Raw genomic sequence first — 144,179 nt, 5'->3', positions numbered from 1 at the left:
TCCAAGCCAGGCCTGAGATCACATGGCCCTGTGATGCGGCCCCGCCCCACAAAGCTATCCCGTCCTGACATGCCTCCCTGGTTCATCATGTGACCCGAATTTTGTATGTGAAGCGAGGGTTAATAAGGGGTTAAAGTGTATACTAAGTGTGGTGCAAAGAGAGAACCACCCCAAGAGGGGCTTTAGCTTTTATAAAGTTACAAATCCATTCCTTCCCCCACCGCCCTCCTCCACCTGTACATCAGAGAGTACTGCCAGCCTCCACATTACACTTCCCTCATGTACCTGTCATCCCAGCCACTAACAAGCTTTGTTTATAACATACAGCACTAACACACTCCTCCGCTCATTCGAACCTGCTGGGCAGTATCACCCTGTTCACCCCGTCTCTGCTCTGGGCTTCCTGGGAAAAACTAGAGTGAAAAAAAATCTTTGAGACAAAGGCAAACAAGTGACTGCTGCTCGGAAGGGGTTGGAGGCAAGCGCCACACTTATCTACTGTGCTCCCTGAAGCCACGTGACTAGTGGCCTGCAGCCACGTGACTGCCCAGCAGCAAGTGACCTCCGGCCACATGACTGGTTGGTGTTGGTCACATGAGCACCCACGTCCTCCAATCAGCAAGCTGTGCGAGGAGCGTGGAGCAGAGGCGAGAGGCTGAGGCCCAGTACTTCAACCCAGTGAGTGCTGGAGACCTACCCGACAGCCCGAGTGGATTGGGTGGATGCAGAGCTGGCCTGGGGCCCTCCCTGCCCCGCGACTCGGTGGAGAAGCGGTGCACCAAGGCGCAGAAGGAAGTGGATGAGTCATTTCTTAGGATAAGCCCAGTGTGGACAAATATGCGGGTGGAACAGGAGGTGTGTGGGCGTTTGTGCTTAAGGTGAGTTCTGGGGAAAGTAGTGCAGGGTAAGACTAAGTTCAATAGCAGGGGAGTTCACCTCTGACTTAGTACCTAATTGTTTGCGAAAGCGGGGGTCACGGTCGTGTGCCAACAGGTCCTGTTACCAAACAGAAAGGACGGGAAACTGAGTCCCTTAGGCAGGGGAGAGCAAGTTCCGAGATTCACAGCCCGTCTAGAGTTCCTGGTGAGAACTTGGGTTCCAGGCAGAAGGTGTGCGCGAGGGGACAGGCCGGACTTCAGACGCTGAACCTCCACAGCCACAGGCTAGGCTGCATCCTGAATCTCCCCGGGTGAGCCCCGTGACTTCAAACAAGTCGCTGCACTCCGGAGCCTCATCCTCTTAAATCTGTTGTGAAGCCTGTGCCGAGATGTATAAACTCCTGGCAAGGGGGGGGGGGGGGGGGGCGGGGGCCTGCCCACCGTGGAAGTTAGCCCCAGAGCCGGGATCGTGTGAATTAGGCACCACTGCCACCTGGTGGAGACACATCCGAGTTATAACTCCAAGGTTTATTCTTCTGGTTCTGTTTTTTTGAAGGAAAGCCTTGGGTTATGAAGTATCAGAACACGTGGGCAGGGAAAGGAAGTGATGAATGTCAGGTCGGGAGGGGAAAGTTGGACAGTTTCCAGAGCTTTATGACTTTGGGCTTTATAGGAGCGCCATCACTTCTCTGAAATGTTTTGAATTCCCACAATATCAGATGCACTCAAAATGAGAGAACCACAAGATACACCAAAGGCAGTATATCAATAATTTGTATTGCATGTGGTTTGGGTTTTTCTGTTTTACTTTCTCTCCATTCAGATGTCATGTTGCTTTCAATGAGTCCATTTATCAGTCTGAACTGAAGGGCAGATGACAATTACCTGCTTCTACATGTCCACCCTTGAACACTGAAAAAGTCTAGAGGGAGCCCAACTCAGCAGAAGTAAGCCAGCAAAAGCTATAATATTTCCTCCCACTCCAGAAAATAACAATCTTCCACAGCAGTGTCCTCTGTGCTTCAGAAAATCAGGTTAGACAATGATTAATGAAGCTGACTAGCCAATGATGTCTCTCAATAAATGCCCCTTTGCTCTTCAGAGCCTTACACCCCCCAGTTTATACTTTATTACTTCTTTGCCCTTTGCAAGGTTAGTGTAGGGGAGGAGAAGGGCAAAGGTGAAGAAAGAAAGGGAACTGTGTCTGTCGTAGGTTTGACTTAATGCTCCTTGATTTATAAAAGTTCCTCCATTAAGTGCTCCAACGTGCAAGACCAAGATGGAGAGAATTTATACATGGCCCAAGTTAGACAGCAAGTCCATGGCAAAGACAAAGCATGACCCTTGATCTCTCCTGGTGAAAATAACAGACTTACAAAGCAAGTCCTCAGCCTGTGAAGGTGCTGGACTACTCTCCAGACACCTGACTTCTTCCCTCTCAGATGGCTTCTTGATAAACTTACCAGGAAACTGGAGTTGTCTCCTGCATTTCAAGAACAAAGAATAAGGAAGGTTCTGAAACAAGATTGCATTAAATTCATCCTGTTCTTTTTTCCCCTGTATTTTGTGTGAATAAGCTTGGTGCAGAAAGAGGAAAGCTAAGCCAGGAGGCAGGATTTAAGGATTTTCAGACTGTAGATTCAGGAAGCAGAAGTCTTAATTTTTAGAGCTGCTCTGTCAGGCACTTTACAGCTTCCTCTTCTAACTACTAAGTGCCATAAATCTCCAGACTGCTGGTCTCCAAACTCATGTGTAAATGGTCCCACACACCAGCAGTGAGTTGCTACCAGAACAAAGCCAGGGAGCAAGTGACCCTTAAATAAAGCATGTGTTTAGGCCCTACCTGTTCAAGTCCACTGTCCACCCAGATGCAGGAGTGGCCCTGGGTATCTGAGGCAGGTGGCCATGCTTTCTGGTCATGGAGACATTGGTGGAAAGGGAGGTATGACAGGACAGAATTGCCTAGTGCTGTGAGCCTGCCTTCAGTCTAGTTGCTCCCACTGTGAATGTGGCCCTGACGACAGGTCACCTGAGAGTGGCTGTGATGAGATTGGGGTCACTGGGCAGCACCCTTGGGGAAATTGAAGACGTGCCATGTGCCCAGAAATTGCTCCTTGGTGATGGTGACTAAACTGCATGAAGAAATGACCCTCTCAAGCCTGTTTCTGTCTGTTTTTGGGGTGAGAGAACCTCTGTCTTTGCACATATTAGCCTTTTCCACGAATCCTATTGGATGAGGATGAGGTAAATGTAGGAGAACCTCAGAAGTAAAAACAGGTCTCCTTGCACAGGGCAGGGCCTGCAAAGGGTTTTTATGAAAAGGGCCAGATAGTAAATAGTTTAGGCTTTGTGGACAACATTGCCTGTTTCAACTATTCAACTTCCCCACAGCACAGAAGTCTCACACACCATGACTGAATGAGTAGGCTTGGCTGTGTTCCAGTAAAAGTTTAACTGGAAAGTTTAACTACAGAAAGCAGTGGTGGGCTAGATTTGGCCTTCACACCTAGTTTGCTGACCCCTGGGATAGGAGAAGGAGGAGAGATGTTGCCATAAGACCCCAAACCTAATCCCCAAACCTAATAGGTCCATGACTTCAGACAAATTATTTATAACTGAGCCTGTTTCCTCATTAGTAAGAAAGGGTTAAGGATATCCACCTCTTAAAGTTGTGATAATGTATGCAAAGCTTCTAGCAAACCACACAGCACAGACTGGGCATGCAATGCCTATAAAGCTTTTCATTGTAATACCAATAGTTCTTGGGGGTGCTTGGCTGTAAGCTCTCTAATGCTCTATTGCCCTCATAATCTTTGATGGTTATTTTTTGCCTCATTTGTTGGACTTGACTCTGAGTGAATGAAGTGTCTTTCACTCCATTTATATTCTAAAAGTAGGTCTTTCCAAGCTCACTGACATGTTATTTCAAACTGTTTGGCATCGTTCGGGGCTTCATGGAGTCCCCTGGCAATTTCACTGCACCAGAACATTGCCTACCCTAACATTTTAAAATTATAATGGAATCCAAAACAGATGTACCAGATCTGGGGAGGGTTAGAGCAACATTAATTTGTTCCTTGGGAATGCCCTTCATAAGCATGTTTGGGGGCAGACATTTGTGATAAGAGCCAGGCAATAAAAGATCCCAGCATGTTCTAAACACTGCAATTTTGGCAATTTGTGCCAAAGAAAATTTGGAAGGCATGAATAAGAGAAACAGAACTGACTAAATTTATAGCTCAACTTTTCACTAAAATATCTGTGTTTGGAAGATGTCACTGATCTGAGAGATGAAAATTTGGATGGAAAATAATTAGGTGGTATTCAGATGGGTGGAACTCTTTAACTATGACACTTATCAATACTTAGTTATTTAGAATATGAACTGGGGCCAACTTGCTGCTGTGGCCTCTGTCACAGCAAGTTCATAACACATGATGAGCAGGAGCTGTGTGAGGCATGCCATCTCATACTGCAAGGCTCAGGAAGTAGAGATGGGACCGTTGTTTACAAATATTTATAAACCAGAATAAGAGAAAGACAACACTTTTTCTAAATCAAAACCTGTACACTTGATAAGTAAAAAGCTGGTACAAAGATGATTAAAGTGCTAATGAATATTGTAGATAATTAGAAAAGAAAAAATGAAGTTTTTTTTTTTAATAGCTGAAAAGACAGAGCTTTGTCCTGAAGATATGGAACAAGTCAAGGATGCTTGTTTTCCTCTCTGCTATTCAGTGTTATATTGGAAGTTCTAGCCAGAGCAATTAGACAAGAAAAAAAAAAGAATTAAAAGATATCCAAATTGGAAAGGAAGAAGTAAAACTGTTTCTACTGCAGATTACATGATCCTATATTTAAAACCCTAAAGAATCCACAAACACAGAAAAACTCTAACAGATAATAAACAAATTCACCACAGTTGCAGGGTATAAGACCACACACAGAAACCAGTTGTATTTCTATACACTACCAGTAAATAATTCAAAAAATAATTTGAGAAAACAATTTCATTTACAAATTAGCATCAAAAAGAATATAAGAATTAAGAATAAATTTAACTAAGGATAAAATAGACTTGTACACTACAGACTCCAAAACATTGCAGAAAGAAATTGAGGAAGACTTAAATAAATTGAAGTAGATTGCATATCATGGATTGAAAGACCCATATTATTAAGATGACAAACTAAATACAAATTCAAATGCAGTCCCTAATAGGATTCCAGCAGCATTGCAAAGGATCCTAAAGAGCCAAAGCAACCTTGAAAAAGAGGAGCAAAGCTGGAGGACTCACATTTTATGACTTCAAAACCTACTACAAAGCAACAGTAATCAAAACAGTGTGGTATTGGTATAAGGATGGACATATTGATCAACTTAATGGGCTTAGGAATCCAGAAATAAGCACATATCTGTGACCAAGTGCTTTTCATCAAGGGTGCCAAGATTGTTCAATGGAGAAAAAATGGTCTCTTCAGAAAAAAGGTCCAGGGACAACTGGATATCCACATGCAAAAGAATGAATTTAGACTCCTACTTCCCACCATATACAAAATTAACTCAAAGCGACTCAATGATCTAAATATAAAAGCTAAACCATAAATCTCTTGAAGAAAATATAGGAGTAAATATTCATGACTTTGGATTTGGCAGTTGATTCTTAGATGTGACACCAAAAGCATAAGCAATAAAAGAGAAAAGATAAATTAGACTTGATCAAAATTAAAAACTTGTCCAAAAAAAGGACACTACTAAAAAAACTGGAAAGAAAACCTGGAGAATGGGAGAAAATATTTGCAAATTATATACCTTATAAGGGATTAATATCCAGAATATAAAAAAATATATATATATAAACTCCTTTAACCCAAGGGCAAGACAACCTGATTTTAAAAATGGGCAAAGAACGTGAATAGACATTTCTCCAAAGAAAATATGCAGATGGCCAACAAGCACATAAACAGTGTGAAATCATTCATCGTTAAGGAAATGAAACTCAAAAGCAAAATGAGGTACCACTTCATACCCATTAGGATGCCATAATAATAAAAATAAAAAAGTGTTGGTGGGAATGTACAGAAATTGGAACCTATGTGTATTGCTGGTTGTAATGTAAAATAGTACTGCCACTGTGGAAAACAGTGTAAAATATCCTCAAAAAGTTAAAAATAGGATTACCATATGATCTAGCAATTCCACTTTTGAGTGTATGTGCAAAATCTTTGAAAGAAAGGATTCAAACAGGTATTGTTGTGTACTGAAACAGGTACACTTATGTTCATAACAGAAAGTAACCCAAATGTTTGTCAGTGGATGAATGGATATACAAAATATGGTTTGTCCATTCAGTGGAATATTACTCAGCCTTAAAAAGAAATGAAATTCTGTCATTTCTGTCACTAGAAATGAAATTCTGGATGAACTCTGAAAACATGCTGAGTGAGAGATAAGCTGATCACTAAAGGACAAATCTTTTTTATGTTGCACTTACACGAGGTCCCTAAAACAGTCAAAATCATAGAGACAGAAAGTAGAAAGGTAGTTACCAGGGGAACTGCCATACTCCTCAGAAAACTAAAATAGAATTACCCTGTGATCCAGAAATCCCACTCCTGGTCACATATCCAGATAAAACTATAATTTAAAAAGATACATGCATCCCTGTGTTTATTGTGGCATTAGTCACAATAGCCAAGACATGTAAACAACCTAAATGTCCATTGACAGATGAATGGATTAAGAAGATGTACATGTATACTACTCAGCCATAAAAAGAATAAAACAACTATTTCAGCCAAAATAATGCCATTTGCAGCAACACGAATACAGCTAGAGATTCTCATACTAAGGGAGGTAAGTCAGAAAGAGAAAGACTAATACTATATGATATCATTTATATGTGGAATCTAAAATATGCCAAAATGAACTTCCACACTAGTGTGGCCAAAAAGAAAAAAAAAAAAAGAAAAAATAGCACATGGTCTTTGCCACCCATGCAACAGAGATGCAACATAGTAGACAAAGAAATGGGTCCTTTGTTGTAGAGTCAAGGAAAATGAAAATAGAATCTAGGGCCTGTTCTTTCTATTTCCTCTGTGTTTCTGAAAGCCCTTCCATTCTATGAGGTCAAGATCTATGACATTTAACCCCACTGGTGGGCAGTGGGGTGGGGGTGTATGGAGGTGAGAGGGAAGAGAAGTTCACCAACACATGGGTCCTCAGAGGGTGTTCACTGGCCAAAACTGGCCAATTCTATGGAAGTCGCTACTCATTGAGGTGCTCAGCAGATCTAATCTAAGATGTAAATCCACTTGATAGCTATATGCTGCTTCTTCTTCTTTGTCGTTGTCTTCTTCGTTGTCTTCGTCTTCGTCTTCTTCTTCGTCTTCTTCATCTTCGTCGTCTTCGTTGTCTTCGTCGTCTTCTTCTTCGTCTTCTTCGTCTTCGTCGTCTTCTTCTTTGTCTTCGTCTTCTTTGTCATCTTCATCTTTGTCGTCTCCGTCTTGTCTTCGTCTTCTTCGTCTTTGTCTTCTTCGTCTTCTTCTTTGTCTTCATCTTCTTCGTCTCCTTCTTCTTCGTCATCGTCTTCTTCTTCGTCTTTGTCTTCTTCGTCTCCTTCTCCTCCTCCTCCTTCTTCTTCTTCTTCTCAGCAGCACCAAAGCATATGGAAGTTCCCAGGCTAAGGATTGAATTGGAGCTATAGCTGCCAGCCTATACCACAGCCATAGCAACACCAGATCTGAGACACGTCTGCAACCTACACCACAGCTCATAGCAACTCTGGATCCTTAACCTACTGATCAGGGCCAGGGATCGAACCTGCATCCTCATGGATACTGGCTGGGTTTATGTTACTGTTGAGCCACAATAGGAACTCCCATTATAGCTATATACCTCTAAGAAAATTAGTTAATCCTTCTAAACCTTGCTTCATGAAAGGGTCAGCAGTCAGGGGTAAAATGGTTCTTATTCCATAGAAATTTTGTGAACCTTAAGTGAGGTAATTATTTGCCCTTAAGTGCAGTGCCTGCAGCATTGGAAGCTGTGTTGTGAGTGTGAGCCACAGCATTCCTATGTGTTGCTTAAGGTGGAAGCAGCCTTCAGGCACCACAAGAGATAGGGCAGGAATGAGATAGCCTCCCCAGGATTCAGGGTGAAAGACCATGACTCACAGGTTTTTTATTTAAGTGGAAAGCTCTTTAAAGTAAATGGCTGGCACCTTCCAGAGGGTGATCCCACATAGAAGTGTTAACATTATTGTGAGGTTTTATAAAATTAAAAATGTAGCATTTCAGAGGTTTTATTTGCAGAGCAGAATTGGGTCTGACCAATGCTGTGGCTATGCTGTAGCTGAGACACCTGTGGACCAAGAGTTAGATGCACTGGACAAGTTTTGCCAGAAGAACAGGTGTTGACCAATGATTAGATGCTCAATGCATTGGTAGTTTATTTGTAGATAAAATAATTAGGTTACTTGCTCATGCTGCTGAAAATATGTAACAGCCAGAATCAGACCTCCATGCAAAACTGGAATTAAAACTTACAAGCATCTTTGCTGGCATGGGGAGAAGTTTTCCTGCAAATGTTGGATCACGGACCCCTTAGATTAGTCCCCTCATCTGGGTCCTGATTATTTTCTTCTAAAGTAGAAGGAAGTAACAATTATGAAAAAAACACAGTATGGAAAAAATAGTGCATTTGAGCAATACTTAGTATGAATGCCATTAAGACACTGGCCTGGGAATTAGGCTGAGCCCACATTGTCAGCTGTAATACAGTACATCCCCTTAATCATATAATCCAGAAAAGAACTATGTGGCTCAAGGAAAAAACTACTTCTCCTGGAAAATCTGAAACTTTTCATCCCCCAAGATGTACTAGTAATACTTTTTCCTGTAAGAAACAAATTCAGTTGAAGTATTTCTTGACCCTGTGGAGTTCTAACCTGCTGGGTAAATTTGACCTACTTTGTATCTGACTACAACACCACTTCTTCAGAACCTGATCTGTACCAGACAAGAAATGTATTTCTGTAGGAGTCCAGTGGTGCCCCCACAGCATGCCTTACCATAAGGATAAGATTTTGGTTTATGAAGTGGAATACAAAAGCATTACACCAAAATAAAACATAAACATCACTGCTTACTAGTAACTCACATTTTCTTGCCAGGTTTCATCTTTTTTTTTTTTTTTTTTTTTTTTTTTGCTTTTTAGGGCCACACCTGTGGCATATGGAGGTTCCCAGGCTAGGGGTTGAATTGGAGCTACAGCTGCTGGCCACAGACACAGCAACATGAGATCCGAGCCTTGTCTGTGGCCTACACCACAGCTCATGGTAACATCTGATCGCTGACCCACTGAGCAAGGCCAGGGATTGAACCTGCATCCTCATGGATACTAGTTGGGTTCATTTCTGCTGCACCACAATGGCAACTCCCAGGTTTTATCTTATGAGAAGGAAACATTCCATTTATGCTGAATAATGATGCCACAGAAAATTGTAATACCCTAATGTTGATGCCATAATGGGAGGCTGTGTCATCAACGTTTATGTTTAAAAAATGCATTTATTTCTTATTTTCTATCCAGATACAATTGTTTCTGTGTTTGAACTCATACCATATATAAAATTCTGTAGTGTCATGAGTTCCTGCTGTGGCACCACGGGTTAAGAATCTGACTGCAGCAGCTTGGGTCACTGCAAAGGTACAGATTTGCTCCCTGGCCCAGTGCAGTAGGTTAAAAGATTTGGTGCAGCTGTGGCTCAGATTCAGTCCCGGCCCAGGAACTTCCATGTGCCTTGGATGCAGACATAAAATAAATTTTTAAAATTCTGTACCATTTTTAAGATTTTTATTTTTAAGCCATGTGATTTATAGAAAGTTGAAAGGATGGTACAGAGAGGTGTGGCCATCACTGTTTTCTCAGGTAGTTACTTCATATGTAACTATAGGACAGTGTCAACACCAGCAAAATAACATGTACAGTGTGTGTAGTTCTAACCCACTTTATCACACATGTATGTTTTCATGTAACCACCAGCACAATCAAGATACAGTCTGTCTCTTTATAGAGGCCTCTCACTCTTCCTCTAGAGTCATACCTGTGTCCCTGCTCCACACTACTTCTAAACCCGGGCAGCCAGGAATCTGTTCACCATCTCTGTATGATTGTTACTGAAGGAATGTTAAGTAAATGGGATCATATTATGTGAATTTTTGACATTGTGCTTTTAAGCAGCATAATGCCCTTGCATGTGGTTGGGTCATGAGTATTTAATTCACTCTGTTGGTCTCTGCCTTTTAACTAGTATATTTGGGCCATTTATGTTTGATGTAAGCTCATATGATGGAGCCTAGAAAGGGCTTAGCAGCCAGTGCCTGGAGTCATTACCAAAGTCCTTATCAGAAATCCTGAGGGGCCAAGGGGGACAGTTTGCTGGATCACCCAGGACCCCACTGAGTCAGGAAATGGGAGTGGGTTCGTTTAAGAGAAGAATGCTGTAAAGGAGTGTGAGGGAATGTGTCCAGGCAGGAAGGTTGGGAGGGTGCAGGATGTGGGTTGAGAGAGAGGAGCCTGGAGGCTGAGGTGACTGGGACCCCCAGTGTGGGGGGCAAGCCTGTGGTGCCTTTACCCAAAGGGTACTTGGAAGGGGTGGGAGGGTTTCCGTTTCCTCTGTAGTTTTCTCGGGGGTCTAGGGAGGGGAGTCTCAGGAATGCCCTCTGAGAAGAGAGCAGGTCAAGCTATAAAAAGTGCTGAAAGTGGGGCCGAAGCCTTTGTAGGGAGGGGGAGGAGAAAGAACCTCTTTGGAATGCTTTTAAATGAGGAGAAAACACAACAGCAGTGAAATTGGGAAGAGAAAGGCAGCTGTGAAAGAAGCAGGTCGTGGAAACATGCTAACAGGAGCGGCTTCAACCCTGCAGTGGTTGTGCTTTGAGGGGAGTTAAGGGCATGGTGAAGGGTCAGTGGTCTCATGGCCCAGTCCGTGAGGGTGATGAGCTGCACCCAAGGTGCACGACGTGCCTCTGATGAGTGATACTTGAGTCAGAATCAGCGGCAGCAAGAGAGTCCATCCCCAGTCAGTTCTGCAGAGTTGTCTTGAGACTGCAGCAAACAGCAGAGAGAACCCAAATGGCTCTTATCCCCCTTCACTTTGCAGGTGAAGGAAAGTGCCATTTGTGGGGGCACCGTTGACAGCAGAAGAGCAGTCACACCAGCGGCTCCCGTCTGTGTCCTAGGCAGGGAAAGAGAGGTGAGGGGTGTCCCCCTGGCACCGTGTGCAGTTCCAGCCTTAAGAAGAAGAGTGTGATGGTGCCTGTAGAGGGAGGACCGAAAAGCCAAACAGACAGCACAGTTACTGTCACCAGCCCCCTGAGCCTCAGTTCTCACTGTGAGCAGGAGTGACGTGACTTCTCCCAGGCCACTGGAGGACCCAGCAGGAAGGCCAAGGTGGTTTATGGAAAAGACACATGAAGGGCTCTTGGTGTGCTTCTGGGATGTTCTCTTCTTGAAGCTGCATCCAGTGGTAATTTACTACACAATCCAAACATGTATGCCATTGGGGTTTTGTTGAAATCTGCACTAATCCCTGAGATCTAGCGCAGCTCTTGTTGAAACTGTCTGGGAGGCAAATAAAGGTCTGAGGTCAGTTTGGAGGGTTTACTCTAAAGCATTACATGTATCTGGATTTGAAAGTCATCCCTGTTCAGTTGTCACTCACTTCTCAGCCCAGAGCTGACTTTTTACCAAGACCTCGACCTGCAGGTTTCTCATTTGTGAGTCCTGCCACACCCTTCTGCCAAGGCAACACTTCTGAAAGGAAGCACTTCTCTGACAGGAGAGGCTGAACCCTCCGCTAAGCCTGCTGTGTGTTTCTTCACTTTGAGAGGGAATCACTTCATCTCCACCGGGAACCAGGTTGTGTTGGGTTACGTTCTTCCAGAAGCCTCCATCACTGATGTATTCGCAGCCCTGGGTGCCTGGCCTCACTCAGGATGGATGGCAGCACCTGGGACTTCAGTATCTTTTAATGTCCTGAGACCAGTTACCCTGCTGCAGTTGAGAAGCTCTGGTAAAGTTTACTTCCACTTTCCCCTTCTGCCGAGACCAGCTCAGCAGGATGGGGCTGAAGAACGGGTGCTGTGAAACTTAAGGAAAAAAGTTAACATGAAACAAGACACAGAGACATTTATCTTAAGTAAAGGTGGGAACTGGGGGACTCAAGGTCTCAGGGACCAAGGGCACCCCCTCAAGAAACCACACTTGTTTTTATTGTGCTCTTGAGGATTATGTCAAGTGAGGAGGGGGTTGTAGGTACAGGATATAGGCTTTTTAAAGTTATTTTAATTTCATTTTATTTTATTTTTTTTGTCTTTTTGCCATTTCTTGGGCCGCTCCCACGGCATATGGAAGTTCCCAGGCTAGGGGTCGAATCGGAGCTGTAGCCACCGGCCTACACCAGAGCCACAGCAACATGGGATCCGAGCCGCATCTGCAGCCTACACCATTGCTCACAGCAACGCTGGATTGTCGGCCCACTGAGCAAGGCCAGGGATCGAACCCGCAACCTCATGGTTCCTAGCCGGATTCGTCAACCACTGCGACGGGAACTCCTTAAAGTTATTTTAAAAGTCACATAGCCAGTTGCTGATTAAGCTTTTATACTGACCTTTAGGCATTTAATAATTATTAGCATTGAGGAAGCTTGGCATCAGCTATCTATGCATAGTATTCTAGAGAATCACCATTGTGCTTCTGCAGATGGTGTGCCTATCTGCAGCAACCCGGAGTGCCTAGGTTTGCACCTTGGTTCTCCTTGCTAATGCATATCCTGCTAACGATCCCTCATAAACCCCTTGGGGCCATGAGGCTCATCTTCCTCATTCTTTAGAGGACATATCATGCTTGTGCAAATGGCGTGCCTATCTGCACAGGTCCGCGTGCCTAGACCAATGCATTATGTCTTCATTCAGCTGACCCTATGAATAACTTATGCCTTTAGGTCTTTGTTCTTAAGCTTAAGTCATTCACCAGCACTGGGACGGTTTTTCAAGCAGGAAAATGGGATAAAGTAAAGCAGGACAAGATGGAGTTTTCAGCAAAGAGACTGAGAAAATATTGTAGAAACATGATTTGTGACACCCCTCAAATCTTCGGGGAAAAAAAATCATATTGATCTTTAAAATGGATGCAAACAACCTTTTTGGATGTCCCTTGAGCTCCTCCCGAGTTAGTGCCCTCCTGACCTGCTTTACTAATCATTTTGCTGTGAGCCAGAAGCAGTGTGGCCACCTGTTCCCAGGCCGGCAGTGGCTCCCCAGGCTGCCGTGAGGCAGCCCTCAAAGTGAGGTGCCTGCCCCATCAGCCTCTTAGAAAGACCCAGTGGCCTTGAGGCCTCTGGAACAAAGGTCACAGCGTGGACTCATTTTCTACAGCTGTTGCAACAAATTGCACAGACTTGGTGGCATGAAACAACAAACATTTAACCTCTCAGTTCTGATGGCTGAAGCCCCAAAACAAGGCAGCAGCAGGGCCATGGTTCTGCAAAGTCTCTGAGGAGGGTCCTTTCTGCTGCTTCCAGCTTCTGGGCGCTGTGGGCCATCCTCAGTGTCCTTGTCTTGTGGATACATCACTGCTGTCTCTGCCTCCCCCTTCCCTTGGACCCTGTGTGTCTGTCTACATTCCCTGCATATGAGGACACCAGCCTTTGCATTAGGACTTATCCTAGCCCAGAGGGGCCTCATCTTCACTTGATGTATCTGAGATCCTATTTCCAAGTAAGGTCGTGTGCTGAGGTCCTGGGGGTGTGCATTTGGGAGAGCACTGCCCAGCCCAGGACACAAGGCTCCCAAGCAGAGCATGAGGCTCTTGCTTAGGTCCCCCCAGTACACAGTACGTTGCTGGAACCACTCTGCCTGCCCGTCCTCAGCTGAGGCACAAGCCCTTCCCTGATCCCTTCTGGGTTGCAGACCTCCCTTGGAGGAAAGTGGCACCGCTGGGAACCAACAAACATCCAAATTAAATGCCTGCCACATATTTTAAAGGGTCTTTTGAGAAGTTAAAGAAATGTTTTGTTCATTGTGACCAAGAGTTCCTTTGTCTGAATGCAGACCACCCGCCGTGATTCATGCTAAGGTCACTTAGGAAAAAAGAAGCAGGGTGGAAAAAGCCAGTTGACTGCTGGCCCTGAGGGTGTGTAAGGAGCTGCACAGAGTGACTCACCACTGACTCACCACCTTCATTTTCTTCCTGCTGCTTAAGTTCTGTCCTCAAACTTCTCAAGGCATCAGAGCCAAACCACTGGCAGTGTTTACAGCCTGTGACATTTCAAATTGAAGTGAGAGAGCAGTACTTAAACATCAAAATTTAAAATCATCTCTTTGGAAGACAGATCCCTTTCCTTTCAATACAATGTCAGTGTCTTCTTCTTTACTTTGGAACTTTTTCTTCATATTAATCAAGTGATTACCATTTTATGGTTGATGCAACTTGAAAATGGTTGTAAAATTAATGTGAGCAATAATAACTATTACTGTTGCTGTCTTGTTCCTGTTCCTGTGGTAGTGAGTCTGGACCATTCTTGACTGCTGCAGAAGAAACCAGGCAGGACAGAAAGTGAGCAGTCAGCTGCTCACACCTCCTGCCGCTTAGGACAGGGTGCTCCCAGGCCAGCATCCCAGGCTGAACTTTCTTATGGGCACTGTGGCTGGATAGCCCGTAATTTCTGACACAGTCATAATTTCAGATACGCTGTCATTTTTCACCCATTCAGTTTTGGTCTTCTGAGGTCTGTGTTCTTAGCCACACACAGTAGCCCCTTTGAGGAGATGAGGATCCCACCTTCCACAAGCATCGAAATCCAAGTCTTGTCATCTTGCCAGAGTCCTGTGGTTAAGACGGGCAGCAGCTTCAGGCACACATGGAGGGACAGAACTGGCAGGGGCCAAGTCCACTTACTGTCCATTTGGAGAAAGGGAGGAGCAGCAGAGCACAGCTGGGTTGCTGGTGATACAGCGGCCTGGACATCTGACCCAGCAGCCCACCTCCTCTGTGCCTTGGCAGAGGTCAGCCTGACATTGGCAGGTGGGCAAAGAGCTTAAAGTTCTCAGCCCTGCAAGAGAATTGCAGGCTGGGAATTGAGGCTGAAAGAGTAGGGATTTGCTGGAAGGTCAAGGAAGAAAAGGATATCCAAGCCCAGAAAGTGACATGATCACTGTCCTGGAGCCATGACACCGTGCGGGCATTTGAGAAATGGAAAGTCTGCCAAAATGGGGAGTTTTCTTTTGCTGTGGCTGCTGTAACCAAGAACACAGACTAGGTGCTTACCCAACAAGTCTGTTCTCTCCTGGTCCTGGTGGCTGGAATTACAAGATTAAGGTGTTGGCAGGGCCATTTTCTTCTGAGGCTGTGAAAGACAGTCTGTGTCTTGCATCTTAGCCACTGGTGGTTTCCTGATCATCTCCGATGACTCTTGGCTTAGAGGTGGGTGACCCTGATCTCTGCCTTCTTCCTCATCTTCCCTCTGTGGATGTCTTTCTCCCTGTCCGCACTTCCCATTTCTGTAAGGACACCAGTCCTGTTGGAGTAGGGTTCCCTCTGATGATCTCATTTAAACTTGATGACCTATTAAAGACCCTCTCTCCAAATAAGTCACATCCTCAGGTCCTGGTAGTTAGGGTGCCAACATGTCTTTTTAGGGGGATACAACTGAACCTACAATGGGGTATAAGACACATTTGGAATGTGCAAGAAAAGACTGGAATATGGACAATGCTGAGAAGCTCAGAGCTGGAAGGCTCTGGAACTAATGGAAGGTTTTCAACAGGAGAGTGACATGTTCGCATGGATATTTTAGATGATAGCTCTGTCCTGGGCAGGTTATGTTGGAGCAGGCAGAGTGGACATTAGTGTACGTACCAGGAGAGACCCCAGGTGCTGAGGGTCCACATGGGTGCAAGAGCAGAGGAATAGAAAGAGGGAGACACATTTTAAGAGATTTAAAAGGGAATTGATAAAGCATGGTCAACCATCAGGTGACTACACAAAGAAATTAAAGTAAGTGATAAAAGTGTTTGCCATGGTCTCTCTGAGGCAGAACCAAAGATGGGGAATGAGGGTGGTCCAGAGATTAGGTTTCCAAGGGTTCTTGGGGAGGGCTGGTGGGGCCTAAGGTGCGCCCGCAGTGTTCGGGCTTAGCTGCATGTCCCTGGAAACTGGGTTAGAGGCCACTTTTTGAAAAGCACAGAAGTTATGATTTAAGAAGCTCTCAAGCATATTGTGATAGTTCATTTTATGTGTCAGCCTTGCTGGGCCATGGTGCCCAGCTATGTGGTCAGACATTATCCTATATGTTCGTGAGGATGTTCTTTGGATGGGATTTTCATTTAAATCAATGTTTAACAGACTTTGAGTAAATTGGATTACCCTCCATTATGTGGAGGCCTCACCAATTAGTTGAAGCCCTTAACAGGAACAGACTGACCTTCTGAGAAGAAGAAATTTGGCCAACCTGATGGCTCCCCTGGGTCCCTAGCCTGCTGTCCCACCCTGCAGATTTTGGACCTGCCAGGCCTCCACAATCATGTGAGCCAATTCCTTAAATCTCTCCCCATACACACATCCTGTAGGTTCTGTTTCTCTACCCTGGCCAACACATCATCTTGACTGGCCTTAAATGTGGTTCTGTTTCCTCAACCCAAAATGAGGGCATAAATTTATGTGATTGGACTAAAAGGAAAAAATGTTAAAAAGTAACATGTTTTGTTTTGTTTTAAAATAAAACATGTATTGGAGTTCCCAACGTGGTGTAGCAGAAACAAATCTGATGAGGAACCACAAGGTTACAGGTTTGACCCATGACCTCATTCAGTGGGTTAAGGATCCAGTGTTGCCGTGAGCTGTGGTGTAGGTCACAGATGTGGCTCAGATCTAACGTTGCTATGGCTATGGGGTAGGCCAGCAAAAACAGCTCTGATTAGACCCCTAGCCTGGGAACCTCCATATGCCATGGGCATGGCCCTAAAAAGACAAAAATAACTGACTAACTAAATAAAATAAAACGTATTGAAAAATATGTTGTGTTTTAGGCCCTCTTAGCATCGACCAGTGACAACTCATCCCATCCTTTCCTTCCTACAGCTCACAGATGCTCCCCCTGCAGATGCCCAGGACCCTGGGTAGAGCCCGGGGACTGCTGGTGATACCCTCATGTTGAGAATGAGGTGAAGAATTCAGTGTCACCTGGGAACCCAAGTTGTGCCCTGTCCATGGAGGGTGGGGTTGGCAGAGTATCTGTGCGCCCACTCTTGTCCTTGGCCTGTGATTTTCACAAGAGGTGGCCAGAGAGCACAGAGTGGATGCAGCATTCATGAGAGTTTCCAAGGAAAAGACCTCAGGATGAGGAGGAATGGCCGACGTGTCTGTTGGAGTGAGGATACGGTTGGCCCTGTAGGTGCAGCAGGCAGCAGGCCTGCCTAAGGAGGTGTGTGAACGGAACAGCACACACAAGCACCGTGCAGAAAACACACTTGCGGGACATGGCCATCTGGAAGCGCTGAGGGATGGGAAGGGGGAGCAGCCGCGCCCAAGGCCTCAAAACATGCTTCCCCTCAGCGTGGTGACCTTTGCCCTGGAGGCGACCTTAACCAGGTGACCGTGTCCTTCTGCCGGGTCTGGGATAACTGGGCACCAACTTTAATGGCTCAGAGAAAGATTGGAACTCTTGGCACCCTTGTTTGGAATGTCTTCCAAGTAGCTAAGGGTAATGATGATTCATTTATTATTTTGTTAAATTTCTGTTAGTTTCTAAAAGGGTGGGAAAACCTACTAAAATATTCATAATCAAGCATAAACACAAAAGTAGAGGATGACAGTTGTACACAGTGAGACCAGAATTTTAAAACACTGTCTCCGTGCGCTCAACCAGGCATGTGTAACACACACACCTTCCTGGCCATTGAGACCACAGGGCTTATTTATTTATTCTTTTTGCTCAGGTGAATTTTCTTCAATGAAATATATTAATTTATAAGAAGGAAAGATCAAAAAGCATACATTGTTTACAGAACCTTGAAGCATTTGTGTTTCAACCAGCTCAGCATTAGAAAGGAATTTATCTAAAATGGGAAATCACATTTGGAAACATTTAAACAACCGCTTCTGGGTCTGGAGAGGTGATCTGTCGCAGCATGCGTCTGCGGGAACCCTGGTTCTGGAAAGGTTCACCATGGATCTGGTCCTGTTAGCGTTTCTGTGGGACACAGGGCTGGGATCAGAGCAACAATCACCTTTACACCTCAAGGTAAGGCTTCTGCTGTCACCCTAACCAGTGCTTATTTTTTCACCATGAAAATTGAGGGGGATGTTTCACATCTGATGGCAAAATTAGAAGTGTGGACCCCCGGCCCTCTGGGTAGGCCCAGTCTTGAGCCTCAAGCATCTGCGAGCCCTTCCCTCTGGCCTGTCGCAATGGAGAGGCACAGCCCCTCTGCGGTACCTATCATCCCTACATCTCATACCCTTGTTGGCCCCATGGTACACAGGCGCTCCAGCCTCTTTATTAATTGCATTAGCACAGGTGTATGGTGTGGGGTTCTAGCAAGTTCTCCAAGGATGCTGCTTCCATTGGTATCAGAGTCCCAGATTCCTCAGCTTAGATCTCCCTCTTTCTGTCCCCAGCCGTCAGCCTGTGGGTCTCAAACCAGCCATTCGACCTCGTCCTGCCTCTCAGGGGTGCAGGGAAGCATTGGCCAAGCCAAGTTGTCAATAAAACCCTCTCTCGGGGTTTGTGGAGCTCAGCTTGTCAGATCCGAAACTTCATGAGGGATTTTTAACTCCTAAGAGGAACAAACCGTCTTGAAAGGGATCATAGTCCTTGTAATGTGTTTCCTCCACTGAGATCCCAGTACTGATGCAGGTACAAGTAACTCGGCAGCAACGTGGGATGAGAGTGCTGATGGCCTGGGTCCTTCCATGGGGTCAGCTGTGGCCACGGCTGGGGTCCAAACACAGGGTGATGTCTCTGTTACATTCTCCAAGGACCACACCTGCGGTATCATGCTCCGTGATCAGTTCATCACAACACAGCGTTTCATAGATGCTATTTCTTCTCCATATAAAAATGCTATTGACAATACAAACACTAGAAATGTTTGCTAACCTAGTTCATTTCCAGATATTGCTGTGTATTTTGTTATGTTTAAACAATTCTTTAAACAGGTATTCATCTTTTGTATTTGGAAAAAGGTTTAACTTCATGTGAAAACCAATCCCTAAATAAATACAAAACATTGCCCGCTGATGAGTACCGCTGAATTAGCTTAACCCACAGGAGGAGACCTACCCCAGAGGCTGGTTCTAGTCCTACTAGGGCTGGGATGCCGGTGCACGACAGGGAGCTCACCATCTCACTGAACTACCTGCCTGAAAATCTCATTTACAGATGGTTAGTTATTACTCAGACAACAGCCTTCAGAAGTTAGTCCCACTGTCTTCAGTATATTTAAAGCCAGCCTCCCAGCACACACCTGTAGTGTTTGCTTCAAGCCCTACTAGTGGAATGGGCAGTTCCAGTCCTGCCCATTTATAGGCAAAGCGGTGACTAACGATCCACTGATGTAGCCACATCAAGGACTATGGTACCTTAAGGTAGCTCAATTTAGTCTACAGGCTTTTCCCGCTGAGCCTGTGATGTGACCAGGTAGGAAGGTTGGGCAGAGTCAGTGAGGAGAGGAGAGGAGATGCCCAGAGAATTGTGAGCAGTTATGACCTATGGAATAAATTAGGTGTTTCTCTCCAGGTCCTTATGAACACAAACGACAGTCTCAGAAGTGATAAAATAATTTCATTCCACGTTTCAGATTTAAAAGTAGGATTGAAAATATTTAGGGACAAAAGACTTGCTTAGTGGAAGGTTCTGCGTCCAAGGGACTGCTTGCCTGGTGACATCCGAGTGACCCAATGGCAGCCAACCCCATGGATGAGGACACCACCCTCATGGTGACATCCTTTGGCCTGGACATTCTTTCCAGAATGAACTTGTCCTTAAAACGGCAGGGAGTCACACCATCAGCAACACAGTTGCTCTCTGGCTAGTTAGCATGACTAGTTAGCAGTTGCTTTCGAATCTGTGAGCTCTCTGGGGACAGCAGATGAGGTGTGAAACACACAAGAATCCTGGGCCTGAGGGAGAGGGTGGGGCAGAGCCTTTAGACTGCGGCGGGGGAGGGGGGCCTTTGGGGACCTGGGTGCAGATGCCTCTGCTCCGAGCTGCACAGACAGGCTGCTCCCAGATCACAGAGGTCAGGACTGGGGGGCCCTCTTGTCACTTTATGGGCTAGATAATGGGCGTGCCCCAGGGAAGGAGGGCGACAGCACAGGTTGGTGGCAGCTCGCTGACTGCCTCTGTGTTGCCTTGTTTGCCTGCTGATTCAATGATTTTTTTTTCTAACTGAAAATTAGATACTTCTCATTTCAGAATATTTAGAAAATACAGAGAAGCATCAAGAATAAAATCAAAGTCAAGTGAAAGATGGTTACAGAACAGACAAGCAATACCCAGGTGACACTTGAGAGCAGCGGAATGAGAGGGCTGGAGGGCCAGGAGCTCTGTCCTGGGATCGTTGGTGGCCTTGTGTCTGACTTCTGTCCCCAACCCCCCATAGCTGGGGGTGCAAAGCCGACCCTATGTTGTTTCTCCATGTTCAGGAACAGAGGGCAGGCGGGTTGCTCCTTTCCTCCATCCTGCAAAGGGGGCCTCCTGTCCCTCTTCCCTACAGGTTGGGGGCAATTCAGGGCAATCCTGCAGTTATCATTACTGTAGTCATTTAAAAATCCTGACTATGGGTGTTCTCTTGTGGTGCAGCAGTTGGGTCTCTGCTATGGTGTGGGGTTCGACCCCTGGTCCTGGGACTTCCACATGCCTTAATTGTGGCCAAAAATAAATAAATTTAATGAAATAAAAATAAAATTCCTGTAGCTTCCTTCATTTCAAAAAAAGATCAGTAAAGGAGTTGCCATCGTGGCTCAGTGGTTAATGAACCCAACTAGGATCCATGGGGATGCGTGTTCAATCCCTGGCCTCGCTCAGTGGGTTAAGGATCATTGCCGTGAGCTGTGGTGTAGACTGCAGATGCTGCTTGGATCCCACGTTGCTGTGGCTGTGCCATAAGTACTTCTGGAGTTCTGGTAGGATCTTCCCTTTTCTTTCTTACTTTTTTTTTTTTTGCACTTGAAATAGATTTTTGTATTCCTGTGAAAAGCGATCCTCAAGCTCCCCACTTGGTGATGTTGTTATGTTACTTCAGAGAGAGATGTTAATTGTTAATATACAAATGTAAAACCAAGCAACACCAGTCCTTCTGGGGCGAGTTCAGTGGTGGCAGGAGAGCAAATGCCTTTAGCTGTGCCATCAGAGAAAGGAGATCCCCAGCTGAGACTGGAGAAGGAGGGTCATGGGTGTGGAACTGAGACCTTCCTAGGGCTTCCAGCCGTTCCCCTCTGCGGGCCCCTCCTCACCCGCAGCTGATGGACTCCCCGGACTCCCTGTGGACCAGGAGACGGCAGGTGCTCTCCCCCACCCAAAGCTCAGCCTGGGGCCCGCAGCACACCCACCTCCACCCCAGCCAGACGCCCAAGGCAATCAGTTGAAATTGTTTCTCTTGAGAATTTTCAGGACATTGGTCAGTCATTCTCTAGCATCTAACTTTTCTTTTGACAAGTTCGATGTCATTCTGAGCTCTGAACTTTTTAAAAGTCACTGGTGTTTTTTTCCACCTTCGCTTTCTTCTGGGGAAATCCTAGGCCCTGTCTTTATCACCACCGAGGGCACCGATTAAAGAAATAGGCCTTGAAACTTTCTTCAGCTCCCTACACTGTCTTTTCTCTCCTCAGGGTTCTTTTTTCTGTCTGTTTTGTTTCTGCCTTTCATGCTGGAATATTTCCTGAAACATCTGGCTGTCTCTGGTTGTCCATGTTTAACAAGAGGAGGACATGATCAGAAGAGGGTAGGTTAGGAGTTCCTACCCTCATGGCTCAGTGGTTAACAAACTCAACTGGTATCCATGAGGATGCAGGTTTGATCCCTGGCCTTGCTCAGTGGGTTAAGGATCCAGTGTTGCCGTGAGTTGTGGTGCAGGTTGCAGATGCAACTTGGATCCCACGTTGCTGTGGCTGTGGTGTAGGCTGGCAGCTACAGCTCTGATTTGACCCCTAGCCTAGGAACTTTTATGTGCCACAGGTGCTACCTTAAAAAGACAAGAGACAAAAAGAAAAAGAAAGGAAGAAGGAGGAAGGAAGGAAGAAAGAAAGAAGGAAGAAAGAAGGAAAGAGAGAAAGAAAGAAAAGAAAGAAAGAAAGAAAGAAAGAGAGAGAAAGAAGAAAGAAAGAAAGAAAGAAAGAAGAAAGAAAGAAAAGAAGAAAGAAAGAAAGACATCCAGCAAAGAATAATACGAAAGAAAGAAAGAAAGAAGGAAAAAAGAAGAAGAGGGAGAGTTAAAGCTGGTGAAAGTTCTGTGGCTGACGGGTGGTGCCCCCTCTAGGGCAGGAGAAGGCAACATGTCCTTTGAAGGCTGGGGTAACATGTATGTTAAGCCCTGTGAGTCTGTGTTGCAACTACTGCACCCCCATTACACCGCTACAGTGCCTTGTCCCCTCCATAGCGGACATGAACATAAAAGAGTGTGGCTGTGTTCCAGTAAAACTTTATTCACAAGAGCGGGCAGCAGGCCAGCTCCTGGCAGAGGGCCTCGTCCGTGCCCTTGGTGGTGCCAGAGACTGAGCTCGGAGTTGGGTTCTGCAGAGAAGAGCCCACAGGTCTTCCATGAGGGGTGGGATGGGGAGGAATTGGGTGAGGAGTTGGTCCACAAGTTGAACGGGCAGGACTGGGGGTTCCTGCGAACCAGCCTGTTTTCAGGGTTAGCCTTTGACATCCTTGCCGAGGTAGACACTAAGGATTTCACACGCCAGGGGCTTCCTGTCAGCTTCCTATTCAGCAGCCAATGTTGAAATTTTTTCCACTTATCAAGACAAGGACCTTCATTCACTTACTTTCCATCTCCCAGCTGTATCATCACTTTATTGTTTCTGTTTGCTTTGTTCTCATGAGTTTATAACTTTTTCCCCTTTATGGTCATTTTGGTAGGACTTGAGGAGGAGGCTGCCAAAGCATCATGTTGACAGAGGCCCTGGGGAGAATGGGGTTGGGGGAGGAGACATTTCAAAAGAAAAGAAAACAAAATGGGAAAGAAAAGAGGGCAGAGGCCACGAAGGAAAACATTTGCTTTTGGTTTTTCCCCCCTAAACAGAGAAATGAAACATTGAAGCCTCTCCTAAGTTAACCTTCATTCTCCTTCCATTTTTTGAAAAAAGTAAGAAATAAGATAATAATCAGCATTGAGAAATATATTTTGCACTACAGATGGGGGCTGACATATACAGAGAGGTTTCTCTAACTCACTCTCTCCATGTTTGCGCTCAGAGAAAGCCAAAAAACTTGAACCGCACGCAACATGTGACCTGCGGAGACCATTGCTTCTGACAGTAGTTCTGTTTCTGACAATATTGCAGTCTCCTTTTTTTTCCCCCTCTTCCCTGTGAAATGCTCCAGCAGGAATCGCGCTGAGATGGGATGCAAAGTAAGCCTGGCTTGCGAATGACATGAGCGTGGGTCACTGCAATCATCTGCAAGGTGGCCTTATTATTCCGGCTGTTCCGAGGGAACACAGAGGTTTCCTCTGAAAGGTTCCCAAATCAGGATTTAATGTCATCATGACTAATTTTATACAGTTAAAATGCCATGGGGGCTCTTTCAGAGTTCAATAATTGAGTTTCAAAGTTCTGCTCTTTAGAGAAAGAAGAAAAAATACTCACGTTCTAGAAACCAAAGCGCAGCATCACATCACCCCCCACGTCTTCCTTTCACCCGTCACACATGTGCATACACACACACACACACACACACACACACACACACACAGGCTTGTACAAAGTTCTGCTACCTGACGTGTCGGCAAACAAACTTAAGGTGTCAGTGTGTCTGAAACTGGCTGTGGAGGAAAATTGGAGCCAGGAGCTGGAAACCCAACTTCCTGAGGTGAGGTGACGAGGGTGGAGGAGGTGGGCAGCCCGGTGGGAGCTGCCTGCTGTGTCCTCCTGGCTCCTGGTGCCATGCCTGATCAGGGTCCCTCATTGTCAGGGGTGTCAGCAGGCTGTTTTCGGGGTGGGAGATGGGGGAGGGTGAAGGCAGGGACAAGCTCATTCAGGCTTCAAGCCCAAACCCACCCGCTTGTTATCAGATGTGATCACTGAAAACGAGCTCCGTTTCTAGCTTGCTTGAGGTCACCCTAGAAAGCAATGGAGCCAGGCCCCAAGCCCAGCAGGGTGGCTTCTGGCCCCAGAGGACCCCAGTGACAGCCCCAGGCGGAAAGGCAGGGGACCACCATGCTTGACTTCCTCTAGAGCAGACGAAGGAGGATGCAGGACTGCAGAGGATCCCAAGTGGGGCACCTGATGGCCCCGCAACGTGGAGGCTCCCAGGGACGCAGCCTGCTCACAGGCCCTCCGTCTGTGCAGCTAAGCAGCGGCATCTTTGTTGACACAGTCATTGCGGATCTGTGGCCCCACCTGCACGGTGGGAGGCTGGGCTGGATCACCTCTGAGATCCCTGTTGGCTTAAGCTTCTATAACTCACATGCTTATCATCTTTGGACTTTGTTGTGATCTATTGCTCTTTTAAATTATTTTCTATGAAAAACGATACAGACTTTGGGGAGTTCCTGTCATGGCTCAGCGGTAAGGAACCCAACTAGTATCCACGGGGATTGTGGGTTTGATCCCTGGCCTCTCTCAGTGGGTTAAGGATCTGGTGTTGCCATGAGCTGTGGTGCAGATCACAGACACGGCTCAGATCCTGCGTTGCTGTAGCTTTGGTGTAGGCTGGCAGCTATAGCTCCGATTCAGTCCCTAGCCTGAGAACTTCCATATGCCACAGGTGCAGCCCTAAAAAAGAAAAAAAAAAAAAAAAGAAAAGAACACAGGCTTTTTTAAAGAGAGAAAATGCAGTCAGAGGTCAGGTTATAGAAGTTACAAAAAGTTTTCTACCTGGGCTTTGTTAATATACCAAATAGTCAAATATTAGATCCTTATCAGATATGTGACTTGCACATACTTCCCCCATTCTCTAGGTTGGTTTCTCATTTCCTTGGTATTGTCCTTTGATGCACAAATGTTTTAATTTTGGCCGGGTCCAGTTTATATGTTGTTTTCTTTTGTTGCTGATGCTTTTGGTTTCATAGCTAAGAATCCATTGGGATTCTGACAGGGACCGCATTGAATATCCCGTCACTCTGGTGGTGTTAACATCAGAACATATCTTGACAGTTGTAAGACTTTCAGTCCCCCTGCTTTTTGCAACGCTGGTAAATCCTTTTTACTCAGATTTCAGTGCTTGCCTGTCTTCTGTTTTAACTCTCTGCATAGTCCTCACTGCCATGCAGTACTTCCCTCTCTTACTTGCATTTCCAGCTGCTTCTGCCCCGTCCTTGTCCATTAGAATGAAAGCTCCCTGACAGCTGGGCTGTGCCTGTTTGCTCGCTGCTTCATCTTGGCATCTGGAATCATGCCAGCACCTGGAAGGTCTGGAAGAAATATTCGTAATGATGAATGAATGAGTGAACAAATGAAAACTGGCTGGGCAAACAGAGCAGGTTTGCCAGGGAGTGAAGCTGGAGTGTTACTCTCTCCTGTGGAAGTGACAGCGGTGGGGCCTTGAGCTCCTGACATGCAAATGCTCTGCAGACAAACTTTCTCTCCTACAGCCCTGAGCTTGCTGAATGGGTTCACCTTCAAGCATTAGCTGTAAGAAAGCAGGAAGAACTGAGATCTGTGGTTGTTAAGAATTCCTGAAAGGCACCTGATCGTTCTTACATTTACATTTCCTTCCATTTTGTTCTAAATTGTGTTTTAGCCATCAATCTGTTGATGCTACTAATAGCCGAATGAAGCGAATGGTCTGTTTCTTCCTTACTCCAGAGTCCCTGTGGGAAGATGAGCTGCTTGAATCAAGAGGCTGTAACCAGAGCTCCTTGCCCTCCAGCATGGCCTCACCCGGCTGCCTGCACAGAGTCCACCTGGTCTTCCACCCACTGGCATTGGTACCAAATGCCTGTCTCCGTGCTGTTCCTCCTCTCACTGATGCCTCATGGGGCAGGGACAGAGCATCCCAGACCGCCCCCTAGTCAGGTAGGTGGTGTGTCACACAGGATGTGGGCAACAACAGCACAGGCCACAGAAGGCCTGGTGATGGAGCCAGAGTGCAACCGAGACCAATGTTTCAGGGGGCTTTGAACCTGGACCAGATCTTCCCACACAGAGCAGAGGATCTCAGCTGCTCACGTGTGAGCACAAAGCAGAGGCACAAAAGGCAGAGGAGCAGGTGAGGTGCCTGTTTTGAGCTCCAGAACAGAAGCCGCCTCCAAAGTGCAGGAGTCTTACAAGAAGGAAGAAACAGGCACGTGCCCCAGACCCTTTTGGGAGCCCTGCAAACCCCCGAGAGTGATTCGGGTGGATGGCAGTTTCAGATCCTCTCTGCTCTTGTTTACTCTTGCTTGGAAGATAAGATAAAACGTACAAGTATACAAATAGGTCCAGAGTCAGAAAGGTGCTGGAACACATGGGTACCTGCGGAACCCAATTTTGTTGTGGCCACAGAGAGTTGGGCGTTCCTGGAGTTGGAGGGTCTGAACAGCAGCAATAGACCTGTTGAGGGCGGGTGGGGTGCTGTTTAGACTCTCAGGTTGTGTTCGGCTGCATGCCCAGGTCCGCCCCCAGCATACTGATTACTGTGCCTCTGCGCTGCTGGCACCCCGGCACTGGCAGAATGGCTCCCCACTGCCTGCTTCCATGGCATCCTCAGCCCTACCCACCCCTTGGGGGTCTTCTCCAGAGAGATCATGTCTCTTGGGACTGGATTCGAATAATCGCAGAAAACCATTTTCTTTACTGTCTTGTTCCATTACACGGTCAATACAAGAAGGAGACATGAGATGGAGAGGCTATTTTGACCCGAGGGGAAAAGGAACTGCCCATAGTGACTAGTTCCATTCCTGGCAGCCAACAGGTGTCCCTGGCAGCCAATGGGTGCCCCTTTTAAAAATGCGGTCACGTCTCCATGGCAGCAACAGTGTGCAATATCTTCCCTGTCTATAAACACGCCTTGGGTTTATTTGAAAAATAACAAATATCTCTTTATTTGGTTTAACCAAATATCTCTTTAATAAGATGTTATAGACTGATTTGGGTAGAAATGAAAATGCATGGCTTTCTCTTTAAAGGGGGTCATGTGTTGACCCCCAGGGAGGCCAAGCATCTACCCCGAGCATCTGCCCTTGCCTTTCTCTCCTGTTCTTCTCTGTGCACCGTCGACCCACCTGTCCTGTTGACCTTGGGCCTCCTTTGATTGTTAACAAGTGGAGACTCCAGTTAAACATCATGTGGGCAAAGACGCCTTTGCAGGATCTTTCTATAGGCACTAACTATGACTTGGGAGGATTCATGATTCATTGACTTGAACCCAGTGCACAAATTGTTCTTTTCTGGATGTATAATTGGAACATTGTCCTCAAACTCCAAGAGGAAAATGCTTCTGATATAAAGATGGAAATGAGAAATGGGCTTCTAACCAGAACATCATGAGAGCTCGTGCTGCACGTGGATCTGGACACAACGGGAGCCTTTCACTCTGCAGGGCAGTCGAAATGTCAAATAATTCTTGAAGCATAATGTGTGGCTTGTTAATCCCTGCCAACGTCTTATTGCTCTTTGTGTGCTGAAGAAGTTGTGATTGGAGCAGGGTGACAGTGAGAAGAGACATTTGTCAAGACCCCCCCCCCCCCCGCCACATTTGCCCCACAGCACCCAGAGGCTGCCGGGCACGGACGCCCCCACCCAGCATCCTCCAGCAGTGAGAGATGCTCCACCAAGTTCACAATCAGAGACGGTGAAGTGCTTTGAACGAGTTACTGATGAATCACTATAGTGATGTCCTCTTGATTAATATTTAAAATACTCATCCAGATCAATAAGAAGGCAGCCCACTGAGTCTACTCCAACAGAAGAATGCTCAGAGATCTCGGCAAGTATTCACAGGAGAAAAATGGAAAAGGACAGTGAACAAATGGAAAAAGCCCAGCCCCACAGGTTGCTAAAGAAACGTGAAACAAAAACATGGTAATGCGCACCTTTGCGGGCTGTGCAAGATGGCAAGAATTTTTCTCCCCTAAATGGTCATGCTTTGCGTTTCTGAAGATGTTGGAGGCAGCACAGGGCTGTGCTACTGCTGGGCACATTATGTGGGCTGTGCTTTCTGCTGAGAGATTCACACTCATCTGTACAGAGCCTGGCTCTGCGTAGTCTCATCCACCTCACTCTCACCCTTGGCTGACACATGAGAAAGGGTGAAAAGCACATTTACCTATCACTGTGCTTTCCAGGAGGTGAAAGCTGAGAAATAACCCAGAGGCCAGGCCAGGACTCCCAAAGGCTGCAGGCACCTTAGTCTCTCCCCCCTTCTGCCCACAGGAGTGAGACTCAGTTGTGTTTATAGTTATTTTTTTCCTTACTGGATTTGTGTGCACCAAACTGAATGAATCATTATCCTGGATTCATGTGTGGTGCTTTTATAAGCTTGTGCCTTTGTAAAAATATTGTGAGCACTTATAAGCCAACCACTGAACATGAATGAATGCTTGAACTTGGCAGTGACTGTATCTGTGTGAGTCCCTCCCTGCCGACCAAGGTCCTGCCGCCTCCTGGCTGGCCTGACCCTGTTTTTTCTTCCTGTGCTCCTCTTTACATCACATCACATTATCCTATATATGTACAAATATGTGTTCCAGGAAGATCTCTAACTTGGTGGAAAGAGCATCGTGCTCATGACATCTTTGACGCTTGTTTTACTCCCTGAATATTTGCCACGGGAACTCATCTGTATTCTTGTATGTGGCTATAATGTCTTCGTCTTCACTGCTTCTATTTTCTTTTTTGAAATTTTATTTCTGTTATTTTTTTTATGGCTGCATCCATGGCATATGGAAGTTCCCAGGCCAGGAACTGAATCTGAGCTGCAGCTGCCAAGAACTTTGCCATGGCTGTGGCACATCAGATCCTTTAACCTACTGTGCAAGAATGGAGATCAAACCTGCACCTCTGCGGGAACCCAAGCCACTTCAGTTGGATTCTTAACCCACTGCACCATAGCAGGAAATCCTCTATTTTATTATATCATGATTTATTAATCCACATTCCTATGAATGAGAATGTGAAATGTTCCCAAGTTTTTGCTCCTGAGAGCAAACACAACAGTCCTGTCTACATCTGCTGATGTACTTGCAGTTTCTCTCTATGGCATTTGTTTCCTGGGACTTTGTTTGTAATCAAAACAAACTGGACAGTACAGAACACCAGCCAGTCAATCCCTCCCAGTCCGGAGGTGGGAGGTTGGAATCCAGGTGTTGGTGGGCAGGGCTGTGCTCTGCGGGAAGGAGCCTTCCATGTCTCTCCCAGCTTCTGTAGGTCTCCATGATCTGGGATTCCTTGTACATAAAGAACATTTTCTAGATGACAACATTTTAGACGTGGCTTTCAGGGATTAGAGACGAGGATGGGGAAGGCAGGTGGGCTGCAAAAGGGACACTTGTGGTATCCACATCGTCTAGACTGGCCGTGGTGAACACGTGAGCTCTAAAAGGGATGAAATCAGCTGGAACTCAGCACACACACAAACCAGTGTTAGGAAGATGGGGGAGTCAGAGTCATTGTTGCATTGCATATCCTCCTTATGACTGTTGTGCCATCCTTGTGCAAAATGTTACCATTCAGGATTAAAAAGTGAATTTATTTCCCCCGTGTGTGTTTTTCTTTTCGGAAGAACTGTTCATCATTAATACTAAATAAGTAAGCAAAGAAATATATAAGTAAATCTGCCACCCCTCCCACCTGGGGCCGCTGAACAGACTTGCTCGTTAACCAGCATCTGGAACAGAAATCGGTGCTTGGCGTGTGGAGTGCCTGCTGTGACTTTTAATTAGAGACTCATACTCAAAAGCACTGCCTGTGTTCCTCTGCCTGCACCATCTTGGTCTGTGCAGTGTTTCTCTTTCCAGTAGCAGTGGCATGCCTAGCACTGTCCCTCAGGGACAGCCACTCTCTTGAATGAGGCCTCCTCAGCACCCCTCAAGTTCAAGTAGGTGCCATTGTACCCACCAATTCTGGGGACAAGCTGATGTTTTCAGCAGTCCTAAATGGATGTAAACTTCGTTATGTGGACAAGAAGATTTCCTTTTGGTGCTCATAAGCCACTGTGACTTCATTCTTTCCTCTGTGCTTTGCACATGTTACACCAGCCTGATCTGAAGACGGAAGGAGCCTGTGCAAGGCCTGTGCTGGTTCTAGTTGTTCAGGTCTGAAGTCTCTGGGGTGCTTGGCCTGCCCGACTGCGTCCTAAATGTCGCGTTTGCACGATGCAGTGCAGAAACATGCAGGCCTTCTCAGTGTGCGCAGAGCAGAGCCTGACAGGCTGTGAAAGCCCTGAGCCCAAGGCGGGAGGTGGTCCAGGCGAAGAGGCCTTGAGGGGTGGAGGATGGGTTCCACAGTCTGGCCTGATGCTGGCCCAGGCAGCTCAGGCCCAGGACAAGGCTCAGTCAGACTGAGAAGGAGAGCTTACCTCGAGGGAGCATTTTCTGCAGATTGTCACCTTAGTTGTCTTACCTGTGCGAGTGTGAATGTCAAACCTGTGTGCACAGTGGAGCCCAAGTGGCTCTCCAACCCTCTCACATCCCGCAGAGCTAGTAAGTGCTGAGCCCCGCGCAGACGGTGAGTGATGGTGAGTGACATGTCCTGGGATGTTTCCTGAGGGCTGAGTGGCCCTTGGCAACGCCCAAGCCAAGTTGATGCCCCCACAGACTCTGAATCTCCGCTCCTGCAGCCACGTCTTTTCTCCCCGTCTCAGCCTCTCTGCAACCAGTGCCGCTTGTCCAGGCAGGTGGTTCTGAGAAGTGTTTCATGAGGCTCCTCAAAAGGCCTCCAGGAGTGTCCATGTGGCCACAACTGGAGAAATGTCCTCATGTTGGCCTCGTTACCCTGTTTCTGCTCGCTGGGGTTACAGTCCCAAATACACCTCCTGCAGACTTCATTGCAGGCTCTCCTTTTGGTTGAACCAGGCATAGACCTCTCTACTCCCCAAATGCTCATAATATAGGAAACAAAGTCCCGATAGGGCTCCTCTTGTGTATCATTGATCAAGGAAAACCCATTTTCTCATTAGCCTTCCAAGGTCTCATTTGGAATTTCAAGGCTTTAAAAGGTTATGCTGCTCACCTATTTTTTTTTTTTTTTTTTGTCTTTTTGCCATTTCTTGGGCTGCTCCCGCAGCATATGGAGGTTCCCAGGCTAGGGGTCGAATCAGAGCTGTAGCCACCAGCCTACGCCAGAGCCACAGCAACGCGGGATCCGAGCCATGTCTGCAACCTACACCACAGCTCACTGCAACGCCGCATTGTTAACCCACTGAGCAAGGGCAGGGACCGAACCCGCAACCTCATGGTTCCTAGTCGGATTCGTTAACCACTGCGCCATGACGGGAACTCCCCTCACCTAATTTTTTAACCTTCTCCTTTTACTTCCAAAGAAATTGTCAGTCTCTGAAAGGATGAGGTCCTTAGGAGAGTTGAGTTCATAGCATAAACTTCTGATGGAGGGATGGGAATGAGAAGGAAGGAAGGCTTAAAGGCAGGCGAGAGGCCTCCAGAAAGTGGGGGGGGGGGTGAGCAGGGGCCAGGTAGACATTCTGCATGGAAACCAATATGGCACCACTGAACCCAGATGCTTAGGAAGCGGCCTGTTAGGCGAAACAAGGGCCGACCTTTACTGTAGCTGTTTGTGTGCTCGAGGCTTTGGGGGACATCTCACACACTATTAAAATTCACAACCTCTGAGGAAGGCAGGTGAGAAACAAACCAAGGGTGATCCTTCAGCCCGTTGGCTTTTCCAACACCCAGTGCTGGTGGGTCTGACTCCGGAGGCTGGGCTTTGATGAACCATGGGCTGTGACGGTACTTGTCTAAAGTAATGGCTGTTGTCTCATTCTAGACTGAAGCTGTCCATCATGTTTTATTCTTATTCACTTCTGATGCTAAATGTGTTTAGCCTGACACTAACACCCCACATGCCCCTCACTCGCTTGTCACCGTCACCCTGATGGGCTTGTGATGTTTACCTACAACTCTGTGGTTTATTTCAGATCTTAGCTGAGGGTCATGCAAAAGCTTCAGTTTCCTTCCTCTTGTGACGAAATGTCAGCCATCTTCTTCGGCTTTTGCAGACTTTTTAATGTAGCAATTTCCTGTCTCTTAAAGGTAAGCTTCAGAAATCATTGAATCATGAAAGTGTTAGAACTAGAGAAAACGTTAGCAATCACATACTTTTTGTTACCAAACTGAGCCTCAGAGGAGTTAAAGGACTTACACCGCATGTGACTGTAAATCACCGTAAAACTCTGGCCTCCTATCTCCCATTCAGTGGTCTCACCATACAGAATATCTCATGGAAAGATATGGTGTACAATAGAAAGTTACATTGTCTTTGCTATATACATCCCTGAAAGTTAAAATTCACTTTTGGTACAGGCTGTGTCTAAAATTATGTTATTAACAAACTCTTCCTTTGGGATCCGCAGGCATTGTTATTGTCAGCTGAAAGAAAAAACGCACAGCCTAAAGAGCTTGAGTAAAGTTTTATTCAGGGTCTTTCTGAGGACTGTAGCCTGGAGACAGCCTCTCAGGAGCTCTGGGGAAACAGCTCAGCAGAAGTTGGGGGAGAAGCCAGGTTACATGTGCTTTTTGGTGAGAGGACCTGTGCCATCAATTATATACCTGGGTAAAAGGTTACTGCTGGTCACAAGGGAGAGACATCGTAGGTTAATGATTTTTGTGCTTTTTTCTATATGGGAAGATGCAGGAATCTGGGTTCATTAAGACTCTTCCTGGAGTTCCCGTCGTGGCTCAGTGGTTAATGAATCCGACTCGGAACCATGAGGTTGCGGGTTCAATCCCTGGCCTCACTCAATGGGTTAAGGATCTGGCGTTGCTGTGGCTATGGCATGGCTGTGGCGGGGGCTACAGCTCTGGTTAGACCCCTAGCCTGGGAACCTCCATATGCTGTGGGTGCGGCCCTAGAAAGACAAAAAAAGACAAAAAAAAAACCCACCGAAACCCAAAAAACAAAACAAAACTCTTCCTGAAGGATACCCCATTGTGGTTCACCGGGTTAAGAACTTGACGTAGTGTTGGTGTGGATGTGGGTTTGATCCCTGGCCTCACTCACTGGACTAAGGGTCCGGCGTTGTCACAAGCATAGGTCTCAGATGTGGCTCAGATCCCTCATTGCTGTGGCTGTGGTGTAGGTCTCAGCTACAGCTCTGGTTAGACCCCTCGCCTGGGAACTTCCATATGCTGCAGGTGCGGCCCTAAAAAAAAAAAGAAAAAAATTCTTCCCGAAATATACAGCCACCTACCTAAGGGGTCTGCTCATCGAAAGCACAGGCATCCTGTTACCTTCCTCATGCCTCTGTCTGAAGCACAGGACACTGTCAGCCCGAGACTGTAGCAGGTTAATCCTTACAGAACTCGGTGATACGCAGAGCTCTTTGTTCTTTGCTGACACTGTGTGTGTCATGCAGGTTAAGATCCTATAGAAGGAATGTGTGTGTCCCTCCGAAACTCTGGTGTTGGGACCTAAGCCCCAGTGGGATAGGGTGAGGAGGCGGGGCCTGTTGGAGGTGATGAGGTCAGGAAAGTGGGGCCCTCATGATGGGATTAGTACCCTGGCAGACAGGACCCAGAGGGCCCCTTGTCCCTTCTTTCACGTGCGGACATAGCGAGATGTGGGGCCATCTGCAGCTCAGAGGAGAGCTTCACCGGACCCCAGCCTTGCTGGCACCTGACCTTAGACTCCCAGCCTCCAGAGCTGTGAGAAATTCATTTCTCTTGTTTATGAGACATGCAGCCTCTGGCACTTTGTTACATCAGCCTGAATGGACAAAGGTATTAAAAAAAAAACTAAGGGAGTTCCCGTCGTGGCACAGTGGTTAACGAATCCGACTAGGAACCATGAGGTTTCGGTTCGGTCCTTGCCCTTGCTCAGTGGGTTAACGATCTGGCGTTGCCGTGAGCTGTGGTGTAGGTTGCAGATGCGGCTCGGATCCCGTGTTGCTGTAGCTCTGGCGTAGGCCGGTGGCTACAGCTCCGATTAGACCCCTAGCCTGGGAACCTCCATATGCCGCGGCATCGGCCCAAGAAATAGCAACAACAACAACAACAACAACAAAAAAAGACAAAAGACAAAAAAAAAAAACTAGGAAATACATTTAAATCTGCACGCAGGTGAGTTCCCAGGCAAACGGTGCTGAATGAATGTTGGTGTACATTAAGCCTCTTGCAACGTGGGTCATGATAGTCCATCTATTTGAAAGGAGACACATCTAATTGAAGCTGCAGCCTAGGAAAAGTGAGCTTCTGTGGATGCTATTAAGGTTGCTTAGCTTTAATCACATGTCCACAGGAATGACTCTCTAATTGCTCTTATTTCATTTTAATTGGGAGATTTAAGTAATATACCCCAAATGTTGTATGCATACAACAGATGGTATAGGAAATTATTTTAGGAGACATCCCAACAAATACATTTTATTTAAATATCTTTAGAGAGTTCCCTGGTGGTCTAGTGTTTAGGACTTGGAACTTTTACTGTTGCGGCCCAGCTTCAATCCCCGGTCTGGGAACTGAGATCCCACATCAAGCATCTGCATGGTGTAGCAAAAAAAAAAAAAATTAAAAAAATTTTTAAATCTCTATTTCATATGTATTAAAATGTACTGCAAAACGCATATTGATTAAAAAAAAAAAACCAACAACTGGTACCTGACATACTCAGAGTTAAAACTCAACAAGAAAACAATACCATTTTTAAAATGAGCAAAGATCTGAATAGCTACCTCACCAAAGAAGATATGCAGATAGAAAGTAAGCATATGAAAAGATGCTCTAAATAGTATGCCACTAGAGAATTGCCAATCAGAACAGCAATGAGACAGCACTACACATTAGAATGGCCAGAATCCTGAACACTGACAAAGCCAAATGCTGATAAGGATGTGGAACAACAGGAATGCACATTTATTGCTGGGTAGGGATGCAAAACGGTGCAGCCACTTGGGAAACAGCTTCATGTGATCCAGCAAGCACACTCCTTGGTATCTACCCAAAGGAGCTGAAAACTGAGGTCCACACAAGAATCTGCATTGATGTTTATAGCAGCTTTATTCATAATTGCCAAAACTTGGAAACAAGCAAGATGTCCTTCAGTAGGTGCATGGATAAACTATGGCCCATCCAGATAATGGAATATTATTCAACAATAAGAAGAAATGAATTAGCAGAGTTCCTGCTGTGGCACAGTGGGTTAAGAATCCAATTGCAGTGGCTTGGGTCACTGTGGAGGCACAGGTTCGATCCCCAGCCCAGCACAGTGGGTTAAAGTATCTGGTCTGGCTTAAGTGGCAGCTGCAGCTTGGGAACTTCCATATGCTGTGGGTGCAGCCAGGAAAAAAAAAAAAAAAGAGGACAGAAATGAGTTAGCAAGCTGCAAAAAAAGACATGGGGAAATCTTAAATGCACATTGCTCACTGAAAGAATCCAGTCTGAAAAGGATGCATACTGTATGATTCTGACCATGACATTCTGGGAAAGGCAATATAGAGACAGTAAAAAGTGGATGGCAGGGGTTCAAGATTTGCGGGAGGGGGGGGCAGGGAAAGGGGCAAATAGGTAGAACACAGAAATTTTCGGGGCAGTGAAACTGTTCTCTATGATGCTATAATGGCGGATACATGACAGGCATTTGTCAAAATTCATAGAACGGTACAAAAATTAACCTTGATGTAAAGTATGAAATTTAATTAATACTAATGTATTAATGTTGGTTCCTTAATTGTAACAAATGTAACCTGCCAAGGGAAGGTGTAATTAGTAGGAGAAACTGTACATTGTGGGGAAAGGCGACCTGGAAGTCCCTGTACCAGCTGCTCAATTCTTCTTAAAATGTAAAACTGTAGGGGAAAAACCTCTATTAATTAAAAAACCCTTTGGAGTTCCCGTCGTGGCGCAGTGGCTAACGAATACTAGGAACCGTGAGGTTGCGGGTTCCATCCCTGGCCTTGCTCAGTGGGTTAAGGATCCGGCGTTGCCATGAGCTGTGGTGTATGTAGGTCGCAGATGCAGCTTGGATTTGGTGTTGCTGTGGCTGTGGTGTAGGCTGGTGGCTACAGCTCAGATTAGACCCCTACCCTGAGAACCTCCATATGCTGGGGAAGAGGCCCTAGAAAAAGCAGAAAGACAAAAAAAAAGGAAAAAAGAAAGAAAGAAAACCTCAGAGCTGTCGCTCAATAAATAAATGTCACCTGTTTTTATTGAGCGGCCAGTACGTGCCAGTCACCGCCTGAGCACTGGGGGTCAGGCCTGTATCAGAAACGGCCAGGGTCTGGCGCTGCTCCTGAGAAAGTGCGTATGGAGTGATCTGCCACCAGGTGGCGCTCCCCCTACCCCGACTCTAAGTGTCTGTTTTTGTCTTTCATTTCTTCTTCATTTCCTCCATTCTGTTCCTGTCTTTTCCTTCTCCCTTTTCTGTGTGTTCACTGTCTCCCCTGGATCCATCACAGGAGATAGAACTCAGCCCTGCTCTCTCCTTGAGTGGGGTTCCACCTTGGCCAGGGGCGGGGAGGGCCCAGGCATGTTGACTAGTGAGCACCCAGAGCCACACGTGGTAGCCTTTGCAGTCGTGGCTCCGCGGAAAAATCATGCTGACCGGCCAGAGCGCTGGGTGAGCGGCGAGGCTGCTCTGGAACGAGGCTGCTGTCCTGGGGCTCCCACTCGCATCTTTCTCGCCGGGTTCCTTGTCCCGTTCCTCCCTGCAGTTGGGCCTGGCACCCCCCCCCCCCCCCGCCCCCCGCTCGCCATGCGATGAATCATCAGAAAACCGACCTCACTGAGACGGGATCTTGCTTGTGGCCCCTCACCCCCGCCCTGCCGGGAGCAGGCACCCCCAGACCACCCTCAGTCCCACCGGCCTTGCTGCCTGCAAATCTCCCCACCTGGGGGCAGGATTAAAAAATACAGTCTAGGAGTTCCCGTCGTAGCGCAGTGGTTAATGATTCCAACTAGGAACCATGAGGTTGCGGGTTCGATCCCTGCCCTTGCTCAGTGGGTTAACGATCCGGCGTGGCCGTGAGCTGTGGTGTAGGTCGCTGACGCGGCTCGGATCCCCCGTTGCTGTGGCTCTGGTGTAGGCCAGCAGCTACAGCTCCAATTTGACCCCTAGCCTGGGAACCTCCATATGCCGCGGGAGCAGCCCCAAAAATGGCAAAAAGACAAAAAAAAAAAAATACAGTCTAGTAGGGAAAACAGACACTGAGCTAACAGACGACATGAAAATGTGTGAGCGATTTGGCTACAGACAGGAGACGCCTCATGCAGGCTGGGTCTGAAGGCCAAGCTGGACCCAACAGAGGGAGGGGGATCAACAGGCCCAGAGATCCAGCCATGTCACCACCATTCCGGGGACACAGAGTCAGGAGGCTGCGGAGGGATCTCCAGAGGAATGAAAAGGATCATGATAAACAACTTGTATTCTCCTTGGGAGGAGGAAAAAGTCGATCCACAAAATTGCATTAAAATTAAAACATGAATTTCTCAAGTGACAAACCAAAACAATAGGCCACAGAATGGAGAAGACATTTGGAACACATTTATCTGATAAAACATTAGCAATAAGAATATATAAAGAATTACCATAAATCGTGGAGTTCCCTGGTAGTGCAGCAGGTTAAGGATCCTGAATTGTCTTTGCCGTGGCTTGGGTTCCATCCCTGGCTGGGGAACTTCCTCATGCTGTGTGCTGTGAGCACAGCCAAAAAAAAAAAAAAAATTTGCTGTAGATCAGTTAAAAAATAAGCCTAATGTTTAAAACAGGCAAAAATCAGAAGAGGCAAATCAGTGAAGAGGAAAAATAAATGAAGAAGAATTCAACCTCACTAGAAATTAGGACAACTCCTTAAGACCGCACAGGCTGACAAAAATTAAGGTGGTGCTGACCAGAAGGTGATGGGGGTATAGAGCACCAGGAGTCTTTGGACACTGCTGGTAAGAATGTGAAGTATTGCAATCACATTGGAAAACCGTCTTAAATCTTTGTAACTCCACTCCTTCAGCCAAGCACATCTCTTTCCACATGTATAAGAATGTTTAGAGCCATATGATTTGTGATAGCAGAAAAAAAAGAGAGAGAGAGAGAATTAGAAATAACCTAAATATCACCAACAGGAGAAGAGAGAAGAAAATTGCAATATAGTCATGAAGCAGAACTGTTTACAGCAGTGACAATGAGCAAGATATCTATCCCAATATAGAAAAAGAAAACAAATGCACCAAAATGTATACAGCAGGATGCACTTATATAAAGTAGGCAAACAATACTGCCTGCAGCTTGGAGACAGAGGCGGTGACCACATGGAGATCATCACGCTAACAGTGACACAGCCTGAGCTCTGCCTCTGTGGGCTGCTTCTTGGAGGGCGAGCTTGGGGTTGAGGGGGTGGCAGGAATGGCACAGGCAGGTCTGCTTTTGCAGCTGTGAGGGTGCTGGACACAGTCCTGGGCAGGCCCCCCCTGAAGTTGTACAGAATAGAGACTGTAGGGACACAGGTCTCCAAGTGCGGTAGGCTGTGCCTGGAGCAATACTACATCCCTCTGTACAGTGTAGCTCACAGAATGTGTTTTGCCACCCATAGCACAGGAACTGACAGGCTGTCCAAGTGTTTTCGCTTAGGAGTGAAGGGTCAGGCTTACATTTTATTTATTTTACTTTATTTTATTTTATTTCATTTTATTATCTTCTGTCTTTTTAGAGCCACACTCGTGGCATATGGAGGTTACCAGGCTAGGGGTCCAATTGGAGCTGTAGCCACTGGCCTATACCAGAACCATAGAAACACAGGATCCAAGCTGCATCTGTGACCTACACCACAGCTTACGGCAATGCCAGATCCTTAACCCGCTGAGCGAGGTCAGGGATCGAACCTACATCCTCATGGATACTAGTCGGGTTCATTAACCATGGAGCCACGACGGGAATGCCCAGGCTTACATTTTAGAAAGGTAACTCTGATGACAAGACTGAAGAGGAGATGGGGAGGGGGAAGTGTGTGGAAACGGGGAGGGTAACTAAGAGGATGCAGGTTGAGGTTAGGCTCTGGCAGCAGAATGAGAGAGGAAGCCATGGAGTTGAAATTAGCTGAATCTGGAGACAGGCTGCAGGGGCTGCTGGCGAGGTCATTGTCAGAGAGGGCGCAGACAACTGCAGGCCGGGAAGAAAGGATGTCTTAGGAACAGGATCGTTGGGAGGGGAGAGGAGAGTTTGGAGGGGAGGAGGGTGGGTTCAGTCTTAACTAAGAGGGCTTTGGCCTGATGCCAGGATGCAGTGTTTGGTGGTGTGGGTCCAAAGCCCCAGAGCTCAGGAGTGGGACACACCGGGAGAGTTAGGCACATGCTCCCTGAAGACGTGGGGAATGTGAGCCACCCGTGGGAGGGAGTGGAGATGGGGACACAGAAGCTTTGAGAGGGACTCTGCTTACAGGGCAGGGGCAGGGGGCATGGCCGAGCTGCTCGAGAGGAAGGATGGTGCAGAGTGTGGGGTGCAGAGGCTGATGGCCAAGCCCCGGGCTGGTTTGAGCAGTCTCAGGACCTGGGCCAGCCAGGGGTGAGCTGAGGGTATGACAACCACGCATGGACAATGTCTGTGTGGACAAGGCCACACGTCCTCCTCGACAAGGCCAGCAGATGAAGATAAAGGTGATGTGGATGCAGACAGGCCTTGCTGGTCCTAGATGGAGGGAGAAGTTGCTGGAGCAGGCCAGTGGGGTGGGGACAGATGGACTGGTCCCTCTCTTCTCTGTCACTTGGCCCTAGGATCCCATTTGCAGACACTGGGGCTGGCTGAGTTCAGACCGATGGGCGGGGGGTGACACTGCCCTCCCTTTAATCTTCTCTGTCACTTGGCCCTAGGGGCCCATTTGCCCATTTGCAGACACTGGGGCTGGCTGAGTTCAGACCAATGGGCGGGGGGTGATACTGCCCTCCCTTTAAAAGTGGCTGGCTCTTTGGGCCCCACCTCCCTAGACAGGAGCAGCAGGTGTCACTGGGCAACGAACCTGGGGTCTGAGTTTGCTTGTGAGTCTTTAGTACATTTTCTTTTTCCTTATGGCCAAGGGTATAGGGTCAAACCTGTGGTTGGTAGGCAAGCAGGACACCCTGAACCCTAGAAGTGTTCTGCTCCTGGGCCATCGACTCTTAACTCTTATCCGACAGACTTCCCCCCCTGCCCCCCAAAAAAGTGTTTGAGCTTTTATGGTTGAGGCACGGATCAGTGAGATCATTGAAACTGCCCAGGCCTTGGAGAGACCTAGTTCTGCTTTCCCATTTTACATACCTAGGCAGGTAAGACTCAGTTGAGATAAAACCTCTTCTTTGGTAGCGGGGGGGGGGGGGGGGGGGAACTGAACAGATGAGGGTTTTCTGCCTGCAAATATGAGCCATAACTAAGAACATTTCTGTGTTTTATCTACTCAGGAGAAAAATGATCAGACTTTTCTCCCCACCACCAAAGGAAAACAGCTTCTCTCATTTTCTGGAAGAGTGAACTGAAGCTATTAACCAAGGCTGAAGGCTAGTGAGCCTGGAAAATTGCTAGGAGGTAACGTTCCAGTGGAATCCCAGAACGCATGGCATGTTTTTGTTGCCTTAAGTGGAAGTTCACATGCAGATTATACTTTGCCATTTTCTTGGGCCACTGCCGCGACATATGGAGGTTCCCAGGCTAGGGGTTGAATAGGAGCTGTAGCTACCAGCCTACACCAGAGCCACGGCAACGCAGGATCTGAGCCGTGTCTGCGACCTACACCACAGCTCACGGCAACGCCAGATCCTTAACCCACTGAGCAAGGGCAGGGATCGAACCCGCAACCTCATGGTTCCTAGTCAGATTCGTTAACCACTGAGCCACGACGGGAACTCCACACATGCAGATTATACTTTGGGAATGGTAGTTTATGTCACTTAAGTTCATACTGAACATTGCCTGGGACATTTTCTCTAAATGGAAATTCAAAAGATTCATTGAGTGCAATTAAACAAGATAAACTTATGTGTTATTTCACAGAGTGGGGAGAATGGCTGCAGAGTTTGGGAGTCTATGTAGTTGAGTCAGGGGTATGTATTTAGTTGTGTTGCCAAGATGGTTTATTGTCTTTTCCCAGGAACCGGCTTTTGGTGAGTCTGTAGCCACAGGATGCATGTGCTGGGCAGTCCTTTCATGACCTAACAGCTTCCACTGGCGTGAAGCCCTAAGCAGTACAAGGAAGAAAGAACAGTGTGAATCGCTGGTTCTTGATGGATGTGCCTTAGGTAAGGAGTGAGCGTGCTGAATCTTCTACTGCATCTGGAGGAGGAGAAGGAGCCTTGGTGACATAGGCAGGTGCTTCTGCTTCAACCTTTGGTGCAAGTGAATAAAGAAAGAAATAAAGACACCAGAAAGCTGGGAGGGGCTGGAGAGGTGTCCAGGCATAAACTTGGACGACAGAGATGGAGCTGGTAAGGATAAAAGTCACGCAGAAAATGTTCTAGGGTGCAGAACCGAAGGTCTCTTGAGGACAGCTCTGCTACTTGTTTCTCAGGAATTTTGAGTAAGAAAGTTAGTTACTTTACTCCTTTGAGCCTCTGTCCTCATGTGTAGAAGTGGGCTAACAACCCCCCTCTACTCAAATGCTAGGATCAGGGATAACACAGATGAAGCATTTTACTCCAGAGGGATAAATTGATATTATTACGAAGGATCAAAACTTCACTTTTTTTTCTTTTTACAGCTGCACCTGTGGTATATGGAAGTTCCAGGGTCAGGGATGGAATTGTAGCTGCAGCTGGAGTCTATGCCACAGCCACAACAATACCAGATCCAAGACGCATCTGTGACCTACACCATAGCTTGTGGCAATGTCGGATCCTTAACCCACTGAGCAAGGCCAGGGATCAAACGCGCATCCCCACAGACGCTATCTCCGTTTCTTAACCTGCTGAGTCACAATAGGAACTGTGAATCAGAACTTCAGAATGCCTCCAAAATGAATTTAAATGCCTCTTTGTCCCTATTATTAGGATAATGTGAAACTTTTATTCAGAATTTTGACTGTTCCCTTTTTAGCATTTTTTAGGGCTGAATCTGTTATTTTATATAGTTTTAAGAGCGTGACTATATCTCTGTAAATTAATAAGTAGTGTTAGGCATAAAAAACCCTGAAATCTGCATTTCCTTCTTGCACCATTTTAACTTCCTAGTAGCTATAATCTTCATGGTCCTCAGTTTCTCCACTCACTTTAATAGTACAGGAGTGAAAGCTATACTGTTGTTAAAGAGGGTGACCTGGTGCCTGGTACATAGTGAGCATTCAACGAATCAAAAGATAGGTAGATAGATAGATGATAGATTGATAATAGATCAATGATGGAGAGATATAAAAGATAGATATAGATAGACAATTGATAAACAATAGATGATATAATTAGATAATTTTTTTTACCACACCTGTGGCATGTGGAAATTCCTAGGCCCGGCATCAAATCCCTGCCACAGCAGTGACAATGCCGTATCCTTAACCTGCTGAGCCACAGGGAAATCTATTGATAGATAATAGATAGATGATTATTGAACAATAGATAGTTGATAGATAATAAACTGATAGATAGGAGATAGATAATTACATATATACATAATACATAATAGATACACAAATACACACATAATATATACATACATACATATATACATAATACATATATAAAACAAGCAGTCCCTTGTATGATCACTCACCATATCTTGTCACCACTCACAATTGCTTTTTCTTTTGGTATCTTGTCTTCTTATTGACAGCAAACTCACACAGTCCAGGGAAAGAAGAGAATGCCCTCAAGTATTAAAACCCTATAGCTAATATCATAATTAATGGTAATAGACTGAATTCTTTCTCGCTAATATAAAAAATATTTTCAGTTTCCCTGTCTATCCATTAGTACTAGAACTATTATTAGAGGTACTAGCCAGTGCATTAAAGCAAGAAAAAGAAATAAAAGACTCCATATTGGAAAATAAATAAAATACTTTATAGAAATCATAATCATTTATTTTAAAAAATCTTTTGGAATCTACAGGGAAAGCTACTATGATTTATGAATAAGTATAACAAAGTTTCAGGATAAAGAGCCAATACTGAAAAAATCACTGAAAAATCAAGTGGAAGCTAGATAAAGTATATATTTAACAAAACATCAAAAACATGAAATACTTGGGAGGGATATATTTGACTAAAGATGGGCAAGACTTGATCACTGAACACTATAAAATGTAGCTGAGAGAAATTAAGGGGGACTTGAACAAATGAAGAGAGATGCTGTGATCAGAGATTGGATAACTTCATATTGTGAAAGTGTGAACTTAATTAATCTATGAATTAATGTAATTCTATTCAAAATCTATGTATTAATGTAATTAATCTATGAATTAATGTAATTCTATTCAAAATCTCAGCTGGCTTTTTTTTTTTTTTTAGAAATTGACAAGCTGATTTTAAAATTCAGGAAATGTCAAAATGACCTAGAATAGACAAAACAACTTTGAAAAAGAACAAATTTAGAGAACTTAATACTACTTGGTTTCAAGACTTATAAAGTTAGAATATGGGAGCTCCTGCTCTGGTGCAGTGGGTTAAGGATCCAGAGGCATTGCTGCAGCTCTGGTTTAGGCTGCATCTGTGGCTCGGATTCATTCCCTGACCTAGGAACTTCCATGTGCTGTGGGTGTGGCAAAAAATAAATAAATAAATAAAGCTACAGAATTAAAGACAGTGTAGCATTGGAAAAAAGATAAGCAAATGAAGTAATGTAATAGCAGAGAACGGAGTTCAAAATAGACTGATATATATATATATATACATATATATATAATCAATTATTTTAAACAATGTTGGTGAGGTAGTTCAATTGAGAAATGCTAATGATTTAACTAAATAGTGCTGAAACAACTGCATAGCATATTGAAAAAAATAAAACTCAACCCCTACCTCATAATACATACAAAAATTAACCCAAGAAAATAAAACAAAAGGCATGGAACAACTGACAGTTTGGACTTCAAAAAATAAAAACTTCTACTGTTCAAAAAAAATGCTGTTATGAAAATAAAAGGCGAGGCACATACCAGGAGAAAATATTGCAAAACAGATCTGACAGAGGAGTTCCCATTGTGGCACAGCAGAAATGAATCCCGCCAGTATCCATGAGGATGTGGGTTCAATCCATGGCCTTGCTCAGTGGGTCAGGGATCTGACTTTGCCATGAGCTGCAGTGTAGGTTACAGATGTGGCTTGGATCCTGTGTTGCTGTGGCTGTGGCTGTGGCTGGGACTACAGTTCTGATTCGACCCCTAGACTGGGAACTTCCATATGCCATTGGTGTGGCCCTAAAAAGAAAAAAATGAAACAAAATATATACCTGACAAAGAAATTGTACTTGGAGTATATAAATAACTACAACTTAATAACATGACAATAAGATGACAAACAATTCAATTGAAAATGGGAAAAAGATTTCAACCAATACTACATCAGGGACAATAATACATGGATAGCAAATAAGCAAATGAAAAGATGCTCAACCTCATTAATTATTAAAGAAAGGCAAATTAAAACCACAATGAGATACCAGTACACACCCATTAGAACGACTAAAATTCAAAAGGCTGACAAAACCAAGTGTTGGTGAGAAGGTGGACCAGCTGGAATGTCACACATTGGGTGCAGAAATGTAAGATGGCACACTTTGGAAAACAGCTTCTAAAGAAATTAGGATGTGACTACCACATGACCCTGCCATGCCACTCCTAGGTATTTACCCAAGAGAAATGAAAGTATATGTCTATGCCAAGACACGAATGTTCACGGCAGTTTAATCTGCCATCAGGACTGGTATGGGGGCAAAGCAAGTGGGATATTTGTACAAACCTGATAGTGAGCTCCTTCTTAAGTTTCATGCACAAGGTGCCTTTCTCTCGCCCTTGTCTGGATTCTGTTTATGATAGTCAACACTTGAAAACAATCTAAACATCCATCTACAGATGGGCGGTTAAAGAATCTGCTACATCCATACCATGAAGCATGATGCTGTGTTTGCTTCAACAGCACTAAAAATAGGTTCCTGCATAAGGATGACATGCAAATTTCTGAAGCGCTTCATATTTTTATAAAAGAAATAAGTCCTAAAAATGTAATATACAGCATAGTAATATGGTTAATAATATTGTATGTATATTTGAAAGTTGCTAAGAGAATAGATCTTAAAAGTTCTCAGCTAAAGGAAAATAGTTGTAAATGTGTGGGGTGATGGATGTTAACTAGATTTACTATGATCATTTCACAATATTTACAATTATCAAATCATTAAGCTGTACAAACTGAAACTAATGTAATGTTATAGGGTGGTCATATCAATACAAAAAGACAAATTCTATTCAGCAATGAAAAGAGATAAATTATTGATTCATGCAGCAACATGGATAAATTTCAAAACGATTATTCTGAGTGAAAGAAGTTATAAACAAAAAGAATACATGTGTTATGAATTCCATTTATATAAAACTTTAGAAAATGTACTTAATCTATAGTGACAGAAAGAAGATCAGTGGTCGCCAGGGAAATGAGCAAGAAGCGGGGCGGGGCGGGGGGGGGGGGAAATACCAAGGGGAAATAGGAAGTTTGGGGAGTGATAGCATATGTTCACACCTTGATTGTACTGATGGTTTCACATCTGTATACATGTTCTACATCATTAAACTTCACTCTTCAGTATGTGCTGTTTATTCTATGTCAATTATGTCTAAATAAAGCTGTTAAAGATAAAATGAGGCATGATAAATTTTAAGACATGGATCCTTTTTGGATCCTGAATGGGAAAACAAATTTCAGGGACAATTGAGAGTGTTTGAATATGGATTAGGTATTAACTATATTAGATTATTGGTAGTTTTCATAGGTATAATCATGGTATTGTGGGTGTGAGAAAATGCCAGTATTCTTAGGATTCCTAATGAACTCTTTTTTTTTGTCCTTTTGCTATTTCTTTGGGCCGCTCCCGCGGCATATGGAGGTTCCCAGGCTAGGGGTCCAATTGGAGCTGTAGCCATTGGCCTACGCCAGAGCCACAGCAACGCGGGATCCGAGCCGCGTCTGCAACCTACACCACAGCTCACGGCAACGCCGGATCGTTAACCCACTGAGCAAGGGCAGGGACCGAACCCGCAACCTCATGGTTCCTAGTCGGATTCGTTAACCACTGCGCCACGACGGGAACTCCTGAACTCTTGAAAGTATGCATGATGAGGATCCAGACTTGAGCACAGCATGAGGAATCTGCAAGACACTAATGGCTGAGAGAGGTCTTACAAACTTTAGATGATAACCTCCACAAGAAAAAAGATGGATAACTGACTCTTCATTACCCACAACAGAATCCAAGCTAAAAATAGAACATTTTCAATGGATTGAAGAAAAATGATTGTCAGTATAGAGTTATTTAACCAGAAAAAGTATCTTGCAAGAATGAGGGAAAAATAAAGACATTTTCAGGTGAACAAAAAAACGAGAGTCATGCTTACTGAGTGAAATTGTAAAGTGTGTGTATGACACAAAGAGATAGCAGATGAAGGTCAGAGATATAAGAAGGAACATGAGATAAAAAAAAATGGGAACATATCTAGGTATATCTAGACAAATTAGACTAAGTGAGATAATGTAATAATATCTTCTGAAGCTTACATGTAGAATTAAAACACAGACCAACAATAGCATATAAATTAGGAGAAGGGTAAATATACTGATTAGCATTTTACTTTCATTAGTGTCATTTGAAGTTTCTAGGGTTCCCTTAACAGAATAGAGTGTATACATCAAAACCACTATGAGGTAACAACTTACACCAGTCAGAATGGCCATCATCGAAAAGTCTGCAAACAATTAAGTGCTGGAGATGGTGTGGAGAAAAAGGAACCCTATTACACTGTTGGTGGGAATGTAAATTGGTGCATTTCCACTGTGGAAAACAGTATGGAGATTCCTCAGAAAACTAAAAATAGAACTACCATTTGATCCAGCAATCCCACTCCTGGGTATCTATCCAGAGGAAACCATGACTCGAAAAGACACATGTACTCCAATGTTTATTGCAGAACTATTTGCAATAGCCAAGACATGGAAACAACCTAAATGTCCATCGACAGAGGAGTGGATCAACAAGATGGGGTACATATACACAATGGAATATTACTCAGCCATTAAAAGGAACAAAATACCAGCATTTTTAGCAAAATGGATGGACCTAGAAATTATTACGCTAAGTGAAGTCCGTCAGACAATGAGACACCAGCATCAAATGCTGTCACTGACATGTGGAATCTGAAAAAAGGACATAATGAACTTTTTTGCAGAACAGATACTGACTCACAGACTTTGAAAAACTTACAGTTTCCAAAGGAGAGAGAGGGGGTGGGGGGATGCTGGGGGTTTGGGATGGAATATAAAATTGGGTTGTGATGATCATTGTACAACTATAAATGTCATAAATTCATTGAGCAATATAAAAAAAAGAATAGAGTATATAACTGTCAAATTAGTAAAAGGCAAAAAGTAGGATAAGAAAAAAAATGTCAATCCAAAAGAAGGCAAGAAAGAGGAGAAAAGTAAACTTAGACGACTTGGGGAGAAACTGAAAGCAAAAAATAATAGGCACAAATATTTTTCTTACTGTATTTAAAAAATCAATACCAGAAGGCAAATGCAAGAATACTCATAGCAGTATGTTTTTTTAACAAAACAGAAGTTGACATAGCCTCAAAGCCCAACAACAATGAACTAAATGAATACTCTATGGCATATCTTAGAGTGAAATACTACACAACAGTGAAAACAAACGAACTCCAGAGATATGTGTCAGCATCATTGATTCCACAAACACAATACTGAGCAAAGAAGCAAGAAGCAGAAGAATTCTGAAGAACTTTAAGAAAAAGTTCCAAAGTTGGACCAATTGACAAATACTTCCTTTAGTTAAAGACATCTAAATAACTAGACTGCACAGCCATAAAGGCAGGGAATGCTAGTATAGAATCAGGGGAGCAGGCATCTCGAGGAGAGGAGTTCTCCAGATGGGGGTGGGAATGGGGGCTGGTCAGGGGGGGAAATCACATTTGGGCCTTCCACAGTCTTGGTCCTATTTTCTAGCTGTTCCCTGTGTGTTGGTTCTGGGGAGCATACATTTTTATGCCCCTGTCTTATGTCTGATATAGTTATCAACTTAAAAAAGGAAGAAAAGAACAGTCCTCCAAGAAACCCTCTGAGACAGTCAAGAGGATGAGTCTAGAGACCCAACCTACATACAGTCTACAAGGTTGAATGCTGAAGAAATGGAAAATTTGGATAAACCAATGAGTAAGAAGATTGAAACAGTAAACAACAGTCTCCCACCAAAGAAAAGCCCAGGACTAGATGGTTTCACCGCTGAATTCTACCAAACATTTAAAGAAGAATTAATACCAATTCTCCTCAAACTCTTTCAAAACATTGAAGAGAGGGAACACTTCCAAACTCATTTTCAAGGCCAGAATTACCCTGATACCAAAGCAGATAAGGACACTACAAGAAAACTCTAGGTTGGTGTCCCCGATGAACGTAGATGCAGACATTTTCAACAAAATTCTAAAAACTGAATTCAGCATCGCATGAAAAGGATTATACACCATGATCAAGTGGAATTTATCCTTGGAAAGCAATAAAAACAATAAACGTGATACACGACATTAACAGAATGGAAGATAGAAATCACGTTCATTTCAATGGATGCAGAAAAGGCATTTGACAAAATTCAAAATCCTTTAATGATAAAAACTCTCAACAAATTGAGTATAGAAGGAATGTACTATAATAAAGGCCATATGACAAAAACACAGCTGACATCATATTCACGGCAAAATGTTCAAAGCTTTCCTACTACGTCCAGGAACAAGAGGAGGGTGCTCAGTTTTACCACTCCTATTCAGCATTGCACTGGGAAGTCCTAGCCAGAGCAATTAGACAAGAAAAAGAAAAGGAGAATAATTCTCTTTGCAGATGTTAAGGTCTTATATATGTGATGTATAGGTATGTCTGTATGGTGAAAAAAGAATCCTATAAAACTATAGAGGGGCGTAGTGAAAGGGATATAGCTGTCTTATGAATGTGAGAATCTCATAACTAACCTGGAGTTTGACTTTTGCCTTTTATAACAACATGAGATTTGATTTAGGTGCTTACTCAGTTTGATTTTCTCTTTTTTTCCATTGTCCTGATTTCCTCATCTATTTATTTTACGCCAATACAAATTGCTTCAAATACTTTTCAGAACAAAATAGAGTATACATTCATAAACACATCATCATCCATACTGATTTACAGATGGCTAAGGATTCTTATTTTTTATTTTATTTATTTATTTTTTATCTTTTTAGGGCTGCACCCGTGGCACATGGAGGTTCCCAGGCTAGGGGTCCAACCACAGCTGTAGCCACCAGCCTATGCCAGAGCCACAGCAACACCAGATCTGAGCCGTGTCTTCAATGTACACCACAGCTCACGGCAACGCCGGATCCTACAAATGGCTAAGGATTCTTATGATCTCATTCCAATCTGTTTTCTCAGCCTTATATGGTAACCCAGCGCTAATATGCATATGGAAATAGCCATATTTTGTCTAAAGTTATGTAGATTTTCACTTTTTTTTTGGTCTTTTTTGTTGTTGTTGTTGTTGCTATTTCTTGGGCCGCTCCCGCGGCATATGGAGGTTCCCAGGCTAGGGGTTGAATCGGAGCTGTAGCCACCAGCCTACGCCAGAGCCACAGCAACGCGGGATCCGAGCCACGTCTGCAACCTACACCACAGCTCACGGCAACGCGAGATCATTAACCCACTGAGCAAGGGCAGGGACTGAACCCGCAACCTCATGGTTCCTAGTCGGATTCGTTAACCACTGCGCCACAATGGGAACTCCAGATTTTCACTTTGATGCAACTAGGAGCATGGGTTTAACAGGTAAACAGATTTGGTTTGGGGCTTGGATTTGCTTACAAGCTATACTTAACTTCTCTGAACCTCATCTGTAAAATAGTACCTTGCAAGAATGTTGTAAGGATTAGAAGTATTCTATATAAATCACTAAAACATGGCAAGAAGTTTAAAAAAACAGCAGGAGTTCCCACTGCTCCTCAGTGTGACTAGTATCCACCAGGATTTGAGTTCAACCTCTGGCCTTGCTTAGTGGGCTAAAGATCCTGAGTTGCTGTGGCATAGACAGGGAGCTACAGCTTGGATTAGAACCCTAGCTTGGGAGCTTCCATATACTGCACCTGTGGCCCTGAAAAAACAAAAAAGCAAAACCTCAACCCCCCAGCAGATGTCGATTGCTAAATCCCATTTGCCATTCATTGGCTGGCTGATGTTGGTTAACTAACCTGAACTTGTTTCCTTTTATGATGGTCTACTTTTTAATAAAATTCATGTATATAAAGTACCTGACAGATAAGACTCATTTGTGTTTCTTTACCCTGTTGCCTCCACCTGAACATCCTGTTAGAATGCAACCACTTACTAAAAAATGTTTCAGTTAAGAGAGAGTTTTCCCCTCTGTAATTAATCTTGTCCTTCTCAAAGTTCTCTGGATTTTTAAATAAAGCCTCTGTCATTTGACTAATTCTGTGTCTTTCTTGCCCCATGATTCCAAGTTTTTTGGAGGGAGATTGTTTTGTTAACCTTTGTAGTCTCTCATAATATGGTCAGTGATTATTACTTGTGCCTTTGAAATAGTTTTTTTTTTTTTTCCTGAGGATATTATGTTAGACTTGTTTTGGTTTACTTGACCTTACCTAATACTTTGCTGTCATGTTCCTGTTTGAATTTTGTGGAAGTTGGTGGGGCTAACAACAACAACAACAACAACAAATCAATACATTTGAAACTATAAATCTTAAGGCATTACATTAGATAGGAACATTAGTCCAAGACTGATGTTTTGGATAGTTTTGGCTCTGGGGCTTTTTGCCACTATAGTCTGTTCAGGGCCTTCCTGAAACAACACAGCAAGACGAAGTGCTCTCGGTTTTCCTGGAATTCATGAGCCTATAAACACATGTGTCGCACACTACGCATGTGGCACATAATGGACCCTAGGTCGGGGTTTTCTTTTACCTGCCTCTACCTGGGAAGCTCCTCCTCACCACCTCTGCCTGCTCAAGGTTACCTTTCCTACTTACTTCCCATGACCCGACCTGTTGGGTGACTTTGGCTGCCCAAGACGTAAGCCAGGACCGCCAGGTGACCGCGGCCCGCCCGCCCCACCTCCCCGAGGCCAGGACCGCCAGGTCATTGTGGGTCGCCCGGCCCCCCGCCCCAGACGCCAGGAGTGCGAGGTTCCGCGGCCTGCTAGTGTTCCAAGCCGCCTGGGAGGCCAGCACCTCCAAGTGACTGCTGCCCGCTCAACCTCCATCGCCCAGGCCCGAACCGCGGAGCGCGCATGCGCACCACGCTGCTCCCCCGCCCCCACCTCGCGCCCGCGCCCAACGCCCCCAACGCGGCCCGCCGGGCCATGGAACCCGCCGAAGTTGGCGCGGTTCGAGCTCTCCTGTTCGCTCGCTCGGGCGCCTTCCCCCCGTGAGGCCCGTGGGCGCTCGGCCGGGGATCGGCGGCTGCCTGGGCCGCTCCGCCCGCCTCCGCCGCTCGGCCGGGCGCGCGCCGCGCTCCCGCGGCCGATCCCCGCGCGTGCGCGCTCTGCCGAGTGTATGTGTGTGAGTGTGTGTGCGGCCGAGGGGTGGTCCGCCGCTGCCGCCGACGATGCCGCGGGGCCGCCCCCCGAAGCCCAAGGAGAGCAAGGCGCGCGGCGACACCGGTAAGCGGCCCCGGCCCGGCCGGCCGCGCTGTGCCGCTCCGCGCGAATATAGTCCCCGGATGCGGCGCGGGGGGCGCTGGGAGCGGGCCGGGCAGGGGGCGGCGGGGCGGCTGGGCTGGGCCCGGCCTGGGGCCGGGGCCGGGGCCGGGGTCCGGGGTCCAGGCCGGGGAGCGGCCCCGCCACGCCCGCCGCCGCTGACGCCGCCGCCTCCCGACTGCCGGCCGCAGGGCGCGGGCGGAATGATATCGGCGCGGCGCGGCCGGCCCCTCCGCCGGGCTGGGCCTACTTTCCTGGGCCGCGCGGGCGGGCGGCAGCTGCGGCGGCGGGGCCGGGGGCGAGGCGCGCCGTCTTCCCCCTCCCGCTCCAGCTCCGGCTCCCCGCGCCCCGCTCCTCCCGCGCCCTCCTTCTTCGTCCACGCAGCCAGGCTGGCGCGAGGCGCGGGAGGCCTTCTTTTTGGGAAGCTGCGTCCGTGCGGGAAATGGCGGGCCCGGGGGCAGGCGGCTGGGAGAGTGCGGAGCCCCGAGGCGGGCGGGAGGCGGGGGACAGTAGCCGGCCCCCCGGCCTCTCCCGCGGCTCCCAGAGAGCTGGTACCCGCAGGACACGGGCGCGCGGGGCCGTGTCTGGACCCGGCAGTCCGGCGTGCGCTTCTCACTGTGCCCTCTCAGGCATCGGGGAGCAGAAGGGGCGGGCTAGGGGTCGGTGTAAGCTTAGGGGACGAACCAAACCAGATGGGGCCGTTCTAGTTACTGCAGTTGCTGAAATTGACAGACGAGTAAACTGGGAAGGTGTTCCGACGTCACTGCCACGCAGTAAATGTGAATTTCATCGAGGATGCTCACACTTCGTGTAGCCCTTGTGGAACTTGGGGAAATACAGGTGTGCAGATGGGTAGTCGGGTAATAAATAACCGCTCAGAATTTTGATTAGTGTCTGATGGTGTCTGGAAGCAGGTCTCAAAGGGCTCTCTTCCTGCTTTGGCCTTATTTTATTCAGTGTTTATTAAGTTTTTTGTTGATATGACTTCTGCTAAGAATAGCAAAGTGCAGTGTCTCTCTGTTACTTGGGAAAAGGCTTAGGAGAAAAAAAAGAATGTAGAATTTGCATTGGAATAAGGCCAGGAAACTATTCGTCCTCCACTCTCCCATTTCACCTAGTTTTTCAAGCCTGAAACTTAGAAAAATAATTCTCTTACCCCCTAAGACATTTCTTAAGTTTTGTAGCTCCTACCCCCCAAATGTATTTTCAGTTGGCCCTGCTCTTTCCCTCTGCTGGGTTACCACCTTACCATTTCTCAGGCTCTGTAGGAGCCTCTGGTCTCTCTACCAGTCCTGTAAACCCATCATCTGTAGGCCTGAGGCGTCTCTTTAAGATGTAAATACATGGTCACACCCTGATTAAAATTAAGCTGTGGATCCCTTATCCCTTTAACTTAAAATCCCACTCCTGCAGGATCCTAACTGATGTGGCATTTGTCCATCTCTTTTTGCTCTTGCCCTGCCCTGCCACTCAGTCCTTGGCATTCCAGATGACACCACATTTACGTCTGTCTCAGGGCCTTTGCAGTTCCCTATTTTGAGACTCCACCTCCTCTTCTGTAGGTCTCTGTGCTTCAGCATCCTAAAAGAGGCCTCTTCAGACCTTTCAGACCTTTTTGCTACTTTCCCCCACTTTCCACCGGTAATTCTTTACCACAGTGGTTTTCAAAAGTGTGGGAGTTCATGGAGACAATTTCAGGGGTCTGCAAGGTAAATATTTTTGTAGTAATACTAAGACCATTTGACTTTTTCATTTGGTTAACATTTGCACTAGTCACACAGGTAATTAGGCGTAAAACTGTTCATGTCTTAGCAGTGGTCAAGGTGTGGAAACACCATACTGTGTGAGGCTGCATTATTTTAGTTTTATTTTAGAGATATAATTGACATAACATTGTTTCAGGTGTGCAACATAATGATTCCACATTTGTATACATGATAAAATGATCACCACTATAAGTCTCTCTGTATTCCACTTAAAAACAGCATATAGCGAGAATGCAGAAGCAGAGATGAGGAACCACCTGTCTAGTGTTAAACCAGAAATTAAAAAGATTTATGAACGTGGAAACTCTTCGTACTGCTTTTTGGAGAGTGTATATTTCATAATAATATGTGTTTATGTTAACATGTAATAGATTTATTTTTCAGTGAATAAGTGTTTTAAAAATTACTCAGTTTCAAGGAAGTCCCTGGTAGCCTAGTGATTAAGGATCCGGTGTTGTCACTGCTGTGGCACGAGTCTGATCCCTGGCCCAGGCACTTCTACATGCCACAGGCATGGCCAAAAAAAAAAAAAAAATACACACACCACACAATGTATATGTACATAATATATATACATTTATATATGTATTATGTATATAATATATGCATATTTACACACACACATTTTTGCCTGGGTCAAGTTACTGCAGAGGTGTGGGTTCTATCCCCAGCCTGGCATAGTAGGTTAAAGGATCTGGTGTTGCTGCAGCTCTGGGGTGGGTCACAGCTTCAGCTCAGATTCAGTCCCTGGCCCGGGTACTTCCATATGCTGTGGGTTCAGCCATTAAAAAAAAAAAAAAAAATTGCTCAGCTTCAGTTTCTAATAGGGCAATTGTCAATAGGTACAGCCTATATAATGTTATGGTCTGAGGTCCTCAATAATATTTAAGAATGTAAAGGGGTCCCGAGACCAAATGTTTGGGGACTGCTATGCTATCAGTTCATGATCTTAATGTTTCTCACTCTGAAATTATTTTGCCTGTTTTTCTGAGTCACTGTTATGAATTTTATTCCTAAGAAAATCCTGGAAGATAGGGATTTTTACAGACTTGGGGATGAGGCTCAGAGAGGTTAACTGATCTGAAGGGTCCACCCAGCTATAATAAGTAGCAGAGTCTGATTAGAATCTGCATTTAAGTCCAAACTGTACTTTGCATCGTCCTGCCTTGATAGGTATAAATCCCTACATGTGGCTTAATCCCTTTGTTCTGCAAGTATTTGAAAGCACTTCCTGTCTCAGGTGGGCTTGGGGCTGGAGGTGGGTGCAAAGTTTAGCAACAGAGACTGAGATCCCTGCCTTGGGTCTTCATGATACTGTTTATGGCAGCAGATAATAAGCACTTGAAGTCTAGGCTTCCCAGAGAAAATGATGTCAAAACTGAAACCTCAAGAAGTGATTAGGCAGAGGCCTACTCAGAAATATTCTTTAAAGTGATAATTAGCTTCAGGCCCTAAGTAAAGAAGTAAGCCTCAAGGATCCCGCATTGCTGTAGCCCTGGTGTGGGCTGGCAGCTGCAGCTCAGATTAGACTCCTGAGAGCTTCCATATGCTACACATACAGCCCTAAAAAGCAAACAAACAAACAAAAAAGCCTCATCTATAAATTGGCAGCATTTGTTGAGCCTACTGTCCTGGGAATAGAAAGATGAGTGAGAGAAGACTTTTTAATTATTATTATTTTTTGGCTGTGCCCATGTTCCCGGGCCAGGTATCGAACCTGAACCATAGCAGCGACCTGAGCGCTACATATCCTTAATCTGCCACACCACAAGAGATATTCAAGAGAGGGCTTTTTATCATTGTTGTTTTAGTTTACTCTTAATAAGCAGCAGTGTAAACATGGTGGAAACTACATTTTGGGATCTAGTATGGCTTCTCTCTGTTTTTGCAATAGAATAATGCAGACCTTTTCTCCTTGGCTTGAACCTTTGGTTGGCCTCCTGCTAAGTTTCTGTTTTGTGTTGAAGGGATATTTATAATACTTCATTTCCAGAGAGCTGAGACGGCCAGACAAATAAACAAGTCCATTCTTGCTGAGATACCAGTTCAGGCCATTTTAGATTTTCTTTAGATGAATTTAGGAACTCTATACTCTTCCCTCTGAGGCCAGGACACTGCCAGCACAGGCAGCAGAAGGGAGATTGAACTCCTTATAAGGCAGCAGGAGGCTCTGCTTCCCTGGTAAAACCAGACATTGTTGGTGGGTGACAGTTAGGGGGAGATAGATTCTGCTTAAAACAGTAACTTTCTCTGTAGATCAGGTGTCCAAGGATGCAAAGATTTCTTCATAAAGGAGCAACCTGTACTCCACAATTGAACTTTTTAGGGAGACAGAATTTTGGAGTGTGATATTTTGAGGAAAGTGTGGTAACAAAAAAATCTAAAGATTTTGTGATCCTGGAATCAAGTAGGGAGTTAACTGGGGTTCAAAATTTTGGTCTTTGACACAAACCTGGTCTGGAAAAACCATGCTAAACCTAATTCTTCGTTAGATTCAGTTCAGCAGTTTAAAAATAACACATTTTGTGTATCAGGGTTTCTGCGTTGGAGTACTAAGCATCTTTGCACTCAAGGAAGGAGCAGTGATTTTCAAACTCCTTTTTAGTGGTAGAACTCTGCTATGTGAAATGTGGCAGCAGGACCTAGCACATTGTGGACTCACCTGGGAGCTTTTTAAGCTTTCGATGACCAGGCTTTGTCGGAGCCCATGAGGTGGAACCCAGGCATCATGGCTTTAAAGCTGCATGTGGTCAAGGCTGAAAACCACTGGTTGAGGGGAGGGTGGTGGTGCGGGGTTTAGAGATGACCTTATAATTCTGAGGTGTTATCTGCCGAATGTCTCTCGGAGTACTTGAAAACTGGTGCTTTCTTAGAAAAGTATTAGAGATTTGTGTAATCTAATAAACTGTGTGAACAGACTGTGCTCTTTTCGTGCTGAAGTCAGAAACTCAGCTGTCACTGGGTCACATAGGTAATGTAAACTGAGGAGCATTTCAAGGGAAGAGGTAATAGCAGTTCATAGCTAGCTTTGAGGACTTTGGAGAATTGCAGAGTTCCTATTTTTTTCCACAGGGGTGGCTCCTACTTTGGCCCATTAAATTATTGCCATAACATATGATTTTTTTCAGAGAAGCCAGAAATGTGTGTTTTTGAAAACTCTTTGTTGTATTTGAATTATTATTATTATTATTATTATTATTTTGTCTTTTTGCCTTTTCTTGAGCCGTTCCCACGGCATATGGAGGTTCCCAGGCTAGGGGTCTAATCGGAGCTGTAGCTACCAGCCTACACCAGAGCCACAGCAACGTGGGATCCGATCTGTGTCTGCGACCCACACTACAGCTCATGGCAACGCTGGATCCTTAACCCACTGAGCAAGGCCAGGGATCGAACCTGCAACCTCATGGTTCCTAGTCAGATTCGTTAACCACTGCACCATGACGGGAACTCCTTGAATGATTATTTTAATTGAATAGCACATCTATATAGAAAAGTGCACAGATTTTAGGTGAAAAGCTTCATGTGTTTTCATATTAACCAGAACATTAGCAGTACCTTTAAAGTTCCTATTGTTCCTGCTATTACTATTGACCATCACTATCCCCTTTTGATATCATAGATTAGGTTTATCTGTTTTTAAAGTAAATTGACTTCATAGTATGTGCCCTGTGGTTTCTGGCTTCATTAATTGATTTTTTTTTTTTTTTTCCTTGTTAGGGCCACACCTGCAGGATATGGAAGTTCCCAGGCTAGGGGTTGAATTGCAGCTGCAGCTGCCGGCCTATGCCACAGCCACAGCAATGCTAGATCCAAACCTCATCTGCAACCTAGTATCCGGGTTGCTGCAACCTGCAGTGTTGCAGTACAACACTGCAGGTTGCAGCAACCCGGATCCTTTAACCCACTGATTGGGGCCAGGGATTGAACCCACATCTTCATGGATACTAGTCAGGTTTGTAACCTGCTGAGCCACAATGGGAACACCCCAATATTTGTTTTTACAAGATTATTCATGTTACTGTATAGCAGAATTCATTCATTTTTCATAGTCGTATAGTACTCCATTATAGGAACATACTGTCATTCAGTTTATCCTTCATGCTGTAGATATTGGAGTGTTTACAGTTTTAGGTTATTACAATTAAGTGCTTCATAGAATGTCTATGTACTTCTGGGTCTGAGCGGTTGTGCCAGTTTACTCTCCCACCAGCAGGGTATGACTGTCCCACTTCTCTGCAGTCTTTGTCTTATTGCTCTCTTTGCACTTGTATTGTCTGTCCTTTTAATATTTTAGCTCTCCTGGTATGTGTAGTGTTATCTCATTTTGATTTTATTTTGCAGTTCTGTGCTAATAAGGTTTTTATGTTTATTAGCCATTTGTTCTCTTTTGTGAAGCCCTTAAGTCTTTTCCAATTTTTATGCTGAGTCGAATGTTTTTAGTTAAAAGACTCTTTTTAGAGCAGCTTTTAGGCTTGCTCAGAATGGAGCGGATGGTATGGAGTTCCTGTGTACTTTTTATTTTTTTCCCTCACAGTCTCCCCTGTTATTGGCATCCTGTTTTAGTGTGGTACATTTGTACCAGCTAATGAGCCAATTTTGATACATTATTGTTAAATAAAGTCCATAGATTACATTAGGGTTCCCTGTTTTCGTAGTTTTGCCTAGTCCAGAATGTCATAGAATCCGAATCGTATAGGACCATATAGCCTTCTCAGATGTTTCTTTTAATTGCTGAATAGTATTCCATTTATGGATGTACCACAGAATATTTGCTTACATTTTAAAGGACATCTTGGTTGCTTCCCGTTTTTTGGTGATTATGAATGCAGTTGCTCTAAACATTCATGTGCAGGTTTTTGTGTGGGTATAAGATTTTAGCTCATTAAGGTAAATACCAGGGAGCATGACTGTTGGATCATACAGTTAAGACTGTAAACTTCATTACAGTGGCTGTACCATTGTTTGTTCTTATCAGTAGTGACTGAGAATTCTTGTTACTCTACATCCTTGTCAGCATTTGGTATTATTGATTATTTTGGATTTTGGCCATTCTTTTTTTTTTTTTTTTTGTCTTTTGTCTTCTTAGGGCCACACCTGCAGCATATGGAGGTTCCCAGACTAGGCATCGAATTGAAGCTATAGCCGCCGGCCTATACCACAGCCACAACAATGCCAGATCTGAGTCGCGTCTGCAACCTATACCACAGCTCATGGCAACACTGGATCCTTAATCCACTGAGCAAGGCTAAGGATTGAACCCACATCCTCATGGTTATGAGGGTTTGTTAACCACTGAGCCATGATGGGTACTCCAGTTTTGGCCATTCTGATAGGTGTGTATTACTGGGATCTCTTTGTTTTAATTTGCAATTCCCTTATGACATGTGACATTGAGCATGTTTTCATATACTTATTTGCCATCTTTGTATTTTTGGTGAAGAGTTGTGTGTCTTTTTATCATTGATCCATAGGAGTTCTTTTTATATATATACTGTATGTGAGTTCTTTGTACTTTCCTGTTCACTCTTTTAAGGATACTCTTGATGAAAGAAGTTTTTTAATCTTAATGCTGTCCCACTTATCAATCCTCTCCTTTATGCTTATTACTTTTTTCCTTTATGCTTATTGCTTTTTTCGACAATTGCAAGGTCACAAAAACATTTTCCTATGTTTTCATCCAGAAGCTTTTTTGTTTTACTTCTTACTTTTAGATCGACAACACTCCATCTGAAATTGATTTTTGTTTATGATGAAAAGGTCAAGATTTTGTTTACATGTGGATATCTAATTAATCTGCACTTTTTGTTGAAAAGATCATCCTTTGTTATACTGCAGTCTCGCCTTTGTTGTGAATCAGGTGACTGTAGAGGTGAAGAATTGTATTTGCACTCAATTCTCTTTCATTGGTTTTTTGTTTCTGCCTATTTAATTTCTTACTGTCTTAGTTACTCTACTTTAATTCTGGATTTTGGTATCTGGTACTGTAAATAAATCCTCTGCTTTGGTTTTTATTTTTTTTGTCTTAAAATTTTTTTTTTGTCTTTAGGGCTGCACCTGCGCCACATGGATGTTCGCATGCTAGGGGTCTAACTGGAGCTGTAGCTGCTGGCCTACGCCACAGCAACTTGGAATCCGAGCTGAGTCTTTGACCTTCACCGTGGGTCACGGCAATGCTGGATCCATAACCCAGAACGAGGCCAGGGGTTGAACCCGTATCTTCGTGGATGCTAGTCATTAACCGCTGGGCCACAATGTCAACTCCAGCTTTGGTTTTCATTTTCACGGTTTTCCTAATAATTTTTGGTACTTTTCAGTTTCATACAGAATTTAGAATCAGCTTGTCTGCTCCTTAATGATTAATGACATTTAGCATCTTTTCATGTACTTGTTGGTCATTTGTGTATCTTTGGAGAAATGCCTATTCAAATCCTTTGTTCATTTTTAAATTGAGCTGTTTGTTTTTTGTGGCTGATAGAAGAATTCTTTGTATATTTTGGGTACTAGACCCTTATCAGATAAATGCTTTGCAAATATTTTATTCCATTCTATAGCTTAATTCTCACTTTTTTTTTTTTTTGGCTTTTGGGGCTGCACCCGCAGCATATGGAAGTTCTCAGGCTAGGGGTTGAATTGGAGCTATAGCTATAGCAGTGTGGGATCTGAGCCATGTCTGTGACCTACACCAGAGCTCATGGCAACGCTGGATCCTTAACCCACTGAGTGAGGCCAAGGATCGAACCTGCATCCTCATGGATACTAGTCAGATTCGTTTCCACTGTGTCACAACAGGAACTCTGGCTTTTCACTTTCTTGATAACATCATTTGATGCACAGAAGTTTTCAGTTTTGATGAAGTCCAATTTATCTACATTTTCTTTGTTTTTTTGTGTCTTTGGTGTCATATTTAATAAGCCGTCACCACATCCCTAGTTATTAAGATTGTTCCCTATGTCTCTTCGGAGTTTTATAGCTTTAATTCTTAAACTGTGGTCTTTGATTCATTTTGAGGTATTTTTTGTGTATGGTGTGACGTGAAGGTCCACATCCATTGGTCCCAGAAGCATTTATTGAGGAGACTGTTCTTTTACTGAATGGTCTTGGCACCCTTGTTGAAAATCCATTGATGATTGGTGTGTGGGTTTGTTTCCATTGGCCTATATGTCTATCCAAGTGCCAGCATCTCACTGTTTTGATGTTATACTTTACATTGTTTCAAGTATACTTTATACCAAGCCAAGACATTTTGAAATTAGTACATTTTAAAATTGTGAGTTATTCTTGTGCTGCCTAAAATCACCTCACAGACTGCTGCTGGTACACTTGTCATACTTAGAAGACACCGTTTCTGCACATTTTTAGGAAATATGTAATTGCTAACCATTGTATGGCAAACCAAGGCTCTAATGCTCATTGTTGCTTTACTGAAAGTACCTGGCAGAGAATGCTTAGCAGACGGGGTAAGAGGATATGGTGTGAGTACAGTGGTGTTGGGGGAGAGTGGCAAGACACAGAGGTGACTGCCTTTATTGTATTAATTTTCTGAAAATAATTATTTAGGAGAACCTCTAGTCTTTCTATCTTGTGACTAAGACAGAAGACTTTGTTTTTAAAAGATTATGCTTAAGTAACTATCATGGCTGTTTGTTGTAGAAAATAAAGCCTGCATCTCTAAACCCTTAGGCCGTCATCACTCTGGGAACCTCACTGTGGTGCCCAGGAGCTTGGGAGTGGTGGGAGCCTCGGGATTACAGGAGCGAAGGCCAGCTGGTGTGGAGTCATGGCTTACCACTGAGGGCAGGAGTTGGCAGACTTTTTCTGTAGGGCCAGGTAGTAAATGTTTTAGGCTTTGTGGAGTGAAGGTCTCTGTTGCAACTCGCAATTGCTGTTGCAGCCTGAAAGCCACCATGGCAATAGGTAAACCAGTGAGCATGGTGGTGTTCAGTGAAACTCTCTTTACCAGAAAGGTTAGATCCTAGTTAGTTGACCCCAATCTGGAAGAAAACACAGGAATACAATGGGAAGTTGTATATTACAGCACTTTATTTTTTATTTTTTTGGCTGTACCTGTGACATTGTGACATGCAGAAGTTCCCTGACCAGGGATCAAACCCCATACTACAGCAGTGACAATGCCAGATCCTTAACTGCTAGGCCACCAGGAAACTTCAGTAGCACTTCACTTTTAAGTAAACTTTATATTGATATATAACATACAGAGAAGAACAGAAATTCAGTTCAGTGAATTTTCACTATGAGATCTTTTTCATATAATCAGCATCCAGATTATATGAGTTATGGTAACAATTCATATAATTATACATAGAACTTCTTAGATTATTAACCGCACCCTAGAAACCCCATCGCGCTCCATCAGTCAGTACCCCCATGGAGCCTTTCCTGTCCCAATGTTCTACAACCTGGATTAGTTTTGCCTGTTTATTGAAGTTTATAAGATATCATGGGGAACGCTTCCTCCTGTCTGACTTCTTTTGGTCAGCTTTCAGTTTGTGCTCATTCTGGCCATAGGTGAAACTTGCAGTTGCTGCCATATAGCCTCCTCAGTCCTTGGTTTTGTCTGTCATTTAACTTTTAACATGCTCTTTGGTGTGCATTTTACCTTTTTAAAAAATATGTTTTGTTTCATGTTTGTATTGCTTGGATCTTTGCAACAACATTGTGAGGAGGCGGGATGGAAGTCACCCTCACCTTTGTGCTGTGACCTGTGACCCATATTTTAGCCCATAGCAATCCCTGTTTTAAGAATTCATGTGAACTGCACTTGCATGTTTTCTTGGCGAGCAGTGCTGAGTCTTGGGGTGGACCGTACGCGGGCCTCCACCGTGCTCTCCAGCTCTGCTGGTTGTCATTCTAGTGCTGCTGTTAATTGTATGCTTATGGAGAAGAAAGACAGAATAATGATAGCAAACAGGTCAACAAGAAATCTTCTAGTATATATGTGCAGAAAATTAGTTTTTTACACTATCAAAGGAACCATTATACTCAGCAACACACTGCTGGATCATTCTCAAAGCTCTGTTACAATCAGACCTTGAACCTAGAATTTCTGGTTCTAGCTTGATTGCGAGGCTGTAGATAATTGGGGTTTTGTTTTAATTTTAAAATACTTAATTTTTTTAAGTGCATAATGTCTCTGTAAGTCAGTGTACATCTACCTGTGTTTAAAGTCTTTCTTTAAAAATAAAAATTTACAGGTAATAAAAGCAAATATCTGAAAGAAGGTTGATATTCCTTTTAAAAATAATGAGAGAAGATGTAGTAACCTGAGGCCTGAAAAGACAATGCCCCACAGGTACAAACCCTGCCAAGGTGGGCCTTGAGGGCACATTGAAGTCAGGGGAACTTGGTGCGGGGAAACACTGGCTGTAGGAATATGAGGGAGGAAAAAAAAGAAAGAAAGACAGACCAAAAAAAGGAGAAAAAGGGGAGGAAAATGGGTAGAACCTAGCCAAAATGGTACCATTTGATGGTACCCTACTTAGATCCCTGGCCTCTTAAATCTTGTGGCCCCTGTGGCTGCAGAGACCCCCTCCTCAACAAAGACTTTATGCACACGTGTGCGTCTGCATGCAGTTTGCTCAGGGGTGGTGATCTCCTGAAGCCTGTCCGAAGATTACGCTGATTTTATAGACCTCTTTCTGCACAAGGACTCTGGGGACCAGAAGTATGAATGAACTTGAGGAGGGAATAGACAAAAGGGGTCATTTTGAGGCCTTTGCCCAGAAAGGGCCAGTTCTGAGCAGAGAGGAAGCAAAGTGGCCCGCCTCATCCTGGGAGAAAGGCTTTGATCTTTCTCCATGAAGAGAAATGGCCATGTTTACAAAGCATTTCTTCTGGGAGTTCCTGTTGTGGCTCAGCAGTAATGAACCTGACTAGTATCCATGAGGATGTGGGTTTGATCTCTGGGTACACTCAGTGGGTTAAGGATCTGGTGTGGCTGTGGCTGTGGTGTAGGCCAGCCGCTGCAGCTCCGATTGACCCCTAGCCTGGGAACTTCCATATGCTTCATGTGTGGCCCTAAAAAGAAAAAAAAGGAGAGAGAGAGAGAGAGAAAAAAAAAGTGTTTCTTCTGAAGGAAAGTCAGAGTTTATTTTTTTTTAATTTTTTTATTTTTTGGTCTTTTTTTTCTAGGGCCACACCCATGGCATATTGAGGTTCCCAGGCTAGGAGTCTAATTTGAGCTATAGCTGCCAGCCTACACCACAACCACATCAAAGCCAGATCTGAGCCGCATCTGCAAGCTACACCACAGCTCACAGTGATGCCGGATTCTTAACCCACTGAGCGAGGCCAGGGATCGAACCAGCGTTCTTATGGATACTATTTAGATATTTTCGTTTCTGCTGAGCCAGGATGGGAACTCCAAAGTCAAAGTCCAAAGTCAGAGTTTAGAGATATGTGGATTTTGAAATTATACTCAATGTGGAAACTAAAGCATTTTTTTTCTTTCTAGTTATACGTTAATTTGAATTATTGTTTTAAGTTTGTCTGAACCAAATTAATATTATATTATCACAGGGATGAGGGACTTAACTAAAAAAGGAATTTTATTACAGTTTGAGTTTTGTTAAAGAGTGAAGTCTTGCTGCTTAAGATAAAACTGGTTTCTAGAAAAGTCTTAATTCATAAGCAAAATGACATCATTTCAGTTTTAAGTGTGTAATTTCTTGTCTCTTAGGGTTTTATCTATCAATTGCAGTTCATTAAATCCTTTCTCATTTTTAGATATCATATGAAGTAGTTTCAACATAGAGGCTGTGAAAATCATTAAATAGCCTTTTATTTTTGCATTTTAGAAATTAAGTTGAGGGGCTCTTTTATTACTGTATTCAGGAATTCCCTTGTGGTGCAGCGGGTTAAGGATCCAGTGATGTCACTGCAGCAGCTTGTGGCACTGCTATGGTTTGGGTTTAATCCCTGGCCTGGAAACATCCATATACCAAGGACACACACACACACACATAGTTCTGTTACTACATTCAGACTTTAGGTTAAAACATTTGCTACTGAGTTCTTAAAACCCAGTTTTCGGAGTTCCCGTCGTGGCGCAGTGGTTAACGAATCTGACTAGGAACCATGAGGTAGCGGGTTCGGTCCCCGCCCTTGCTCAGTGGGTTAACGATCCGGCGTTGCCATGAGCTGTGGTGTAGGTTGCAGACGCGGCTCGGATCCCACGTTGCTGTGGCTCTGGCGTAGGCCGGTGGCTACAGCTCCGATTCAACCCCTAGCCTGGGAACCTCCATATGCCGCGGGAGCGGCCCAAGAAATAGCAACAACAACAACAAAAAAGACAAAAAAAAAAAAAAAAAACCCCAGTTTTCATCAGATACTTCAACTTGTGCCTTCCTAACCTCTAAAGTATTTCTTCCCATAGTACTGACTTTTCCAAAGGGATTAATGTGTTAATTAATGTGGTCCCAGCAGTCATTTTATTTGGGCCTGAGGAGTCATTAAACTTTTTGTTGTTATTGTAGAGATTTTGAATGCGTGGTCTTTGGGTAGAATGTGGGTAGAGTTAAGAATAAGTGGAATAAAATTCTGTCTTTTCCTTTAGTAGACCCATCTTGTTAGTTAAGTTGCAGTCTTTTGAATTACATTAGTATTCCTTGAAAATGGAATTTGCTTTACTCAAGCATCTGCCAGAAGAAGTTTTGAAGCTCTTGCCAGCTTTCTTCACGCTTTATGCTCTACATCCAGCATGTTTCCCCCCCCCCCCCCCCCCCCCCCCCCCCCCCCCCCCCCCCCCCCCCCCCCCCCCCCGCACTCCCATCCTTTGGGGTCTCACACCTCTTGCTTTAAGGCATACCCTCCACAGACCAGGTAGGAGCTGCAGGCTTTTTCCTCAGAAAAGGGATGTAACGGTCTAGAGAAAATGTGGAGTGCTGTGTTTGCCACGTGGACATTTGAGCTGGATTGAGTCTTAACCCCCTACCCTGCTTCCAAATTTCTAAATTGTAATATTTTGGGGTCAGACTGGATACAAATAGTTGTATGTGACATTTCTATGTTTGAATAGTTAACATGTATTAGGCATTTGTGCCCAAATTTTAAGACTTAGGGTGTATTTACTTATTTTTAAGAATCGAAGAGGTTTAGGATATTTTTATTTTGTGACGTTCTTGACATATTTTTGTGATTATTGTATATTCTTTTCTTTTTTCTTTTTTTTGGCTGCCCTGGGGCATGAGTGTGTGGAGTTCCCAAGCCAGGAATTAGATCTGAGCCACAGTTGCAACCTATGCTGCATCTGTGGCAATGCCAGATCCTTAACCCACTGTGCCGGGCAGGGATTGAACCTGTGCCCCAGTGCTCCAGAGATGCCACAAATCCCATTGGGCCACAGCAGGAACTCCTGCATATTTATTCTTCTTTGAAAATACTTTTAAGTGTATATCCATTTTCCTAGATGGGTTTGTAGAAAGTGCATTGAGGAACCTGAGGTTTGTCCAAAGCATTGAAATCCATTATGTTCCTAAACCATAAGCATGAGAAAGAACAAAGGTTCTGCCTCTTTGACTTAATCTTGCTTTGCAGCAGTATTCAGAGGTAGATTGAATTAGCAAATAGCTTTTATGTTTCTACTAGAGTTTTGTTTACTGAGTGATTTAAGAAACTGGATTATTGATGAACCCTCAGTGTGACGTAGAGGTGAAATGCCTCTGTGGTGTGTTGTGACTTAGCAACAGTACTGAGCAGGCTGGCAAGTTTTAGAAGCATTATGGCTTCTGTGTGCCCTTGAGTGGGTATCAGTCAAGCCTCAGGAGTGCAGTTTCAGGTTCCTAAAAATCCTCTTCACGGTGTTTAGATTTCTGTCATCCTGTGTCTCAGTCACCTCGACATGTCTCATTTCTAACTTAAAACATGTCCGTTACAGAATTTAAGATGTCATCAGTTTCATCTGAGATCTCTCATAAATCTCTGACATTTGGTTTTTAAACAATAACCAAATAATTTAGTTTTATTTATGTGATGAGAATAACCACTGGTATTTATTGTTTATACTTATGCAATTTTATAGATGGAGTTTTAACATTGAATGCGGAGAACACTAATTATGCCTATCAAGTTCCAAACTTCCATAAATGTGAAATCTGTCTGCTATCTTTTCCAAAAGAGTCCCAGTTTCAACGCCACATGCGGGATCACGAGCGAAACGACAAGGTATGTATTTTAAAAAGGGATGTCAGCGATGTGAGCGTTGAAACTGGAGGAATTGTAAAAGTCACATGTAAATTCAACATTTTCTTACTCCTGAATTGTGGAACATTCCATATTATATAACTACCTATTTTGGCACTTTGTTTCTAGTGGTAGTATTTCTAGCCACTGGTAGAGAAGAGAGAAAGTGAGAGCTTGCCTAGTGAATCTAATGAAGTTATTTATGGTAGACAGAGAAATACTCTGAAAATATAACTTTCCTCAGTAGTTTCAGTTACCCGTATCTTGATGTGTTTTTCTCAGGCAGGGAGTGTTACCCTTGAGTAGTGCTGCATTTTGAGAAGGTATTTGAGGTATTTGAGATCATATTTCCGCAGGGAGCAACACTATCTTCCACAGGGATTTGAAGGCTTTTTGCAGCGCTTCTGAGGTCCAGGGCATTTGTGTCCCGGTGCAAGGACCTGCCTGAGGGTGGAGCGTGGCCATGGGCTGTGCAGAGAAGAGCACGTGCGCCTTTTCTCTGGGTTCGGGGGGGTGTGAGCTGCGAGCCCCTGGACACTAGGGTCTCTTTTCTGGAGGACAGATGTGACCAGCTCGGCTGTGCTTTCCGCAGGAGTGATAATGCTGTCCCTTTAGTTGCACAGTACCAACACCGGTGCCCACCGGCCTTCTCCAGGGTGGACATGTGAAAATACTGACCCCTTAGGGCTGGGTGTTCCCCAGGGAAACACTGAGATTGCTTGCTCTCCACAAGTAAGTGGCAGGATGTCCTCCACCTGGGACATTTAGATGGGGACAAGCAACTGTTCCAATCCAGTAACAGTTTTTGTTACTGGTTTACTTGAAGTGATTTTGTTTACATCAGTGGAGTTGTCTTAAAAGAAGGGAAAAATTCTACCCAGTGAGTTGAAGTTTCTCACTTTGACCTCAGACGCTCCATTCGGATACAGTTCTCTGCAGCCTTTCTTATTAGACTTACTTTTTGCACAGACGTGGCATCGTCCTTGTGCTCCGTGAGAGACTGTGAAGAGCTTTACTGAGTCCATTTGCATTTACTGACTTTGGGTCCAGGTGGCCTTCAGAAGTTGCTAGAAAGTGTGTCTGTGATTATGGTGCTTGTTAATATTTGAATGACTGTTGTTGTGGAAAGATTGTATCTCAGTGGCTTCTCGACTTTTCTCTCCACATAGCCACATCGCTGTGACCAGTGCCCCCAAACCTTTAATGTTGAGTTCAACCTGACACTTCACAAATGCACCCACAATGGGGCGGACCCCACCTGTCCCGTGTGTAACAGGAAATTCTCCAGAGTGGCTAGTCTCAAAGCGCATGTTATGCTGCATGAAAAGGAAGAGGTAATTATTTTGGCCTGTACTTTTGTTAACTGACTTTTCAAATGCATCTCATCCTTAGTCAGGAGGATTTTAGGTATGAATGAGTTTTAGGCAGCCTTTTGTATAGGTTTCAATCATCATTCATCACTGTATTTGCCTTGGCTGCTCTCCAGGTCATTGGTAAAGCGTTTTATTTTCAAGTCACAACACCTTAGGTAGAGCCATTTTCACATGTGGTGTATTTGGGCTATCAAACTGTGTCCACATTGCTTGCCTACCTCTGCCTTTAAACAACAACAACAACAGCAACAGAAATTTAACTTTGGTAGAATCCTGAATGGCCAAAAGTAAATCTTCTGTCTCTAAAGATGGTAGAATTCCCTTGCTTGGTTCCTGGACCCCATGACATGTGGGAAATGGGGAGAAGGGAGGAAATTCCTGGTGACCCAGAGTAGTTTATGCACCAGAGTGAATAGTCCTGAAAGGGCCACAGGCATGGCCCTGGGACAGGTGGAGGATGCTGGCTGCAGGGCTGAGTGCCGGAGGAAGCCCTGCCCTGCCTGTGGGCAACCTGCTGTGGTAGCTCTGGAATAGTGCCCCTTGGTCACTGTAGAGAATTAGGAAAATGCAAATGTAAAAAGGAGAAAATTACAGTCCCTCCAGTTAAACCGTGCAGGGGTGATTACAGAGAACTATTCGATATATTTGCCTCCTGAGACAGAAGTGCATACGGCATTTAAATTGTATATATAACATTTGCATCCTAAAAACTGAGATTATACTTTGTATATAGGTTTGTATCCTCTTTTTACATGTCTTTAATTTTTAATATAAAGTAATTTATTTTTATCTTTTAAATGCAAAAGTAATACGTATTTTTTGGGGGGAAAAGTTATGTTACTAAATATTAACAGAATAATGTAAAAGAACCAATAATCACACCAGTTGTCGAGAATGCGTGTGCAGTCGACCCTTGAACAGCTCGGGTTTGCCCTGTGTGGGTCCACTTGTCCATGGAGTTTTTCAGGTGGTGTGTCCTGCAGCTCTGCCTGGTTCGCAGGAAGCTGCGTCAGAGGAAACAGAACTGTCGTTGTGGGGGGACACCTATGTGGGGGTTGGTGCCCCGACCCTTGTGTTGGTCAAGGGTCACCTATGTAATCTTGCAGTTTTTTTTTTTTTTTTTTTTTGGCTATACATGCTTTCCAAAGTAGTTTATATATTTAGGGGTAGTTTTTTACTGTAAATGTAGCTATGTACTATTTTGTGACCTGTTCTTTCCCTTTGATATATTGTAAATACACCTCTTCCTCTTTCACTTACTGAGTGAGCCATGAGTGCTTTTCTCATGTCACTATTGTGAATTACCTTATTAAAGTGTTCAGCATCTGAATGTAGCATCATGATATTTAATCATTTCCTTTATTATTTAACATTTAAGTTGTTTGTATATTTTCAGTATTATAAGTAATATCTTTGTATGTCTCTAATTGAATAGGATAGGTTCCTACAGTTGGGTTTACTGAATTAACCAGACCTTTTCGAGTTCTTTATAGAATGTGGCATTATGTTTTAGAAAGCGTGATGCTTTATACCTTCTGCCGATTTCTTTATACTGTAGGCCTGCCTCTCTCATTCAGCTATAGTGCTGTCCAGAAATGGCCGTTGTTTTCTTTTGAAAAAGCAGAAAGTATTTAATATGGTATATGAAACATTTCGAAATAAGTTCTATACGCATGTCCTAAGAATCAAGCAGCAGGGAGGGGATTAGTGTGAAGAGTGTCGCTGGTGCCCACCCTGGCTCCCCGTTCTCCTCCCAGAAGATGCCATAGCAATTTCCCTGTTCCCTTCCAGGGCCCTTAATGCTTCCCACTAATATAGCCCGAATTAGTCTGCTTTTTTCTTCAGTTGACTGTACCTTCAGTGTTGTTAATCACAGCCACCAGGTGTTAGGTTGTGTGTGTCATATACACCTGTGTCATAAGCAACAGGCTTCTGTATAGGCTCTTCCTGCCATTTGTGTGAATAAACAGCTTCAGTGAGTAATATATATATTTGTCTTTTTAGAACTTCACTCGTGGCACATGGAGGTTCCCAGGCTAGGGGTCAAATCAGAGCTGAAGCTGCCGGCCTACACCACAGCTCACGGCAACGCCGGATCCTTAACCCTCTGAGCAAGGCGGGGGATTGAACCCCTGTCCTCATGGATGCTAGTTGTCCTCTTTAACCACTCTGTGGAGTGGGTAATCTTTTCATGGAGAGTTCTTGTGATTTGCTTAGAAGTACTACCCAACTGTAAACTTACCATTTTTAAAAACCCCACTGTCTTCTGGTGCAGATCTGCACAGTGCAGGGCACACTCAAATTACAGAAACAGTGAGTTCACACTGATTCCATCAGCTCCAGTCCCTTCTCACAGGGTGCTTCCCGCCCCCCGCCCCCCCCCCCCCATAGTTCATATTTGCGTGTCCCATGTCCCTTCCTCCACGAGAGGCCATGGCTCCCGGCAGTGGCTCACGTCCCTTCCCTCATTTGCTCAGTCCTGTGTTATGCCTGAAGTGGTTTCCCAGTGCTTGGTTCAAACCACTACAAGTAACCCTTCTGAGGTACATTTAAGATTTGCAGTCAGTTCAGGCTTTCAATTCTCATGCTTTCTGTGTTGGGCCCACCCCTTTCTGTTCTTAGATCTGTGGCCCTTGGTTTACTCCTCTCACTTAGGGCTGGGCTAGTGTGACCACCAAGACAGCCCAGTGCAGAGTTGGGGTTGAGGGCTGGGACTTCAGTTCTGGAATAGTGGGATGATAAGTCAGAATGGCACAAATGGGCCTTCAGAAGACTAACGCCTCTGTATCCCACCCGTTCCTGGACCGCAGTCTTGCTTCTCAGTTTGTCTTTGTTGTATTTTCTCTTTGTAATGATAGCAAATGTTCATATGTTTATTTTACTCTTCTGATTTATTATTAATGTGGACTTTAGACTTTTGCCTGATGATGATGAAAAATTAGTCGGGGAGTCCCTGTTGTGGCTCAGCAGGTGAAGAACCCCACATAGTGTCCATAAGAATGCAAGTTCGATCCCTGGATCCCTTCAGTGGGTTAAGGATCCGGCATTGCCACAAGCTGTGTTGTAGTCCCAAATGTGGCTCAGATCCCATGTTGCTGTGGCTGTGGCATAGGCCAACAGCTCCAGGTTCGATTCAACCCCTAGCCTGGGAACTTCCATATGCTGCAGATGCAGCCCTAAAAAGAAAGAAAAATTAAGTTGTTGTTTTAATTGCATTAAATTTTTAGATTAAGGGGAGAATTAAATCTTTAAAATATTGAATCTGTTGTCAAAATATTCAGTAATGTTCATATGGATGTAACGCATTTAAATTTGTTCTTAACTGGTAGCATTTTTTATTAATATCATTTGGGGGTCTTTCAGATATGGATTATTGGTTATTTGTCTATAGGAAAACAGTGTGCCTTTTTTTTTTTTCCCCTTTTTCAGCTGCACCTGCGGCATATGGAATTTCCTAGACCAGGAATCTAACCTGAGCTGCAGCTGCAGCTGCAGCAACGTCAGATCCTTAACCCACTGTGCTGGGTGGGGGATTGAACCCTTGTCACCAGAGACAATGCTGGATCCTTAACCCATTGCACCACAGTGGGAATTCCTAGCTTATTTTTGTATGTTAGTTTTGTAGCCTATTATTCTAGCAGATTCTCTTTGGGTTTTCAGATGTACAGCTTCATCTACAAATAGTCATTAGGTGATGAGATTTTTTGTTTTGTTTTCACGCAACACACGGGGGGTTTAAATAAACCAGATCTCACCCCTCGAATTTTCAAACAGTTTTTAAAAAGTTGCAGACATAGTGTTACTACTTCACCTTTAAATACTTCAGTCATATCCCCTAAAAACAAAGACATTTTCCTCGTTATCACAAAATGGTGACCACACTCCAGAGTTAACATTGCTCTAAGTATCCGTTTTTAGAACCCTGGTTACCAGGTCCCAGAGTGACCTGGGGAGGATGGTGCAGAGCTGAGTCGAGAACAGGAGCTACCCCTCCCCTGACCCCGAAGGCAGGTAAGGATGGGCTCAACGCCATTCCTCTGTGCTGGGGCAGATCCCTTCCTCCATTCACGGCTTCCGTGGTCTCTGTGTCTCCATGAGTTTTTCACTAAGAGTCCTTTTCGTGGAGTAGTTAAATCTAAGCAGTCTAATGAGTATTTATCATTTGAAAAACCCCCACGTGTACATTGGGTGTGCATGGCTTTTTGCGCTGGTTTTCCCTCATTCCCGGCTTTCTGACCATGGCAGCTACCAAAGCCCAGCTTCACAGGGTTCTAATATTATTGAAACTGGACTGTATTGACCAGTCGTCTGTGGTGCAGACAGTTGCTGAGGGTCCCGTTTCCCTGAGAGTCTCAGCTGTCGCTAGGCCCCCTGGAGTCTGTCATAGTCACTGCTGCCTCCCCGCAGGCTGGGATCAGGGCTGCAAGCTTCGAATTTCTCTGTGAGATGGAGACACTGCTTTGTCTTCCCAGAAGAGTGAGGTGTTTGGAGATAGGTGTGAGAGACAGAAGCAGAGCCTGACCAGGGACAGAGACGTGGACTGCATTCCACCTAATACTGGGCTCATTGCTGCGAGCTCATCTGTTTGTGGCTTCCTGACATTGGTGCCATCAGCCTGGTGGGAGTCAGATGGTTGTTTGCCTCCAGGGTAGGATTTATGGAGCACGTGATGGAGCAGCAGAAGAGTCAGTGTTGGCAGGAGGTAGAAATGATGAAACGTGTGGGCCAGGCTGGATAAGTAAAGAGAAGCCGGGGTTTGTGTGAGGGGCCTCTGGAGTCCTGGGGGGTGTGTGTCATGGGAATGGAGGTCCCAGGATGGGGGGGTCACAGGAGGGGTGGTGCTGGCATCCTGGTTGAGTCTGCCCTCAGGTGAGGGTCAAGGCAGGTGTGACACTGGGCAGAAGCACTGCACAGCCTCTAGTCCCAGGCCACCAGGACAGCAAGGCTTACTGTGCTCCCTCCTAGCGTTTTCTTAGTTACACCTGTCAACATTTTCTCTAACTTCCATAACTGAAAAGAGAAGTAACAGTAATTTATCATTTCCAGATGTGCTTAGGTCTTCATACATTGTTTTCAAAATCTTCCTTCATTGTATTTTCTCTTCTGGACACTTTGTCCAAATTCTTTTCTGGGTTGTTCCCCAAAGCGGAGCTCAGAGTTTTTTTCACTAGTGGTGAATGTCTCCACTTTATTTCACTTCTGTCAGTTTTTAATTGTTGTTGTGCAGTGTGGCAGCTCGTGCAGCCTGGTCTCACTGGAACCCTTTTATCCTTGACTAAACTCCAGCTGCCTTTGCCTTTCACTGTTATCGTGGTGAGAATGCAAACCGTTTCTGACTCCCTACTTTTTTTCTCTTGAAAGGCTTTTGGGAAATGTGTATTTTCTGAAACAAGTTGACTTTGCATTTCTGTTACTACTAACTTGTCTTCTATTCCCTTTCTTTGAATATAGCAGATTCCCCCTTCGATCATTACATACTCATAGGTGAAGAAAAGGGTGCGGTAGTCAGAAGAGAGGCTTTTGCATAACTGGGGCTTGGAGCTGGGATAGAAGCTATGAATGCTCTGTCTTCTCGCTTGTGCTGTGGGGAGAAGGGTTCAGGAATCTGGGAAGTGATATTCAGTGACCTCGCCTCAGTAACCGCATGCTGCATAGGAGGTCAGGGCTAGGGATTTCGTGTGAGCAGAACAATAACAAAGGGCTTTGCTGTGCTTATTTCAGACGTGAAAACATGTTGGCAATACGTAAAAAACAGGGTACTCTCTTTAAAAAATCGTCGTATTCAGGTACAGGTTCAGAGCTCCCCTCTCACCCAAAGTCTGGTGTTTGTTCTGTGGTACAGAGCTGGTGGGGCAGCTGCGGAGTCCATGACCCCCACTTGCTCTGCCCTCTTTGATCCTTGTTCTCATGGTTACAGTGAAAGGTGGGGAGGGACTTCTGCCATTTATTTTATTTTTTATTTTTATTTTTATTTTTGACTTCTGCTTTTTAAAGGCGTGACCCCAAAGTCAGGATCAGTCCTGCTGCTGCCCCACTGAGTGTTGCTGGTCATCATACAGTGTGATTAGTGGTTAGGCAAGTTGGGAGCAGAGTGTTTAGCTGGATAGTGATGTGCTCAGTTAAGCATGTCTTCTGTTATCATATAAGAGAAGAAGAATGGATATTGGAGCACAATTATCAGTCTTTTCCATGTAGTTAAATCTTACATTTTAGCTATTTTGTAGGTAGATAAAAATGCTGTAAGCAAAACTGGTTCCCTCAGCCAGAACTGGGAAAAGGGTGGTCTCACATGGAACATGTTTTTGACAATGCCAACCCCATTCCAGCCAAATTCCAACAGAACTCAGCGAGGCTGAGTGGAGAAAGGTCACCCACCCTATCCCATCCTTGTCCCTTGGAAGCAGATGGCCTTCTGTCCTGACCACCAGGGGTTATGGAGGGAGCTTGTTTTGCATCCCTCTCCTGGCACGAGGTGGCCCCCGGAGCCCCCCAGTGGTGTTAGGGGAGCCAGGCTGGAAGCTGACCTTCCGTTTCTGCTGCGCCCCTAACTCAGCCTGGAGATGTGGGATGGACTGGTCTGCATGTGCTTTCCAGCCCCTGGTGTCAGCGGGGCCCTGTGAGGGCCCCTCCACTCCACACTTGTCCAGTGCTGCATCCAAGTGGGAAGACCGCCTACTAAAATGAGCCGAGTGGACTGTGATGGGGACCGACTCTTGAGTGCTCGGAGGGTGGCGTCCTGTGGGGTGGGCTCTAGGTGTATCTCTGCAAAGTCCTGTAGCAAAAAGAAGACAGCTCCTGAGAAACCATGAGGCAGAAAGCACAGCGCTTGGGCATCAGGCTCAGGGCTCTGAGGGGAGGGATGGGGGTGGCCGAGAAAAGTCATAGGTGGCCCTGGGGCAGGGGAGGTGGGAAGGGCAAGTGCAAGTGGAGGAGTAGCCTAAAGGCAGTTAGTGTTTATTGTGTTAATGCTCTGACTTTAATAATCCAGCCAGGTGAGTGCTGATGGGAATGCTGTACATCTCCCTGGGTGATCTGCTAGTGCTTAGCAGTCACTGAAACCACCCTGGAGCTAGGGATTTGGGGGAGGCACTGGTCACTGTGGGGAGCCCATGGGACAAGTCTGTCAGTGTCAGCTGTCTGTCTGCTGTCCTGCACCCACCAAGCCTTGCTGGGGGTTGCCGGTACTGGCATTTTCTGTGTGTTTATGAGACTGTGCAGTGCAGGATGGGAAGAAAGAGCCATTTTGTTGTTTGGAAATACCAGTCTATGCTCATTGACAGGTTACACTCATTCTTTTCCATGTTTGGACAATTCCATTTTGAGGATTATTTAAGTAAATAATTGTATTTTGCAACTTCAAATGAGTAAACTAATTGAACCTTGTGCTGAGCCCATGAGTCATTAGTGAGTCCTTCCTCTGTGCCACGCACTATTCAACATCTTACACTCATCATTCTACTTACCTTTATAACAACCCTATGAGCGTGAGTGTTGCCTTCATCACGGCTTCACAGCTTCGAGTGGTCAGCACCCCAGATGCACACAGCCAGCACTTGGCAGCCTTGATGTGAACCAAGACCCAACTCAGGAACACCTGCACAGTGTTACCCTAATTGAAACATGAGGGATTTAAAGTTTATGGTGGCTGTGTCTTCAAAAGTTAAAACAGAAGAAATACATTTTATTTTAACATATTTTATTTATGAAAATATATCCAAAGTATCATAATCCAAATATGAAAAGTTATTGAGCTGTTTTACATTCTTTCTTTTTTCAGTAAGTCTTTGAAATCCTGTGTGTGTATTTTATATTTATTCCACAGCTCTGTTCAGGCTACACCTGTTTCAGGTGCCCAGAATGCCATGTCTGCACAGAGTCCCAGGCTTTTCTGTAATCGACTGCCTAGAACCCAAATTGAAAGAATGACAGGTGTTTCCATTTCAAAGTTTGCCAGCTGTCATTTTGTTTTAAGGTAGTCTGTTAAACTATAATCTTAATTTCCCTCACCCTTTTGTGGTGGTTGAAGTCATTCTGTTTCTCTTTAGAGTTGTCACAGCAAATGGACAAAATGCTCTTTACCCAAGATCCAGTTTGAAACAATTCACTTTGCTCAAAGATTGTATTGTTCTCTCATCCTTTCCCTATGTTTTTCTCGACAAAGAAATGATTTCTCTATATTCATATTTGGACGTAATGATATATTTCTTAAGAGGTGAAGATAGTGTTTTTTCCCCAAGGAAAGTGTCATTTGTGCCTCAGTCACGTACGTGCGAGTTCTTTTAAGAACGGAGGTGGTTCTGAAGTGTTTGCAGTGCTCACGGGCGGCCTCCTCTTGCAGAACCTCATCTGCTCTGAGTGTGGGGATGAGTTCACCCTGCAGAGCCAGCTGGCCATACACATGGAGGAGCACCGCCAGGAGCTGGCTGGGAACCGGACCCACACCTGCAAGGCCTGCAGGAAGGAGTTCGAGACACCAGCACAGCTGAAGGAGCACATGAAGACTCATTGTAGAGCCAGGTGGGGGCCTTTTCTTGGGCTGGAAAGTTCTGCTGTGTTGGAAGGTCGGTATATAGGGCCACAGCTCATTAGAGTCTTGGTGCTTGGAGGAGGGGTGGCTGCTGGGAGGTAGGGCTTGGGGGTCATCAGCATCCAGTATGGCACCTGGGGGAGGTGGCACATGCCCCTGTCCGTGTGGAAGTGGGAGCCACACTGTGTATTTGATCATCACAGGCAGAGCTTTGTCTAGAGTAGCCCTTCTGACCCTCCTTTCCCCGAAAGGGCTAGTGCCTGTAAGTGTGTACGTGTGAGTGGGTGTGTATATATATATGAGTGTGTATGTGTGTGAGTATGTGTGAATGAGTGTATATGTGTAGGCATGTGTGTGAGTGTTAGAATGTGTATATATGTGAGTGTCTGTGTTTATGTGTGTGTGAGTGTGAATGACTGATTCTCATTAACCTGTGTTCTGATGACCATCTAGCTTCCCACGGGGTTTTAACTCGAAGTGGTGGCACAGGGGTGCTGACTTACGGGGTGCTCTCCTCCTGCCTGCGCTAGGGTGTCCAGTACCCGGTCCTACAATCGGAACATCGACAGGAGCGGGTTCACGTACTCCTGCCCGCACTGTGGGAAGACATTTCAAAAGCCAAGTCAGTTAACGAGGCACGTGCGGATACACACAGGTAGGCGACACCTTGCTTCTGGGTGACTTGCTGGGGCCAAGGGGAGAATGTGTGCCCCAGGCTGCGGCCAGACCAGGGCTTAACTGTGGCTCCCTGAACGTGGCCTGTGGTCCTGGTGTGAGTTCTTGGTTCTGAGTGGCTGGGGGCTGTGTTTGCGTTGCAGGGAGATGTCTGCCTGGAGGGCTGCACTTGGGGTCCTGAGACTGGGTAACTTAAGTATTTCTCTTGTAATCCATCAGATGCTCACAGAACATGGAGCAGCGTTTTGATCATTTTTCTCCCTCTCCAGGTGAAAGGCCATTTAAATGTAGTGAATGCGGCAAAGCTTTTAACCAGAAGGGGGCGTTGCAGACACACATGATTAAGCACACAGGTGAAAAGCCCCACGCCTGTGCCTTTTGTCCCGCCGCCTTTTCTCAGAAAGGGAACCTGCAGTCACACGTTCAGAGAGTCCACTCGGAGGTAAGCGTCACGCTTGGGGCTCACAGGTGCGCAGTCACAGGTGGCATGGCTGGCTCTTGAGTTAATGAGGGAACTGGGGAAGATGCAGAGGTTCCCTGGCCAGGGATCGAACCTGCACCACAGCAGTGACAACGCTGGATCCTTAACCACTAGGTCACCCGGGAATGCTGGAAATTCTACTTTTTAAATGTAGATGAAGAGCTTGTGTAGAGAGTAGACCCTGTTCAGAAACACCACCACCAACAGCAATACCAATGAGTTACTTTTAAAAACTAAGTTTTATTATCTAAGACCCAGAGGCACTAGGGAGAGCATATACATCTTAGTGAGGTTACCTTTAGATCTGAGAAGAATAATTAGGGCTTAATGGTTACTCTTGTGGAGCCGCCTCTGCAAAGAAGATTGCTGAGGAATGTAGTGTATTGTGTAGCGTCCAGGAAAATCTGAGGGGTCCTGTAACAGCCCTGGGATGTGCTTACTGATGCTCCTGGGTTTAGGAAACTTTCAGGGGGGCTGGGGACTCGCTGTCTCCCAGCCTGGAGACACCCTGGGACTTGTGGCGGGACTGGCTCAAATGTTGCAGAAACAACCTCTGAAGGTTAGATTGTAAATATTATCTAATCCTGTGATGAGTCTCAAGCTGTAAATTGTAAATTCAGTTCTTAACCAGGGCACTAGGTAGAACAGAGGTCTTCCCCAGGTTCAGAGGGTGATCACTTGTCCAGCCAGCAACTAGCTCTAGGCTTGAGCAGTGGGTTCAGGATGGTATAGATGTTTTCTGTGTGCCTGGCCGGCCCCATTTGTGGTCCCCTATCATTTAAAAGGTAGTCACCCACCTGGAACATTGGTGATGAAAAATGTATACATTGTGTGGCCATCCTTCCTAATTTGTATATTTAAGGCTTAATCAGAGAAATATTTATATCTAACTGTCTAGCCTTCACTGCTGAACATTGTGCTAAACCTTTTGAGAAATTGAGAACACATGTCAGATGTTTTTCCTAGATCACAATAACTGAAGACTGATTTTCACTCCTGAATCAGTTCTAATGTATAGAAAGACTGAAATTTCATCTAATCTCATATTGGCAATATTGATTAAAGAATTGGGTCATTGATTCTAGAGCTGTCCACCTTAAAAGAAAAAAATATGATAAAGGGCTAGATTATTTCTGTCATTTTTAATTGAATGGTCAATTATAATTTGCTATAATTTAAATATTTTAATCTAACGATTTGTAAAAAGTCATTTTTTCTTTTTTGCTCTTTAAGGTCAAGAATGGCCCTACCTATAATTGTACGGAATGCAGTTGTGTATTTAAAAGTTTAGGCAGCTTAAACACTCACATCAGCAAGATGCACATGGGTGGGCCACAGAATTCCACAGGCGCTGCAGAGACTGCTCACGTTTTAACGGTAAGTTTAGTGAGCTGGTTGATAGAAGGATGTTCTTTTACCAAAATCTGTCATCTTAATTATGACCTTAAAAATTGAATATTACTTAGAATATTGTTTAGGACTACACAGGTGCTTTGACCATTTCATATATGGAGATAGAATGCTACTTATTGTTTATTTGTTTACTTAGTAAAAAAAATCAAATTTTTAAAACTTTAGAATAATATTACGTGATTCTGATTTATGGGCTATAATCTGAACCAGTTAAAAATAAGACAAAATGTGATCATTAACTTATGAAATTGTGGTTCCTGCAGTCAGTGTCATTGGTGATTATTGAATACTTATCCTTATAGTTTAAGAATCACTTCTCTTTTTAAAGTTATATTTTTCCATGTCTAATGTGGCAGTGATGATTTTTCCTGAGACCTTGGACTTTTGGGAAAGAAAATTGTATGACTCAGAACACATCACTTTTGTTCATTCTCTTCCTTCCTTCCTTCCTTCCTTCCTCTCTCTCTCTCTCTCTCTTTTTTTCTCTCTCTCTCTCTTTCTTTCTTTCTTATGGCTGTACCACGGCATATGGAAGTTCCTGGTAGGAGTCAAATTGAAGCTGCAGCTGCCAGCCTACGCCATGGCCACAGCAACACCAGATCTGAGCCATATCTGTGATCTACGCAGTAGCTTGCAGCAGTGCTAGATCCTTAACTCACTGAGAGTGAGGCCAGAGATCGAACTTGAATCCTCAGGGACACTATGTTGGGTTCTTAACTAGCTGAGCCACAGCGAGAAATCCTTATTCTTTTTCTGTAGGCTTCTGTAGCTCAGCCTTGATCAGCTGATGGTAAGAAACATCTAAGTGTAGCCTGTGGTACCTAGCCAACAGCAGTAGGCTTTGGACACACACATCTTGGCAATGTTGATGTAGCTCATGAATGTGGTTGGTTGGTAGTTTATGTTAAGTTAGCAGCTGCCTCCAACCCAAATAGAAAACAGGCCTAGTTTGTATTTAGTTCCCAAGCATGAGGTACCCATTTAGTGTTTGCTTTCTCTTTTCTTTTCTCATAGTATTTACAGCTTGGGATCATTCCTCAGCTTACTCTTGATCAGGGAGAATGTTACAAAGAAGTTCTAAAACTGGAGAATAGTTAGAGTCTAATTTTAAGTCTTAAATTCTACTTTGGACTGAATGTTTTTTAAAATAAAACTTTTCGGTATATCAATTAAGGAGATATTAGAGTTTCACCATTTCCTTTTGCAATGTGCAGATCACATAGGTAGATGTAGTGAGTTACCTGCGGTGATAATCCGAATCATTTAAAAATGTATATTCTCAATAAAAACCTGATGGTGTCTTAAAGGGGTTTGGAAACCTGGCATCTCTCGCACCTTCTACCCCCATCTGTGTAAGCATCCTGTGTCAGGTGCATCTACCTCACCTTTTACCACCATCTGCGTGCGTAAGCATCCATTGTCAGGTCACACACAGTGCTCCTCAGGCCTGTATAGGATTCAGTGTTCTGCCTTCTGAACAATGTCTCTGATTTTGCATCTCCCGTTTTTCTAACTCGAACTTTTTGCTTTACTTTTGAGGGTTTTTCCAACTTTATCTTAATGACTCATTCATTGGATTTTTTTTTTTTTGAGCTAATGAGGTTTTTAATTTCTGAAATTTCTCCTTGACTGTTTCTTTTTCAGAATATTCTATTTTAGTTTGATGTACTTTCCTTTGCAATCTAACTAGCATTTTCCTTTTAAAGTTCTCTTCTGCTTACTGAATTTTCTGTCTTGGGTGGTCTCCCTGTGCCTCCCCATCTCAGATAACTGGCGATCCTCCATCACCTGTATTTAAGAACGAGACAGCAGGAAGGCTACCTCTGATCTTCTTACACATGGACAGAGGGCCAGGCTCCCAGGTTACTTGTGTATGATCGGCCAGGGAACCTGCTCTTAAATGGGGTCCCTGGTGGAGGAATGTAAAAGATTTTTCGTTTAGTCTAAGGAACTAAGGGCCACAAAAGGTGCCCTGCTTTTCCCTGTGTAGTTTTTTCATTTTCATCTTTGGAGGCCATTCCCCCATTTTTTTGCCTGAAGGTAAGTACCTAGCTGCCATCTGTTCTATGGAGGAAGATGGGACTCATGGTCAGTCCTAAGGATTTTTTTCCTACTGTCTTTTTTCCCCCTTTAATTAATAGACTTTATTTTTAGAGCAGTTTTAGGTTTATAGTCAGTGAGCAGAAAGTACAGAGAACACCCATAGACTCCCCTCCATCAACACCCGTGGTTACCCCATTACTAACACCTTGCGTGAGTGCTGTGCGCTTATTACAACTGCTGTCTTGTTATTAAGCAAAGCCCACACTCTGTAGGTTTTGACAGGTGTGCAGTGTCACTTGGAACATGTCCCTGCCCCACTGTCGTCTGCATACATGTTTCAGGTTCCTGGGTTTCTGAAGAATCAGATAGACTCTCTCCTCAGACTGTCTTGGTTGCAGCTTTTCAGAGCATTTATTCTTCCAATGCCTCTGATTTTCAGGAACTTTTTGAATTTTTTAGACCTCGGTAATTTTTCTTTTCTTTTCTTTCTTTCTTTCTTTCTTTCTTTCTTTCTTTCTTTCTTTCTTTCTTTCTTTCTCTTTTCTTTCTTTCTTTTCTTTTCTTTTCTTTCTTTCTTTTCTTTCTTTTTCTTTCTTCTTTCTTTTTTCTTTCTTTCTTTCTTTCTTTCTTTCTTTCTTTCTTTCTTTCTTCTTTCTTTTTCTTTTCTTCTTTCTTTCTTTCTTTCTCCTTCCTCTTCCTTTCTTTCTTCCTTTCTTCTTTCTTCTTTCCTTTCTTTCTTTCTTTCTTTCTTTTTTCTTTCTTTCCCTTCTTTCTTCTTTCTTTTCCTTCTCCTTCTTTCTTCCTTTCTTCCTTTCTTTCTCTCCTTTCTTCCCTTCTCTCTCTTCTCTCTCTCTTCTCTCTTCTCTTTCTCTCTCTTTCTCTCTCTCTCTCTCTTTCCTCCTTCCCTCCTTCCTTTTTGCTTTTTAGGGCCGCACCTGTGGCATATGGAAGTTCCCAGACTAGGAATCGAATCAGAGCTACAGCTGGTGACCTACACCACAGCTCACAGCAACGCCAGGTCCTTAACCCACCGAGTGAGGCCAGGGATCGAACCTGCATCCTCATGGATACTAGCCAGATTCGTTTCCGCTGTGCCACGACGGGAACTCCCAGTGATGTCTTTCTTATTTTCTATATTTTGTAACTTTTTGTTCCTTCCTTTTAATGGGCTAACAGGGAGGTGAGGTCTGTGTGTTCAGTGCCCCCCCCCCTCCCCCGTCTTGAAGTGAAAGTCTCCTCTCCCCATAAAAGGCCTAAGAAGAATTGTAGTAGAGAAACTCATTGAATATGTTTTTTTTGGTTTTTTTGCTATTTCTTGGTCTTGGGCCGCTCCTGCGGCATATGGAGATTCCCAGGCTAGGGGTTGAATCGGAGCTGTAGCCACCAGCCTACACCAGAGCCACAGCAACTCGGGATCCGAGCCGCGTCTGCAACCTACACCACAGCTCACGGCAACGCCGGATCGGGATCGTTAACCCACTGAGCAAGGGCAGGGATCGAACCCGCAACCTCATGGTTCCTAGTCGGATTCGTTAACCACTGCGCCACGACGGGAACTCCTGAATATGTTTTTTAAGAGCCAGTTTTGTATCTAACTTAAAACGCAGTGAGGCATTTTAATTAAAATTAAAATTTATGTTTGAGATATTGTTAGATTTTTGTGCTCATAAGGAAGATACGGAGAAAGGAGGTTTTCTTTCCTTTTTTTTTAATGTACAAATCAGTATCCTTGCTTATATATTGAGTGAGATGTTGCTGTTTCAGGCCACACTATTTCAGACCTTACCTGCTCAGCAGACGGAGGCCCAGCTGGCGTCCGCCAGTCGGCAGAGCTCACAGGCCGCAGCCGATGTCATCCAGCAGCTCCTGGGGCTCTCGGACCCGGGAACAGTGGAGCCCAGCCCGCCCCAAGCTGGCCAGCAACTGGGCATCACTGTGGGCATCAACCAGGACATCTTGCAGGTGAGACCCGCTGCCCACTCTTGTCTGTGTTTGTCCACTGGGTGTCATTGTGGAGGAATAAATATTCAGGGCTTGTCAGAGTAAAGGGATCCTGATTGAAAAAAATCATATTGAGACAAAATCTGCTTATTTGATTGCTTATGGACAGTGCAGAATTTGAATGTAGAAACTATAGAAAGTTTAAAACCCTAATTTTTTTCTGTAAGTGAATTTTCTTGAAAAGAATAGGCTTTTCAGAGCTTGTATTTCTCCCCTGTTTCATTCTTTCCCAAGGTCTTGGTGTGGCTCTTGAGAGGCAGTGGCACCTCCCTCGTGGGTGTGCAGCATCTCTGCTCCTGAGGGACCAGAGGGGGAGGGCCCTCTCCCGATTCCCCTCCCCAAGTCCAGCTTTCTCCTCACCATCTTCATTCCCAGACAGATAGCCTTCCTTCCCCTCTCCCTCTAGTCAACTAATTCCCTTTCATTGAGAAATGTAAATGCTTGCCACATCGAAGTCTGGTGGCTGTGAGATGTCAGATACAGATGTAGAAGGGCTGTTTCAGCATCAAAATGCTTATAAATGACCACTTGGACTGTTGTGCTCCTGGCGGGGTAGGTCAGGCTTTATTGCGTCTTTGTAATTGATTGTGGCCGGCAGGTTCGGGCCGCGAATCTCCTAACCTCCTAGTTTTGTTCTGTCTCAGCAAGCCTTAGAAAACAGTGGGCTGTCTTCAATTCCAGCTGCAGCGCCTCCGAGCGACCCCAGCCACACCAAGGCCCCCGTGGTACAGGGGCAGAATCCGGACACACCCAGCGTCTCCAGTGAGCCGACCGAGCCTGTGGATGCCGAGCCAGAAAAAGAGCAGGAGAGCCCAGAGAGGTTGGATAAAAAAGAAAAAAAGATTATAAAGAAGAAATCCCCGTTTCTACCTGGTAACTTTAATATACTTGTAGGTTTAGATATTTTGGTTGGTCCGTTGCTGCTTTTTAAGAGGCTTGATTTGTTTGTGGAAGGTTCTGATAGTATCTACTTAAAGCATTTGTTTGTCGTCCATTGTGTTAAAACTCACTTCTTCCCTGGGTGCCCATGTCCCTGATTAGGGGCCCTTCTGGCCACCCCACCTGGCTTTGTGCATTCTCTCCCACTACTGTCCAGCCCCTCTTATCCACTCCTTTCTGCCAGTCTCGGCCCCTTCATCCCCCAGCACTGCCATCCGATGCCCCTAAAGACACTCCCCATCACTCCCAGCTTTATCTCTTGCCCCTGAGCACCCAAGACCTGCCCGACGTGCAGGCTTACATTCAGGCAGAGTTGGCTTCCTGCCGTTTCCTGAACACCTTATGTTTCCACAGGCTTTTCTGCATCATGAATGTCTTCTTCCTCACCCTCCTCTCCTGTTGACTGTCCAAACTCTGGAGGTTGGCTAAGGCCAGCTCCTGCAGCCTCCTTGTAGAATCTCTCTGAAAGGGATCTTCCTCCCCTCAGCGCCACAGATCAGAATTTTTGTGACTCCTCTAGTCGTTTGTGTTAATTGTTGCGGCTGGAATACTCCCCCTTCATTGCTGAGTACCCTGCTCAGTAGACTCTTGCACCGGGCGGGCATTACTAAATCTTCCTTGAATTAAATAGCTTCCTGCTTTTTAAGCAGAAGTGTTCCTATAAAAATATTTTTGTAGTGAATATAACTATCCTGCCCTCCCAGGTGTTTTGGGAACAAGTGCTTTCTTGCTGGAAAGCGGGGAATAACTGTCATCTTGGTTAAAGCTTCTTTCTGAGAGGGTGTTTTCTCATGGTGAACATGGGGTTATGAAATCCTTATTTCTTAACCCACAAAACATTGTGGCCCTACTCTCCTTTTCTTCTGATCTGGCCCCCGCCCCCCCGACTCTCCAAGTGAAAAATGGAGCAGTGGAATCTAAGTAGTTTATCATCTGGGTTTTCCTGGGATCCTGAGAGGCAAGCAGGAATGGAAGGGCCATTTCCACATATTTTTATTAGCCATGTGACAGCCATATAGGTCACAGGCTAGCTGTGCATCCTTGAGTATCTCCTTTTTGTGCACTGGATAAACTGAAGGAAACCCATTGTCCACGTGAAACCTTAGGGACCAGTCACTGCTGGCTGTGGTCATCGAGCTGAAACTGCAGGTGCTCTGACGTGGCTGCAGGCAGCACACGCTTCTCTAGAGCAAAGGCCAGGCCTGGCTTCTAAAGATGCTTCTTAAACTGAGGAAGGGAACCTCATCCCAGGTCATCCCATATCTCTAGGTATCAGAAACAGCTGTCTCTTTTGCGCTGAGCGTTAGATGGAGACTTTAGAATGGACTTGCAGTTATTAATCTTATTGTACTTATTTTAATGTGCAGAGTTGTAGAATTTGTAAAGATTATGTAAATTGATTTTTGAAATATTTGAATAAATGAAATACTTAGAGTACTGAGCAAGTTTATGTAGTCCTAGTAAGTTTTAGATTAAATGTGATCCTTACTACAAGTTGGAGCCAACTTTTTGTTTTTTGATCATCTTTCCTATATATATATATATATTTTTTTTCATCTCTCTGATATTGTGGTGAGAAAATTTCTGGAGACATGTTTCTATATAAAGATATTCCTTTTGATTAATACTTTATAGGGACCAGTATACTTTTAAGGTAATGACTGTTTCTGAAAATACCCCTCCAAAGATAGTTGAATACCATTTGATACCCTAGGAAGACCATGAGCAAACTGTTCTTGTCCCATAAATCGCAACGTTTCCTTAACAGTTTATAATTAACCTTAATTATCTTTCTAAATTGAACATACTCTACCATCTAAAGCCATCACTATTTGATTTATTCAGCTTTATTAGGGTGACTATTTTTAGTAGAATTTGCTTTATTTAAGAGGTATTTTATGTATGAATTAAAAATTTAACAAATGCTTTTATGTTTTATCATAAAACCTGTGACATAATAAATCATTGTGAAGTTTTAATAAAGCTTTGTTTTTTCTTGGTTTTCTTTTTTAGGGCCACATCCCTGGCACATAGAAGTTCCCAGGCTAGGGGTTGAATTGGAGTGGCAGCTACTGGCCTACACCATAGCCACAGCAACACAGGATTGGAGCTGCACCTGTGACCTATGGCAGTGCCAGATCCTTAACCCACTGAGTGAGGCCAGGGATAAAACCCGCATTCTCATGGACACTAGTTGGGTTCTTACCCACTGAGCCTGATTGGAACTCCAAGTTTTAAAGAAGTTTGAAATGTATTATTGTAGGAAAATGTTGGCTATCTAGAAATCACAGGGAAAGGTGTTTTAGAAAGCCGGTGACTTATTCCTTTAAGTATGACAATGGTATAACTGTTTTGTGTGGTAATCAATCTGAAGGCCAGGTGCTCTGGGACGAGGCCTTCTTATCACCTTGGGCTTGTACGAGCTATAGATGGTGACAGACTTTCACCACTTGAAGTACATGGGCTCTAGGAGGCTGTGGGTTTTGGATTCATCTGGTTTTCAAAAACATATTTTTTATCCCTTGCCTGCTGTTTTCAATTCTGAGTAATAACCCTTCCTTCACTTTCTTATTTTGCTGCTTGTAGTCTGCTAAGTGTTTGGAGCTCTGATAAAGGACTTTCGTACATTGATTGTGCATCCAGCAACCAATTAACCTCTGTTACTAATTGTAGCAATTTATGTGTAGATTATTTTGGGTTTTCCATGTAGAGAATCACTGTGTGTGAAGAATGACAGCTTTTTCCTTCCTGTTATATTGGCCTGGGCTTAATACAGGGTTGTGTAGAAATGTTGGTAGTGGTCTGCTTCCATCTCATTTTTGTTGTTGTTGTTTAAATTTTTATTTTTTGTCCACATCTGCCTCGTGCATATGTTCCCAGGCCGGGGATTGAAGCAGTGCCACAGCCATGACCTGAACTACAGCAGTGACAGTGCCAGATCCTTAACCTGCTGAGCTAACAGGAAGGTCCCATCTCATTTTTTTTTTTTTTGTCTTTTTGCTATTTCTTTGGGCCGCTTCCGCGGCATATGGAGGTTCCCAGGCTAGGGGTCGAATCGGAGCTATAGCCCCCGGCCTACGCCAGAGCCACAGCAACGCAGGATCCGAGCCGCGTCTGCAACCTACACCACAGCTCACGGCAACGCCGGATCATTAACCCACTGAGCAAGGGCAGGGACCGAACCCGCAACCTCATGGTTCCTAGTTGGATTTGTTAACCACTGCGCCACGACGGGAACTCCCCCATCTCATTTTCAAGAGCATGGTTTCACTATTTAATTATAGTTACTATAGGTTTTCTCATATAAAGCTCTCTTCAGCATCTGAGCTTGAAGTCCAAGATGCGAGTGTCTCTCTCGTTAGTTGTGGAACAGTAGTTACCTCTGGGTTGTGTCACCACACCTTGTTCCCTGCAAGGGCAGGAGCCTGCCTGGGACGGTGCTTGGCACATAGCTGGTGATCTCCTGGAAGGAAGGCCAGATCTTTCTGAGAAAATTGTGCTCAGGCTCTAGAATTACACGGACCCTCAGTATGTGCTGTTTTCATTAACTGGAATCTGACCATGGACAAGTCAGTTGACTAAAATGTCAGCCCTCTCATCTGAAAAGAGAGCAATGATAGGATAAATGGGAGAGAACTGAATAGTGCCTGACACGTCATAAGTACCTAATGAATGCATGTGTTTTTAAGTTACTTTTAAAGTAGGTGAAACTTCCTCATGCTGCACGATTCCAAAGACACAAGATGGAATACAGTGAGAAGTGGGAGGTCCCCTGCTCACCCTTGTCCTCATGTACTCCTCCCTCAAGCAGCTTCCATCATGGCCTTCTGTGTCTTTAAACAAGCATAAGCGTATTATTATATATGATACATTCTTGTTTTTTAGCAGGATGTGTAGCATGTTGTATGTATTTTGCAGTTTACTTTTTTTCCCCCACCTGATTTTATTTCACAAGATGCCTGAATAGTATGTCCTTTTATCGGTGAGTATTATTTATATACAAATACCAATAGGGCTTTTTTAGAACTGGTTTTGGAGGTTTAGCAAATGTTTCTAAAGTGCATATGAAAAAATACTTTTTAACCTATCAGATGAGTAAAAGGGATCCCAGACACCTTATTGAATAAGTCATACTTTCCCCGCTGAAATGCAATGCCACTTTAATCATATATTATACTCTCAAACCTTTATGGTCTTTTCTGGACTTTATTTCAGTAATTTACTTTTTTTGTCCATGTGTTGTGGTACCAAATGGTTTTAGCTTTATCATGTGCTTTTATAACTAGGATGCTTAATCCTCTTTCATTATACTTTGTTTTTTCTTTTTTTAAAGTTTTATTGAATATAGTTGATTTACAAGGTTGTGATAATTTCTGCTGTACAACAAAGTGATTCAGTTATACATATGCACGCATCCATTCTCTTTCAGATTTTTTTTCCCACATAGATCATCACAGAATATTGGGTAGAGTTCTCCATGCTGTACAGTAGGTTCCCACTGAAGTGCATCTTTTGTACTTTTTTCACAGATTTATTTTTTCATATGTACTTTAGAAACATCTGCTAAACTTCCAAAACGAGTCGTAAAAAAGTCCTATTGGTGTATTCATATGTAAGTGATTTAACCAGAGAAATGACATCTTGATAACTTTACGTCTTTATATGAAAGAATAGGGTTATTTTGGGGTTACATGAAATCATGTATGTGAACTTGTGAAAATTGTAAAGCAGTATAGAATTTAAAGAATCTTTCATTCAATGAAAAAGTAAACTAGGGTGAAAAAAAATAGGGTGTACATTTGATTTCTAGAGATCATTTTTTTTTAATCTCCATATTTTAGTAATATTTTAAAAATTTCTTCTGGATTTTGTTTGTAGATATGAAGGATGTTGATTTTTCATGTATTAAAACATGGGCCTCTTTCTGAGTTTTTGTTCTTTAGGTATACAGTCATACCACTTGTAAACAGTGATTACCTTTTCCTTTATAGTTTATACTGTGTATTTCTTTATCTTATCTAATTACATTTGCTAGTATCTCTTGAACATGATGAATTAATGGCAGTGTGATAGTGGACTTTTTCCTGACTTTAACGGATTGCTTTTAGTATTTTCCTATTAGGTCAAACATTGTGTTGATGTTTTATTCACCTCCTCCTGTTTTTAGGCAGTTTTTTAAAACTCAAAACTACATGTCAAGTTTTAGTGAAAGCTTTTTCATCTTGAAGATGATTATATGTGTTTTTTTCTTTTTTAATTTATTAATATATTTGAAGGGGAAAGCTATTGCCCAGCATCAGGAAAGGTTGCCACATGGGAATGCAGAACTGAGTTTTCCAGATCTTTCACTTTATCAAAGGGTCAGAAATCTGCCTGGGCCAAGCAAAATAAATATATGCAGGCCAGATTTAGAGACCTTCAGGGCTTCCGGTTTATATCTCTGTTCTAGTTCATTCCTAGAAATAATTACAACCTGGTGACAGTTTTGTCATCTTAGGTAATTAAAGTTGTATTTTCATTTTTGTTTGGAAAAAAATCCTGATTTAGGGAGGTGGTTTCCTAATTTTAGCTAATAGGTATTACAGTTCTCTCCCATTTTTTGGTACCTTGCTTTCTTGATTTGTCATGATGAGACCTTTAGGTAATTATTGTACTTTTTAAAATTAATTTTTATCTTTTTTTTTTGTCTTTTGTCTTTTTAGGGCCACACCCATAGCATATGGAGGTTCCCAGGCTAGGGGTCTAATCAGAGCTATAGCTGCCGGCCTATGCCACAGCCACGCCAGATCCTTAACCCACTGAGCGAGGCCATGGATCGAACCCGCAACCTCATGGTTCCTAGTCAGATTTGTTTCTGCTGAGCCATGACAGGAACTCCAACTTTTATCTATTTTTAAGCAGTCTTAAGTTTCAGATTTCCTTAATATAATCAATATTACCATAAAATAAATATATTTCTCTCACTTTTAAAACTCTTTCCCTCGTTTCCTACTCTTTTCTCCTAATGGGTTGTGTATGTTCCTCACTTTGTTCTTGTTTTTAGAAAAATATTCTTTTTCTTTTCTTTTTTTTTTTTTTTACCTAACTCCTTCCTTATGGTACTAGTCTTGCAAAGGACATTATATTTAGGAAAATACAATTTCTCTCCTTACAGATTCACTTGCACATAGGGAACATGTCTTGCATTTATTGATAATAAAGATAAGGAAATAAGAGCTTTTCTTTTTTACCTTTTCAACTATGTTTGTACAAAGTGAAATAAAGATTTACAATTTTCTGATGAATTTCATTCATAGGGCCAAAATCTTTTTGATTTCAAGTGAATTCTTTATTGTAGGTATCTATTTAATTTTTGGTGTATAAATCTAACTGAAATTTTAAAAGGTGATTCTGCCAAATTAGAAATTTGCCAATTTAGAAATTATTTTGCATGTTATATTTCCACAAATTCTACTTGTGATGTTTCTTCTGATAGGAATAGTTTTAAACCTGGTTCAAGGCTGAATAATACTATTTAGAGTTACAGAAGAATATTTCATATTTGATCATGAACTTGTTCATGTCATTTATACTGTTTCTTTGTTTTAACTATGTATCAATTCCTTTTTTACAACATAAGAACTTATCATTTCCAAATTATTTTTATTTGCCTTATTTTTTATGAGCGAGAACAAATAGGCTCTGACAATACTTACTACAACTTCATTCCTTCTCTTCATGTTCTTCGAGTTGATTTTGGAGTCATCTAATCGCATGTTCTTTAATTTGCATTTACAGCAGAGCAAGCCTGTGCTATGTCTTGATTTATGTCATAACCTGTCCAGTTAGTGCTCTCATCTCCTAGGCAATGATTTGTGTTCTCATGAGACTGTTAGCATTTTCTGCAAGATTCATTCCTAGTCCTACATAACTTCTATTATTGTGGAAATTTCACCTTTTTCCATAATTGATCATGTATCTCCTGCTGTGGCCTTCATAGGTACGGTGTGCTAAGTCCAACCCTGAAGGACATTAAAGTGCCTTGATGTTTGGCACAGTACAGCTCCTAGGCCAAGCTGGACTGTTGTGCTTCCTTCTCATGCAGGGTCGATCCGCGAGGAGAACGGAGTCCGCTGGCACGTGTGCCCGTACTGCACCAAGGAGTTCCGGAAGCCCAGCGACCTGGTGCGCCACATCCGCATCCACACCCACGAGAAGCCCTTCAAGTGCCCTCAGTGCTTCCGGGCCTTTGCGGTGAAGAGCACCCTGACCGCCCACATCAAGACGCACACGGGGATCAAGGCCTTCAAGTGCCAGTACTGCATGAAGAGCTTCTCCACGTCGGGGAGCCTCAAGGTGCACATCCGCCTGCACACAGGTGCGCGGGGCTGCCCACCTCACTCCTCCGACTGCCTGGGGTCCACAGCCCAGCGCCTTGCGTGGCCGGCTCCCCGCTGAGCGCTCCTTGCCCTTTATTTTAGCAAGTGTGATGATGGCCTTGTACGGGCAGGGCCACGGGAGGCGCTGCTGAGCAGCGTCCACGTGAGAGAGAGCCCGTGGTCTAATGAGGAGGCATTAACCTGTACCCCTCAGGAGTGGCCGGAAAAGCGCAGAGGGTGGAGAGAGAGGCCTCTGTGGGCGGCCAGATGCAGATGTAGACCAGGCGGCCCTGCTGGAGGAGGAGGAGGCAGTCACCGCCACGTGGCATTCCTCGAGATTTGCCTGGTGCGCTTTAGGCTGGGGCCATCAGTGCTGAGGCCTTAGGACGTGAGGGGAACCATCATACCTACTCTGCCTTTGAGGTACTTTCTAATCAGTACTAAGGCCCCAAAACTTTCATATTCGGGCTCCAATTTTGTTTATAAAAGCTTTACTAAGATATAATTCACAGACCATAAAATGTACTCTTTAAGAAGAAAAAATACCATCTGATGTCACTTATATGGAATCTAAACTATGATACAAATGAACCTGTCTATGGAACAGACTTGCACACAAGGAGGACAGATTTGTAGCAGCCAAGGGGGAGGGGGTGGGGAAGGATGGAACCGGGAGGTTGGGGTTGGCAGATGTGAGCTATTACTATTACACCAGAGGGGTTAAACAGTAAGGTCCTACTGGGTAGCACAGGAACTATGTTCAGTGTCCTCTGATAAACCATAGTGGAAAAGACTATAAAAAAGAATATATATATATTCAGTTTGCTGTACAGCAGAAACTAACACAACGTTAATTTAAAAATTCACTCTTTTAGAGCATACAATTCAGAATTGTGCAACCCATGCACTATCTGACGTTGAGACATTTTTCCAAGTGAAAATGGAAAGGACATCTTGTACCCATCCATTCGCAGTAACGACTGCCCCCCAGCCAGTCCCTTGGGTCTCCTGGGCTGAGCTGACCATGTCGATGAATATTTGAAAAAGCTGATATAAGCCCATCTTGATATGTCTTTCTTTGGAATCTGCATTTCCTTTTTTTTTTTTTTTTTGGTCTTTTTGCCTTTTCTAGGGCCGCTCTCACAGCATATGGATGTTCCCAGGCTATGGGTCTAATCGGAGCTGTAGCTGCCAGCCTATACCAGAGCCACAGCAACACGGGATCAGAGCTGTGTCTGCAACCTACACCACAGCTCACGGCAACGCCAGATCCTTAACCCACTGAGCAAGGCCAGGGATCGAACTCACAACCTCATGGTTCCTAGTCAGATTCGTTAACCACTGAGCCACAATGGGAACTCCTGGAATCTGCATTTTCATTTGCCAATAAAATTTCCTTTTCCCTCTTTAAATTTTTACTTTTTTAATCTGAAGGAAATTTCCTTCAGTAAAGGGAAGTTGTAGTAGAGGATTGTTAAGAGGAGGTTAATACTGTCTGTAGCAGCAGCAGGAGCATTGTTATTATTTACAATCAGTAACAACCACCATTTACTGCCAGTTTACTAAATGCTGGGAACCACTAGGTGCTGTTTAAACACATGTCTGGAATCCCAGCACCAAACCTAGGGACCATGTACTCTTTTAGTTACAGATGGTAGCTGATCTGAGACAGGGTAGTTTTACACATGTGAGTGTCTCGAGGACTGCTAGTTATTTGAACATCCATTTTACCCTTGTGGGCTTTCTCCTAAAAATCGTAAATGCTCTTTTTTTACTTAAAATGTTGTTTTCACATGCCTTAACATCTGTAATCTGCACTAAATGCAAATAAGAGAAAATCACTCTATAATAGCCATGAAATTATATATATAGTGTGAAATGACAAACTGAATATTCAAATCAGTATTAAAATACCAAAATTTTACATTGTCATTGACTGAGGTGTGTTTTCTTGAAATAATTCTACAGTGTACTTTTCTCTTTATTAGGAGTCAGACCTTTTGCTTGTCCTCACTGTGACAAGAAGTTTCGAACCTCAGGCCACAGGAAGACCCACATCGCTTCCCACTTTAAACACACGGAGTTAAGGAAGATGCGACACCAGCGTAAACCTGCAAAGGTTCGTGTTGGCAAGGCGAACGTTCCAGTCCCCGATATTCCTTTGCAGGAGCCAATTCTCATAACAGACGTAGGTAAGATTCTCTTCCTTGGGTACTTTGCAAAGGGCATATGACTATGTGGTCCACAAAGTGAAATAGGTGTATGTGAGATGTCAGAGTTATCACCATTGTCGTGCTTTATGGGCCAGTATGTTCCACAGTCAAGCGAAAGTCCTAGTTCTGTCTCCACTGCTGTGCAGACTATGTTCATGGTAAAAGGGAAGTGGTTTACAGGTGACGCTGTTTGTGTGAGTCCCCACTGAGGGGTACTTTGTGCCTCGTGGGCCTGTTAGGGGACAGGTGTTCTGAGATGAGCGCACAGAGCACTGGCTCCTTTGCACCAAGTATCCCTGTGTCCTGTGTGACAGGTCCTTATCTGGGCTGCTTTAACCTTTGGATTAAAAAGAAAATCTGGGAGTTCTCATTGCGGCTTAGTGGCTTGAGAACCCAACATAGTGTCTGCGAGGATGCAGCTTCCATCCCTGGCTTTACTCAGTGGGTTAAGGATCTGGTATTACCACAAGCTGTGGTGTAGGTTGCTGATGTGGCTGGGATCCAGGTGTTGCTGTGACTGAGGTGTTGGCCGCAGCCGCAGTTATGATTTGACCTTTGGCCCAGGAACTTCCATAGGCCACAAGTATGGCCAGAAAAAGAAGAGAACAGAAAAAATCTGCGAGCTCAGATTCTAAAAAGTTCTTTTGAGGCTCAGTCTTGTTATAATCAAGGTAAATTATTATTTTGTTAACTATCCGAAAAGAAAACACTGCTTATGAAAAAATGATTTTTGTAGGTCCTAGAACAAAATTAAACTCATTAAATTCTGTTCAAGAATTTACATTTTTTTTACAGTTTATGTTATTTCCTTATTGTCTTAAGCAAGATGATCTAGTCTGTAAACAAAATTAATATCAAACAAAATATAATTTAATGTAAACAAAGCTTAAATCATATAAAGATATTTTAGATTAATATCTGTTATAGTCCACTAATAAGATGATCAATAGTCATGAGTTTTTAGATATCTGGGAGCATAGCATCAAAATATATAAACCAAAACCAGAAAAAAGGAGAAATACTCAAATTCTGACCATAACTAGAGATCCTTAATCAGATCAATTTAACACACTGAGACTGAAGAGGATTTGAAGCACATGTATAAAAAGGGTGATTTAATAACTTTGTAAAACCTTTTACTCCAGAGGACACACTCTTTTAAATATTAATGAAGTAGAAGTTGATCACATCCGAGGGTGTAGAGAAAAGTCCAAATTTTCAAAAATAGATATCATTCAGGACACGATCTTTGATCACAGTTCAATGGAAACCCAAATTAATAAAAAATAGCTATCTAAAATTTCATTGTATGGAAAAGAAAGTCTCAAGCCTCAATTAGATATACACATGGGGGCATTTTATAAACAGGTTGTAATCAGAGAAATTAAGACTTTTAAGAATGTTTCTTACTGAAAAATAAGGATTGGGAGTTGCCGTCGTGGCTCAGCGGAAACGAATCTGACTAGGAACCATGAGGTTTTGGGTTTGATCCCTGCCCTCGCTCAGTGGGTTAAGGATCTGGCGTTGCTGTGAGCTGTGGTGTAGGTCACAGACGCAGCTTGGATCCTGCGTTGCTGTGGCTCTGGCACAGTCCAGCAGCTATAGCTTCAGTTAGGAACCTCCATATGCCACAGGTGCAGCCCTAAAAAGAAAAAAAAAAAAGGATGGAAATAAAATATATAATTCACAAAAATATAAACTTGAAAAGGAAGTATCAAGAAGTAATTAATAAGTATAAAAATTTAAGATTAAAGACAAAGTTCTAGTGAACATAATTTTGTATATATTTTTTTAAAAAATAGATAACGACATATCTCTAATAAAGACTGAGAGAACATATATAATATTAGAACAAAATTCTAGTGAACATAATTTTATATTTTTTTTTAAAAATAGGTAACTGATATACCTCTAATAAAGACTTAGAAAACATATATAATATTAGGAATATTAGTTTAATATTAAATAAGCTATAAGCACAGATACAAATGGGATAAAAATTGTTTGAAAGTACCCTACAACTTTTTGCTCATGCATTTGAAATTTTAGATGAAATGAATTTTTCCTAGAATAATGTACTTATCAGAATTGACTCTAGAAGAAATGGAAACCAAAGACAGCAAATACTGGTCTCCAGTGATTTTGCATCTGAGTTCTATCCTAAGCTTCCTAAGAACTGTAATTCTTAAGGTATTTAATTGTTTGGGGTATAGACACAGATGGAAACTCCCCTGATAGGTTAGAATGCTTTGCTGTCCTTATGCAATTTTGGTAGCTCACAAAACAAAACAACAGACTGTCTCACTTAATCTGTATTTATTTTTCATCAGAGTTGCCAGGTTCTCAGTGATTCCTAAAATGCAAAAAAAACCTCCCGAAATCAGGACATATTAAAAATTTATTTAGTGGCCCTAGACTTATCCTTCATGCTTGAGGGTCACCCTCAAATGACCACTTTTTTCAGGTTGCCCTGAATCAGGTTACATACCATCGATTTCTTGCCATTAAGTTTACAAATCTTCAGTTGAGTTGAACTAGAGTCCTGATTCTCTAGACTTTTTTCTGAAGATTAAAATGGGGAACATTTGCTCTTAGCTTCACAAATGCCTGTGTCTTAGCCCAAATCAGTACAAGCAGAATTCTTCTTTGTTCTAGGCTGAATGAGACACCTGGGGGAAATGATTCATAGAGCTGCCTTCACATTGTAAATTGTAAAATATTTAGATATTTGTTTTCACTCTTCATTGTTATTTATATTTGTGTCTGTCTCTTCTCTCAGAATCTGAGCTCCTTGGGGGCTGCATAGAAAAAAAAAGTGATTGTAATTACCTTCGGGGGCAGATCTTAATAAAAACACGACAGAAAGGGTTTAGCGTATATTATTTCAATTATTTAACTTAACTGAGAGATGAGGTGTTCCAATTCAGTCTAGTAACTTTAAACACAGTATCTTTTACATAATACTTTCATTTAGGAAAGAATTACAATGCATTAAAATACTATACCAAGTAGTTTAATCTCTGCATATTAAGGGAGCATTTGTTGGATGGAATAGTCCCATATAGTCATATAATTTAAAAAACTTTCAGATATGCATGGAAACCTAAAAAATAGTCCTTCCAAAACTTGTCTACATTCCTCACTCTTCATTTTTATAGCTAAAAAAACTGGGCCCTGGAGAGCGTTCTCACATTGCTTTTAGGTTCTACAACTAGAGCACATGGTAGAACCTGATCTTGTGACTTCTGGGTCAGGGTGTGGTCAGCAAGGCTCACTTCTTCACAGACCCCTGGCACAGACGTGTGGACCAATAGCCATGAGTGAGACATCAAGCACCAGCAGTCTTTACTGAACACAAATATTGTGTAGTTGATTACACTTTAGGGGTAATATTTCACTATCCATGCTGTATATTATACTCTAAATACTAATCTGATAACTAAATTTTAAATATAATAATGTACAGACTAGGAAATATTGGAGTCAGTAGCTGCTCTGGAGTTTCAAATCATATGTATATATGACATATCCATATCTATATTTTAAATCACTACTTTTCTCTATGTATGACTACTTGTGTGTGTGTGTAAATATCACCATTTTTCCATTTTTGCAGAGCATAGATGTTTGAAGTTTATTTTCTTTGAAGTGAGCCAGGTTTTGCTTATCTTATTATTTTAAACCTCAGGGCTGTAATGATTGATTTTCCAAGTTTATATTCATGTTTTAATCATGTTAATAATAGTGCATTATCTTGCTTTTTCTTTAACATACTTGTCTAGCCTAGTATACCAATTTATTTTACGTGTCATGTATGATATATATGTTTGTCATCATTTTGTTGCTCTGTGGTATATGGAAGTTCTTGGATGCCTAAGTTTATTTTCCCCAAGCACCTTAGCAAGATAAAGCTTTTTCTTTTGTTAGTATAGAAAGAATTTTTGAAAGTTTTATTAAACTTTCAAAAAACAAACTTTCAAAAAACAAACCAAAACATTTCTAGTTTGTTTTTGAGGCATATTAACTGAAATTTATTCATGCCTTTCTTTGAGATTAGTATTTTTATTTTCCTTTTTTTTGTCTTTGTTTTGCTATTTCGTTGGGCCGCTCCCGCAGCATATGGAGGTTCCCAGGCTAGGGGTCGAATCGGAGCTATAGCCCCCGGCCTATGCCAGAGCCACAGCAACGCAGGATCCAAGCCGCGTCTGCAACCTACACCACAGCTCACGGCAACGCCAGATCGTTAACCCACTGAGCAAGGGCAGGGACCGAACCTGCAACCTCATGGTTCCTAGTCGGATTCGCTAACCACTGCGCCACGACGGGAACTCCATTTTCCTTTTTTTAAAAAAGGTATATATATAAAAGGACTGACAATATAGTAGAAATGACTTATAGTCAAGATCTTAAAACTTTTAGATGTGTTTAATTCACTTTTTTTTCCTTCCAAAATTGAGACCTTATAATTAGCCTAACTTTTTAGTAGATTTCCTGTTTGTAAAATTATTAGAGGGTGAAAAATAAAGCATCTGAAAAATGAAGACTGTTATTTCACATTCCTAATAACTCACAGTGAGACCTGTACCCTCACCCCTGAAAGGGCTCAGAATCATCTGGGGTTCTGTTAAAAGTCTACATGCCTAGATGCTACCCCAGAGATTGTACTCCCATGTCTTGGCGAGGGGAGCATGAGGGTACCAGTCATTGCACTAGATTGTTCTTTGCAGCACTGTGGTAGCGTGCAGTTAGAAACAACCAAAATCTGACTAGGGCCACATGGAAGAGAGAATGCCCATTTGGGTTTAAAGGATTGGCCCCTGTCTGGCCGGCTGGCCTTTGAGCACCAGGCATGGAGAAGGTCTTTGTAGGGCCTCCTAGTCCAGTGGGGAAGGCCTGGCAGCTCTGTGGGTTAGATGCACATCACCGGGGAGGTTCTGGATTCTCTTGGAAAAGCCAGTGAGCTTCTGAGGCTGCACTGGGGGTGAGGTGAGTTCACTTGAGCCTACTGGGAGCTAGGTGTTCAGCCGGGGCAGGGAATTCTCTCCAGCTTTGCTGTTTCTCCTCCATCGATTGAGATCCAAGTGAGTAGAACTAGAAGTTAGGAAACCAGTTTAAGAACACTGGAGGAGTGTGATCGAGGACTGGCAGGTGACACCCCTGGTGGGACTGGAAAGAGCCCCTCCAGGATCCGGAAGTAGCTGCCCTGTATGACTGGAGGGTGGCACTCCTGACGACAGCTGAGAGGGTGGGAGGAAGGAGGAGATTTTAGGGGAGAGATTGAGTTGTGACCTGGACTGTTACGGACAGTCTAGAACTCAGTGTGTTAAGAGGTACCTGTTGATAATCACTGCCTTGAAGTTAATGGCAAGGGAGCAGAGAGTGTGGGCAGGGCAGAGGCTTGGCCGAGGCAAGAACAGCCACGGTGTCTTCCTCTTAATGTTTCCTGTAAACATTCAGGAAGGTTCAAACCCTTGCTTGTTTGTCCTGAATTACATAAATAACTCTATTGCTTGGTCGAGACATACTTATTACGTGGTCAATCCAAGGGAATTCTTTCTTTATTGAAAGTATGTAAAACCTGAAATATTTAAGGTTGTAATTTTTCTATTTGTAGATATCCCTTTAGCAAAATTTCTACGAAAAACACTGACTTTTTTTTAGAACAAAATATCGTATTAGAATCATTTCTGTTTTGGGTTTGTTATGGTACGTGGAGTACAGTCTTCATTCTGAACAAACAAGAGGCTTAAAACCCTGATTAACCTATTTGTTGATATGTTATGTGAATTCCAGGCCAGCAAATGCTCAAGTGGAAAGTAAATGTAGAAATGTTAAAAATTGGCTCTAGAACCAAGAAAAGGAGGGTAATCTATCTTATATTAACTTTAAAAGTATTTCCTGATAGGCTTTCTTTATAGAGCCAGTTCCTAACACAATTAAAGGAGCATTTAGTTGCAGTATTAGAATCTGTGGGAGTTCTTGTCGGGGTTCAGTGGAAATGAACCCGACTAGTATCCAGGAGGATGTGGGTTCAATCCTTGGCCTCGCTCAGTGGGTAAAGGATCTGGTGCTGCTGTGATCTGTGGTGTAGGCTGCAGATGCGGCTTAGATCCCCTGTTGCTGTAGCTGCGGTGTAGGCCAGTGGCTACAGCTCTAATTCAGCCCTTAGCCTGGGAACTTCCATATGCTGTGGGTGTGGCCCTAAAAAGCAAAAAGACAACAAAAAACAAAAGAATCTGTGACTCCTCAGGAATTTATCTTCTGGGTAAAGCAGATACCTTTTGACATTGACTTTTTGTAGTAGCACTGACAGTGAATTGTTCCTGATTTTCTTTTGGTTTGTAGGTCTTATCCAGCCCATTCCAAGAAACCAGTTTTTTCAAAGTTATTTTAATAATAATTTTGTAAATGAAGCAGATAGACCATACAAGTGTTTTTACTGTCATCGTGCATATAAAAAATCTTGCCATCTTAAACAACACATCAGGTAAGGTAACATGGATTCAGAGGTGGAAATTTAGTATAATTACAGTGATTTAGTGATTTGGTGACTTGTAGAAATACTAAGAATAGTAGTGTTAGCTTTTTTTTAAACTTAATATGTCACTTTTGACCCCAAAATATTTATTGATAATCAATATTTTCATCCTTAGTGTCTTGACTAAAATGTTTTACCAAGAAATTGTCACTGAATTTTACTTACACCCCTATTATATTTCAGTATTTGCACTTTCTAGGACCTGTCCAAGAAGTACTTGGATTGTTTCATTAGAATTACACTCTAGCAGTTTTCCAAGTGTGTTCATCAGAGTTTGGGTTAATTCTTGGTCCTAGCAACAGTGACAAGAAGTAGAAGCCTGGTCTTGAGGGCAGTGAGGTGTCGTGAGGCCAGTGCAGGAGGTGAGGACGGCGTGGGTCTGGGTTGTGCCTGTCCCCTCGAGTTCCTGGTTAGCTGAGTTGCCTGAGCCCTGGGTCTCCGGTGCATCCCGTTTGGTGGAACGTGAGAGCTGCGTCTTCACTGCTGAGCTCAGACAAGTGAAGGTCAAGTGAGATAATGTTCCAGAGCACAGTCTGATTGTAAAGGCTTGTCACAGTGTAAGATGCTCCTGCATTACAGCTTTTTCTTCTTTTCAGGTCGCATACCGGTGAAAAGCCTTTTAAATGTTCTCAGTGTGGAAGAGGCTTTGTTTCTGCAGGAGTGCTCAAAGCACATGTCCGAACGCACACTGGGCTAAAATCTTTCAAGTGTCTGATCTGTAACGGAGCTTTCACCACCGGTGGCAGCTTACGGCGACATATGGGCATCCATAATGACCTTCGTCCCTATATGTGTCCTTATTGCCAGAAAACTTTTAAGACCTCACTAAATTGCAAGAAGCACATGAAAACCCATAGGTAGGTATAATTCTGTTGAGCACTTTTTCATAATCTTTGTAATTCCCAGATGGTGGTAGAGAGTGTTTTGAGGAAATAGTTGTCTTTGTTTCCTGTATTATTACTTCTAGCTTGAGGCATATGGGCTAAAGACACTTCTATATCCGTGTTTAAGGATCTATCAAGAACTACAGACTAAAGCATTAACATTTTTGTTTTTAATATAATGTTGATGTAGTGTGTATTGGGCTAAACACTTTGTAAGCTCTTAAAACTGATAATCAGTAATAGATAAAATGATAGATAGGCAGTGTCTACGATAATTATAATGACAGTTTCAAAAAAAGAAATCTTGGTCAACCTTGTGACTTCTAGGCACATTATTGGTGTTACCTGAATGGTAGTTATTCAATGTTGCTGACTTAAAAAGAGCACACGTTTTGCTGTCCCCTAAATCCCTCATTGAAGTAAACTTAACTTCTTGCTGGGTTAGAGGCTTTCCCCTCTACATGGAGGGATCAGAGGGCTCTGACAGGGATGTGGTTCTGACTGTATCTGGGGCTTACTCAATGGTGTTTCTGTGAAGCACAGGATTCTGGATTGCAGTCGGTAGCCTGGACAAGGTGACTGTGTCCTGGGTGCCTTTGAAAATAAGAGTTAACAGGCACACCATAAAGGAGTATTAGCCTCTGCCCTAGAATGTTGACTTTGGGCAGTATTTTATTTTTATTTATTTATTTATTGCTTTTTAGGGCCGCACTAGAAGCATATGGAAGTTCCCAGGCTAGAAGCTGAATCTGAGCTACAGCTGCTGGCCTACGCCAGAGCCACAGCAACTCGGGATTCAAGCCACTTCTGTGACCTACACCACAGTTCATGGCAATGCCAGATCCTTAACCCACTGAGCAAGGCCAGGGATCAAACCTGAATCCTCATGGATCCTCGTTAAGTGCTGAGTGAAACCAGTAAGTGCTGAGCCATGAAGGGAACTCCCAACTTTGGGCAGCATTTTATTTTATTTTTTATTTATTTATTTTTTGTCTTTTTTTGCCTTTTCTAGGGCTTCTCCTGCGGCATATGGAGGTTCCCAGGCTAGGGGTCGAATCAGAGCTGTAGCCACTGGCCTACGCCAGAGCCACAGCAACATGGGATCCAAGCCGCATCTGCAACCTACACCACAGCTCACGGCAACTCCGGATCCTTAACCCACTGAGCAAGGCCAGGGATCATACCCGCAACCTCATGGTTCCCAGTCGGATTTGTTAACCACTGCGCCATGACGGGAACTCCTGGGCAGTATTTTAACCCAGACATCTCTTGTCTTGGAATCACCTGTAACTGTGAGCAGTGGTGTTTTGGTTTTACTTCCCTGGATGCCTGGGCACAGTTGACGGAGTGAACTTAGTTGATTACATAGCCGAGGAGTTTAATCGCTCCTTGAGATCGAGTGGGGGTGTGATACGGGTGGTTTGGGTTAGGGGGCCCCTGCCAATTATGTACCCACTTACTCGTTACTGCTCTTCATGGAGGGCACTCTGTGCTTCACATGCAGCCAGGGCCTGGAACGTTCGAGGGCACACAGATGCTCAGGGTGCTGTTCTTGTTCCCTGCCTGAGAGCAGTGCCAGGCACAAGAAACGGGCATGGGCACAGCTTGCCCAGTGCCTGGTGAACAGTGTTTCCCTCTGTTAAGAAGCCTGATTTCTGATGTACTTTGGTGGTAGTGTTGGGAGTACACTTGAGGCCTGTTTATGGCCATAAGGAGGCTAGGCCATTTTTAGCTGGGTCATCTCTGTTAGCGGAGGGTTACTTTGGCCACTGCTTGTCAAGTAAGGGTTGCACTGAGGAACACGTGCCTCAGTTACCCCAGGGGCCGAGTGTGTGACTCTGAAGTGATATCTAAAGATGGGTTCATCACTGCAGAGCTGGGCATTGATCTTCTAGGTGCTGTGAACTCTGGACCTGCCTGCAAGCAGGCAGTGCCTCCACTGTTTGATCCCTTTGTTTGAAGCCTTGGGAATTCCTCAAATACCATATACACTTACACGAAAACAGGTATAACAGATACTGCAGTAAGAGTCACAGAAACACCCAAGCAAATAAATGAAAAGCAAGTCTCTTGTGGTCACAGCCAAGGGCACAAGTCCCCTTGGGGGGTGGGGGGTGGGAGGTGGAGGAGACTGTGTGAGCACCATGGCACCACTGTACAGTCACCCTCATGGAAAAGGTGTGACAGCACAGGTTCTTTCCTACTTAGTGCAGGTTTGTTCTCTTTTCCTCAGTAAAAGTAGTCAGGAAGTGACTGTTCTTGATATCTGAAAATGGAGAGGAGAGATTGTGTTTGGCTGAGAGTAGACTTCTGAGTTGGCAGACTGGTACAGTTCTAGGATCCCACATGCGGTAGAGCTTGTATGAGTCTGATCCATATGCCTTGGATGTGGAGCAGCTTAGATCATGGACAGTCTGTTAATCACATCATTGTTGGTACCCGGCTTTTTTTTCTTTTCTTCAGTTTTTTGATTCATTCACTGACATCATTGTTCATTTTTCTCTTTGAAAGAGTTGTTGACCTTGATGAAAATAGGCTGGGTGTATTTTGTATATGTGAAAGTAATATTGGCATGAATGGTGGTCTTGCAGAAAATCCCCTGGGTCCTGTTCCTAGCGGTCAGTGTTGTGTAGTGCGATGGATCATTGGTCAGGTAAGATGAGTACGCCCTGCAGGTTACAGGCTTGTGCACGTTATAGGTCTGTGTCATCTCTCCCACATTTAGTTGTACCACCGTGACCTAAAGGCAAGGCCTCCTTTCTCACAGTTCTTCTGAACACATTAGCTCATTGCAGAATTTGAGTTGGGAGTGTTTTACTTGGAAAACATGTGACATCTGTTGTATTTATTTATTTACTGGCCACACCTGTAGGGCATGGGGAAGTCTCCAGGCCAACAATTGAACCTGAGCCACAGCAGTGACAACGCTGGATCCTTAACCTGCTGAGCCACCAGGGAACTCCATGTTTTTAAACTTAAAAATTCCTTGATGCCTTCAGGTTCCTGTAACCTGTGAAAGCACCTAAGGGAGTATGATTTCCTTTCAGAATTACTGATGGCATTTAATTTTCAAATGGATTACCATCATGTCTTGAGAGAGAAATAGTTTACAATAAAAACGTTATTGAATAAATTACAGCTTGCACGGTAGTATTCTATGCGAGTGATTTTTGATAGCACCTAACGTTATGCACCACTGCTGGTTTTTTGAAGATACGAACTTGCCCAGCAGCTCCAGCAGCATCAGCAAGACCCATCGATAGATGAGGGCGCCGTAGACCAGCAGAGCATACAGGCCTCCACCCAGATGCAGGTGGAGATGGAGGGCGACGCACTGCAGCGGACCGCCGAGGCTGTGGCGGCCACCCCTGAAGCCATGCTGGGTCTGGAGCCAGCCCCGGTTGTGGGCACTGAGGGGACCGGGCTTGGCCAGCAGATGACAGATCAGCCTTTGGAAACAGAGGAAGGTGAGACTTTCTGAGTTTTAATGGGTAAAGATTTTGCCACCCTTCGTGCTCCGGTCCTTACTGGGCCTCTCATCTCCAACTTTAAATCACAGGTTATGCTCTATGTGTGTGAGAGGGAGAGTTTTGTGCACATTTAGAGTTGCAGAAGTGGAACCTTCCAGTGTGTACTTTTTGTAACCTGCGTTTCCCTTAGCATGCTGAGAGCACTGGGTTTTCACTAAGTGTATATCTATGTGCTCACTTGTCTTCTCTCACGGGGGTCTCCTAGGCTGACTCACAGGTGGGCGAGGCCACCAGGTATTTGTTACTGGTCTGCCACGAGCTGAGGCTCCTCGTCCAACTCACAGCCTCCTTCAGGAAAGTCTCGTCACAAAAAGATGTCAGCTCCCCTCTGGACAGTGAGCTTAGTGACACGGCTGAGTCTGGCTCAGGTCGCTTGTCTCCAGTGGGCCTAATGAACAATGGGCTGGCCAGCTGACTGCTTTGTTTTTTGGCTGTCCCAAAATGTACTTGGTCCATGATCGGGATTTTGTACTTTTTATCCAATACATATAAATATATGCAATGTATATAAATTGTCTTCCTACTGTGTTTTCAAAATAAGGCTAATTTTTGAAAACTCACTGAAGTATCCTTTTGGACAGATTAGTGGATCTGAAGTCACTTTCAAATTTATGAAGTATTTTACCCTTTTTGCATTTTGTCTTCAGATAGGTTTGTGGCCCCACAGCACACTCTGCAAGGGCCGGTGGACCAGTTTGAAGAGCAGGCTCCGCCACAGCAGTGCTTCGAACCGGCAGGCTTATCGCAGGGTCAGTGGTGCCCTTACATGGGGCTTGTCCGTGCGCTGTGCCTGGTTGGGTTTTGTTTTACACCTTCTGATTTATGATTTCAAACCAAATGACTTCTTGGATAGATACTGTGTATGTGTGCATGTGTGCTTGTATGCATGCAGGCAAACACTATTTTGTAGTCTGTTCAGAGTTTCTGGAAAACGACTTTATGACAACCATTCTACATGTGGTTTCTGGCTAAGAAAAGGCAATCGAGTGGAAATTGGGGCTTAGGGGTAACCGTATTTACGACTGGTCTCTAGGTCTGCACTGTAAACCTGTAAGCCGAGCACAGTCTCTTGCCTGTGAGCAAGTCATTTTTGAGCCTTGTTGATGAAAACTAACCTTGATTCTAATTCAAAAAGTAGAAATGTTCCTTTAAATATCTCTATTTGTAAAACCAACTTTTGGGGGCTTTTTTGGGTAACTTTAATATTTTTTGTAGAATTCATCTAGTCTAATTTATTTCAGGTTTTACAGTGACTGATACATACAATCAACAGACTCAGTTCCCACCTGTCCAGCAGTTACAGGATTCGAGCACACTGGAATCTCAGGCTCTCTCCACGAGTTTCCACCAGCAGAATTTACTTCCAGTTCCCAGCTCGGATACGATTAATGTAGTGAGTGTTAAAGCATTGCCATCATCTAGCAGATCCTCTTTTCTTCTTCACCATAATTATTTGAAATTTGCTAACTTCTTGCAACTGTAAGAGTATTTTGTTGCCTGTGATGACTTAGGTGTTTAGCATATAGGGCTTTGTTCCCCTAAAACATTTTCATTTAACTTTAAGGTTCCAATCCCATCATGTGGCTTTGCCTTTTTGGTTAAAAGAAGCATCTGTAGAGTGTAACTGACTTCAGTAACAGCAGAAGAGTATTATGGTGCTTTAGTGACAAAACGTCAATAAATTAAAATACTTGTGGAATCTTAAACATGTGAGAATAGAAATATAATGGATGCTGATATACTGAAAATAATTTTTTCTTTTTTTTTTTTTTTTTGCTTTTTAGGGCTGCACGTGCTGCATATGAAAGCTCCCAGGCTAGGGGTCAAATCACAGCTACAGCTGCTGGCCTGCTTCACAGCCACAACCATGCCAGATCCGAGCCGCATCGGTGACCTACCCCATAGCTCATGGCAACACCGGGTCCCTAACCCACTGAACAAGGCCAGGGATCAAACCCTCATCCTCCTGGATCCTAATCAGGTTCATTAACTGCTGAGCCATGAAGGGAACTTCCAAAAATAAGTATTTAAATGCATTATTTAAAATTTTTATCTCAGTCAAATTGGAGGCATTTAGGTTTTTGTTTTTGTTTTGCCACTTCTGGAAATCTTTCAATAGTCATGAAAATGATTGGCCAATCAATTCTTTCTCTCTTTTTTTTTTGGATGCACCTGCAGCATGCAGAAATTCCTGGGCCAGGGATTGAACCTGAGCCACAGCAGTGACCAGGACCATTGCATTAACAACACTGGATCCTTAACCCACTGAGCCACCAGGGAGCTCCAGTTGTTTTCTCTCTTCAAAAGCCACTTTTGGTAGCTTTGCCAGGTGATGGGCCTAGACCCTCCTGTGAAATTTTCAGAGCATTTTTTTCCTAGCTCAGAACTTGTAATCGATAGTAGACACTGAATCTGATGGTGGCTCCCTGAGCAGGACTGCACACCCATCTCACCTTAGTGCAGTAGCGTCATCTCAGTGGGTCACGGAAGTTGGTTCTCACTGTTGTGTGTCCTGCGCCTGACCTCTGTCCACTGAGCCTGGGTGTTTGCTGCAGTGGTCAGAAGTCACTGACCAGATGGTTGCTCAGCCCCTGGCTGTGGTGGCCTGGCCAGCAACACTGTGGCAGGAAGGGTTGGGACTAAGGGCCACTCACTCCAGGCCACTCTTAGGCTGGGAACCTGCTTTCTTTCTCCCTTGTGATTTTGTGACAAGGAGACTTAATATTTTAAGAAAGCAGGGCTTTTTAATTCACTCTCAGTAAGGGTAAAGCAGATGAAAGAGTAATTTCAAGATACATAAAAAATATGGAAAGATCAGTTTCATGCTCGATTAAACTTAGCATTAAAGCAGGTTAATAGAAAATAAAATAAGGAGTTCCTGCTGTGGCGCCACAGAAATAAGTCCAACTAGGAACCATGAGGTTGCAGGTTCGATCCCTGGCCTTGCTTAGTGGGTTAAGGATCCGGTGTTGCCATGAACTGTGGTGTAGATCACAGACGTGGCTTGGATCTGGCATTGCTGTGGCTGTGGTGTAGGCCAGCAGCTACAGCTCTGATTAGACCCCTAGCCTGGGAACCTCCGTATTCCACGGGTGTGGCTCTGAAAAGACAAAAGACTAAAATAAATAAATAAATAAGTATTTCTTTAATAAAATAGGTGAACGTGATTCTGATTATGAATCTGGCCCCTGTGATTGCAGTGAACCGCTTGGGGTTTCTCTAACCCTTTTACACCCGCATCTGTGAGTGCTCTCATCCTTGATTGTTAGTTGTTTTGGGTTTGTTCATAGATATTCAAGTAGCCTGCTCTGTGCTTCTGCTAAATTGTAGATTCAAGAGTCCTCTGCGGAGGAGCTGGACCTGCAGACTCCACGCCCCCCATTCCTGGAGGACAGTGAGGAACAGAGCCGGCGCTCCTACAGGTACGCCCGGCGTCCAGGGCACCACTCCTGCTGCAGCCTGGTACCTGGGGCTTCTCAGCATCACTCTCCAGAGCTCTATGAAAAGGGGCCCATTACCATCCCTGCTTCATAGAGAAAATATCTGAGACAAAAGAGACTAAATGCAAACCTTTGTGCAGCTAAAAAGTGACATGGCCAAGGTTCTGGATGCATGGCCATACCTTTAATCTACTCTGCTGTAACTCCTGTCAACACTGTGAGCCACGGTTACCATGTTTCAGAAATAACTTAAATGTATATCTTGCCTTTTCGTCCAAGGCTGTGTGCTTTATACACAGCCACCTGTGTGCCAGGGCCCAGCAAGACGGCAAAGGCAGTCTTTAAATGAATTCATTCCTTGGTTCTTCATCGGCTACTCCCTCAGCCATAGGTGCTGAGTGCCTTCAGGAGCCATGGGTGCTTCTGGGTGCTGGGTGCCTGGTGGGGGACCAACAGAGACCCCTGCCCCACTCACACGAGCACATAGATGTTTACAGTGAATGAAAGAAATGTATTTTCATAAAATTAAATACAAGTATATAAATAACAAAAAAAAGAAAGAGAATTGTCTTTACAGAGATAGTCCTGGCTTTGTAATAGTTTAATAATTTTATCATTTGCTTCACATATTTTGTAAACTCTTAATTTTTTCCAGAGCCATTCAACCACAGAAAAGCCTCGTTACTTTATAGCTACTCTTAAAAATGGTGATCTACTATTTTCGAAAGATTTACTAAAATTTGATCTTACCTCAAATGAGTGGTCATAATTATAATTTTTGGGAATGGCTAAGTTTTGCTAATGTTATTAAGCATGTAACCTTTGAGAGCCCATGCTTCATTTTCATATGAGATCTCAAGTACCTTGAACCAGTATTCTCATGCGTTAGATTTTTTACCCTCAGAAGTGTATTATCCTGAAATCTTCATGAATTTGCAAATTCTTTTTTTTTTTTTTGCTTTTTAAGGCCATGTGTGCTGCATATAAAAGTTCTCAGGCTTGGGGTTGAATCAGAGCTGTAGGTGCTGGTCTACACCACAGCCATAGCAACATGGGATCCCAGCCATATCTGCAACCTACACTACAGCTTATGGCAATGCCAGATCCTTAACCTACTGAGCGAGGCCAGGGTTTGAACCGGTGTCTTCATGGATACTAGTCTGGTTCGTTAACCACTGAGCCACAACAGGAAACTACCAAATCCATAAATATTTGGACCACTGGTTCTTATTTGGGGATCCATGGATTCTGAAGGGGTGCTCATAGACAGTTTGAGAATTTCTCTGACTCATTTTATATATTCAGCACTTTTGTTTAACAAGCATTTGTTAATGTTTAATTTTGGATTTTGCATTGGTATTTTTAAGTGAGATTAATGTAATGTTTTCTCATGATTCCTCGTGTTTGGGCATTTCTGGACCTCTGGCCATTCATTCATTCATTCAACATTTATTAGGAAGTTGCTAGGTGCCAAGCTCTGTGCTACGTGTAACTTCCTATTACAGAGTAAAACTTGGAGGTGGAAAAAATAGGGAAATAAAATGGAATAAGCTTTCTGTTTAATAAAATGTGAATAGGAATTTTGAAGTTTATAGTGATTTTCATCCTTAATATAATTTTAGTATATTTTATAACAACTGAGAGGAAAATAATACTACATATATGTGTGTGTATATATGTACATATATATATTATTCAAAATAGCTCTAAGTTGCCTCTGTTTTATATTTTATCAACCAAAGAGTATATGGTTGACATTTCCAAGTGTTTAGACAGGTGATTCTGACCCTGAAGCAGTGGAAGTCTTCACCATGTGTTAGGACTTAGAAAGGAAGATAGCACATAATAACTTTCTGTTATGTTTAAAGGAATATTTTCTAATTAAATGTTATTTCTGCTGGGGGTTTGCTATAGGTTTTACTAACTTTAAAATAATAAAATATCTTGAAAGCTACAAATACTTTGAGTAGAATTTGATCTAATAAATTATCATTGCTAATATTTTATAATTTTTTAAGTGTTGGCAGACACACCAAGTTTCTGTAACAGTTATGCCTGATTATTCACTGCTTGTTGGTAAAGAGCATTTGTTGGTCTCCCACTCTCAGATGTTACATTTGTGACCATGCTGTGTTGAATTTGTAGATGTGACTATTGCAACAAGGGCTTTAAGAAGTCCAGCCACTTGAAGCAGCACGTGCGATCACACACTGGGGAGAAGCCCTACAAGTGCAAGCTCTGTGGACGTGGCTTCGTGTCCTCTGGGGTCCTCAAGTCCCATGAGAAGACACATACAGGTGGTTGTCTGCTTGCACTGGGGTTTGCGTGGCTTTCTGTGTGTTCATGGTGTTGTGTGGCCATCAATGCCATTTAATTTCAGAACATTGTCGTCACACCCAAAAGACACTCGCTCTTTCCCCTCAGTGCCCCCAACCCCAGGAAGCCGCTGATCTCTTTTTTTGTCTCTGAGGACTTGCTATCCTGGATATTTCCTGTAAATGGAACTGTATAGCATGTGGCCTTTGGCCACTGGCTTCTCTCACTCAGCATGTGTTCATGGTTCACCTACTTGAAGCCCATGTCACCCTTCCCTCGTTTTTACAGCTGGGTAATAGTCCTCTCTCTGGACAGATCACAGTCTATTTATGCATTCACTGTTGTTGGTCATCTCAGTTGCATCCTCTTTTTGGCTGTTAGAAATAACCTTGCTGTGAAGTTTGTATGTGCGTTCTTATGTGGACGTGTGCTTTCGCTTCTCTGTTTAGGGGTCATGTGATAACTGTTTGGGTCTACGAATTCTTTTCCAAACGGCTATGCCATTTTTCTTGTCCACCAGCAATGATTTCACATTCTTGTTGACACTTATTTCGTCTATCTTCTTCATTATGACCATCCTTGTCACATGCTGTGTCAGCTTCCATCTCCTTAAAATAACGTCTTCTTAAAAGATCCTCAGTTCCTAAAAATAAGAGACCATAGCACATAAATGACCTTTAATTTTGTAGCCTATTGAGCATATCATTGTTTGCTTGATTATATATGGTTTTAAGGTCATGAAATGCTTTTTTCCCCTCCTTTCTGTTGTCACAGGAGTCAAGGCTTTCAGTTGCAGTGTCTGCAATGCTTCCTTCACCACCAACGGCAGCCTCACCAGGCACATGGCAACGCACATGAGCATGAAGCCTTACAAGTGTCCGTTCTGCGAGCAGGGCTTCCGAACCACAGTTCATTGTAAAAAGCACATGAAGAGGCACCAGACAGTTGCCTCTGCAGCGTCGGCACCAGGAGAGGCAGAAGGAGGGGGTATGGTCCATTTGTTAACCAAATGCTCACTTAGTGATGAATTCATTTCAGTGGTGTTAGTATATTAACTTATTTCATCTTCTGATTTTGAAAGCAATACATTCTCTGAAAGAAAGATTCAGAGAGACACAAAGAGGAAAACCTTTTATCTCACTAGTCATTGCACACCCAATATCAGCATCCCCGTAACAGTGCAGTCTTCCTTCCACACGTGTACATACGTGTACTTACATTTCTTAGTAAGTAGAAAATCTTAGCAGGTACAGTGGTGTTGCAGTTTCTTAATCTTCCCTCCACTGATGTTTATTAGAGGCGTATTTGATGGTATTAAACGCAGACACATATCAGTTCAGATGACTGCATGGAATTCCATTGTAGTCCATTACGTGATTTCCTGCTGATGGACGCCCAGCTGCTACTACTCAGTGTTGCTCCAGCATCGTGAGAGCTGGCATCAGGGAGAGCTTTAACCCTCCACACCCTGTGTGGACGACTTACACTCTCTCATCTAATTGATGTGAAATAACCATGCAGCTAACTGCACATTAGATAAGCTGATTTGCCCAATTCCCGCACCAAGTACACTAAACTCAAGAGTATTATCATATATATTTTTTGGTCACATTTGCAGCATGTGGATGTTCCCGGACTGGGAATTGAATCCATGCCACAGCAATGACCTGAATCCCTGCAGTGATGATGCTGAATCCTTAACCTGCTAAACCACCAAGAATATAATTTTGTGCTTACACTTTTTGTATATATCAGATGATTTCTTTTTATCAAATTCCACAAGTTAAATTACACTGATAAGAATATGCACCTTGCATATTTTTACACATGACACACAGTACACAGCTTTTTTTTTTCCATTTTTAAGAGTTATGTTTCACCCTCTTGATAAGTTTGTTGTTATGAAGTCTGAGCTAATTATCTCCATGAACTTATATTCCTTTTTGTTCAGTTTTAAAGTTTTATTGAAGTATGGTTGATTTACAACACTGATAATTTCCGTTGTACAGCAAAGTGATTCAGTTATACACACACACCCATTGTTTTTCAGATTCTTTTCCCATATAGACCATCATAGGGCATTGGATAGAGTCCCTGTACCATGTACTGTGGGTCGCCATGGACCATCTATTCTGTATACAATTTTTTTAGCTGATGTCGCTCTGTCTGCAGTGTGAGTTATGCTAGTTACACATGTGTCTCAGGGCCTGGGTGCATCTGTACCATGGCCAGCTCCGTGCATCTCACAGCATTGGTTCTCAGTGTTGTGGAGACATGCTTAGAGGAGGCATGGCTGGAGAGGCATGGCTGTTTGGTTGGTGTCTTCACAGCATCGGAGGTGCTGGTGATTGTCCCTCATCTGCTTTGTATTCACCTGACACCAAGGTCATGGTTGTCCCTGGTGTGCTGTGCTGAAATGACATCAGTATGGCATCTCCTAGACTTGGGGAAGAAAGTCTAAAAATGTGCCTGATCTGCCTTGAGACAAAAACTTTGACTTCAATCTGATAGTAAAGCCTTTATTTCCATTTTTTAAACTGTCATGTGGTTTAATGAAGCATAAAAAGAAAATAACAATTCTTTTCTTACAGTGAATTAAAAATATGGGAGTAGTTCCCATTGTGGCTTATCATGTTAAGAACCTGACACTGTCTCTGTGAGGATGTGGGTTCAATCCTTGACCTTGCTCAGTGGGTTAAGAATCTGGTGTTGATGTGACTGTGGTGTAGGCCTGCAGCTACAGCTTGGATTTGACCCCTAGTCCCAGAAACTTCCATATGCAGCAGGTGCAGCCATTTAAAAAAAAAAATATGTATATATATGGGATAGCCACATATTATTTCTAGAACTCTGTAGTTGGGAGAGTGTTAACTAGTCAGCCTGCACAGATAATCTCTAAGTCTAATTGTGTATCTTTCCCATCAGTTAAGAAGGCATCTAATGCCGTGAAGTGGATCTGTCAGGGTTGATTTTGGAGGCTTCTGTTACAGCTTCACCTCACTGCTGCACAAATGTTTAGATGTGTCTTTATATATGTTGGTATTTTCCTCTTTTGGATCATTGAGGGAAAAAAATTTCATATGATTGCTCTTGTCCGTAGAAGAAAAGTCACCTGTTAAATTGACTTTTTTACCCATCCCTAGAGTCCTGTAATAGAGATGTACTTCTTTTCACGTTTATTGTGATGGGAGGCCTATTTGTCATTACACCATCTTGATTTACATCTTCTGTTTACTGTGGTCCAATTTACTGCCCTTCTTTAATTACTTTGCTATATTTATTGTGTTCTTGATTAGTTAAAGTTTTTAATGCAATTACTTCCACATTTCTTTATCAGTGTTGGTGGGGCCACCATCTATAACCAGCTGCCTCATATTCCCACATTTTATGAATGTAATGTGGAATGCTGTATCTTCATTATATATTCTTTTTTTTTTGTACCACTCTCCCTCTTGCCCCCTCCCTCCTCTGTCTCTCCCACCTTTTTTCCCTTTATTCTAAGAGGGTCCTTCAGATGGTTTTTTAGTTCATTGTTTTGTTTTTGGCCACTTTTTAATCTCACTATTTATTTAGTTTCTGTTGTTTTTTAAAAAATGTTTTGGCCATCTGTACAGTAATGACATCCCCCTCCCAGCCAAACCTTGTCTTCCTTTTTGGTTACATTTTAATAGCAGCTTGTTTTTGTTTGTTTGTTTTTTTTCTTTTTTAATTTTTATTTTATATTGGGGTATATTTGATTTACAATGTGTTAGTTTCAGGTATACAGCAAAAGCTTCTTCTTGTTTTTAATCACTGAATATATTCTTATATTTCACTGAGAGAATACTTAAAACATACATATTTATAAGTTTTTTTTCTTTTTATGTTTTTATTTTTATTTTTTGCTTTTTAGGGCCGCAGCAGAGGCATATGGAGGTTCCCATGCTAGGGGTCGAATCGGAGCCATAGCTGCTGGCCTACACCACAGCCATAGCAACACAGGATCTGAGCCACATGTGCAATGTACACCACAGCTTACGGCAACACCAGATCCTTAACCCGCAAGTCCAGGGATTGAACTTGCGTCCTCATGGATGCTAGTTAGTTCGTTAACCACTGAGCCACAACGGAAACTCCTTTTTTCCCCCTTTTTATTTATTTATTTATTTATTGTCTTTTTGCTGTTTCTTTGGGCCGCTCCCACGGCATTGGAGGTTCCCGGGCTAGGGGTCCAATCGGAGCTGCAGCCACCGGCCTACGCCAGAGCCACAGCAACTCGGGATTTGAGCCGCGTCTGCAACCTACACCACAGCTCACGGCAACGCCGGATCGTTAACCCACTGAGCAAGGGCAGGGACCGAACCCGCAACCTCATGGTTCCTAGTCGGATTCGTTAACCACTGCACCACGACGGGAACTCCTTTTCCCCCTTTTTAATAAGTCTTTTTAATTGGGGGCTATTTGCTAATATATCAGCTTGACCTCTTCTTTGGGGCTTAGGACAATTCACTTGTTGCCCCTATATAAACAGATGTCTATATTTTTATGACTGCAGCTGCCTCATGTGGACACTGAAGATTTCAGAGCCCCTGCTGGCTTGGTGGCAGGGGTGGGAGTAAGGTGTCAGTCCCTGCCTCTCTCTGTTCTTTCCCCCCACTGCCCCAGGCACAGCGTCCCTCCCCATGCTGTGACCCTGCTACTCTGCGTAGCTTCTCAGTAGAACAGCGGTGGGGAAATCTCTGTCCAATCCCAAATAGAGCTTCATTGAGTGGCTGATTTTAACCATACATACTTAAACGTTTAGTTTTAGTTTAGTTGCATGGCGAAAACTTAGTTTATTAGGATCTGATCCTTTTTCCTATGTTTTGCTTAGAGATGGGTCTGGAGGAAGAGGAAGAAAATTCTGAAAGGAACACGTCTAGGAAGGCTCGTCCTGAGGTCATCACCTTCACAGAGGAGGAGACGGCACAGTTGGCCAAAATTCGGCCGCAAGAGAGTGCCACGGTCTCTGAGCAGGTGCTGGTACAGTCGGCTGCGGAGAAGGACCGCATCAGTGAGATGAAGGACAGGCAGGCGGAGCTGGAGGCTGAGCCCAAGCACGCCAACTGCTGCTCCTACTGCCCCAAGAGCTTCAAGAAGCCCAGCGACCTGGTCAGGTACGTGCAGCCTTGCCACGATGGGAGCCGTGTCCACATGGTCCTCCCCACCTTCCTTGCAGCATCTCACCTAGAGCCTCTCGAGTGGCTCACTGCTTTGTTGAGCCATGGTTTTAGGCCTGTGTATGCATTGAGGCCTCCTTCGGAGCTCCTACAGGATGTTAGTGAGAAATGTGCCTGCTCATAGATTGCTTGTGCTTATTTCTATATGACTGAGGGAGCAGGAAAGAAAATTCACAATTATTTACGGAGAAACACATGGTGCTGAGCTTTGTGGGTCCCTGGCTGCCCCCCGGGATGGCTGTTCTGTATGGGGCCAGGGCAAGGGCCCTGCGAGGAGGCACCAAGCATGGTGGGGCTGAGGCCAGACCAGCTGCGAGGTGGCAGTTGAAGGAGGTCAATGGAACTGCCTGGAATTAGAATCTGGACCCAGAGCAGGTGATGGAAAGGGCTCAGGGCATGTAGGGCCTGCAGGCATGAAAGCCACGGGGCTATACTCTCCCAGAACCTTTGAAAGCCCGTTATGTCCTGTGAGGAGGACATTTTATGCTGCAGGAGCTGGAACTAATGAGGGAAAGGTGTAGGGGATACAAAGGAAGATGTGGCAAGATTTCAAGATGAGTAATAACAGAGCAGGCTGCTTCTGAAACCTCCTTACCCCACAGAGCTGCTGGCAGGGAGGCTGGTGGCTGCATAGCTGCTGGGTTGGAGGTGACCCACCCTGCTGTTCCTACAGCAAGAAGGGGCGTGTGCAGTGGGCGGGTGGTATGGGCAGGGAGGGCAATGAGCACAGCCAGGCGCACCTCATGGGGCCAGGCAGCATCCTGTCCCATCAGTAAGGGAAGGAATGGTCTAGGAAGTTGATTGTGACGATCTGCAGTTGGGGTGGGGAGTGATGCCTCAGACGGTAAATGATGGAGAGGACCGTGCAGCTATGATGGGCGCTCAGCTGCTCTCTGCACAGGAGTCCAGCCTGGTGAGTGGCACATGTGGCCCAGAGGAACCAGCAAGTCAGCTGTGAAGAGAGCTGGGCCGGTGGGGGGCATGGGGTGCTGGGGGCACCCCTGTGGGCACCTCCTCTTAACACCCCAGGCCGAGGCCTATGGACATGCTGGCGAGTAGCCAGAGGCCCAGGGGGTGTGGCGAAGGAGCAGGATGACGGAGGGCAGGACTGCACCTACAACACATGTGGCATAACCAGGCTCCGACTTACTCCCTGTCCTGTCCTTCAGTTAACAGTCATCCCAGCTCAGCCCCATTAGACACTGGACAGAGGGCATGGTGAAGCAACACACAACAGAGAAGCAGCCTGGGAGGCCAAGGAGAGGAAATGTCCCCTCCCCAGAAACAGACACTGTCAACAGCTTACCTGCTTTATTTATTTTTTCAGAAATGCCCACGTACACGTCAGCACTTCTGGTCTGGTTTTACTTTTTCCTGTCCTTGAGTCCCAGACAACTTTGTGCCTGCAAACCCTTTTCACCCTCAGCGGCCTTGTATTCTGTTGCGCAGGTGTCCCAGTGTGTTTTTCACAGACCCTGTTGATGAGCCTTTAGTTTTCAGGGTGTGATCACTACAAGGGTCCCACTGTCCTGGGCTCTGTGTGCCTGTGTGGGTGTCAGGATCAGTGCTAATGGACACCACCCAGTGGCCTCTGGTGGTTGTGCTTCTGAGCTCCTGCTCCCAGACCACCCAGCCTCGGTGGGTCATCCCATGACCCATGGGTAATGGGGTCTCCTGTCATTTTAACCTGCTCCTTTTAAATTCTGGGTATGGGGGGTACTTTTCATGGCTTTGGCTGCGTGTATTTCTTCTCTGAGCTGCCTGCATTGCCTCTTTTCTACTGGGACAGTTCTTGTTGCTGATTTGAAAGAGCTCTTTGGATCTTTGGAGAGTTAGCTCTGTTTTCATTGGTCTTGCAGATTACTTTTTTGTCTTTTGTTTATTTATGGTACATTTTGTATACAGTAAAGCTCAGAAGTTTTATTTGGTCAAATATATTCAGTACATAGTCACATAATTTTTATTTCTAGGGATAGCTATAAATTTGAAATCGTGAATTTGTTTGTAAAATTAGAAAGGAAGACACTTAATTGCATTGCTTTCTGGCTAGGCATGTTCGAATCCACACTGGAGAAAAGCCATATAAATGTGAGGAATGCGGGAAGAGTTTTACGGTTAAATCTACCCTAGACTGCCACGTGAAGACGCACACAGGTAAGAGCAAAAACTGCGATGTGGGTGGGCCCCTAAGGACAGCGCCTGAGGACGTGTTCTATTTGTTTGTTCCCGTGTGTTTTGCACACATCCTGTCAGGATTGTAGATCAGGAACGTTGAAGAAATGGATATAGGAATTCTTGTTGTGGCTCGGTGGGTTATGAACCTGACTAGTATCCATGAGCATTTAGGTTCAATCCCTGGCCTCACTCAGTGGGTTAAGGATCCAGCATTGCCATGAGCATTGCCATGGTTTAGGTTGCAGACTTGGCTTACATCTGGCATTGCTGTGGCTGTGGTGTAGGCTGGCAGCTACAGCTTTGATTAGACTCCTAGCCTGGGACCTTCCATATGCCACAGGTGTAGCCCTAAAAAGACAAAAAAGAAAGAAAGAAATGAATATAAAAAATTTGTGATTCCCAACTTGGAGAAAAGGAACTAGGTCTCAAGTGTGGCGCTCTAAGTCATCTGACTCAGACTTAAATACCTGTGTCAGAACAATTACGTCTTAGTCTCCTTTACTCCAGAGAGTCAGTTTGTTGAGGTCTTGTGAAAACTGGGGATTTTGCAAATCTGAGTACAGTTACTGGGTAGAAGTTCTCTTATGGGGGTGAGGGAATCTTGTAAAGGAAAAAATGAATGTTCCGTTTTCACGGCCCTTTTCTTCATCTGATTTGAGGAGCTGAAGGCTGACGGTCCTAACTGGACTATGTTATATTAAGCTTTTGCTTCTTGATTCTGCACAGGGTGTCCCAGTGGGTAAGAAGGCAGGCACTGGGCCTCTGCCACTTTAGATTCTGCCACTGCACTTGCCCTACCTTCCTGGCCTCAGTTACATGCTGCACTCATTCAAAGCACTGCTCCCCCCCGGGGCTGGACATGTGAGCCAGAGCACATTCTCAAAGGCGGCTTCTCGGGCACCCCCTTGTCAGACAAGAGATGGAAGAGACCCTCCCTCACCCTTTGTGGCACCAGAGACAGGATGCAGAGCAGGGCTTTGGCGTCCGTCCAGGGTTGGCCTGACTGGCTGATATGCTGCCAATGCCCAGGTGCCCTGCAGAGACTGAGTCCCATCATTTACAGGAACTTGAGTTACCTGTATGTTCTGCAGTAGCTCTCTCCCACATGCCCTGCGGGAGAAGGGGCTCCTTGAAAGGCACAGGCATCCGGCGACCGGGCAGGGGGCGTGGGATGTGCTCAGCTGGTTGCTCGTTGATCCTCGGCTCCTTGTCACAGGTCAGAAGCTCTTCAGCTGTCATGTCTGCAGCAATGCCTTCTCTACGAAGGGCAGCCTGAAGGTCCACATGCGCCTACACACGGGGGCAAAGCCCTTCAAGTGCCCCCACTGTGAGTTACGTTTCCGCACGTCTGGCCGGAGGAAGACCCACATGCAGTTCCATTACAAGCCTGACCCCAAGAAAGCGCGGAAGACTGCGCCCCGGACTTCGTCTGAGGGCCTGGCGCCCGTGAACGTCGTCCAACCGTCGCCCTCAGACCCCAGTGTGTTCATCATGAACAGCTCTGTGCTGACGGGGCAGCTGGACCAGAACCTGCTGCAGCAGGGCCTTGTGGGCCAGGCGGTCCTCCCTGCCTCCGTGTCAGGTGCGCAATGAGGGCAGGCCAGGGGTGATGCTGTGGGGGCCGATGGTCGCCCTTCTGCACTGGGAGGGAACGAACGTGACTTCCTGCCTCAGACACTTCCCTTCTGAGATTTTCCCATGAGGCAGTTGGAGAGTTGAAATTTCATTTTTTCAGAAGCAGCTGCGTCTCCACTTCCCATTCTTTCTATATCACGTCTGAGTTTTTTCAGCACTTTGCTTAGTTTGTTTTTTTTTACTGGGTTTAAGCCTGTTTCTTTCTCGGTTAGCATTCTCACAAAATTAACAGATGTGTAATTTACAGCTACCCATGAACCTTGTTTTTAATATACTAGAGTTATTAATTGCTGTTGGGTCAATCTGATGTCTGAAAAGCATTAAACTTTGGCCAGTTGGGTTTTTTGTGTACTTACATATAATAGAACAAGGGTTAATAGCTACTAGACATCTTAGGTGGCTTTCTTTGTTTTGTGACCCATGGCATGATGAGAGCCTAATAAAACAATATTTTTAGTATTGTTTTAAATCTTGGGCTAACCGTGTAATTTCTTTGAGCCTAGTTTTCTGATATGTTTAAAATGGATAATATTATTTATTTCACAGGGTTTGTTTTGTGATGATTAAACTAGACTTATGTGTATGTTATAAACTAAGTATTAGTATTCATTAACTAGATCATATTGCCCTGACTTCCTATTGATATATGTATTCACTTAAGTATTTTAAAAGTCCCTGTATAAAAATGAAGTTTTTTCTATTTAAGAAGATTTTCTGATTCCTGGTCATTCCTGGCCTTTCCCCGCAGCTGGTGGTGACTGGACAGTGTCTTTGACGGACGGGAGTCTAGCTGCCCTAGAAGGCATACAGTTACAACTCGCTGCTAATGTGGTCGGGTCAAATGTTCAAATTTCTGGAATCGATGCCTCCAGCATTAATAATATCACGCTCCAGGTATGACACCTACCATGGTTTTCTGTGAGTTAATACAGCTGAAGTTGCAGTAAGCATGATGGTATCCTTACAAGGGTCTCCCGTTGCTTTCAGATTGACCCAAGTCTTCTGCAGCAGACGTTACAGCAGGGCAACTTGCTTGCTCAGCAGCTGACCACGGAGTCTGGCCTGGCCTCACAGAACAGCTCTCTGCAGACACCAGACAGTGCGGTCCCAGCCAGTGTCGTCATCCAGCCCATCTCCGGCCTGTCCTTACAGCCCACCGTGACATCTGCCAATCTGACCATAGGCCCCCTCTCGGAGCAGGATTCCGTGCTGACCACCAGCAGCAGTGGTGAGAGCCAGCATGCCAGTTGATGCTGACAGCTGGAATTTGAGCTTCTAGCTTACAGTCACATGTGTGATTTTAGGACAGTAGGATGCTGTTATCTTCTCTCTGTAAAGCTCAACAAATAAATCAAAGGTCCTAAGAATAAAATAAGCTTTTCTTGGGATAAGCAATGTTTAATCAGTATATTGGCATAGATCATCGCCTTAATAGAACTGGATCCATATCATTTTAGAGGAAGGAATTAGAGATGACTGTTATTTTATTTTGACTCCGTCTCTTTTTAAAGTAACAGTTCCACTAAAATGTATTTTGAATATAAAAAAGGAGAATGGGAGTTCCCGTCGTGGCGCAGTGGTTAACGAATCCGACTAGGAACCATGAGGTTGCGGGTTCGGTCCCTGCCCTTGCTCAGTGGGTTGGCAATCTGGCGTTGCCGTGAGCTGTGGTGTAGGTTGCAGACGCGGCTTGGATCCCGCGTTGCTGTGTCTCTGGCGTAGGCCGGTGGCTACAGCTCCGATTCGACCCCTAGCCCGGGAACCTCCAATGCCGTGGGAGCGGCCCAAAGAAATAGCAAAAAAAGACAAAAAAAGGAGAATGTTGTTGTTTTTAAGCCCGGCTTTGTCTCTTTTATGATGATGACAGGGACGCAGGACCTCTCTCAGGTGGTGACGTCGCAGGGCCTAGTGTCCACCTCCACTGGCCCCCACGAGATCACCCTGACCATTAACAACTCAAGTCTGAGCCAGGTGCTGGCCCAGGCTGCTGGGCCCACGGCTGCGTCGTCCTCAGGGTCCCCGCAGGAAATTACCCTGACCATCTCTGGTTAGTCTTCAGATTCTTTACATCTTTTCACCTGCAGTTTAAGTAAATCTTACCTGTGTTTTTGTCCTGCAAGACTGATCTTTGCCTAAATCCTGTGCTTTGGGGTGTTTGTAATTTATGTGAGAAACTCCAGTGTAGTGAAAATGATACTGCAGTTCACACATAACCTCAGAAATTAAATGTGATGGTTTCTTGTGGCACTTATAGATGGAGCCAGTTGGTTTTGTCATGTGTTTTGTTTAGCAAAGAGAAGAAAACCATAGCTTCACAATTCTTCCTCCTGCTCCTTTAAACTGAAGGAGTTTAATTGGTGTAAATGGTACCTCAAGACATCATAGATACCCCTCTTTTTATCTTTCCAGAATTTGGCTGGGACTCTGTAGGTTATGGTAGAACACTGGAAAGTAGACAAAGTAGAAACCTTTGGCCGTTCAGGTCCCTGAGGTTGGCCATCTGTCCTGCATGTCCATGAGCAGCTCCAGGCCTGGGATGCTCAGTCAGATTCCCCTTCTTACAGTTCCTTAATGCTCACGATGGGTCCTGCTCTGCTTTGGCTTGGAGCACATTTCACAGGTGTGGTCTGCCCACCAGCTCCTCCTGTTAACTGAGTGAGTCGTAACTTTAGCAACAGTGGTTCTCACCCTAACTATGCACCAGGTTCTATTCTAGTAACTTTCACAAATATTAACTCATTTAATATTAATTCATTTAAGTCTCATAACAACCTTATGAGGTTGCTATTTAAAAAAACAACTGGGAGCCAAAATACCCTCCCTGGAGGCAGTGTGGTGGCAGGAAGCATCCGCATTTTCCCTTAAAACACCAGGCTGATAGCCATGTGAGCGGTCAGCATGGCATCACCTTCATTTCAGGGAGATTTCTGACCAGTCATTATTGGAATGGAAAGAACAGGTATTGAGGAGGAAACCAAAAGCTTTCTTTTCAGAGGGGTGTCTTTATTTTTTTTTTTTGATTTAGGTGAGATATCTGAGGAGCTATTCCTCATGCAGTGTTGCTTTTGAATGACTCCCATAATTTTTAGATGCTAACCAGCAGCAAAAATTAATTTTGTCTAATTCAGTAACCTTCTTTATTATATACAACTGAATTTTAACATTGGAAACATAGAAGAGTTATTTTCAGAAAGATGTTGTGTTGATCAAATTAACTTTTTTGTGAGTACTGTCAATATGTGACATATTGTGCTCATCCAATACAAAAACACTTAGTATGAGATTCTTGCTTATAGTGCAGAAACTGTTATCTTGTTTGTGGATTGTGTTTTTTCTCCTGTGTTTTCCAATTACTGATCATTTAATTATTTTATTACTTTGTATCCAAAAGAGTAGATGAATACAACTGTAATTTAAAAAAAAAAAAAAAACTGGCTGAAGGATTTATCCTAGGGGATGTCTTTGTCAGTTGATGAAATATGCTTTGCCCAAACTTTGGGCTTAAGATTTCTTATTTCCTTATTTCTCATTATTGTGCATAATGAGAATTGGCTATAGTGACTCATAAGTCAGCATTTCCTTATCCCACTCTGAGAAGTTGAGAAAAACCAAAATTTTTAATTAATTTTAATAAATTAATTTGTGGTCACTCATGGGAAGCATCTAGCTCTTCTGTAGAATTTTTCAGTTATTTTATAGAATGTTGTTTTCTCCATTAACACATAGAATTATAGATGCTTGCAAATACTTGAATGCAAATATTATTTCAGTTAAGTTTTACAGACTTTAGCAATTCGTAAGTTGTTTGGGAAAACATGAAACCCTGGGATCATCCTCAGTCTGCCCATTTCTCTCCTACATCTGCAGTAGAAGTCCTCTTAGCTGATGTCTTTAGTCCACATCAAGCAGAGTCAGACAGTGATGCCTGCTGGATTTTGAGCACACACACAGACCTTTGAAAATGGCTCTGCTCTGCTGCTAAGCCTTCTGCCTTTTCAGTTTGCCCATATCTAGGTCCATATGCATAGCTCCCCTTCCCTTTTCTGTTTCTTAAATGTGGTGTGTGTGTCCAGCATTACACAGCGGAGGGCAGCATCGCTTTGTCTTTTGATGCCTTTTCCCTCTGGTTTTGTTTAGTTGTCTTCCTTACACCTAACTTGACAGCAGATTTTTTTTTTTTAAGCAGTTTGCCTCTGTCTAGTCTTAGCAGAGCAGTCAGTTTAGTTTTGTTGAAATGGCAACAGGCTTTTCATTTTCGTGTTCATCTGCTTCCATGTTATTGGCTTACATTGTAAATTACAGTAACTGGTAGCTGATGGGAGCTGAGTGCATCATGGCTCCTGAGCCTGCCGTGGGTGCCCAGGGTGCTGGGGGCAGCAGCCCACCCACAGGAGAGTCTCAGCAGCCACTCTTCCGCAAAGGAGGCCCCACTATCACTCTGCCACGTCCCTGATGCTACAACTGGTAGTCTACCACGTTTGGGAATGTTTTCAATTCAGCTTAGGTTTTTTCAGCAAAGTGTTGTAGCTTTAAGTGTCTTAAGTACTGAGTTAAAGTAGAACTCTTAAGCACTTTAAGGGAGTTCCTATTGTGGCTCAGCAGATTACAAACCCGTCTAGTATCCAAGAGGATGAGGGTTCAATCCCTGGCCCAGCTCAGTGCATTAAGGATCCAGCCTTGCTGTGAGCTGTGGTATAGGTCGCAGATGCGGTTCAGATCCTACGTTGCTGTGGTTGTGGGGTAGGCCGGCAGCTGCAGCTCCAATTTGACCACTAGCCTGGGAACTTCCATGTGCCACAGGTATGGCCCTAAAAAGCAAAAAAAAAAAAAAAAAAGCACTTAAAAATATTTTTGTAGCTTACAAGGGTGAGCAAATGCTTTCATTTAGGGAAATGTATTTCTTTTTATTTTTTTGGCCATGCCACAATGTGAGGAAATTCCCAGTCCAGTGATCAGACCCACACCACAGCAGTGACAATGCTGGATCCTTAAACTTCTAGGCCACCAGGAAACTCCTAAGAAAATGTATTTCATGGTCTTATTTTCGTTTTATTTCTATAACTAGTAATAAAAACAAGATAGCTTTTATTTTTAATAGCATGTTATTAGATGTTTAACATACTCACCGGTGTATAAATTAACGTTACTGTCAGGTTTCACAATATTAATTTCCATTTAGGTCAAGATCTTATTCAACACAGTTCTAACGGAAGTAGTGAAGTAAACGGAAGCATAAGATTGTCCGCACCTGCAATCAGTAGTCAGTCCACAGGTGCCACCTTGACCATAAGCAATGATCAGCTTCTCTCCCAGAGTGCAGCACTGACCTCCTCAGGTATGCAGCTTGTGACTTAGCCATAGAGGCTTTGTGACATCTCATGGTTCGTGGCTGTGTGCCCGGTTGGTGGACAGAAGCCACCCGGCTTTAGCGTGACGAGTGTGTTGACTGCATGTTCGAATATGTTTGATGTAATTCCACATGATTAGTGGTCTCTGAGCGATTCTAGGACCTGGAAGTCTCTCAAGAGTTACTGACCTTTTGAGGTTATTTTCTACCTTTTAATGAATGAAGGTGGATGATCTTACTCAGATGTCCAAGGTGTTGTGTGTGTCTGTGGGTAGCGCCGAGGATCCGTTGCACAGCTGTTCCCGCCTCCCCTGAGCTGGAAGTTTCTCTGGTCATCACTCTGTGCCCCATGCTGTGAATGTTCGTACACCAGCTGGCTATAGGATAACACAATCAAAAGATGGCATCTTTCCCAGGCCTTGCCGTATAGACTTGAATAAAAAATAAAAGCAAATGGACTCCAGTGAAAGAAGTCACAGCTTCCTGAGTAACAGTTAACAGTTTAGGATGACGGCCTGTTTCCTTTCCCTGGAAGAGATTTCATTCATTTCTTAGCTCTCTTAGTTTTCGACCCTCTGTATCATTTTTTGAAAAGAATTTAATTTTTAGATATATTTATACTCAAGGCTAGTTTTTTTTATGCTTAATTGAAATGCTTTCTTATCCAGTAATTCTTGGGTTCAGTATAAGATTGTAGTGCACACTGTATGGTGAGAATTGTACTAAGTCTGGGTTGAGCAAGGCCCATACGGTCCCCTTGCATTTTGGACCCTGGAAACTAATAGAGCACAGACATGTATTGACGCATTCATAAATCAAGGTAGAATTACAGCAGTGACGATACCTGAGGGAGAGAGAAGGGTGCTCAGACGGAAGGGGTGACCTGCCCCAGGGGCTGGCTTCTGGAGACAGAGCTGACACAGGAGCTCTGGGGGTGGGTGGGGCTGCCCAGTGCCAAGTAGGCCAGTCAGGTACTTGCTCAACAGAGGAAGATGGTAGGTGAGGCTAGAGGTGTGTAGTGAGCTTCCACCTGGGACCCTGAGGGCCTTCTCTCCACCCATCGTCCTTTGCTGAGGGGCAGACTGACACCTAGGCGGGTAAGAACCTGATCTAAATCACGAGTTGGCAGGTCTGGGCTCCTGGCTGAGGATGATTCCACTGGACTTCTGCTCTCTGTGTTTTACTGCTTCTTCTTTAATCTCTGCTCTGCTCCTCCTTCATCAGTTCACTTCTTAATTTGGGTCTCTAAAAAAATTATATCAGAGAGATCAACACTTTTACTTGTTTTGTTTGCTGTTAAGGAGATTTTGTTTTATATTCTGATGGGCTCTGAAAGCTAGTACTTTCAGTTTATAATAGGTTCCCAGGCCAAAGGTCCAATAGGAGCCATAGCTGCTGGCCTACGCCACAGCCACAGCAACGCCAGATCCAAGCAGCGTCTGTGACCTAGACCACAGCTCACAGCAATGCTACATCCTTAACCCACTGAGCAAGGCCAGGGATTGAATCCGCAATCTCATGGTTCCTAGTCGGATTCGTTTCTGCTGTGCCACTATGGAAACTCCCACTTTCAGGTTATAATTTAGTCTGTAAGACATCTAAAGTATATCGTGTACTATTAAAGTGAGAGCAAATTTACCTGTAGGTTTTTCCTGAAAGCTGTAGTTTGTGTCTGTTTTCAAAGGACTACTCAGTGTGTACCTTCTTACTGCCTCTGGGCTTCTGTTCACCTCTCCCGCCCTGCAAGGCACAGTGCTGGTTTTTCCCTAGGAAGTTGTGAGTCTGGTACTTGGCCTGAGTGAATAGTGTCCCGCCTTGGGGCAGTCTCTACTCTGGAATGCAGGAGTTCCTGCTCTCCCCAGCCTGCTTCCTGGAGGAATAAACCAGTGGTGGGATCTTACCTCTCCTGGGAGCCCTGCCTGACATCCGTGTTGAGTCCTGGGCAAATCCGTGAAGAGACAAGTGGGGTCTTAGATGTTTCAACTTAAATGTAGTGGTTTCCACTGCTGGGGTATTTGTTGGTTCAGTGGGTTCCTGACATTAAAATTGATGTTCTGATCTGAATGGGGAGGGGGATGGAGGGGGAACCCACCAATGCTGAGGGCTCTGACCATCATAATTCCTTTAACCTGCTGTCCTCTCTCAGTCAGACTGTGGGTGTCTCACCTGGGACACCTGCCTCCACAGACACAGAGGGAGGGTCTCACGGGCAGGGGAGGAGCTTCGCCGCCGCAGCGCCCATACCACTGGTAGTGTCCAGGGCTTCCCTGTGTCATGCTCTGGGATTCCTTTAAAAACAGCAAGCCTTCCCCTTTCTCCTGATTTAATTCTTTTCTTTCCTTTAGACTTATTATTGGAGAGCCAGCTGAGAGCGTTTCTCTCTTTCTTTCTGATGCCACTTTGGATGAATTTGTTGCCTTACTAAAAATTTTTTTCCCTATGAGTTTGATGGCATTATAAAAGATGAGCTTGGAGTTCCCATCGTGGCACAGTGCTTAACAGATCCGACTAGGAGCCATGAGGTTGTGGGTTCGATCCCTGGCATTGCTCAGTGGGTTAAGGATCCAGCATTGCTGTGGTCTAGGTCGCAGACGCGGCTTGGGTCCTGCATTGCTGAGGCTCTGGTGTAGGCCAGCAGCTACAGCTCCGATTCGACCCCTAGCCTGGGAACCTCCACATGCCATGGGAGCGGCCCTAGAAATGGCTAAATAAATAAATAAATAAATAAATAAAAATAAAAGAGAGCTTATAATTAAAGAACATTTGTTTAATAATGTAGTATCAGCTAGTATAAACATGGTGGTAATTTTATGTGAGCAAGTCAGTTGTATTGTGATCTCTAGTACCTTTGGTTTCTTTGAATAATCTTGAATACAGGAAAAGATTCTTCATACGTTGAACCTCTCAGCCCCTGATATCAAGCAGGTGTTTTTAGAGAGGTTTTTATATTCTACGAGTGCTGGTTATAATTAGCTGATCCCATCTCTGTCACATTGTCAGGAGATTGCATCTTAATGGGCAACATTTATCCTAGAATCAGTCAGGCCACACCAGTAAGAACTGGAATTAAAATGACTTTGAGATTGAAGGTGCCTCTTCTAAGATAAACACTAAAGTACAAGCTCTCACTGTCACCCTGTGAAATATAAGCTGCAGGTCCTTTATCAGAGCATAGGGAATATGCACGTGGCGGTGGTTGTTTTTCATTTTCTATGTGAACAGGACATGTTAACTTGTTGGCTTCTGGGGAAGCTTTGCATCTTAGTTGAAAGAAGGCTGTTACTGTTTAGGGATTTACAAATAAATCAAAGTGCAGCAGTGAGTCAGAATTTCATATCCAGAATGAAAGCAGGCGCTTTTGTTCAGATTGTGACAAGACGGTTGAAGGCCATTTCCAAGACAGGTCCGCATAATACCCAGGACAAGTGATTTTCCTAGAAAATGGTCAAATATGTTTTAAGTACCCTCTCAGAGGCAGAAAATTGTTATTAATAGAGGCTTGAAATTTAGCACAGCTTTTTAAGTAATTTTTCTTAAATTGGTATTATTTTTTCTCACCTTAGTCCATTTTTATGATAATTTTGATGAATAATCAAGTTCTTTCAATGGGAGAAAAGATCAGTTTTTTCTACTAGTTCATTGTGAGGTTATTTTTGCCTCCATTTCTCCTAGATTTAAGTACAATTACTTCTTTCCCCATAGCTCAGAAATTGTAATAGCCCACATTTGTGGGTTCACTTTAAAATTAGCACGTTCTTCCCACTCTGTCCCCAGGAGTAAATAGCCAGTCAGTACATCTGTCCTGTCCTGCTTCCCTTCCTCTGCTTGCCATAGTTCTGATAATCTCAAGAGAAGGGCTGATCCCACATCTTGGAAACTTCTCGTGAAACCTCCCAAAATTATAATTCAGTTTTCTTAGGGGCTATGAAAACTTAATCCCAGCAAAGACTGAAGACAGTGCCAGGTTTGATGAGCATACAGAATTTATTAATCCTTTCAGGATTACTCTTTTTGAGTTAGAATCATAAAGTGCAGTAGGGTGGCTGTAGTATGTCCTAGATGAATAGTGCTTTCAGAAAAAAATAAATGGGAACTAAAAGTAAGAGCCTACAGTCTTTGCTTCAGTATCGAATCCTATTTTTCCCATTAAGAGTATTTAATTTGAATTTAAAATTGTGGCTTCCAGACCTTTAAACAAGTGTTTTTATATAGTAAGAATTATATATTAAATGTAATTACAGCTTTTAATTACTCAATTGCATGCTTAATAAATTTTTCAGTTTTTAAGCAGAGGTTCTTTTCAACACATTGAGGCTAGTTCGACTTGAACAGGTGTTGCCATGATTCTTTTTGTGGGAAATCTTTTGAATTAAGCACACGGAAAGGTTCATTCAGCCCATGGTTGAGTTGAAATATGAACCCTGGCCTTGCCTGACGTTGTTCAGTCTTTTCCCTGGACTTTGTGTCCGGGTCCACTTTGGTTAATGAACTTGCAGACGTGTTTCCTTTTTGCCTTTCTTGGGCTGCACAGTCCGGTTGCTGCATTCACAGGCATCGGAAAGTCTGACACACTGTCCTGGTTGGAGGGCCTCTTGGGCGCCGTGATTTCAGGGCTGAGTGAGGCTCGGAGTCCTGGCCGTCTGAGCTGCGGGGAGCCCTTCTCACTTGGGCTTTTGCTCTTCCTCCTCTGGCCCCGGCCTTGTACCAGCTGCCCTCATGAGGCCCTGCTGCCCGGTGGCCCCTCCTTAGGGGTTGTGTTTGAGCAGCAGTTAGGGTGCCAAGCTGTTGCGGCCCTTCTCAGCCCTTCTTCGTCTGGTCCCTCGGGGGCGGAGGGGACACAAGCTGGCGAGGTGGGGCCGCGGGCCCTCGGCAGATCCACACTCCCTGCGCCTGGCGGCCCGTGCCCCGTGCAGAGGCCGGGCGAGGGGGTCTGGCAGGTCCTGGGAGCCGAGAGGCTGCGGAGGGCGGCCAGCCCAGCCTCCTAATGGTTGTACTGCTTTTGAAGGTTCCAGGTCTGTGCCGCTCAGTGTGGGACTCCGGGAGTGTGGATCTGTGGAGGACGCCGCTCACAAGTAAGTGACCTGCGCCCACGGCTCCGCGCAGCCCCCACTGTCGCCTTGTGGTTCAGACCCGGTTAGGAGGTAGCACTTCCACGGCTGCTGTCACTCATCTCGGCCGGCGCCCCACACAGGGGTGAGGGGCGGGGGTGGGGGGCAAGGTTGTCAGATGGATGGAGCGCGGCTCGTGGGAGTTGTGTGTGTGAGTGTGTGTGTACACGTGCATGTGCATGTGTGTTATGCTTCCAAGTAAAAACTTGAACTGTGTAGTGTTGGTGCCCAGCGGTCAGCCCACACCGAGCCCATTGCATTTCCCGCAGGTGCATGAGTCTGTCTGTGGAGGAGGAGGAGGCCTCCCTTCCCCATCTGCCCCAGATGCCCTCCTTTCTCCTTCATCACGGATGCAAGGGGAAGCTCTTACAGAGTTTTGTTTTGTTTTCTAAAGCAAATTAAGATGCCATGCAGGGCACATGAACGTTTAGAGGATTGCATGAGGCTTGTTCTGACCGCCTGCATTTCAGTTGGTCACCGTAAAGGGTAGCGGGTTGTGGTTGTTAGCAGAGGTCGTCAGACATTTCACTCTGGAACTGGTCGCCGCTCAGGGGTCACATCTCATTCCTCTCTTGGGCTGGTCTCTGGTCCCGGATGGGGACAGTGTCCTGGGAATTCTGGTGTGAGTTTCCTTCTGCATTGACAGCACTGACGGGGACTCTAGGGCCGGGTTTTCACTCTTCCTTTTCTGCTTTTCTCTGTATTGTACTAAAGAAGCAGAGTTTACTTATGTATAAAGATTTAGATATTTACAAAAGCCTTGCCTTAATACAGGAATCAAAGACACTGTGATTTGCTTGATGCCTTTTCAGAAGACTAGGCTATGTAAATGCTGATGGTGACAGGCTCGTTCCCTTAGGAAAACTCTCTTCCTGTGCCGTTAAAATTGGACTTACCTACTTTTCCATTGATGTCTTTATTTTGCCTTTTTTTGGTAGAACTTAATACTACAACTGGAAGCCTTCCTTCGACCACACCAATGTCCCCATCTGCCATGTCTGCTCAGAACCTGGTCATGTCCTCGTCAGGTGTGGGGGGAGAGGCCAGCGTCACGCTGACCCTGGCCGACACTCAGGGCCTGCTCTCCGGGGGACTGGACACGGTCACGCTCAACATCGCTTCTCAGGTGGGTGCACTCCCAGCCCTCCTTTTCTTATTCTTCCCTGAGTGTATATTCTAAATACTGTCTTTCAAAACTGAGGGTTTTTTTTTTTTTCTGATTAAAAAAATAATAATAATTTGTTAAATGCAAAATGGGGAATGGACAGCACAGAAAAGCATTTAAGAAATCCACTACCCAAATGGAACTACAGTTAACCTTTGAGTGTTTATATCCTTCTAATTCTGTGCATACATCCTTCTAATCATTTCTTTGCCTGTTTTACAACTTTTATAGAAACATGTTCATGTATTTATCATGTAGTATAAATTTTTCCCCTTCTTATGAATTATATTGTGACTACCGTCCCATCAATAATTTTAGCAACGCAAACATTTTTGATGGCTGTGCAGCATTTCATTTTAGAGATGAGTTTATTGAGGGGCATTATGGTGCATTCAGGTCTTGTTAGTAGTCTGGAGATTCTCATCCTCTTTATCCCTGTGTTCTTAGACAAATCCCTGCAGTAGATGTGGGTTGAAGGGTGTGCGTTTGATATCTCATACACTGAGTTTAGGATGCTGAAAACCTTTCAGAGTTTGATTAGAAAATTCATTATGAGAAATCTAATCACAGTGAAGAATCTTTGTCATGGAGCTGTGTTGGAGGTTCACTTGCCTCTTCTCGGTTCTTGCTCTTTCCATTTGTAAAATGGTGACATGTCCCTACCCGGCCCAGAGTCAGGTCCGGCCAGTCTCAGTCAGTGCTCTGGTCCTGAATGTCTCAGGCACCATGAGCCCTCACAGAGGCCCCCTGCCAGCAGGCTCGGCCCTTGCTGACTGAGGGGCTTCCACTCTGGCTGACCAGGGTCTGTGCCAGTTGCCCTCCTTCTGTTCCCTCCAGGGACCCTGCAGGCCGGCCCTCAACAGACTGAGTCTGCTGCTAGGACGCTAAAGCCCATGGTGTTTTATTCAGCTGCATCCTTCCCTGCAGCTGAGCATCTTTTCTGCCACGAGGGAAAGAGGTGTCTTTTAGAGTTTCATATAGTGAATAACTATGTACGTGCTTTAATATCACTTGTCCTTAGATATTACTCCATGCCTGTTTGTCACGACAGTGTCATCAACCTAAATGCTAAAAGTTGGTATTATATTTCAAAATTACAATTGGAACAGAATTGGCCATTTGAAGATATAAGAATAGTTTTTTTTTTTTTTTTCCTAGATTCAGCTTGTAGGAAACTTGATTATTGATGGTGGTTTACCCTTTTGTTACTCCCTACCCATGATTCTAGGCTCTCCTTCAGGGGCGGGCTCGGGTCACCTGTGGTCAGGCTTGCTGGACTGGGCAGGTAGGGCAAAGGGAGGCCTGATGACAGAGAGCTGCCACTTACCAGCCATACGGAGAGCGTATTTCCAGTCCAGGGATGTGATTCTGGGCACTTAGTTCATTCAGCTCTTCCTCCTTTTTGTTCTCTGCCGAGTTATACTCCTATGCCAATGACTCATCTCATGCCCTGTTTAACCCTCAGAGTCCCCTCACCACTGAGCAGCAGTGGCCAAGCTCAGTGGCCTTTGGGAGTGGGACAGCAGTCTGTTACATGTGCGTCAGCCATTAGGATCCCCGGGGTTTTCTCACTGTACAGTTTTAACTGCAGCGAAGTAGTCATGAGGTAAAAGTGATGTAAAATAGAAATTTTAATGAAATTTAATCCTTTGGAGTAACTCATGGGAAGTATGGTAGGTTTGATCAGGGAAAGCCGGAAAGCCATCTGTTTTTATGATTAGGAGTTTATTTTCTGTATGTTAAAGTATATTACTTTGACAATTATTCTTTATGATTAAAGTGCAAGTTCACTGAGTATTTATCAGGTCACATTTTTAAAGCCCTTTAAATATTTGTTGCGACTTCAGTGCTTTTCTATGACCATGTGGCTGCTGGGCCCCCCAGCCCTGCCCGCACATGGTGTCATAGGAGCCTGGCAAGCAGGACGCTGGGTTCTGGCCAGGGCAGCTGGTGCTGCCTCAGAAGGTTCTCCAAAGACGGCTTTCTTATGAAATTCTGAGTATAGCAGGGCCAACCCAGTGAGAGCTGGGCTTATGTTGGCTTTTTTTTGGTTCTAAATATCCTGACTTGTTGTTGTTGTTGTCTCTTCAGGGCCACACCCACGGCCTATGGAGGTTCCCAGGCTAGGGGTCTAATCGGAGCTGTAGCTGCTGGCCTACACCATAGCCACAGCAACGCCAGATCTGAGCCACGTCTGTGACCTACACTGCAGGTCACGGCGACACCAGATCCTTAACCCACTGAGCGAGGCCAGGATCAGACCTGCATCCTCATGGGTACTAGTCAGATTCGTTTCCGCTGAGCCACGACAGGAACTCCAGCAAATCTCCTGACACTCAGCGAGACATGGTGTTTATTTTAGTTTAGGAAGAGCAGGACAGTAAAATTACGAAGTGCTGAGAAAAATCCTTCTGGTGAAATTATAACACACATGAATAGTAAATTGGGTTGGTTTATACGTACTTGAAGCCGAGTCCAAGTTGTTGCCATCCCAAGTCTCATCCATCAGCGTGGCATTCCACCTTATCCATTTTTTGTTGGTATTTCCCAAACTGGGTTGTGCGTCAGAATTTGGGTCTCAGTCCAAGGCTGGTTCAATAGCTGCGGGTGGGACTGGGGTCTGAGTTACTGACCACCCTCCCTGCAGGTGATCCTGACTCTGCTTCCAGGCCCTACTCCTCTCAGCCAGTGCTCAGGCGCTTCCAGAACGCATGCGCACTTGGGGAATGAGAATTATTGTAATTTCCACCTCAATATAAATAAAATGTGGCAAATAAATAAATAGACTGTAAGTATAAAACCAACCAAAAACCTGTGCCCTTCAGATGGCAGCATTTAGCAGACTCAGGTCACCACTTCCATGTGTGTAGCTGGTTGTTGAGCATTTATTTTATTAGACACTTAATACTTGCATCAGAGCATTTGTGTTAAGAATACTAAATGTTAGCCATTTAAACACCAATAATAAGCTAGTAAGCTACATTTATTCAGGACTTTTTTAAATGACTCTTTTTATTTTGAGGTATTGGTGGGTTCACAGGCAATTGTAAGAAAGGACATGGATCCCAGGCCCCTTCACCCAGCTTCCCCGGTGGCAGTGTCTCCCAGGCTATGGCGAAGCACCCACCAGGGATTGTTGGCAGCACCATCAGAATGCACAATGTGTCCACCCCTCACGACGCTGCCGCTTTAGCCACATCTACTTTGCCCTCAACAGCTGCTAATCTGTTCTATGATTTTCTCATCTCAAAACAAAAGGAATTGTAATTTCTCCTTGATCAGACTGCATAAGCTCGGAGACTCAAATGTTTTAGCTTTGGTTGGGAGTATGAATTTATTGAGCCAACACTAACTAGTTCTTAAGTATATCGGAACTTCTGGCCAGCAGTTATATTTGTCCTTGATTAATAAAATAAGGAAATGTGACTTTGTTAATTTTGATTGACACTATTTTTCAAAATTGTGTAGTCTAATAAGAGTGGTGACCAAAGCCAGCAGTGGACACATAATGAAAAGTGTGGAAGGAGCTGCTCTTTGAAATTAACAACAGTCAGCTACTCCTTATGTAATGGGGGGAGTAAACATGTGCTTTATTGGGGTACATAGGAACTTTTCTGTCCATCCCACATTTGTGAGAGAAAATTGGATTGATAGGTGGAGATACATAAAATATGATTTCACTTTTTGAACAAGTGCCTATGGACAGTGAAGACTCCTAATCAACTTAAGAAGCTCCCTGTTTCTGACTATGTAAATGCACTTTCTGCCCCATACGCTTCCCTCTGCCAGGTTCCCTCTCTGCGGGGGTGGAGCCTTTGCCGAAGGCAGTGAGGAAATGTATGCAGTGCCTTCCCCGGCCACCCCTCTGCCCTCGGCTTTCCCCGTTGGAGCTCAGGCTGGGGACAGTGAGAAGCAGCCCTCACCTTCAGTCTCAGGGCTCCGGTGACGTGGGCTGTGTTCTTTCCTTTCCTTCAGCTGAGCATTCTTGCTGGCCCCTGACCCCATTAGCATTCTGCATTGATGCTGATGCTTCCAGGTCACGGGTTTCAAGTGAGTGTTTTGATTCTGTGTGAAATACGCTCAGAATCAGCTTTGATTTTAGCATTTAAATTGCATATTAAATTATTGCTATAGATTCAGCATTTGCATCACTAAGGTGGTTCATTTAGATCCAGCTTGCTCTGTGCACTTGTCCCTCCCACCACCCCAGCCCACCCACTCTCTCTGTGTCTCAGATTCCTGGTCAATACACAGAGGTCTGCAGAAGTAGAGATAAGACCAAAGTGGCTTTGTAGAGGGTAGCAAAATTGTATGTATATTTATATATTAGTTATATATATTTTAAAATAAATATTCTTTATTTTTTATATACATGTAAACATATATATAAATATATGTGCATAATATATATAAATACATATTTATAACACATTCTTTATATATATTTTAAACAAATATTCTTTATATATATTTTTATAAGTTTATTGAGATATAATTTATATGCTATAAAGTTCACCGATTTAAAGTGGCCTTTGGTATATGCACAGAGTTGTACCACTATTACCGTAGCCACTTTTAGAACAGTTTGTCACCTGCGAGGAATCCTTGTGCCATTAGCGGTGACCAGTCATTCCCCTCAACCCCGGCCCGGGCTGTCTCCCCCGGCCTCTGGCAACACTCGTCTGCTCTCTGTCTCTGTAGATTTGCCTGTTCTGGACGTTTCCCATAAGTGGAATCAGTGACATGTGGGCTTTGTGGCTGGCCTCTTTCACTCACGTGCCCACTGTATGTAGCATGTCACGTTTTGTACAAACGCCATTCAGTTATACACATGGGCCACGTTTTGTTTATCCTGCCATCAGTTAATGGATATTGGGGTTCTTTCCCCTTTTGGCTACTGGGAACCTTCATGTTCAAGGTTTTGAGTGGATGTAGGTTTTCATTTCTCTGGGTGGAATTGCAGAGTCAGATGGTGGGGACCTGCCAACTTGTTTTGCAACGTGACTGCACCGTAAGAGATCTTTTAAATGAGGCTGGATGTGATGATGTTACACCTTCTAAAGCAGTGATCGTCTTTGCCAGGGTCAGCAGTTCCCAGCCTTACTCACAGATCCCTCTCTCTCGGGCCAGGGGGGAGCAGGCTCACCCCAGGTCATCTTGGTGAGCCACACCCCGCAGTCGTCATCAGCCACTGGTGAGGAGATCACCTACCAGGTACAGTACACGTTTTATTCATTCTCATGGTTTTTCAAAAAACATAGATTCGGGAGGGCTGGGGATAGAGGGCCCTGGGGGGAGGTGGGGCTGCCTCAGGAAGCATCTCCTGGGTGAAGCAGGTGCTGAGCAGGGGTGGGAAGAACTGGGGGTGCCGATGCTAGGTCTTATTCGTTCCGTGATTTGGGATCAAATGAGATATAGTAATGGATAATATGAAACTCTTCTTCATTTATGCCAGCTGATCAGATAGCACGTGGCCATTTACTTGCACTTGGTTCTTTTTGTAAGTTTTCCTGTAATACCTTTGCTGATTCTTTCAAGTCTTGTTACACATTTCCATACACATTCATATGTGTGTACATGACCTATTTGTCATTTGACTAGTCTTTGTTCTTAAATTCCTTTTTTTTTTTTGGTGGGGAGACAAAGCACTTAGTAAATGATAGTTCTGAATATGGATGAGTCTAAAAACTCTTAAAACTTTTTAGAGAAGTAACATTCAATTAATAAGTAATCTCTGGGAGTTCCTATCATGGCTCAGTGGAAACGAATCTGACTAGCATCCATGAGGACCCAGGTTTGATCCCTGGCCTCACTCAGTGGGTTAAGGATCTGGCATTGCTGTGAGCTGCGGTGTAGGTCAAAGATGCGGCTTGGATCCTGTGTTGCTATGGCTTTGGTGTAGGCCAACGGTTACAGCCCCAATTGGACCCCTAATCTGGGAACCTCCATGTGCCACAGGCACAGCCATAAAAAGACAAAATAAATAAATAAATAATCTCTGAATTTTTAAAGGAGCATTAAAATTTATGCTTAAACAATTTCAGCAAATGAATTTCAAGATAATGACTCATTGGGCTTTCAGTGGGACAAGGACTTTGTTTGTGAAGGAATTAGGCATAACCAGCCTGGCCTGAGTAATCAGAGCCCATCTGGCTGAATCTCAGTTGTATAACATTCACATATTTGAATCGGGGTATCCAAGACCACCCTCAAGTTCTGGGGTCCCTGGATGGAGTCAGGACAGGGAAAGGTCTGCGGCGCTCATGGTCACAGTGAAAGGATACACATTCAGTGCTCGCTATGGGGTGTTGATTCAGAAACTTCAGTCACAGCAGCCGTGAAGCGGAGAGCACTAACTCCAGGGTGCTGTGTGTGCACCCCGCGTAGCATTTGTTTCATCACTTAAAACCCTGCAGTTACAGTACAGCCTTCAAGAGTATCATTCCAGTGTTTTTCAAACTTTTTTTGACTCACAGGACATCTATTTTATACAGTGAGCAAAGCCAATGTGTGGTTCTGTGGTTTCTTTCTCTGATCACGCAGATGCTCCCATGTAGACCTGCACACCTGTCACAGGTGTCACAGACTCATAGCTGTCCTGTGGCACATGACATAACTTCATTATCTTTGCTCTTCTGATCTTTTGTTTTATTGCTTTTTTTTCATTCCTTTTTTTTTTCCCCCTACTGTGGCACAGATGAATGAGAGCAATTGGTAGGAATCTTTTGTAGTTGTTTAGGTATTTTTTGTTAAATCTTCATCTTTGTGTTTTTTAACATTATGGAAAAGTATTTGATAACTGAAAACTCTAAAGATGTTGACAAACCCCATCAGTTTTCCTTATTGTTTGTAATTTTCTTTCACTAAGTCATCACATACACATTTTCATCTGCAAAACTGAACAGTTATTTACAAAAGCTGAGTAATAAACTCGTCCTATTTATTCATTTTTAGGGTGTTGATCATTCTGATAGGATCGGAATGATTTGAAAACCAGCTAATTAGTTTAGGCTCCAAGTTTGGGTGAAATGCTCTAATCCAGTCAAAAACTATAAAAATACCTTCAGCTACTAAGTATTATTTACAGTCCATTTGCTGAGAGAGCTCTTTGGCCAGAGCAGCAGCATGGTTTAGCATATGTCTGTATGTGACTCAGTCACGCTACCCCCACTGGCAGCATTTACCATGCTTGTGTGAATGCCCTGCTCTCAGCTCTCAGCCTGCTGTGTACCTATCCCCCCTGCCGCCCCCGTGTAACCATCTCCCAGCACTGGAGGTGGGATTGTTACTTGTCTGTCTTCTCAGACTAGGGGTTAAGCACCCAGCCTGCAGTGGCCACAGCAGTCAGGTCAGAGCTGGATCTGCAGCCGGGTGGTCATGACTCATGCACTGTAGTGCTGTCCAGACCCTGCCCAGTCAGTCATTGTGCACCAGGCATTCCAGGTACCTTTGGTGCACGTGGCTCTGGAGAGATGCCAGGCGTGGGGGCTGGTGTCCCCGTAGCAGGGGCTCTGCCATCCTTGCACCGGCCAAGCAAAATCGGGATTTCTGACTTGCTTTAGGTGACAGATGTCTCTGCCAGCCTGGCCCAGGGTGGCCAGCCAGAGAAGGAGGGCCGGCTGCACCAGTGCCTGGAGTGCGGTCGCACCTTTGCGTCGGCCGCTCTGCTGCTGCACCACAGCAAGGAGGTGCACGGCCGGGAGCGCATCCACGGCTGTCCAGTGTGTAGGAAGGCCTTCAAGCGTGCCACGCACCTCAAGGTAGGCTCTTGCACCTGCTGTCCCCGGCAAGTGCTGCTGCTTGTCACTTCGGTGTAAAGGGCCCAGGTGGGTGTGGCACTCAGGGAAGCTGGGAATCTTGCTAGTGAGTCACGGACTCCTGTCCTACAAGGAAGAGGTCAGTGGAGATGAATGTGTCTGCAGATGACCTTGAGGTGCCCTTTCTCCTGACACAGTGGCAGGTAGTAAAAGCTCTTTCAGCACCTGTCAACAGGCTGCAGGGCCTTCACGATGGCCAGCGAGGCTGCAGGGGAGCAGGCGATGCCTGAGCAAGCGCGTCTGCACCCACCCAGGGAATTGGTTGTTCTTGCAGCACTGGCTCTAACTGCTGAGCCCCCCTGGCATTTGGGGGGTGCCTGGGTCTCCCCACTGCACATCACCTCCAACGGCTCTGGAACGGCAGGAAGAGTCCTGATCCGAGACAAGCTGTGGCAACCCTGCCACTGGCCACAGGGCCTCCATGTTTTTTCCTGTCTGGCATCAAGTCTAGAAGGTTCCGCTATGGTCCTCAGTGCTCTCCACGTCTGTGTTTCTTTACCAGGAGCATATGCAGACACATCAGGCTGGTCCCTCCCTAAGCTCTCAGAAGCCCAGGGTGTTCAAGTGTGACACTTGTGAAAAGGCATTTGCCAAACCAAGCCAGCTGGAGCGCCACAGCCGCATCCACACAGGTAATGATGAGAGTGACCTCAGGTTAGAGATCTTCGTTGCAGGAGTTCCTGTTGTGGCTCAGTGGGTTAAGAACCTGACTCGTGTCCATGAGGATGCAGGTCCAATTCTTGGCCTCAGAGGGTTAAGGCTTCACTTGATGTTTCTGCAGGCTGTGGTGTAGGTCGCAGAGGCGGCTTGGATCTGGCATTGCTGTGGCTGTGGTGTAGGCTGGGCGCTGTAGCTCTGATTGGACCCCTAGCCTGGGAACTTCCATATGCTGCCATTGCGGCCCTAAAAAGAAAAAGAAATAAATCTTTGTCACAAACTGCAAGAAAATAAGATGAAACATGTAAATATTCATTTTGATACAACACATTATTCATAAAGCTAGGTCTCCGTGTTCCGTTTGTTCCTTGTTTTTTTATCAGTTTATCCTGTTGGCAGAGGCTTTCTTCAGAGTGATCCCCGGAAGTTGAGGCTGTCGGGCCAGTGGCCCCTCATGGCCTGGAGCCCAGAACCTGGACCACAGCAGCATGTTCCCACCCCAACCTCCAGGTTCCATCCCTCCTGCTCTATCTTCAGACTCTGCTGACTTTTCCTGTCACCTAGGACTGCTCGGGTTCACCTTAGAGAAAAGATAGCCAAAAGAAGGAAGGATGGCCCATCTCTCTTTCTTGGCCCCTCCCTGGGACAGCCCAGTCCCACCCCCTCCCCATGGAGGCTCGGGTCCTCCAGCCAGCCTGCCTCCTGGCACCTGGCCTCTTTGCAGATGGTTTTTTTTGGCTGGTCACCATCTTCCCAGCCCTTCCCTCCCTTGGCCTCGCCACCATCCCTGATTCACCTTCAGATGCCTCTCTGAGAGGCCCTGTCCATCCGGCCCCCTGTGTTGTCAGCAGGGCCCCAGCAGCTTCCTGAGCCCTGGGACAGGAAAGGACCTGGTCCCTGGGGGCTTGGAATTGGGTGCGTGACAGTGAGGGGTGGCAGGACTGCCAGGTGAAATCAGAGAGAGAGATGCTGCTTAGGGACAGGGCGGTCCCCAGAGTGGGGCTGTGCAGCAGGCGTTCACCCAGGCAGGCTCCCAGCAGAAGGCACACTTCATAGACCTTCCATTTTTCAGTTTCCATAGCAACTTGGAAGCAATTAAGTAACAGTAAGAAGAAAAATATTGTATAAATCATTTTTTTCATCAAGTCGAATTGATATTCCCATGTCCTTAATGGGCTTTTTTTTGGTTGTTTTTCTGCCCCAAATGTGCTAGAAACGTTTTGTTTGAGCTGTATGTGCTCAGCCTTTGCTTCCAGATGCTTTTCGGACTTTCAGTAGCTTTTGATTACATTGTGCTTGGTCTCCCCGTGGTCAGCGGGCAGCGGGAGGGCATCACCGCATCTTGGGAGCACTTGCACTCTTGTGACTGCAGGCCGCTGACCACGAGCCTCTGTCCCCAGGGGAGCGGCCGTTCCATTGCAGCCTGTGTGAGAAGGCCTTCAACCAGAAGAGTGCCCTGCAGGTGCACATGAAGAAGCACACGGGGGAGCGGCCCTACAGGTGTGCCTACTGCATCATGGGCTTCACACAGAAGAGCAACATGAAGCTGCATGTGAAGCGGGCCCACAGCCACGTGGGTGAGCAGCCCTGGATCTGGGGCCTGGGGCTTTCTGTCGAGAGTGGGTGGTGCCGGTACAGGGTTGGTGTTGGGCCGGGTCTGCGCCAAGAGCACTGTGCGCCCTGGTACCCCGAGGTGGGCGAGAGAGGTTATCTGTCCCCTCGGAGATGGGCCTCCATGTCCCCACATTGACTCTAGCCTGCTGGTCCAGGTGCTGTGGCCATGAGAGTGGCAGGTGGCAGCACCCAGGGGGGTTTCAGAAGCCATGAGGGGCAGGACACTTCATGTTGAGCAGTTTGTGAGGGAGAGCAGTTTCTTCCAATCCACACTCTAGTGCTTCAGTGGTGTTACATTAACACGACCTTTCTGGGAGGGAGCATGCATGACCAGGGCCATATGTGTTCCTATTCAAATAGCAGTCATTTGCGCCACCGACATTTGTGAAACCTGCAGCTCAAACTATTCTTTTTTCATTGGGATGGAGTGCAAATCAATTTAGAAATTTCCTGTCTCTGTTCAACAGGTTGTCTTTACTTAAATGTGAGTAATTTTGTGCCATCAGATGTCTGAGACTCTTTCCTTGTCAACACTGCAGGAAGTTTGCAGGAACCCGCAGGCCCCCAGGAGCACAGAGGCGAGGCGCTAAGCCTGGACGAGGTGGTGCAGGAACCCGCAAGTGAGTGGCAGGCCCTGGCCAATGTGTTCTGACACCGCCCGAGCCTGAGAATGTAATCAGAGTGAAGCGTGGAGAAGAGCGGAGCCCTAGGGATTTCTGTTTTGAAGCGTCAAGTGTTAAAAAATGTTACCACAGAGTTTTTTTTTCTTGAAGCTATAAAATTATCTAAAGAATCACTGACTTTCAGAGACTTACAGGAAAAAACTGGGAAGGACAGAAGCACGTTGTCATTTGTCTGCAAATCACTGAACTCAGGTACTTCAACAGCAGTTTCACCTACTCCGTGGCCAGTGCATCTAGTTAAAAAGAAGTTAACTGGATCTTACTATCATTGTAGTGTGATTTCTTTGTATTAGCAAAGACAGATGTTAACATGGAAAAAAAATAGATAGGTTTTCCTTCATGCTTTCTGTTATAAGAAGCATAGCTCATAAGACAAACATAAGATAGGTGCATGAACTTCAGAAAAAAGTGTTAGAACACAGGGAAGCTTTTTCCATTTTTTTCTCTGTGAATTTTGAAATTAGTAGAACTTGACCCTTTTTAGTCTACCATAAGGTAATATGACTAATACCTTGAGAGGTGGCTGGACCAATTCTCTCTCTGTAACAGATACCTAATCATTAGCTACAAGAACGCAGTACCTGGGTTGTGAACAGGGACAGAGGCAGCCTGACACCCAGGTGGGGCTCCGCCGCCCGCACAGGGTGACGTCACACTTGCTTCCTGAGTCGCTAACGCAGGTCCTTGGTCGGGTCGTTGCAGAAAGCACAGCCATATGTTGCAAACAGGAGATCACAGAGTTGTCCCCTAGGGACCAAGTTGCTCGATAATTCAGACACGTGTTCGTATCTTAAGGATGAGAACCTGTACAAGCCCCGTGGTTTTTCTCTTGTGTGTAAGCGGGTGTGCTTTTCATTTCAGGGAATTCTCTAGTCTCATCAATGGTGCCACGTTGAACATGTCCCAAACCAAATCCCACCCCGTGCTGGGGTGGGGCGTGTCATTCCCACAGCATTCCAAAGATGGAAACTTCTTTACTTCCCGTGAATCTCTCCTTGAAGTTATTTATATGTTCTATATATAAATACATATGTACATAAGCAGATATATGGGCCTCTGTGTGGCTGAACAGTATATTTTGTAAATAAGCACTAGTCTAATTACAGAGAGCGCGACAGAGATTTTACCTCCTGACAAGCACTTCAGATCAGTATTGTGTTCATTTTATTAATAAACGAATATCCGTGTCATTGTGACATGACGCTGGGATTGTTTTTTGGTTTTTGTTTTCCTGAAAAATAATTGCCTTTATTTTCTCTCATTGCCTCGCTGGTTTCAGAAGAGAGCAGTTTTATTATAAACATTGTATGGACTTTGTATATTAAAAGAGGGGCTCATTTCAGATTCCTGAAGAAAGAGACATTTCACTGTTATTTTTGAAGGGGGCATCTTTTGATTTTTTTTGTTATCGTTCACACTTTCGGCGTATGTATATAAGTAATATTGATGGTGATATAAAAACTTTTGTTATGTGAAAATATTTAAGTCAGAAAACTGTTAAATAATATTACTTTTTTTTTCCCAAACTGCTTTGTGTATTGTATATTTTTTTAAGGAAAAAAAAAAGCCTTATTTGACTTATTCTTGTGATACTGGACTTATTATATATCCTGAGGTTTTCCTTGAATGTCAGTGTGTATACCTGGCTGTAGTCAGTATATTCAGAATAATTGTAATTGTGCCAGAGTTTTAAAGGTTCTGCTTTTAATGCACTTTTCTTTTATAATTTTGTATTAAAATATTTTAGAAATGTTGATTAATTTTGGTGAACAAATATCTCCAAAGTTGAAATTATTGAAATTTAAAAAATTTCGTTCTTGCTAGGTTATTTATTTTGGTTTTAGCATTAAATGTCATCTCAGGACGGTCTCTAAAAGGGGTGTGTTTAATTCCTGATTGTATAGAAAGCATACTTCAGTGAACTGTATTGGTGCACTGCCTATTTAAGTAAGGCCTTACCAGGTGAATCTAAAGCCTACTTTTATTTTGGTTAAAGAAAAAA

The 144,179-nt window shown here is 44.3% G+C and overlaps 1 protein-coding gene across 8 annotated transcripts; it reads left to right on the top strand.

Moving 5' to 3' along the window:
- Nucleotides 1-51,730: 51,730 nt before the first annotated feature.
- On the top strand, nucleotides 51,731-143,696 carry ZNF236 (zinc finger protein 236). Of its 8 annotated transcripts, none has more exons than XM_047766932.1 (32): nucleotides 51,732-52,048; nucleotides 66,887-67,029; nucleotides 68,217-68,381; nucleotides 76,759-76,937; nucleotides 77,478-77,602; nucleotides 77,892-78,064; nucleotides 79,337-79,480; nucleotides 83,324-83,521; nucleotides 84,205-84,433; nucleotides 91,584-91,856; nucleotides 93,846-94,049; nucleotides 100,416-100,557; nucleotides 101,205-101,465; nucleotides 104,706-104,959; nucleotides 105,670-105,771; nucleotides 106,264-106,415; nucleotides 108,353-108,444; nucleotides 110,608-110,759; nucleotides 111,553-111,765; nucleotides 115,631-115,913; nucleotides 118,027-118,130; nucleotides 119,368-119,733; nucleotides 120,535-120,680; nucleotides 120,774-121,014; nucleotides 121,654-121,833; nucleotides 124,966-125,121; nucleotides 131,180-131,367; nucleotides 136,489-136,620; nucleotides 138,969-139,166; nucleotides 139,726-139,855; nucleotides 140,264-140,390; nucleotides 141,281-141,448. In XM_047766932.1, exons 1-32 carry the CDS (start codon nucleotides 51,994-51,996, stop codon nucleotides 141,309-141,311), a joined length of 5,538 nt encoding a protein of 1,845 aa, XP_047622888.1. In that variant the 5' UTR covers nucleotides 51,732-51,993; the 3' UTR covers nucleotides 141,312-141,448. The 8 variants fall into 8 exon arrangements, 7 of the variants coding, with proteins under 7 accessions (XP_047622891.1, XP_047622888.1, XP_047622886.1 ...); XM_047766929.1 differs by lacking the exon at nucleotides 140,264-140,390 and adding an exon at nucleotides 142,034-143,695 and having other exon boundaries at nucleotides 51,733-52,048; nucleotides 136,537-136,620; nucleotides 141,281-141,457; XM_047766928.1 differs by lacking the exon at nucleotides 140,264-140,390 and adding an exon at nucleotides 142,034-143,695 and having other exon boundaries at nucleotides 51,734-52,048; nucleotides 141,281-141,457.
- The last annotated feature ends 483 nt before the right edge of the window (nucleotides 143,697-144,179 follow it).

Source organism: Phacochoerus africanus, chromosome 2, assembly GCF_016906955.1.
Source record: "Phacochoerus africanus isolate WHEZ1 chromosome 2, ROS_Pafr_v1, whole genome shotgun sequence".
NCBI classification, from domain to species: Eukaryota; Metazoa; Chordata; class Mammalia; order Artiodactyla; family Suidae; genus Phacochoerus; species Phacochoerus africanus.
The sequence above is the reverse complement of the archived record's forward strand: the minus strand, read 5'-3'. Positions and strand labels throughout refer to the sequence as shown.

Coding starts and splice junctions, on each gene's coding strand:
- ZNF236 (XM_047766928.1), top strand. CDS start 51,994: ATGCCGCGGGGCCGCCCCCCGAAGCCCAAGGAGAGCAAGGCGCGCGGC. Junction 115,914..118,026: donor AAGCCCAGCGACCTGGTCAG/GTACGTGCAGCC, acceptor CTTTCTGGCTAG/GCATGTTCGAATCCACACTG. Junction 141,458..142,033: donor GCGGGCCCACAGCCACGTGG/GTGAGCAGCCCT, acceptor TCAACACTGCAG/GAAGTTTGCAGGAACCCGCA.